We start from the raw sequence: 144,179 nt of genomic DNA, 5'->3' as shown, positions 1-144,179 counted from the left end.
CTTTGAACTAGAATGACGTGATTTATACTGAATAGCCTTCTCAAAAGTATTCTTTGTGAAGCAATTCTGATTTAGGAAGACTTGTGCCTGTCCCTCTTGCTCTTGTCACAGATACATTACTACAATTATCTGTACCTTCTCTTCTTTTTCCAATTGATCAATGAATTGGAGGGGGTTGAATTTGTGAAAAGCTAAAATACACACGTACATCCCCACAAATCACAAAGTTCACACTGCATGTTTATTAAATGATTAATTTCTTACACTAGAAAATATCGCAGCTTCCTTATCATTCCGTTTCACCTCTCCCACTCCCTTTTCATCTCCTCCTGAGACATCTGCATTAAGAGACAAGGTCAAAAAGAACTAATCGAAAGCCAATCCTCTGCTAACAGTAGCAAAGCAATCAGTCTTATCCCCCGTTAATTCCAAAACACGGACAGGTGGTTAGTCCTGAGAGGGCCCTCATCTGCAGCTGTGATAAAGCACTGCTCCTTCTCTTCTGCACAATTATGGTAACTTCACACCCTCTAAGAGTGTGTGTTAGGATTTCTTTGAGCTAATATCAGAGCCAACAGCAAGCAAGCCTTGATTCTTAAACCTGAGGTCAACTTAGGCAAGCAGTAAGTTATTGCTGGCTTTTGTTTGTTTATCATTCAGAATGTTGTTCTTGGTTTATCCTTTATTAAGAAATGAAAGATAACTGTATTAAGGTGTATCTTTGCAATCCTTAAAACATTTTATAGGTCTGTTTAGACAACTGATGCTATCTTCAAAGGCAATAATAAGAAAATGTACTCTGTAAATTGTATTTTTTCCTTATAGCTTAAGTTTTTTAGTATGTTTTTGTAATAGCTTTGGGGACTTGTAATGCAGGTATATGAAAATTAGGAAATTCTCCACCTTCTGCAAACTTTTTATTATGCATGCTATAGGCAAGCTAGGAGAGTTAGGTGTGCCAGTGATTAGGAATGGGTAAAGTATTGCTACATTATAATGCACGAACAGGTTTTATGTTCTTTTGTGTAATATTAGAAGCTCAGATTTATTGAGTTAGAGCACCTTATCATTGCTCAGCTTTTAAATTAAGGCAGCAATCAGTGATTTATACCAGACATAAAGAAGTTCCCTTGTCATGTTGCTTACTGATACGTGGGATATAATTCTGATAAAGTACAGGAGTTGCAATAGGGTCATTAAGAATTATTTACATGTGCATAAAAGGAAACAAAATACATTCATTTTATTGTTAATCCCTTCAAAGCGGCATCCTCTTATTCTCTACTATTATCTGTTAAGAAACCATAAGCATTCAACCAATCTGAACAATTTTTTGTTTTGTAGAGTTTAAAAATAAAATGTAAATGCAATACACAGAGTTAGAAATATGTCTGTGTTAGAAATATATCTGTGATAATGGGATGCAATCATATCTTTCATTGTTAAGTGTTACTGGGTAAATGAAGTCACTAAAGAGACTATTTGATGGCTTAAAAAAAATCATTCAGTTGTCCAGCTACCAATAACTAGAGGCTCTGTTCTACTATACAAAACGAGAGAACAAATACCCAGGTGGTAAGTTAAGCAAGAGGATGAAAGTGTTTTGTGTGGCTTACTCACTTTCATCTTCTTGAACCTGCAGATTGTACATGTGAGGAGTCCTGTGGCCTTAACTTGCTCCCATGAAGAGAGGTTGCAGATCACGCCTTCTGTGTCTGTGTGCATTCTGGTTTATGTCTAAGATTTACTGAGATCCTCATATTCATGCAGAATAATAGTGAACATCTTGAGAGGTCCTATAGAAAATATGCCTGAAGTATCTTGCAGAGTGCTATACAGCTCAAGAAAGTAAATGTGCTGTAGTCTGGCCCCATATTTATAATCCCCCCTCAAAAGAAGGGGGAGGGGGAAGCCTAAGCAAAATAACTGCACAATCAAGGCTGTTCAGCTTCCATGTGCCTTTCTTAATAAATTTTAATGAAGATTCTTGAAAGTGAAATTAATAGCTAGCCACTTCTATTCCAGAATTTTATTGAACCAAATGCTCACTTCTGCAAACCATTATTGGCTAAGGCAGTTAAACCTAAAAAACGGTCATTACTATATTCCCATGGTTCTGTGGGAAAAATTAATGAGAAATCATAAATTTGAAATGATGCTAAATCAGAAAGTACTGACAATATAGGAAACATTCTATATGGTGATATTCTAGGATAGCAGTTATATATTCTAGGATATCAATTATGTAATTTATAGCACACCAGTGCCAAGGTATTTCCACATCACATATAAATGTCTCCTACAAAAACAGAGGTACAGCCCACTAAATGTATGTACTCTAATTTGTAAATAAAACAAAAGAGAGCAATATGTGCATACTATATCATTTTCATACTGCATTTGTAAGCCTTTGATTTGAGGCCTAGTCTGTTCTTGTTCTAAGTAATGCAGCTACAATGTAGTTTTAAATGTCATGCAGAATGGATTCAGCTTCTGAGAGTGACTGAAATAATCCCTCTGGTTGTCAAAATGTACGTATGAGAAGAAGCCTATGCTTTGAGGACTGTTTTCTCTTAATGATTTGGTGGGTGTCTTGTGTTTTTTGCAAGGTGTGAGGTACTTGCTGTTATTTTTGCTTCAGTCTCCTATAATTTTTGGAAATAAATTATCATATCTATTATCCGATGCACTACAATTCTGCAAGTATGAACAGGGATAACTTCATGGATCTTCTGGAATGCCCACTAAAGCCTAGTGAGGGAACTGAACAGAACAGCTGTATAAATTAGATCAATACTATTGACGATATTGTGAAGGAAACTGCTTGGCAATTAAAGTATTAAGCTCTTCTAAGTTATATTTTGGTGTTGTAAAACACAGTTCACGTCACTTTTACTGTTCTAATTAATGACATTATTATTTACAAGGTTATTAAATAATATCCATATGACTATTTTTCAGATTGAAAATGGTTGGAATACCTTGATAATAGATAACACAGATTATTTAGGTATGCCTAAACAATAGAACAACTTGAATGAAGAAGGCAAAGCCATCAGAAGTGTTTAGTCTTGAATAACTTGACTCCCTCATCTGTTTCTTTTGAAAGTCAGTCCAGTCAGTTTAAATACTGTTCTCCATGCAGGGTAAACTAACTCAGCAGTGTTTGCGTGGCGATACAGATGATGTAGACCACTTCTGTGAGCTCTTCAGCTTTCCAGTAGACTGGCAATAACAAAGAGCAGCAATGCTGCTGATATTTTAAAATGGCATGTCTATTTCCGTAATCATTATCTGGTCATGGCTTTATTTCCAGGGAGTCCTCTTTCTTAGGATTTCCTTGGGATGGGGATTGAAGGATAGAGAAGCAGTCCGTTATACCTCAGATTCTGGGTATTTCCAGTAAAAACGTCTATACTTTTATTCTTTCTTAGTGAAAGCTAAATTGCCATGATGTATGGTCTTGAGTATGAGTATACAGGAAGTCTTTCATAGAGCATCTTTTTAAAATTAAGATGTTTCACATCTGTATGCCACAATTGCTGGCCTAGATTTCAGCTCAGCTGCACTAAACTTTGTCTTTTGTGCCCTCTCCAGGTTTTACTATCTTTCCTCCTGTAATCTGAAAAAACTTCAAAGGAGTAGTTGAGGTTAACTCCAAGGCTGAGTCCAAATGAGAGTTACCAGCAAATGACAGGTTGATTTAACCTAATATAAAAATGAACATATACAAAAAGTGCAGAGAATAAAGCCTTTTTTCATTACAAGGCTAACTCCACTGTTTGTTAACAATCCCAGAGCCTGACTACCACAGCTAATGGACACTGTCCAGATAAGGTACTCTCCACACTAGAAATTTTACTATTGGGCCTTATTTTGCTTTTGACCCACTGCATTCATTTGCAGCTGTTAGTGGAAATCATGCCCATATATTTATAGATATGTGCCAACTCTTCTTTAATAATGGTATATGTTAACCTTGAATAAAGCATATACAGGATTAAAGCAACAGATATAATCTTACTTGACACATTTCTGTTATTCAGAGAGAAATTACAGAACAAAACATTATTAAATTACTCCATTTATAAGAAACACTTTATTCTACTGCTTATATACCTGTTTAGAGTCCTATCTTTTCTAACTTTTATTGGAATTTCTTTCAAATCAACTTTTACCTTGCACTGGAGCCTTCAGCTAAAGGATCCCAAAGTGAAGAGAAAAACAGAATGCAGCAAATGCATTGCTGTCTTAAATTCTGACACAGCTCAAACACATGGTTGCATTTCCAGTCTCAAATGTTTTTACTTGCACTGAATTTGCTTTCTGCCAAAGTTTAAAAAATAATAATAATAGGAACCAGACAGTTAAGGAGAATTCATTACTTAAAATCTAATCTATTTTTCTAAATCACACACAATATTGCCCCACTATTTCAAGAAATGTCAGATGCTTATGTGAAGCAGAGGTGAGAAGAGAATTATTTTACTCTGTTTTCAACAGAGGTTATGCAAACCAAATTGGAATAAATATTCTTACTAAACTGAGTTTTTGGTAAGATTTGTCATGGATAGATAGGAAAATGTGTAGGCAGTATGACTCTCAGAAAATAATTGCAAAGATTACTCTTTCTTAATATATTCCTATATAACTTAAATAGCACTGAGTTTGTTATATTCATACATAATAACAGGAATCTAGGTTGCATGAGGGTTTACTCTACAAGTCGCTTGTAGTTACTCTTCGTGCAGTACATTCTTCTGTCTAGGTAAAATGTTCCATCAAGATTTGTATCTGATTAAATATAGATTGGTAGTAGACAACCGTATCATATCTTTCCAAAAAATTGCACAGACTCAGCCTCAATAGCAATGTAATAGTATCTAAAAATAATACTGCTCTGAGGAACTATCACAGTCTGTGTTTTGCATAAAAATTGCAAGCTAATGTAATAGATTCTGATCTTTCTCCAGTGATTTTTACTTCTTACTATGTGTATAGAAGAAGAATCAAGAAAAAAATGTAGCTGCCTTTTGTGGGTTAAAGGAACTATGCAGGTGAGACTTCGACCAGTTTGAGCATTAAATTTTGTATTTCTCCCAATGTATTTTGTATTTCTCCCAATGACATAAGTAGCTGTCTTGAAGAATGGGAAAGATGGCTGGGTAGGGTGGGGTGTGTTGTGTGTGGTGTGGTTTTCTTGTTTGTTTGTTTTGGTTTTTTTTCCATACCTAGTGGGTTAGGGGATGGAGAACAGGAATGAGACTTTTTTCTCTCTCTGCCATATGCAATCACACCTCTGCAGAATGCCATGCTTTCCTTTCAAAGGCAGTCTTTCAGCTGTGTTCATCTCTGTCAATACTCATAATGCCTGAAGCAACAAAAGAAGGAGAGAGAAAGAGAGGAGGGGGAGGGGGCGGGGGAAGAAGGCTGGACAACTGTTATTTTTGGTTAAGGATATTGTAGTTTATAAAGAAAGATCCCAGAGAAGAATGCAATGTTTATGTGCACATTCCTTACAGATGAAAGTCTTTTAGGAGAGGCTTTGTGGTAAACCCCTGTCAATATGAATGTATGGATTCTGGTAGGAAAGAGAATTATACATTATCCAAATTTGTAGAAAAGGTTTATTTTTAAAGTATTGACTATATGGTTTTGAAAAAAGATGTTTGGGAAGAGTAGCAGTAAAGTGAGGATTTGTTGTTTCTGCTCCTGAAGTCAGTAGATGAAATCGGCCCCTCTGATCTAACAGAAAAAAAATCTAGGCCATAAATTTAATGCCAAAGATAGAGACCATTTTCTAATTTTATATAAAACTTATGGCGTAGTTCAAGATAAGGATAATCTCGGGGGGGGGGGAATAAATTTTATTCATTTTAAAAGTTTTACCGCAATCTTTCCAGGCCAAAAAGATATTCCGGTAAGTATCAGAATTTTAGTAAATATAATTCTGCTGAGCCTTTCTTTGTATCAACAGCTTAATAAAAAATTTTGTGATAGAGGCCAAATTAGAAACATAGTCTTTTAAAATCATATAATCACTACTGTCTAAAGTAAATCTTAAATATCTTAAAGAAAACTGTTCTCCTTCTCTATTTGATGGTTGGACTTCTTAAGCGGGGGGGAAGGGTGAAACATCAGCTGAATGGTAGAATCATGAAAAGAATTCCATTTTCAAGGTTTCACCCAGATAATGAGTCAGGTTCAAGCAACCATATAGTCCTTCTGCCACTTTCATTAGGATGAACAAACATGGGACATTTTGTATTGTATTCTACATGTTACTGGTTAGTGACATACCTTCCCCCAGAAGTCTCACCAAGCATCTAATCTTGATTAGATGCTAATAAGCTTTAAAGAGAAAGAAGCTGATATATGAATTTTAATCTCTTCTTATGTCTTAAGAAGAACAACCGGGGCTAAATTTCAAACACACATTTTTGAAAAGCCCTGTATTAAAAGTGCGATTGTGCACAAGCAGTCAATTTTGGAAACAGAATAAATAGGTATACACACAAAAGCAATTGTGCAAACAAATAAGGACTCATACTGTCATGTAAACAGTGCATGTACGAATACAAATATTTTGTAGGAACAAAGGAGCTGTCCAGTTTTAAATGCATTTGATATTGCAAAACAGAAATCATGCACAAACAGCGTATTTCTAACACAATACTCTGATTCTGCTCTTTAAAATTACTAGAATATCTCTTAAACATTCTAAAACTTTAGATTTTTTTGTAATATACATTACATTTCCGAAAGCTCCTAGGAAGTTAATTGTCCCATTTTCATTGAAATCAATAGCAATCAGAGGCTAGCTCCATACAAAAGACTTACTCTTAGTTTAAGCAATTTTTCATTCTTAGGTACTTGCTTGTCTATTGGAATCCAGAGCTCTGAGCTAAGTTTCTTATGAACTGCATGGCAGCTTGCCCAAAACAGGCTCAGGCAACCACACTCTATCCATCTCCAAAAACACAGCCATGATTTCTGCTCAAGTCTGCCTAAGCAAAAAGAATTTAAGCTCCATAGGCATAGAAGTTTGAACACTGATATTTGCCAAACACCTGAAGTTCTGTTTCTGCTTGCACAGAAGAGCTCTGTTCCTGATGCTTCACAGCTCTCTACTTAAGTCATTAAAACCAACAAGGATCCATAATCTAGGCATCTTATATCTTCAGTGTTCAGTCTGTTTGGCATGCTTCAGAATTTCCTATCGCATGTCTACAAAAATCAGACTTCACAAACAACCCCAACTTTTCTTTCAAAATAATATTGCTTTTGCTAACAGTTGAGCCAAAGTGCTCATCTAACACACTGAAGTTCCTTGCTCAAGGCCTATCTCTCTCAAGGTGAAACCCTAGATGTTTTGGAAGAGTACTGAAACCACAAGCTATTTAAAGGGGGGAGGGGGGGGAATATCTCTTTCTCTTTTTAATGCTGCTTTGCTGGGCAAAAAGTATTAAATTCTTCAATATGACAGAGGAGAAGAGAGAGATTACAATTATGATGTTATAAGATATGAATCATTTGGGGATTTGAATTTTCTTCCTTGATCAGTTTGGGGAATGGTCTTGCATCTCAGGATCTGTGCTCATGCCATGACCTCTGGGCAGGAAAGTCCATCTCAGCTTCTGTTTCACTTCATGAGTATTTAATTTGACAAGGAAAAAGTTCAAATGCTTCAATAAAAGAGGGTAAAATCATTCAGGACATTCAGGAAACCAGTGAATTCAAGTGTTCTTCTGTAGACAGTATATTTTTTTTCTTCAGTGGTGAAGTTAGACATTAATACACCCCCACTACAATTCACTGCCCCTTCAGTTATAATAGCACAATGGTTTGTGGATGTGTACTATGAACTGAATGACTAAAATAAGTAGGAATTGAAAATCAAAATATCTCTGTAAGAGCATCCAGCTGGCATGGGAACTTTAACCGCTGTTAACCAGTGAGGGAAGATCTACAACTTAAGAGCATGTCTATGCTAATCCATGACATGTTGCTAAGGGATACCTACCTTGTGCTGACTAAAGTAGCTTCAAAACTAGAAGCAGTGTAGCTCCATCAGAGTGATGTTGCACCCTAGATACTTAGCCCTGTAAACAGGCCAAGAGAAGGACAAAAAAATATCATGTTGCGTTCTGTCCAATTTCCTTTCAGATAACTTGAAGTAAAGCTGTGAAACTGGCTCATCAACACTCCCACCAGACCCACTGATGGGTAGTAGGAGTCAGGCCAGGCAACAGTGGTGTGCTAATTCTGCTACGCACCTTCTGGTCCATCAGGTAGCATCTTATCCTGGCTCCGGGCTGCTCTGTTTGCGTGAACAAGTTGACTGAGGAGTCTTTGACATAGCACTGCATGACCTGGTGCAAAAATATCCTGCCCTAAATCAGTGGAGGGAGCAATGGCAACTGTTGGGAACGTCACTTCTGGTGTTCTGGATCATGTTGTACAATATAGCTCTTCGCTGTCAAGGATCACAGTAAACTAAACCGATTAAATATGCAGTTGACCTCAATTCAAGTAATGTTATGAGATATCTCTATGCATAGGGTTGATGGTCACAGGTCCAGATCCTTCCCTGTTATAAATGAACATCAGCAGAATTGCATTACTTTGAAGCTGCCTTGATTTACACTTGTAGTGTGTGTTCTTTTTTCTAGTCTTCCCTATTCCTTTTCCCATAACCTATGTTCTTAATATCTTTAGTTTGGCTATCTGCCCAACCCTCTATCTCTTTATCTATTCACCTATGTTTCAGCTTTATACACTATTACAGGTTGAGAATTAACTTAAAATTTAAACCGTGGAAGATAATGACCCCATTATGCAAGACACTGTTTAGGCCTCATCTAGAATCAGCAGGAGCAGAATATGTTAGATTGGAAAAAGACTTAATGAGGAGAGGCTTAATAATGTACAACTACATGAAAAGCTAGTGGAGGAAATGAAGATGTGAACCAAGAATGAACTTGCTTTCACTGTTATCTTCAAATATAAATTATATGCATAAGCTAAAATGATGAAAACAGCCATGGAAGGGAAAGGAGAAGGGAAGGGAATAAGATTTGTAGAGATAGAAAGAGATGTCTGAAAACCTTGCATATTACGCTTTTTATGCATATTCCTAACATGTAAAATCACTGTATCATATCAACTCCTCCTCATGCTGAATAGGAAAATGTTGAGGGATGTGAGGGACAAGCCCAGTACAAAACATTTACCAGCTACAAATTCAGCACCACTTTGTGTGGTGATGCTGCTCAAAACAACAGAAATGCTTAAAACCCTTTCTGCTGTTTCTAAAAGGTTTTTAACAGTACTATCACCACCAAACAAATTATGTCTTTTCTCGCTATCTGGAAGATAAAACTCTGTAACTGTATTAAAAGGCTACTGTGAAGCAATGATCCAGAGTAGTGTCTAAAAGAATTTGTTAGGACATTCTTTCATTTTGTGGTATTACATGCTCCGGGCACTGTTCTTGACAGGGACAAATGGAAGACTGCATTTTGATGGCCAAAGATACCTACAAAAACAGCAGAGAAAAATTTGCAATACTTTTTTCTTCAGTATATCTCAGTGGTTTGTAGTGAGAAAGAGCAGCTTTTAAAAGTCGGATGCAGAAGAGGGTAAGTATTCTTATAATCTACTCTCTTAAAAAAAGGGAGCAAGTATTAACAACAGTGGAATATTTAGATAAAGGAAAACAGAAAGGTATGGACTTTCAGATCTTTAGCAGTGGTTTTGAAAACTCAAGAATTAGCTAAGAAAAGGAGGAAGAAAATCACTGTTCTATGTTCTACCCCAGGGAACACATCAGATAAAAAAGGAGGTATCTGTCATTTTACTCCTGACTAACAATTAATAAGCTGTTAATCCCTGCAACCACACTGACAGGTTAATTGAATTTACAGGAAGTCCTGGACCTCTTGCTTTTTGCTAGCTTCTTCTGTAGTCAGTGTTTCCACAAAGCACAGACTCATATTCTTGAATTGCTTCTCTTATGTTACTGTACTTGTGCTCAAGTTTTGAAAAAGTCCCAGTCTATGGAATTGAAAAGAACATGCCTTACACCTTTCCATTGTTACACACTCTGTTGTTGTAAGGAATTTTGCCAGTGTCCACTTTCTAAACATAAAGAGATATACATTTTTTTAATGTCTATGGCTATATCTATATTTATATACATATGCATGGGGGTGTATATATAGATAGTAATATATATATAAAGCACTTCTGAAGACCAAATATCTACCAGAATATGAGGAGATATAACTCAATTCAGCAGACCAGGTCATTCACTGTTCCATGAAGAACAGGATGGCTTGATTTCAGCAGAGGAACAGAGGAACTATGCAGAAAAATACAGAAAAATAAAGAAAGATTGAGGTGGGACTTTCAAAGAGAGACAAAGAACACAGGAGAGCCAGTGAGTATTCATCCAAGTAGGGAAAGGCCTTGTCCCAATCCAATATCGGGAAGGTTTCGTTATGATCCCAAGGACGAGATTAAGACCCTAAAACCGGTCAAATATCATACAACCTTTTATTGTCAACAGGGTGGGGAGAAGGGAATAAGGGTAAGGGGAAAAGACAGAGAAAGGTGGAAAAGGAGGAAAGAAACTAGCTACCGCCGCTCCGAGTCCGACGATGTTCCGCTGACTCCGCTCCAGACCTCCAGTCGTGGCAAACGAGCCCCCCCAGTCACCCCGTCTGCAGTTTTCATAGGCTCTTGCCCCGCCTCTGGGAGGTGCTTCCTCGCTTCCCATGCAGATTAGCTGTCGCGCGCAGTCCGCCCTCTCGGAACCTTCCAGAAACGGGCTGGGGCATCCGGGGGTCTCCTGCTCATGCGCAGATGGCAAATGAGTACGTGCGGTTCGTGCCAGACGTGCTGTTCCCCTAGAGGCGGCCTTCTGCCCTTTTCGCGCCCTTTTTCCCCCGTGCAGGTGCACGAGGTTGTTTACCTCGCGGACGGCTCCCAGGAGCGCCGGCGCGGCATTGCCCGACACACCTTGGCAGTGGCGGCTCTGCAGCAGCAGCAGCAATGTCGAGACAAAACCGCGTTTAGTACCGGTTCTCTACAGGCCTGACCCAAGCAACTTCTCACACATCATAGCGTTGGAGAACATGCCCCTTCAGGATCTCTATGGATTTTGAAGTGACTGAGATGCTGAAGAACATCAGATACAACTAAGATGTACTTCTCCAATTTTCTTACAGTTCTGTCTCCTCTAATCGGCAAATCTTCTCAGCCAGTTATGGACACAGGAGAGCAGGTTCCCATCTAGACATATTGCCGACACTATCTCTGAAATGCAGCTAGTACATGCTGATCCCTTGCTTATTCAGTACAGTCTAATCTAGATCACAGCAACAAATGCATGGGGTCTCGAGCACTGGAAATAATGCAGGTGAAAAGAATGGAACATGGAGCAGCCCCAGAGGATACACAGACTGTACAAAGTCTCCATTAAAAAAAAGACAAGAAATTCCCTAATGTAAAGCCAGATTGTCCCACGCAGTTTAAAGATCTGAGCCTAATAAAAAACTAGAAAAGAACATCTAAAGCAGCAGAAACCTTGCCTTTAAGATATCAGTGGAACTGGTGTGGAGGGGTAGAGAGTATTCAGGTTTTTTTTTTTTTTTCCTCACTGACTTCACCAGAGGACAAGATTTCACCCTTTGTTTTCAATTTGTATAACATCATACTGTGCTTAAGTAATCTACAGGGTGAAACTCAGCCTGACATAGTTTCAGTTCCTTCAGGAAAATACAGCTATATTGTCCTTAGCGAGCTACTCTTTGGAGGTGCAATATAACATCTGAAATGCAGCATTTTAAGGATCAGAGGGAAATGTCACCCACGGGGCACAGTGATGCTGAGAAGTACAGAAGCCACAGCTCCTCACAGAGGAGCAAAGTTTAAATAAAGATACAACAAACCCAACAATGCTGGGTCACTGTAAACTAAGAAAAGTCAAACAAACATGAATAGGTCATGCTTTACTTGCAGCCCTACAAACCACATCCAGTAAACATCCTTCAAATGACAATAACTGTAATCTGTTTTGCTAAATATTCAGTGCATATATTTCCTTTAGAAAAAGAGACATAAAAACAAAGGATGTGCTTTTGTTACTGAGCCATTTTTTTTCTTTTCTGTCTAGCCATTTATTTTCTGTACAGTTTGGACGCTCAGATTCAAAATTAAAATTCAATGAGGATCACTGCCATACTGCATGGGTCCTCAAATAATTATAGATTCCCAAAGGCTTGTAGGGCATTCCTAGAAAATAACGATGGAAATAACATCAAGATAATAAAAATGACCTTTGGTAACTTGGAGGGCTCTTTATCTTAAAACCACTGCGCAAGCAGTAAATAATTGTTAGGTAAGGTTGTATTTTTCATAGCAAATGATGTCTCCAGTGAATGTATCTTGGTTTTGCTTCTGTGTTATTCTATAAGTAATCCTAATTGCTGTGATTGTATCCTTTACTCATAGGTACAGCGCATGGGTCTGTAGGCTGAAAACTGTTGGCATAAGTAGTCATGCTGTTTGCAAGCTATTCCCTTTGGTCAGTCCCCCCGCATTATTTGCAGCAGTCGCTTGGGTCTAAAACCGTCCTGTGTTTGTTGTCTGGCTGAATGACTTAGAACTTCTTAAACAGGAGGATAATGAATAAAAAATGACAGAGAATAATGCAGAGCAAATGCTGTTACTTCTATGCTAGCTATTTGGAATGTGAAAATCAGATAGGCACATATGTTTGAAATAATTTACATTTTGAGGACTTAATAAATTACATGGATTTCAATTACACCTTTTTCCCTGAGGAGAAAGGCTGTAATGTCTATTTTTTGGAAAATATTCACTCCCATTTAGGGCTGACTTGTAGATAAAAGGGCTACACGTAGTACTATTTGTACAAAAAAAGTATCACTAACACTCATTTTTCTCTTCAGAAATCCTACGCTTTGTAGAATCATGTTTTTGTTCTTCTTCAGATACTGTGAAGTCTATATTGTTCAATGCCGCTTCTCACCCTTAAAGATCTTCCTTCTAATTAAACTTTATATTAAAAGCAGAATGCAGACAGGTTTTCCTGCTTTCAATTATACAAAGTTAGTAACTCAATGGCTATATGCACGTTAGTTCACCTAGAACTTAATGGAATTTGCCTGCACAATTTCAATTGATACTCACACTTGCAGAGCTATGCTGAAACTTCATTCACATTCCACATGTTCTTGCCTGGTGAAAAAATAGTTGCACATGCATGTGATTGCCTCTTTGGATCCCTTTCAAAGCCTTCTTTAGGAATCTGAATACGCCCTTCTGTGGGAAAATCTGCAGAAACAAAAAAGGAATGAAAAACTCTTTAAGACTGTCCTTCCTCCCAGAAGTTTCTCAGAACTTGATCGAGGGCTTCAGATACAAGAGATCCTAAAAGAGCAGGAAGGATCAAAGCCCCCAGCATCAAAACATTTTGGTTTCACCTTTCGCTGCACCTCCTACTTATTGGTGTAGCAACAGTAAAGCATGGAGAGGGACGAGATGCTGCGCTGGGAAAGATGTTTAAATAGGAATTCCACTGCGAAGGAAGCCTGACACAAAGGTTATCTCAGTTAGACTATTTTTCTGCTTTGATCCCTGCTGGGAAAATGGGCACCTTTCACTTTCTCAATTACTGCCATCCCAGAGAAACTGCAGAATGTCCCGAGGTACTAAAGACTGTGTGGTCTGTACATACATACGCACAAGCTGTCTCAGAGCAGAAGTCAGCAGATATTTATAGCAGTTCATTCACTGGGAAATCATACGCTCCAAAATCAGTGTGAGTTACTGCTGTGTAACTGAAGGTAGAATTGTACTCATCATGGATGATTCATTTGTATGCCGCTTGGCAGGATTTTGTCAAAGGGTAATTGAAAAAAGTAGTTGTTTATTATGCATGCATAATACTGTAAATATCACAGACTATAATGTGAAAGATATCTTTAAAATTTTAGTTTTAAACCACTGCATTTCAAGCACAGTGAAAGGAGCTGAAGCATATTTGGTGGTTACATGAAAATTTTCATTAGAAAAGTAGTTTATTTTATGTTTCCTTTTATATCTAGATCAAAGAAGCTTGAAATGCACCTCATGATTCTAAATAAGATTATGTTTGTCCCCAAGGTTTTCACATATCCCAAGAGAACTGGCAATATACATCAATTGCTGTACAGGTGTAAAGCATAGCAAATGGATCTTGGTGTACTAGGTATTATAAATCATAGCTCCTCATGTTTAACAGATCTGTATGAGAGTGTCTGTGTTGACTAACAAATGATGCTCAGGGAAGTGCATACATGTTCCACTTGCTTCTGAGCTGAATTACTGAGAAACCCTCGGAAGATTAGTGTTTCTCAGACCATACCTAGCATGAAGAAATAACTAGGGAGAGGTCAGACGAAGCATGCGTTTAACCTTTTCCCTGAAGCTTGAACTGTAGGTGTCCATATTCTTGCATTTTGAAGGAATGATGAAAAAACAAACAACTGTTCGTACTTTGTTATTAATTATTTACAGTGGGCTAACTATCCCACATTTGTGTGAGCTAAATCTATCCAATGTGCAATTAATTAGATGTGAGGATCAAAGTTGCTTGTTCCTTTTGATGTATTATAATATATTTTTAATGTTCTGTCTTTTCTTTTTATGCCAACAAAGAATAATAGAATGTCATGTGACATATGACCGTAGATGTTCACACTGAATTAATACAATACATGCAGAGGTTGAAGCCAAACAACAAATTTTGCACTGATTTATTCTTTATGTAATTTACAGAAAATGATGGTAAAGAAGTTCATCCAGAAGGCCATACATTTCCTTCTATGGACCTAGTTTATGGGTTAGGATCATCAAGGCCATTTAAAGGACACAGGTGCTCGACGTGAATGTAAAATAAACAATAATTGGCTATTCAAGTAATCTCTGTTTTTCGCCAGAAAACTTAAAACATCACAACTTTATTGCTAGCCTATCTTTTTAATATCAAGGAAGGGGCACACTGGTCCAAGTGGTTCTCATTACATGCTTGGAATATGATTACAGAAAATCCCCTCATGACAGCTCTTGCTTTGTGGATATAGGGGTGTGCTTAGGAAGGCAGTTAGTACTGGGGGCATCTGTTTTAAAAACAATCTCTTTCTAAGTTACTAAAACAAGAATGTAAGAATGGTCATAACAGATCCATCTAGCCCAGCATCCTGGGTTCTAGCAATGGACAACAGAGATGCCTGGGGAAGAACATAAATACACGGTAAGCACATAGAGATATTTCTCCAGGACACTTTGTCTTGGGCATTTCTTTCAGCCAGAAGTGGTATTTTGGTATTTAATGAAAGAGTCATCAGCTAAAGTAAACTTCACAGTCATGCACAAAATTGTTCTCTCTCTTCATTATTCTACTGTTTGACCAACAGTTAACACCCTTGAGAAGCTGCAATTTTCAGCTGTCTCCAGACTCAGACAAGCATCACTGAATTATTTCAGGCTTAATATTTTGAATATCATCCCTGCAATCCGCAAATGTATTTCAGGCCTAGTAGTATTTACAGATGTGGATAGATGAGTTTGGTGGCAACTCACCATTTGTATTAACTTTCTGAAAGAGGTAAGTGCCTAACTTCCCGTGGCACTTCTGAAAGCACCAATAAAAATTTAATCACATTTTCTGTCACATAAATTAACTTCAGACCTCCTTTCTTAAAATCTTAGATTGTAGCATGCTGGAAGGTAGTCTCCAGGAAATCGTGCTTGCTTGCTGAGGTAGCCCAGTTTAGCTGCTACCTTTGCATATTTCCTTTTTAAGTTGCATTATAACTGGTACTTGATATTCCCCTAAATTAGTCTCAGTATCACTTAATCTACTAACTCTTAAGTGATCTTTTACTCTAGAGCTAAACTTTATCAACCTGCAACCCTGAAAGCTTTCTTCATGCAAATACTCTTATCTCAAGAAAATGTTCACAGGATATATATAGTTCCATAGGGATTACTATAGGATAAGTTTTGAGTAGCCATATCTTGAGACAGATGTCCTCAATCAGATGGTGAGAGCTGCTCTTTGCTGTCCACTCTTCAGTTCTTTGAATGATGTTGTCCTTTAAGTCTTCAGCCTCTGAACCATAAACTGTCAGTTTTTTATTACACTGCAATAGCACATCAACTTCCTAAATGATGGTTCTATGCTTTTCCAGGGCTTGAGAGTAAAAACCTTGATTTGCAGCCATTTACCAGCTTGAAAAGTAGATACAGTCACCACAGTTTTCACTGTTCAGGCTCAGGTATAGCACTGGCAATAATAGCTAATGAAAATATAGCCAGATGCAGTTGGTTCTGATGTTGTCTCATATAAAATTTTAATTGTTGTCGTTCTGGCCTTATTGACCTATTTTTTGATGCCTCATTATTTCCCAAGTAAAAATTTAAAATATGTCCCTTAGGTGCTTGAATATCAATGGCACTCAGTGAGATTTTGGCGTCTAGGAGTAGAGTCATTTAAAAATGGGACTTGGGACTCGTTAATAAAAGTTCTGCTTTGTGTTTCTTTTCCTCAGGTATGAAATGAATATACCAAAACCTTCTAATGAGAAAGGCATATTTCAAAGAGAAACACATTAAAGACTGTGAAGTACACAATGGCTATGAAGAGGAAGAATTAACAGGAGAGGAAAGAGTAATGTATGTTATGGATTTGGCCAAAAAAAATAGTCCATTTCCAAGAAAGCTGAGGAAAGCAGATTCTGAAGTTTTCTGTAGTTTCTGTAAACACACACACACACACACACACACACACAAAAGCAAGCTTTTTGCAAAAGCTGCATTCCTCACAGGTCTATTGTAAGTGGAAGCATACTTGTATGTGTGTTTCTATTTTTGTGCCTGTTTTAGAATATATATTGACTAATTAAAGGGTCATCGTGGTATCAAGAATCCAAACAGAATGTTTGTTTAATAGCAGAATGAAATGAACACATAACAGACTATGGATGTCCCACTTAGAATAGATTGTGTTGCACAAGCCAGCTTTAAGAAATATTTCAAGCTTTTAACCAAAGGGATGAAAAAGTTACAAAAAAATCAGTCACTGGCTAGCTATGTTCCTTTTTAATAACGCATAGTTCACAAATGGAAAACTGAAAGGTGTCTGCTTAAGAAATAAATCATGAGAAATTTTTTCTTGGGATTGTGTTACACATCTTTTCTGAATTTCATCAAAAATCACTCTATACTTTTCTTCAGTTTAAGATTTTGGTAAACTTTTTTTTGATCTTGAATTATTTGCTTAGGGTCGAATTCAGCAACAGTTGCTTACACTGAATTTTGCTTATGGAAGCAGTTTTGTTCAATAGCAGTTACAGACTTTCTCCTTATGTTTTAAACAGGTGTCTTTTAAAATAAATAATTATTGCTTGTAGTAAACTGTAAATAGCCTGAGAAACTGGAGTCCCTGATCCACAGGGCAAACATGCCAGCACAACAATACAGGCTTCGCTATATTGCTACTGCCCACTTCTTATTTGCATTTTCAGCTAAAATTTTAGTCTTATGACAGGTCTAGAAGTATCCCTTTTCCTCTTCAGATACTTTATGTGGTTTTAATGGCTTTTTCTCCATCCTAAACACAGATTTGCACAGAACTAGGTTAATCCACAAATAGATTTCATACAGCCAGCTATGAGCTATCAGAAGGTAACTACATTCACTCTCTACTGAAATGGGTCAGCTTCAAGCCAGTGACCTGGCAGTGAAAAATACTTCCTCACTCCCCTGAGCATCCATCATCTCAGATAGCATTTTTACTCTGTAATTAATTATTTCCACTGAACTCTAAAGTACCCTAGGATGCTTGGTAAGATACAGGCAATTTAACTTTTATATTTGATATTTCATCAACATACAGAAAACTCTTTCATGGTCAGAGCTTTTATTCTTCAGTGCAGTGATTTTTGCAATTAGAACACAACTGGAGAAAATATAAAAGAAGAAATACACCCCACTTTCTGCAAAGACATTCTGGAAAAAAATATTTCAGTCAGAACTGAAAGGAACATTCAATGTTGCCAAAAAAAGGACAAAATCTCCATGGCGCATTTTACAGATGCTTTGCAGTTAACATAACACAATCAAGTAGTGCTCTGTTATAGCCACTGTAATTTAATTACTTAGAATCTTCTCTAGATGAGCTTACCAGATTGAAAATACTCATTTTCATCAGAAAGAAGGCCAGAAAAACTTCATCAAAATCATTTTGATAGGTACTTTTATTTGCTCTGTTAGATACTTTCAGAGTCCTTGTCATCATAGTGCCTAAGCACTTAGTTTAACAGCATCTTTGACTGTTTAAATTCAAAGAAAGAGTAGGGATGAGAAGACTTGTATACAGCAATATGTAAGGTTTCACATAACACACTTTCTCCCCCGACCAGTAATGAAATAAGGAGATAGCCAGACTCAAAAACTTATCTCCTGCCAGCTCAGGGACAGTTACTTACTGAAGATACATACTTATTCCATCACTGTGGAAGTAGTAAGTCTTTTTTTTATTTTGCATTTTACTTTGATTTTGCAAAGGATTATGAGAGAGTTATGGTAGTGAATTCACGAGATACAATCACTCAATTGCTTGTGATTCCCTGCTATACCTCAAGCCTGACAGGAAAGTATGGGAGATAAATTCTTGCATTTCTGTTATCTGGTTTCCTTTGGGTCATAAATTAAAAATGCTAGTGTAAAAACGCTATCTCAGTACACCCTTTCCTTAAAATTGTTTCATTTGACATCGTGCCTTGAGAATATCAAATTTTTAAAAAGGGAATGAGAAGCTTTGCAACATACAAATGGTTAAAAAAATGAGATTCACTGCATTTGTAGGAAGAAAGTTTCAAAAGCAAGACCATCTGAAACAGAAGGCTTCCTTTTTATAGTGAGGAAACACTAGATAAGATATTCTACTGACCTTGGATGGCTTTTTAGCAAAGGTTTAACTAGAGTGCCCCGTTCCTGAACAGTACTAACAGTAATAGAAGAGGAAAACTGAGCAGAGAAGCCAATAATTTGTCTGAGAGCAGAGAAGGAGTTTTCCTCAAAGCCAGCTTTCAGTCGTGTACTCAGATCATGATTCCTATTACAACCATAGGATGGTAAGTACATAGAAAAGTTGTGAGACAGACAGCATTAGCAGAAATATCATGAAAATCTGTTAAAAAGGAGAGGGGAAGGAGACAATACAAGTAAAATGGCAACCAAAGAAAGGCGGGATTAGGTATAACTTTTCTTCAAAATCATTTCATTTGATACAATGCCTTGAAAATGCCAAACATAAAATTTACGTCGACCTTTTCCCTCACCATTTTCCATTAGTAGACTGCTTTCAAATTAACTGAAATACATTTTCCTTTGGGTATTAATTAGTCAGTTTATGCCAGTTAAAATATGTGCTGAAGTACTCTTTACTGCGGTGTTTGGGCAGCACTGTGATTCAGTCAGAATATGAGAATCAGCCTGGCAGGGCTTTGACCCAGCAGCCTGGAGCAAGGTAGCTGAAATCCTACTCACCGGTCTTAAAAATCCTATCTGTACAAGACATATACAGATAAACCAATCACCACAAACATTTACTACTGTCTATGTTGTGCTTTCGAGGTACTACTAAATCTAACTATGCTGGCTGGCTTATTGAAAAATCTGCATAAAACATGAAAAAAATAGAAAAGCCTGGTACAATGATAAGTTGAATGTCTTAACTGTGTCTGTGTCTTAAGCATACCTGTAGCTCCCGTAGCATCTTTTCTGAAAGGGAAAACATTTCCCATGCAGCATCTGTTGAACACTACACAAACTACCTCACCAAACTACTTTGTTTTCCTTCTTTCTGTGTAAGATCTTCTTGATAGGTAAATGTTTTTATTTAGTTTGGACTAAAGCAAAATAAGTTTCTCTGAAGTTAAAGAAACCAGTTAGGGTTTGAGCCTCGGTGGCATACTAGTCTTATTATACAGCTTCATTTTCTGAGACACTGGCTTTATAAAGAGTGACAATATAAAATAATAATACAGTAAAATTTTATTTTAAGGACAATTCATACCCAAAGGCATGCTCTATAGCTAACTGTAGGTAAACATAAAATGATGTTGCAATTGCAAACAGAAAAGAACACAATGTATTTCTTGTGACTGACACCTTTATATATGCTCATGATGTGAGAATGGGGTATATTGATATTGATTCTTACTTAGATTCTATTTTGATATATGCTTTTATTTTACAGGCATTGACCTTTATGTGATCCCGTTTATATGAAGGAATTCTTCAGCACATTCAGAGTGATACAATATTGGTCTAAATGAACACTTCTACAGTGTTCATTATCTGGCTAATTTACATAGTAATAACCCTATCTGATGTGCCATAACAGTACTAAAGGTAGTATACAGTACTAAAGATAGTACAGAGACTAGAGCTTAAATATAAGACATAGCTTTGTTATGGAAGATGGTGCATTAGATTAACCTTAGATGTTCTGTGAGGCTTTTAATGATTTAATTATTCAGAATACAGAATTTTGCAAAAAAGGAGAGGAGAAGGCAGGACACAATGTTCTCTATGTTTATAATGAAAGAGAAGCAGAAGTTTGTAAGTGCTGAAAAAGTAGGAGAAAAGACCATTTGTCAAATCCTATTCAGTAATACAAAACAGGGGGAAAAAAAGATGAGCTTTACACTGAACATATATATTAATCCTTCCTTTTTAATGTTTATTTTTGGTAACACAATTCCTTTGAATACACCAGAAAAGCTGTAACTAAAGATTAATTATAGCAGAAGGACCAGGTATAGTATTTTATACTATGGAATAAAACACTGGGCCTTACCCCTGATGGAAAACAGCATTCTTTCCTACTCTATCAGTTTTTCAAAATCCTTAAGGTATCTAGGTTTTTAACTATTTGGATTTGCAAATTCTAAACCTAACCATAACTCAAGATTAATTAAAGCCGGAAGAGTGAGCCTAAAGAATGCTTAAAGAAATATGAGGCTTAGGACATTGTAGACACCAACTCAATTAAAAGCTCTTTGAACCCTGCAGTACACTGAAGTCAACTATGTTCTAGATTTATGTACTATAGGTATTTTAATTCTATAGATATATAAGCTGTAACTCTAAATCTAGTCTTTATAAAAGGACCAGTGCCCACAGTAAAAGGCACATAATGACTTAGTCCCAGCAGAGACCAATACCTTTCCTTCTTCTTTATGATCTAAAGAATTTTTAAGCCATTTGAAGTATTAAATTCTAATATTAACTCTAGACTTAATTAAAACTAGACTACCAGCCCATGAACATTAAGAAAATCTGAGGCTTATGACCAACTCTATTTCTGACATTTATGAGTACTACAGTCACTGGGGGTCTCTCCTTTTTTGCACGGTTCTTCAAATCCTAATTCTAGCTTTAGGACCAATTTTAAAACCAGAAGGACCAGTACTTTACCACAAAATGAAACATAGTACTTTAACCCCAGTACTTTGCCCCTGCCTCTTTTACCGTTTTCAGCCCTAGGTAATACTGAAGTCACCCAGGCTCTTAAAAATTTAGTTTTGTGGCTAGGTTTAGTTTTGCCCCTAATTGAAGGACCAGTTTTGTTCTCTGCCATCTGGACAGGCCACTCCGGCTTTTTCTCTTCTTCTCTTCACAAGGCCAGAGTACCAAGGCCACCCCACATCCTGGGCTTGCAGCTTGCAAGCCTGCACAAGAGACACCTGAGGCCTTCTGAGAGGTGAACCCCCTTCCAGCCTCTGTTTGCCCTAACAGCAGCTCAGGTCCAGGGGTTATTTTCCTCTTCCCTGCCACAAGCCCACAACCCACTGCCCCGGGGCAGGCCAGCCGCCCGCTAGCCTGGAGGAACAGCCACCCGCCCATCTCTGGGGAAGACGCCGTCCCTGTCCTAGTCAGACCCAGCCGCCTTCTTACTTCTCTGAGCGCTATGAAAATTCAGCTCAGCTTGGATCTCTTCATTTTCATTTTTTCCCAGAGCAACCTTCTTCCTGTGCTTTTGCCCCCTGAAAAGTACTGAATTGACCCTTTTTTGTACTAGCCTCACACCTAGGTCTAATTAGATTTGAACCACCAGCACCTAAATATAAAAATGTACAGTGCTTTAGCTGAGCTTGAGGCTAGCTAGATCCCTTCCACCTTAGGGAAAACTCAAGATAAGTGAGATGTTTTGCTTTGCTTTTGGATACACTAATACTAAACCATTACCCTAATTTCAATCCAAACCGTTAATCAAAATACCGGTACTCTCCATAACTGTGCAGCCAGTTTCAATCCAGTTTGCCATTATGGCACACAGAAGGATACATGCCATAAAAGGAAACTTTACACATGTGGTGTTTTTTGTTTATTTTTATGTGAGCTTAAATTAATCTATTTGATCAGCTCTTAGTCTGGAATAGATTGGTGAGGAAAAGTCGCAAGTGGAAATGGGGTCTCATTTCTGAAGTGACTTGAAAATGCATTTCAAAAGTTGACATACACAGTTTGTAAACTTAAAATGCTGTTAATACAAGGCTGCCTGGCTCATTCTTGTTTAGTGTATACAGTTCTCATTCCTGCTGTTTGAAAGAGAATCAGTCATTTTTCAGATCAGCTGTCCCTGCCAGTTTAAAAGCTCAGAAAATAGTTTTCCAAATACTTTGGAAAACCCCATTAGTACCTGAAGTCCTGTTGTACTTGGAAACATTATATAATATTTTAAGTATTTTTTAACTTTTTCTCTCCGGAATTGCCCCAAGTTTTCTTTACTATTGCATATGTGTGTATTTAATGAGTATCTGCAAACAGCTGTTGCTCATGGTTCTAATGACTGCGTTGCTTCAGTACTTCTCATTCAGTTCGCAGGACACATGACACATTGCCAAGTGGCTGAGATTGTTTAGCATTTCATTATACCAACACTGATATATGACTATTATTCTCACATTACTGCTTTAAAAATCTTAACAAGCACTGTGAAAGGGTACCTAATCAAAAAGTCAGTGTTATTTCACACTGTAAGAAACCTCTAGGGTAAAAGAAAGTCAATAAAAATAATTAAACTATGAAAAGCGAAATATTCTTACCCAAATCTTGCCAGTTAAAGAGGCGCATTCAAAGGCAATCCTAAAGATTTTAGAGGTCTTGCAAAAGTTTGGTTTAGGTAGAAAAATGACAGCTCTCTCTCATATGTGTACCTTATAGAAATTGCCCCCCTTTTCCCTCTAAAAGAGAGTTGGACAGTGCTGTTCAACTCAAGATTGCAGAGAATAAGAAAGAACAACCAGGAAAAACAGGCTGATTTTTTTTTATTCCCTAGGTCTGCATTTACAAGAAAATAAACAAAGAGAACTAGGATTGTAAAGGAATATACATGCTTTACTCTAAGCCAAGGAGAGGACGGTTACCAAGTATGTTTTTTTTTCCAGTGGTTGCAAATAATTGAGATGCTTCGGAGTTCTTCCCAAAGTGCTGTTATGAGAGACTGGGGCTAGATGAGGAAAGGCAGAATAGCTGGAGCACAGCTTCTACTAATCAGCCTTTTTCTCTCTGTATAAATGAAATCTGAATTTGTGCTAGCCTTTTGTAGAGAATTTTATTCTTACTGTAAAACCAATGTCAGATCAGTTCATATTTAACTGACAGAGAACTTCCTTGAAACTGTGCCTGACCCCATTACTGAAAAGATGTATTTGCCCTCTGCCACAGAAGCTCAGTGTTTATGGGCCCCTGACTGCCCCGGAGTCACAGGCTGCTACTGTGCTCAGAAGTGCCTTTTTTCAGCCGCACTTGGTGCAGCAATTGCAAGTGTTTCTCCTGCCTAGAGACTGGACCATAATTATCTTTGCCTTTGCCGTTTTCTGGGCCAGTGCAATTCAAAGTGCCGATTTTGATCTTTAAAGCTTTATGCAGCTGAGGTCCTTACACTTTGAGAGTAGCTTCTCTTACCAAACATGGGAGCTGAGAGATTAGTCCAAAGTACTTGACCGACCCTCCCCATCTGGGGCTGGTAGCAGGAAAATTCCTGAGGAGGTCACTTGACTTCTGTATTTACTTCGTAACTATTGACTTACCTAGTTCATCTATCAGCTCACTTCTTTGTTAAATATAGAGCAAACAAGAGTTGAGATCCATGAAGCTGGGTTTTGAGGTAGGTTAGTGAGAGGAGTGTAAGTGCCTTAGTGCCATAAAGAGAGATGATGATGATGATGATGATTATGGGGGAATATAATGTCTGATGGTCTTACACTTCTGTGAGAAGAGTCCTCTAATGCAACAGTTTTCTGGCAGGATGATATTGGATTTCTGTTTCAGTTTTTTTTGGAAGTAAGTCCAAATTTGAAGGATCTGTGTTTCTCTAAAGAGAAAACAATCTAATCCAAAGAGCTATTTTTTATTAACAGCTGAGCTAAAACTTGTTTTAGTTTAGGTACTTTTGTAAGAAGTAGAAGAAATAGTATATATTAACAGATCATGGGGAGCACCTAGTCTAGAACATATTTTATTACAATATTTATAAAACTGGAAGCCTTTTACAGTGGTGTATGGTCTTTTATTTTCATTAGGTGCTTAAGTGTGCTTTCAAATGTTCTCTTTAGTATCTTTCTTATAAGTTAGCAAAATGTAACAATATACTAATTTTCTTTAGGATAACACATCAAGAAAACAACTTGTGAGTATTCATCTTTAAATTTGATGGTCAACGATGATTATAATAGCTTTATTGACATTATTTCCAGCAACAAAAATCAAAGAGCAGAGAAAACATGGAATGAAAATGAATTATTAAGTAATGATGTTACAAAAATGACTTTGTCAATATTATTCATGATATTAGAAACCTGTTTTTGAAGGTAAAATGATATATATCAAGAAAACTTATGAACACACTTGCTTAGAGATCTTGGCTCAAATGCTTTATCTGAAGTGCTAAGTACCATTACCCACTGCTGGAGAGTGATGGCACATCCCTTTATTCCTCATCTAAAGTACTTACTGTCAGCGTAGCATGTGTATCGAAGGAAACCCAAATCAGAAGCCCCCTATATTTTAATTATCTTTACCAGATACTTTTGAGAGATGCTCCCTGTCCCACTTTCAGGAAGTTAGTGCACTTAACTTCCTTAAGTGCTACTGCACTCCTCTAGGCATTGAGAATTAAAGCCTGAAACAAAAGCCTAAACAATCTACTGCTCTGGTCTTTCATTACTTAACGCAGAAATCAACCAAAATTTTGTCATAAATCTGAAAGATACCTGATTTTATATTCCAAAACTATGAAATATTTGCAACGGTACTGCATAGATGTATGATTAGCATTTGTTTCTAGCCCCTAACTATAATGTCTTTAAAGTTTCCCCCCTGCTAGCCCTTGTCTGGAATGCTATTTTCAGTGCTGTTTACTTCGTGAAGATCACTTTGAAGCAGCCTTCACAGAAGGAAAGATAATTTGGCCCAGTAACGCTCGGATAAGGACTTAAACAGTGTCATTCCATTTAGGGTCTTCAAAAAGTAACTCTGCGATGCTACATAAATCAATGAGCTGTGTCTGCTGTGGAAACCTACAAGACCAGAGAATTTTGATATTAAACTTTCCAGGGAGGTTCATTCAAAGCGATCATTCCCAGGGCGAATTGGCTTCTATGCACTGTTTGGAAATATACTTGGTATATATGTGTATATATATATATTCACACACACATACACTGCAGTGTGTGTCTGCTCTTCCTAACATAGAATGTACTGCACAGTCACTTGGCTGCTGGATTTCAGTGGTGTATCTCATAGGAAATAATGATCTGGTATCTTCAGAAGTCACTGTGGGTTTTGGAGCAAGGCCACAGCCCTAAGGTCCTTAGGGGTTAATGGAGCCACTAAAAAAATCTGCCTTCTGTGAATCTCAGAGTGCTTTACCAATGGAGTGTTACGCTCTCTCTCCCTGGTATGCAACTTTTAAAGCTGCGGCAGTGGCTGGCAAAAGTTTGGCAGACCTGGTGATTCAGGGCCCCGAGCATTTCTGTTCAGACACCGGCTTACAGCCGATCACTGCCCCTGCGCAATGCCACCTCTTGGCCTTTCCAAGGAAGAGCGGCTGGCTGGGGGCGACTTTGAATGAGGGAGCACCGCAGTTTAAATTAGGTGTTGCTTGGTGGTGGTTTATTATTTTTGAGAAGGAGCTGCCGTTTCGCTTTGAGGTGGGGGGGGGGGCAGAAGAAACCCTTTGTTCTTCCTTGAAAAGTATAGCTCCCCTGGGGAAAAAAATAAAATAAAATAAAATAAGAAAAAGAAAGGACCTAATGCGGCTGAGAGGAAAGCGAGAGATTCCCGTGCTAAGCGCACGCAGAGCCATCCATCCGCTCGTGGGATCGGCTTCGCCCCGCCGAGGAAGAGCCGGGCGGGGAGCGCGCAGCCGCCCGCGCCGTCCCGCCGAGGGGCCGCGCTCGGGCGGCCGGAGCGAGCGGGGCCACGGCCCGGGGCGCCCCGCGGAGCCGCCGCGGAAGGGGCCGGGGCCGGGGCCGGGGCCGGGCCGGGGGCGGTGCCCCGCGCCTCGCCGCGCCTCACCTGCGGGCGGCCCCGGCGCAGGTGCGCGGCGGCGCCGCACGGAGCCGGGGCTGAGGCGGCCCCCGGAGCGGCGGGGCTGGGGCGAGGGGCCGCCGCCGCCGCGGTCGGCCCCGCTCGGCTCGGCTGCAGCGGTGAGGAGGGCGGAGGGAGGGACGGTGCTCCCGGGAGCAGAGTCCGGGAGGGACGGACGGAGTGCGAGAGAAGACGACACAGAGACAGAGAGGGAGAGATGGAGGGAGGGGGCGGGCGAAGGCGGGCGGGCGGGGGGGAGGGAGGGAATCACTGATCCGTCGCAGCTTCCCCACTCTCACTCCGCTGCTGCAAGTACTCAACTCTGCCCGTTCTTTGCCTGGACATGTCTTGAGACTGTTGGATCTTTCCCTCCCTTTCTCCTTCCTTTTTATTTTTTTTCCTCCTCTACACCCCCCCTCTTTTTTGCCTTCCCACCCTCGTTCAAATTTAAAACAGCGGATGGGTCGGAGCCGACGCGCAGCGCTGTGGCGATGGGGACGGGCGCCGCGCTTCCTGCGCGCCGGGGCCGCGCTCAGCGCCGGGGCCGCGGCCAGGTCCGCGCTGTAGAGGTGCGTGGGCACGGGGCATCTCTCCTCTCTTCCTAACAGGAGGGGAAAAAACGGGGGGCAAAAAGTGTGCGGGGGTGCACTGAGCTGGAGCACGCTGGGGAGGAGAGCGTGGAGTCCAGCCGCTCTGGTGAGTTCTTTGTTTAATGAGTGTATTATCAGCAGTGTGCTTTTTTCTTTTTTTTTAAAGGATTCAAATGAGAGTTTTCGTGCTCTAGTTAGTTGCGTTAACGGAAACAGGTTGCTTCGGCTTCAGCGCGAAGGTGTTGCGCGCGGTGTGTGCGCGCACACCGAGCGTCCTCCGCGCCGCACGGGCTCGGCAGCGGCTGAGCGCGCGGCGCGGCGCGGCGCGGCGGGTCCCGGCGCAGCGCGGCTCGGTGGCGGCGGCGCGGAGCCCGGGGCGGCCGTGCGCTGTGCCGCGGCGCCCCCTGGCCGCCCGCCGCGGAGCTGCGCCGCCGCCGGGCCCGCGGCTGCCGGGGCGCTGCGCGGCGCTTGGCCCCGGGGGGCTGTCGCCGGCCGCCCGCCTGCGGCAAAAGTTGGCGTTTTCTGAACTGTCTCGGCGCCTGCTGGGGCGGAGAGGGGCCCCCTGCGGCCCCCCGCGCCGATACCCGCGGCTGGAACAAGGCGCGGTGAAGGCGCGCTGCGGCCGCCCCCGCCCGGCCGCGGAGCCGGGATTCCCCGCGGTGGCGTTTAGCGGTCGTTAACCGCGATCGATGAACGGGGAACCCCCGAGGGCTGTTGCGGGGCGTAAGCGCCTAACGCGGGGCTGAGCGGCGCCGGCGCCGCCGCCGCCGGTGAGCAGCGGTGGTTGTTAAAAGGGTCGCGGCGGCCGGGGAGCCCGGTCTCGGGGGAGCTGGCAGAGACGGGTGCTGTTCCCGGCCGCTCGTGCCTTTCCGCGGGCGCGGAGCGGGAAACCAAACGTGCCCCGGCGGCGCCTCCGACCGGACCGGACCGGCGCGGTGCCGGGGGGGGGGGGGGCAGCGCCGGGAGCCCGGTCGCGCTCCGCGGCGTCGCCTGCCGTCGGTGCGAGCGGCGGCGCCGGATCTGTCCCGGTGCCCGGGGCTAATCCCTGTGAGCGAGGACTGCTCGTTTCTGCCGTTTTTCTCCTTTCTTTGGTGGTGTCTCTCGCGCTCCTCTTCAGCTCCCTGCAGGCGGCCAGGCTGCTGCCCGCCGACATCGCCTTTGCCGAGCTGCCCCGCCGCCCCCGAGGGAGGGCTCGGCTACACGTACCGCCCGCCCTGCCGCAGCGGCACCGCCGTCCCGGGGGCTCCGCGGCCGGCAGGAGGGGTTTGTGCTGCCGCTGGGCCGGGACGGACGGGCCGCGCCCCCCCGCGCCGCGCACCCGCGCAGCGCCGCCGAAACGAGTTCCGGCGCGGCGGCCGTCCAGCGCCGCGGAGGAACACGGCGGCGGAGGGCCCCGCGGCGGCGCGCGGCCGGCCCGGCCCGGCAAGCAAGGGAGGGCGGCGCGGAGCGGCGCGGCGCGGCGCGGCGGGCACCATGCGGGGCTGGCCCCGGCCCGCGGCCCCGCCGGGCGCGCAGTGAGGCGAGGCGCGGCGAGGCGACGGGCCGCCCCGCGGGAGGCAGCAGGCGAGTTGGGAGAAGTTTGGTGCGGCGGGAGGGGGGGGCGGGCCGGGCCGGCGGAGCCCCCTCAGGAGCTGAGGCGAGGCCGAGCGCGGCGGGGGGGGAGGGGGCGCGGCGGCGGCGCCCCCCTCCCCCCCCGGGGGGCCGCGCGGTCCCTGCGCCCCGCTGCCCTCGGCGCTGCGGTATGCGGGGCGGGCGGGATGGCGGTGGTCTTTGCCCCTGGAGGCGAAAGGTGTCGGTCTGCGGGCGCCTTTCGCGGGCCGCCGTGGGCTTACTTCGCGGCGTGGCGCAACAGGAGCGGTCGGCGGTGAGCGAGTGTCTCGGCGCGATCCGCTGCCTTTGTCTGCGCCCGAGCCGCGCAGCGCCCGCCGCGGTGCTCGCCGGTTCCCGCGGAGGGTAAAGGCGGGCGCCCGCGGGGGCGCCGTGTTTGACAGTGGCCCTCGCCGAGATCCCAGCAGGCTTCTGCGCTTTTTCTTTGGGGCCGTTCAAACAAAGCGAAGTTGGGCTGGAAAGATGCGCTGCTTAATCTTTTCGCGTGCGGTAGTAACAATGTATCTTAATACCGATACTCTGGTGTGGCAAAAAACTTTTTTTTTGGGGGGGGGGGGGAAGGATGCGTTAATAAATAGCCTTTTAACACTAGTTTTTGCTGCAGTTTCCTTAAACTACTTGCATGCAGGTTGTTTCACAATTCTGTGTCGGTCTAGTTGCATGGGAAATATACCTGTGCTATCATCTCTGCTGTCTTTCTGTGAAAGCTTTATGAACATTGTATATTTCCTATTTACCTGTCTAAATATGTGGAAATATTCAAATGTTTAGTGAGTAAAATGTCTTATCTTAATACTGAAAAACCCTTCATTGCTAAGGTTTTCTGTTTTCTTTGCTCTGGGTGAAATCCTAAGATCTCGCTTTTAAGAGAGACTGGAAGATGAGCTTTTAGTAGTAGCAGTGTCCTGATTTGAATAACTAATATAGGTATGAGAAATAAAAAGTATGAGAGAGAACCTTATAGGACTAAGTTGTCACTGACTTCAGCAAAAGCAAGCTAACAAAAACTCATTTAAAAAGACAAAGATTTGTAACTTGTAATTTAAATTTTTCACTTGAAACTGAGAGCAAGTTAAATGAAACTATTTTGGTCCCTGTAAACTTTAAGTTATCATCTTGCTAAGTTTGGACTGAACTTTTTCACTCACCAGGATTGGAGGTATGCATTTCCTTATATGACTAGTCGATCCAATACACCAGCAAGTAACTATCCTATACGTAAATAGTCAAAATTCTCTCTATGGAACTTTCTTGTGCTTCAGGATTCAGAGTCTTTCTGTGCTGTTTAGATACAGCTGCTATTAGTCACAAGTTGAAACTGTTATGTTAATCTCCATGACAATGTACACTTTCTGAATAACTTACTAGCATTAATAAAGTAACATTACTATCTGCTTTCAACATGTATTAATTTTCTGAATATCAAAGCAAATAGAACCCCCCTAACAAGAAAAAAATAACTTTTGTGTTGATTACAAAAGGTATCACTAAGTTTTTTTGATTGGAAACTTAAGCATGTTAAAACAGTTAAATCTGAAGGGTTTCCAATCAGGCTATATAAATAATTTCTTTTAAGCAATTGAAAGAGTAGGTGTAACTGTTTGGTTAGTGCAGCCCACAAAGCCATGTGATCTGTCTTAGGCTTCTACAAGGGGAACACTGTCATGGCAGTTTAGTTACTGCAGTAATAACAGTAATAACTTTTTGGTGTGTGTGTGCACGCACATCAGACCCTATCGGTTGCATATACTGGTCAAAACTGACCTTTGAAGTTAATTGGTGATGTTTGGACTTGTAAAGGAAAAACAAAAACCAAAAAAACCCACTTTACCTTTGTTAAAAGTTAGTGGAAGTTTTCAGTAGTCAAGCACATTAGAGCCCCTTTTAGTCCTCAGAATGCTCTCTCGTGTTTCCCTAGAGCAGAGTAACAGGCTGTGCTCACAGTCTAATCTGCTAACACAAATGGTGTAGCTTAGTGTTACAGGATGCCCATTTGGACTTATTTGGCAGGTCTCATAGGTAGAAAAAGGGTAACGATGGGACTAAGACTCATTGTAACATAGGGTATCTAGCCTAATTTAGGTTCTTTCTCTACCTGTGATTTTTATTTGATTGGTAGGGGGAGTAAATATTCCGATGCATACTCTCCATTGATACATAATGTAGAAAATAAGGCTTATTTTGACCATTTGTTGTCTTTCTTGGCATTAGGGTTGCAGTATATGTATTTGAGTATTAAAACTTTGAAGTTTTAAACTGTAAACATCAAGGTCTACACACTGTAAGTGTACTGCTAAGCCACACGGTCTTGTATTGGTGCCTTATGTAAATAATCTTCATCGATGAGTCATGAATTTGAGGTCTCCTAGCCCCAATTTGTGGCTACTTTTGCTACTTTTACTATGATGATAGTTCGTATTTCTAAGTTGAGAGTGTTAGTATTTTTTCCATATACAAATGGTGTTACCTGTGTCATGAGTTAAATTTTTTTAAGAAAGTATGTAGTTAGTAAAACCACCATACATATCCCTGCATTGAATGTGCACATAAATAAAGCAAACAGTTGCATTATGTCTTGAAAATGGATGCAGAAAATCCTAAATTGGTGATATTCCAGAGATGATAAAAAAACTTAGGAGTTCAAAGTGTAGCCTTTGGCTAAAATATTTCTGAAATCTAGTCATTTTCGCTCACTGTAATGAGCCATCTGATTCTATATCTAACGCATTACCACTTTGTCTTAACACTTTCATACAGCAGTTAGCTGGTGTTGTTTAGCACTTTAAATATTTATCAAGATTATGTTATATGTTGATTTCTAGATAATCCTACATTAACAATTTTTAGTCTCCAGTAGTTTTCTAAGTAATGACACAGGATGAAACATGTTTAAAATCATAATCTTTAAGCACAGAAATATCTAGCTTTGTTTTTAGTCTCATGTGGCTAACTATCTGTTCAATTGGGAGATACTCTCGAGCTCTAGATTGTGAATCAGCAGATGTATGAAGTTGCTGCTGAGAGTTGGATTCTGTTACTGATAGTTGCATAATCATGTTTAATAGCCTGCATGTTGCCTGTTCTAAGCAGACTCTATACTTGAAGTTATTATAGAAAATAAGCAAAAAGTACTTAAGGTATTATGGCACAGAAAAATATTTACATTAATAGTAAAACCTACACATTTGTTCAATTTAGAGTTTTAGTGAGGAGTTTGGATATCTTAACTTAGTCTAATGCATTGTAGTCTAATGCACATTGTATCTAATGTGCCTGAGATATGAGGACATGATAATACATACAGACAGGTACAATGTTTACATAACAAATACACCACTTTAGATATCTTATTAGCAAATGTTAGTAAGCCTAGGCAGTGAGTTATAGGATGCCACAGCATCAGAGGTCAGGCTAAGAAATGGGCTTCAAAATAAATTACAAAAAAATTCTCAGTGCAACTGAGGAAGAAAATTTCATAGCATAAGTTCTAATCAATACATAAGTAGCTTATATTAACAAAGAGGTCTCAAAAATCCAACAAGCTTGAGTAAAAGAACTAATAACAGCGTCTTAAATACAGAATCAGAATGCATGCTCCTTTCTACTAAATTTTAACAGATTATAGCCCTAAAATGTGTCTTTAATTTGGAGCGAGTGCAAAATGATAGTTGGAAATTCAATGAATTGCATGGTAGCAATCTGTGGAGAATTACCTTGGCTGTAAGAAGAAAACAAGAGGCTCACAGAGAAAGGTCCTGATAGATAGGAAAGACTCTCCTTTCCCTGACTGTACTCCTTCCATTTTTATCTCCTAAATGTTTGTTTTGCCACAGTTTTGGAAGGTTTTCACTGATGAAATAAGATGGTGAGCATTTTTTCTTTGCCACCTGCATTTATCCAGTAGAGCAGAGCTTGTTTCACCTGTCATAGTAGAAGAGCTGTATTGACAGTTATTAACTACACTTTTTTTTTCTTTTTTTTTAGGAAATGTTAATTTATTTAGCAGTATATTCATTCAAGTAAGAGGATGAAGCTCTGCAGACCCAAGTGTCTGTTTATTCCCAGGACAAATCATAGCTTAGGAAAAGAGTAGGTAAGGGAGAAGGGGAGGAATAATATTGTTAACCTGCTGACAGGGTGGTTGTTTCAAGCTGACAGTCTTATTAACAAACACCTTTCCTTCCTCTAGGTGACTTACTTTTAGAAGGTCACGCGCTTTTTATTGCTTGTTATGACCACAGCCTTAATCATGTAATTTAATTGCTAGGTTTGAAAGATGGGCACATGTTTTTTTCTTTTTCCTTCCTAAAAGGTACTGGCGAGGTTATTGTTACTCCTGTCTACTGTTTCCAGTGGCTCTGTGGATCTGAGTCTTAAGTCCTTCTCCAAAATCACTGCCTCACTAAGAGTTGTGACTGAATTTTTAGAATGAACTGTTGACACAAGCAGATTAATTAGCTTTAATACTTTTTAGGAGGCAGAAACAGTCCATAGAATTTCAGCCAGTGTGATTTTTTTCAAGTATCTGAGTAGGTGTGAATTAGGGGAGGGATAAATACTGCGAGAGAAAATGGAAGTGGGGGAGGGAAACAACATAATGTGGTATCTTTTGAGGTGGGGAGAACAGAACCAGTATGAGGGTAGGCATTGAGGAGACGCTGGCAGCAAAGGTGGTGGTGGTGGGGAAACGAGGTAAAATGTGGGAGAGAAAGTCAGGAAGAAAGAAAGAGTACAGTTAGGAATTAGTATGGCTGTGAACTAGTTACATAACAGAGACTGAGCAGGGAAGAAGATGCTAAAGGAGAAATAAGAAAAAATATTTAGAATAAATAAGGAAAGGTGAAAGAAAAGAATGTGTACAACTTGATTAAAATTGTTAAGTCAAGTTAAAGCTAAATTGCTTTCTACTTGCTGGAAATAAGTTTTCCCCCCAATTTTTTTTTTTTTTTTTTTTTTTTTTTTTTTTGAACACTTGGGCTTGTTGGCAAGTGTTCTGAAACTTTGATTTGCTATCCTCTGAGACTTTGGAAGTAAAAACTGGTGCTATAAAATCTGGATGAAGAGAGGGATCCAGAACAGTCTCATTCTTGAGATTTCTGACTTTCTTCCTGTTACAGTCTTGCCTGGATTCAGATATTAGAAACTGTGAACTGACTTCTCTTTCAGAAGGGAAAGCTAATGATGACATGTCTTCATGTCTGTCTTACTGTTCCAGGCTGTTTCCCTGTCTATCGTTTTCTGGAGAGTGTTTAAAAGAAACAAGTCTTAACAGTCCTTCCGGTTATTTTGATAGATTCCTGTTCCCATAGATTATGATGCTAATTTGTTTCAGAGCTGTTCTGAGAGGAGAAGAAAAGAATATGTCTCATCCTCTTTATTGATGGTTTCACAACTTAGTGATGCTTGAGAAGAATGTTTGTTATGATACGCTCTGCCATCCACTACCCTTATAAGGGCAGTCATAGCTGGAAGGAGTACAATGTATGCAAAATACTTCTGTAGTTGCAATTTATATAGTTCTTGTAGCAGGTGCTGAAAGGATATGTTGAAGAATCAAGAGAAAATTAATGATAATTTTAAACCAACTCTTGCAGTTTATTTCAGCATCATTTGACATCAACCATTTAAAAACCTAATGAAATGAGGGAGGAGAATTTTCTGTCGGAAGACAGAATGCTATGCATGCAGTAGAGGACTGGGGTAAAAGCCAGATATGAACTCCAGATTAATTCAGATCTCTCTAATTTGCTCAGTTATAGTAGATGATGCTGACATGTTTCTTTTAACAGTGTTGCTTCATGAAGTGTTTCAAATGAAGTTTATAGCTTTGATATGCTACAGCAAAATGTATATCTTTTTATTATTTAGGCCTACATATTACTTGCAGAAAAGTTTTAAAATATAAGTAAAGACAGAAAAGCAAGCTGAAGCTAGTAGATTGAAGACGTAAATGCTATATCATTAATTTTATGATAAGAAGGTATGTTAATGTATTAGCTGTGAGTTTCTGTAGAAATCTAAAGTATTTTTTGATTATCATTTGTATTTCACTTTGAATAAGTGAGAGGTGATCCTTGGGAAAAGCATACTTCCTCCCTCCCCCCCCACCAGGTTACCCTTCCACAAAACTACTGGATTAGCTTTTTAGAACTGAAATAATTTGTAGGAAACCATCAAGCTAGAACTCCCATGTATTAAGCTGGAATTAGACATTGTGATAATTTAGTTGTCTGTACATGAAAATTAACTTTAACATTAACTGTGTGTGTTCCCATTGCATCGTGATAGTACACCCTAGGCTTTTGGTTTCTGTATTGACATTGTCCAGTGCTAATATTCTTGGGGGGGGGGGGGAGGGAGGGAGGGAGGGTGGGTTTCAAATGTAACTTTTTGCTTTTTAATTGTTCTAAATCACATTGAAACTTTCTGCAAAAAAGGGTGTAACCTAGATATGCTACTTCTAGCTTTCTTGCAAATGTGAGTTCTAAAGTAAGTGTCAAGGTTATTTGAATAATGTTTGCATGGTCATAAGTGTTAACATTTCTTTCTCTTGTTTCAGGTTTTTTTTGTAATTGCTGCCATGGGAAGACACTTGACTGTGCTTTTGCTGCTGATGCTGCTGGTGCAGCATTTTGGAAACTGTGAAGGAAATCAAAGGCCACATCATGCTCCACCAATGCAATTTACACAAGTACAGTACAATGCCACTGTGTATGAGAATTCTGCAGCCAAAACTTATGTTGGGCATCCAGTGAAAATGGGTATTTACATCACAAATCCACTGTGGGATCTAAGATACAAAATTATTTCTGGTGACAATGAGAACTTGTTCAAAGCTGAAGAATATGTTCTTGGAAACTTTTGCTTTTTGAGAATACGGACCAAGGGAGGAAACACTGCTATACTTAACAGAGAGGTAAAAGACCATTACATGCTGACTGTTAAAGCAGTTGAAAAAAATACAAACGCTGAAACGCGCACAAAGGTCAGGGTGCAGGTACTGGATACAAATGACTTAAGGCCTTTGTTTTCTCCAACATCTTATAGTGTTTCTTTGCCTGAAAATACAGCAATAAGGACAAGCATCACAAGAGTCAGCGCAACTGATGCGGATATAGGCACAAATGGAGAGTTCTATTATAGCTTTAAAGAAAGAACGGATATGTTTGCTATACATCCAACTAGTGGAGTGGTAGTTTTGACTGGTAGGCTTGACTACTCAGACACTAAGCGTTATGAGATGGAAATTCTTGCAGTGGACCGTGGAATGAAGCTGTATGGTAGCAGTGGCATCAGCAGTATGGCAAAGCTAACTGTCCACGTAGAGCAAGCAAATGAATATGCCCCTGTAATTACTGCTGTTACACTGGCTCCGTCAGAACTGGACAAGGATCCAACTTACGCAGTTGTAACTGTAGAGGACAATGATCAGGGTTCGAATGGAGAAATAGCATCATTAAATATTGTTGCAGGTGATCCACTTCAACAGTTCAAAACAGTGAGGTCTGTTCCAGGAGGTAAAGAATACAGAATCAAAGCCATTGGTCACATTGACTGGGAGAGCCACCCTTTTGGATACAACCTTACCCTTCAAGCTAAAGATAAAGGAAACCCTCCCCAGTTTTCGTCTGTAAAAGTTATTCATGTAACATCACCACAATTTAAGTCTGGTCCTGTCAGATTTGAAAAAGAAGTGTATAGAGCTGAAATAAGTGAATTTGCCCCTCCAAGCACACCTGTGATAATGGTAAAAGCTCTGCCTAGTTACCCACATTTGAAATATGTCTTTAAAAATACGCCAGGCAAAGTAAGATTCAACATAAACCCTCATACTGGCCTTATTACCACCTTAGAACCAATAAAAGCACAATATTCATCCCATTTTGAACTTGAAGTTGTGACAAGTGACAGAAGAGCCTCTGCAAAGGTATTCATTAAGATACTAGGCATGAATAGCAATCCTCCTGAATTTACTCAGACATCCTATAAAGCCTCCTTTGATGAGAATGTGCCAATAGGTACTAGTGTCATGAGAGTAAGTGCACAGGATCTTGATGAAGGGGAGAATGGCTATGTGACCTATAGCATTGCAAACCTAAATCCTTTGCCATTTGTGATTAACCATTTCAGTGGGATTATTAGTACCTCAGAAGACTTGGATTATGAATTGATGCCGAGGGTTTACAATTTAAGAATCCGCGCCTCTGATTGGGGTATACCGTATCGTCGAGAAGTTGAAGTTCCTGTAACTATTATTTTAAATAATTTGAATGACAATATACCGCTGTTTGAGAAAATCAATTGTGAGGGAACAATCCCCAGGGATCTTGGTGTTGGAGAACAAATAACTACTGTATCTGCTATTGATGCTGATGAGCTCCAGTTGGTGAGATATCAAATTGAATCTGGCAATGAACTGGATTTATTTAGCTTAAATCCAAATTCTGGGGTGCTTTCACTCAAGCAGTCGCTAATAGATGGCCTAGGTGCTAAAATGTCTTTTCATAGCTTGAAAATTACAGCCACAGATGGAGAGAACTTTGCAAAACCATTGTATATCAACATAACTGTAGCTGCCAGTCGCAAACCAGTCAACTTGGAATGTGAAGAAACTGGTGTTGCCAAAATGCTGGCAGAGAAGCTCTTACAAGCAAATAAGTTGCACAGTCGTGGCGAAGTTGAGGATGTTTTCTTTGACACTCACTCCGTGAATCTGCATGCACCTCAGTTTAGAAGTGCTCTGCCCAGTAGCATTGAGGTAAGAGAAGACCAGCCTGTGGGCTCCAGCATAATACTCATGAATGCCACCGATCTCGACACTGGCTTCAATGGAAAGCTAGTGTATGTTATCTCTGGAGGTAACGAAGATAGTAGTTTTATTGTTGATATGGAGAAGGGAATGCTGAAAATTTTATCTCCCCTCGACCGAGAAATAAGAGATAAATATACTCTGAATATTACTGTCTATGATCTTGGAATACCACAGAAGTCTGCCTGGCATCTTTTAGATATAAGAATTTTGGATGCTAATGACAACCCACCGAAGTTCCTACAAGACAGCTATTTTGTTGAAGTGCGTGAAAACAAAGAGCTAAACAGTGAAATTATTCAAATTGAAGCCACTGATAAAGATTTGGGGTCTAACGGAGAAGTGAAATACTCTCTTCTTACAGATACAGACAAGTTTACTATTAATGCTGTGACAGGAGTTGTGAAAGTTGTAGGGGCTTTGGATCGTGAAGAACAGCATGTCTATTTCCTGAAAATAGAGGCTAGGGACCAACCTACTGAAGAACCTCAATTATTTTCAACAGTTATTTTAAAAGTATCTGTAGAAGATGTTAATGACAATCCCCCTAAGTTTATTCCCTCAAATTATCATGTGAAAATTCGAGAAGATCTTCCAGAGGGAACTATTATTACATGGCTAGAAGCCTATGATCCCGATTTAGGCCAGTCAAGTCAAGTACGATACAGTCTTCTGGACGGTGGAGATGGCACCTTTGATGTTGATAAACTAAGTGGAGCAATACGTATTGTGCAAAGACTGGATTATGAAAAGAAACAGCTTTATAACCTGACTGTGCGGGCCAAGGACAAAGGGAAACCCATTTCATTGTCCTCTACGTGTTACATTGAGGTTGAGGTAGTTGATGTAAATGAAAATTTGCACCCTCCACGGTTCTCTATCTTTGCAGATAAAGGCTTTATAAAAGAAGATGCTCCTGTTGGTTCATCGGTAATGACAGTATCTGCTTATGATGAGGACACAGGACGAGATGGGGAGATTAGATATTCCATCAGAGATGGATCTGGTACAGGAGTTTTCCGAATAGATGAAGAAAAAGGTAAGGTAACTTTTATGTTCTACATCAGATAACATAGCAAAAAAGAGATAAGAGGAGTTGTGTTGTCCCTGCTGAGATAATTCAGTTAGGACCAAAAAAGTCATCAGTGATGTGTATAGTCTTTCTTATCACTTTAGTGAAAGTGCGCGCATGCAAATGAGCACTCACACACTCACTTGAGAGGCACTTTTCTTCCATTGTCCTCATTTGTATCCAGCATACCTGAATTAATTCTTGGATCTTAGAATTTCTACCACCCAAGAGGAATTCTGTAACTTGAAGTTTTGCATCATACAGGCAATGTTGTTTTGTGGATATTGGGGGTGTGGAGTTAAGGGAGTAAACTACTTTCCCCAAGGATTGAATTCTGGGATTTTCATGCTTTTTAATCTTAAACTACATCAGTGTTGCTTCATTTACTAGGAGTATGCAGGTGTCTGATACTGCCATACTTGCTGGTTTTGACAGTTATATTTTAAAGCTCTAATAAAGTGACCAGTTTTATGATAATAAGTAGTGTCGTCTTCACGGAAAGGTTCCTGTCAAACCAAGCATGGATGCAGCCTTTACATGGCTTGTGTAAATGAAGCAGACTGAAATGTTGACTTGATGCATAAACTGAGAGGCAACTGTGAGAATTATTCCAACATCATATACTCAGGAGAAACATCATTATTTTTTCAATAAGATTCTAATGACGTCTAATATTTTGGTTGCACATCTGTGTAGTTACATATTCATTTTATTGTTTCTAGAAAACAAAATATGCAAAATACTGTTTTCATAAAAGCAGCATCTTCAGAACAGTGACTGAAGACTATTTTCTTTTGTGCCATAATATACAAATATTGTAAGTTTCTGATAAAAATAGAGCGCTGGTATCATGCTACTATCTATCTAAGCTCCATACAATAAATTCAGGAAGAATCTTGTGCAGAATTCTGCTGTGGGTTATATATATTTAAATAATCTCATAACTGATTGCTGTTTTGCAGGAAATAACTTGTAATTGGAAGTAAAAAATAGTAGTCGTGTCTGATTCATCCAGTAGACATTCTGTGGGTTTTACATGCGTAATAAGTGTGAACGCGGGTAATATGGACTTACAAAGTCCATTCACTCTTCAAAGTTTAAGAGAATAAACTGTTACTTGCAGTATTTTTTCTTCTAGAATAAACTGTTACTTGCAATATTTTTTTCTTCTATACAAAGTCAATTATTAAATACATAGCTTATGTTTAAAGAGCCAACTCTAGAGCTTCAAATGAAGCATCGCTTCTCTTAGCTTTGCTTTTAACAAAGCACATAGTTAAGATTATGGAACAGGTTTTCTGAAAATGGAGACTCACGTTCTTTCAAAGATTTAGTGTTTTCTCCTCTAGTTTTTCGTATTGTACAGGCTGTTCATTTGCGTATCACTTTGCCTGTCTTTTAATGTAGTTGTGTTCAAGTTTATTGTGCATTTTAGTGCGGGATAGACCATTGTCTTAGAAAAGTGTTTTGTTCTACAGAATGAGTCTAATGTTGTTGTTTTATTGTTCAATTAATAGATAATGATAATGAAAGGATGAAATGTCTTTATGTGGACACCAGTATGTCCATGCATGCCTACTTATGCATAGCTGTCCGCATATACGTATTTTTGTGACACTACTACTGTGGCAGAATTGGTTGTCTACGTATGTTGTGTCTTTACTCTTTTGGCATGAGGCTAGTTTTCTTTCCTGAAGAATGTGAATTTCATTAAATCCCTTTTAATCTGCCAAGTTTAAAATAGTAAATTGGCAGAATTTGAGGCAGAAAGGGCTTTTATTTTATAATTTTGTCTAGGACGGTAGTTCAGTAATTTCAATAGGTAAAGGCATTGTCTACATTTACATTCATATTTGGTATCTAGTGTTTGCTGTTCTTCAGTAATGAAAATACAGGAATTTAGGGGGTGAAGAAGGGTTGCTTGTTTTTAATCTTAGTGGGCAGATTTCATTTAAGGCACTGGGGTAGAAGGATATGTGTATTTGTGGATTTGGATATGCGTATGTTTTTCCTTCAAATTTTGGCCTGAGAAGGAGACTGAAGAAAGAACATGGAATATCTACAAGCTTGACAGTGTATCTTAAACATAACAGAAGTTTAATTAATAAACAAAACTGTCTTGAATTTTTGATAAGAAGCCATCAGAATTAGTACAGGAAGCACTCTTTATACTTTAGTGTCTGAGTACTTGTCATTTTTTCAAAACAGACTGGCCTCGATACAGGGAGCAGACTGATAATTAGCAAAGAAAGCACGCTAGAGAAATTGCTAAAGGGCTCTTCTGTCCTAAACCCTTGAGCTAGATATCTCTTCCTGCTGCCTTTGAGAGCATCATTTTGCCCTTCCTGTCCCGAGATGGATAAACTGGATTTAGGAGGCTGTTTGGAGTCAACACTTAGCTATTCAGTGGCTAAGGGGAACCCTTTTGTCTCTTGCTTCTTAGGAATCAAGGATAACAATCACATTTGCAGAAGGACTAGGTGATTGGTAGTGACTGAAGCATCAAATAGTTCCATGCATGGAATTTTTTCTAGCTTTCTGTTTTTGGGAGGTTTTTTTTGTTTGTTTGTTTGTTTTTAATCTTTCAAAAGGTAGGAAGCTGTACAAGTGTTTGGTGTTTGTACCTTTAATTCTGGAATTTTCAAAAGAGAATTTAATGTATCTTTCCACTAGTTTTTGAGTACTTCATTTTCAAAGACTTATCTTTATCTTAGGCCAGCTGGTTTCCTTAGGTTCTGTTTGCTGCAGTCCTGCCCAAACTGTTAAAAGCAAGGCCATAATGCACCCTTAACTCCAAACTCAAGAGTTATTTTCATTACTTTGTTGCCTAATTGCTTCAATCTATGATGGCCTTCAAGAAGATCAAGAAAAAGGTACAGTTAGGATGGATTTAGTAATCAGTCATATCTTACCTTCAAATAAGTATTCTTTAGCTTAGAGAGGAGGTAATAGTCAGGAAAGGAGGAGAGGAAGAAGGTAGAAGTGTAGTAGTTTCCAAACCACCTTCTTTGTATCACTTACTTACTGTTTGTAACAATACAAGTAACAGGGAACAGGCAGTTAACAGGTAGCTGATCTAAAAGGAAGTCTTCTTTCATATGTAGCATAATAAAATAATAAAACTCACTTCCCCAGGAAGTTATAGAGGCCAAAAGCATGACCAAAGTAAATAAATGGTAGTAGATGAGATTATTTTGAGGCTAAGCACATCTTTGGCCACAATACAGATGCTATCTCCATTTTATAAACTAATAATAACTGGAAGACAAGTGAGTAAGGAAGGTGATCATTACTCAGTACTTGACCCATTTCTTCTATCCCTCTCCTAATTATCTGTTAATGCTTCTAGAGAGCTGGCACTGAGCTAAATTACATGTTACAGATGTTCTTATGTGGCCAAAGGGCATCCATAGTGTAGAGGAGTGTTTCCTAGTTTCACTGCCACTTTAGAGGTGAAGAAGAAGGAAAACTCTTTCTGTTTTCCTGTACGCATCATGTTAGGCTGGTTTATGGGTCAGTTTTACAGCATGACTCTGGGATATTTAAAGTGGGACAGACGGTCATTATTACAGTCAATGAGGAGGTTAGCAAACCTTAACTCCATCTGCACAGACAACTTAAAGTGAGAAGTTATATTGGGCAAGTTTCAAAAGTTGCTGGAGTTCATTCTTCACATCCTGGGAAGCCAGAACTTGAGTAAATGTAAAAGTTGATGGATTAAATCAGATGATTCAGTTTCACAAAAAAAAAATCCCCTAAGTCTAAATACAGGCTTTTCAGGTCTCTAGGGAATGATGCCTACTAGTTCTGTCTTGCAAAACAGTTCTGACGTAACAGCATAAATCTGTCGTTATGCAGTTTATATATATATATGTGTGTGTGCGTGTGTGAGAGTGTATGTGTTTGTACATATATGTGTATACACATAAGGTGGACTTCTAGGAGTTCACTTAAAATTATCGATCCAGACATATGAAATCTATAGAAACTTTTATTTTCATATACAGCATATGCATCCATCTGGGTAGCTGGGACTAGAATACTCACTTTGATGCTTTTCAAAGCATTCTCTGTTCCTCAGAGTTTCTTTTGGAGCATGGTCAGGTGATCATTGTAGAGCAGCTGAGCTGGTTTAAATTTGGGGGCAGGTAAGGAGGAGCAGTTCCTTCTGAGAAAGTTAAACTAAGAGGGTAATAACGTCCAAGTAAAACTGGTATAACATGGTTACTGTATGTGCAGATCTGTTGTTGAAACTTCAAGTTCTGTTATTTGTTTTGAGTTTACCACAGCATTATTTTAATAATAGTTTTCACTTTAACAGTGATTTTAGCAAAAGTACAGGTATGGATTTTTATGAAATCCAAGAACAAAATAATTAAGTATGAACTTAAAGGCAGCTCTGTGTTGATATTACCAACAGTTCATTTGCTTGTATTATTAACCATTCCATGCAAGACATGGGCAGTTATGAATGCTCTCACATATTGCATGTTCATATGGTGTTGCTGTGTTTGTGTCTAGTTATCCAATGCATGCTTGATTAATACTGTTCTAATATGAATATGTTTTTATGTCAGGAAGTATAAAGTGCAATTTAAGCTTACTTGCATCAGTATTCCCTGATTTTTTTTTTTTTTTTTTTTTTTTTTGTGGTGTTTGTGCTTAGGAATGTTAGTTAATTTTTGATCCTTTTGTCATGATAAGAGTAAGTATAGGTGCTAAGTGCCTAATAGTTCTATTTTTGAGCCTGGTTCTTCCAGGCTTTTCTTAGTAATAATGTGCAACAGTTTTGTGGCATTGGCTGCTGTTTCTGATCAGCCCCTCACTTCTCCAGCTGCTTAGGAACAATCAAGATGTGACTTCTCTCACACTCATGCTTTTGTGCTTTATTGAAGTTAAGACTACCTCAAAGACCTGCATAACCTTAGGGCCCCTAGGCAGCTGCTCTGCTTCTCTTCAATAGTTGCACTTAGACGTGTTGACTGCTTCCTTCCATCCCCCCACAGTCCTTGTAGGGAAGAGCCTAGCTATGGAAAAAGATTAATAATGACCTCTCAAGCAAAAGTCAGTAAAAATCAACATGAATTACACTTTTAATATCGCTGTTACATGAAGCTTTTGTTATCCTAACCCTGGGTGAGGAATAATAGACAGATTCCTCTAATGTTCCTAGCAGCCCTTGTGGAAGGGAGTTACCATCTATGGGCATCCCAAAGAAATGGGGGGAAAGACAGTAATGAACATCAACTGGAGAACAAAGATTTGAAGATGATGATTCAGAAGCGTGCATTGTAACTGTTAACATGCAGAGACAAAATTACGTAACAGATGAAGACTCTGGGTATAGTATGGCTGAGAATAAAATGTTAAAACAGGAAGAGATTTACATATAATGAATCTATACAACAAAGCTGTTTAGTTGTTTATCTTTTACATATGTGTGTTCAGAAGAACTTGTAAGTTTAGAAAGAGTTTCATGTATGATTTAGTTTGGAATGGAATCTGCAATTTGAGATGATCAGCTGGCTATATAAATTGTCTACTAAAGCAGCTGTGAAGTATTTTCCCAAAGAATTTGATGAGGAGTTCAACAGATTGGGATGTATTAATAATAGAATGCATTGCACTGATACAGATCCCAGTGTGCTGCAAAGAACACATGCACCATCTAAATCCCATTAGCACTGAGCAATAAAAGTGTGATAAATCATGTCAATTCCATGCTGCTACTGCTGTTTAGAAAAGCTCTAAGGAGTGATCGAGGCAATTGCTGGACGAGAACCTAAAGCAGAAGCTATATGGGGCTAGAGCAACACTGAAACCTCTTCCTTCCTTGTCCCAATTCCCATCCCAGCAGGCAAGAAGGAAGAAGGAAAATATCCTCCTATTCAAGAAACAGGCTGTCAAATATAAGGATAGAGTGTTTCCAGTAGGTAATTATACTCCTTGAAAAGTGAATTAAAAGTTGGAGGCTCCAGTATGTAAAAACAGTGTTAGGAAGAAATCCCAGTGCCTTTTCCAGTTGGATAGGTGAACAAGGCCATTCTGTATCACCCACTAGGCTGTATGTAATACTTTATAATGTGGGAGCACCAGCACACGGAACTTTTTGGAGGTGGGGGGGGGGCTCAAAACTTAGCTAGGTGAGGGAGCAAGCCAACAGACTTGGAGACTATAGAAGCTCTGGGACATTTAGCTTAAGAAAGGTCTCATTGCAATGTTTGTGGAAGCCAGAGGCCTGTTCTGGAAGCTGCTGGTTCTGGGTTCCAGTTCTGAAACCAAGGAAGTTTCAAGAGTCACGAATTCCCTGGCTTCTGTTGGCTCTAGTACACGACTGAGAAGACACGATAGGATTGGGAGCCCTTGTGTTCCCAGGTCCAGGGTTTCCCGTATAAACCCTAAACGTTAATGATCTCCTGAGGAAAACTAATTTGAACTGTTTTAATAAACCACAATAAGTCTTACAAAAACACTTTTCTCAGAAACTTCAGAGCTAGTTCAACTTCTAAGGCTACCAACAGGTGTCTTCTAAATTTCTGCAGCCATGGATGTTTCCCAGAGCATAACCTGGTTCCAGAACAGTGTTGAAGGAGATATGACAGTTTTAAGTTGGTGCATGGTAATCTTGTTACTGGTGCTTAATCCAGTAATTTAATTATTTGTTACTAGAAATCTTACTGTTCTTTCAGTTACTTTAGTTTAAATTATTATGCATTAGTATTATAGAATAACAGTAATTTTGTTCTAATAACAACAGCCAATTTTAAGTTGATGAATTTAATTTGCTGACTGAAGAGGAGATAAGTATGACTGTGCTTGATTGGAACAAGGGTCTGTCTACCTGGATATTCTATCTCCGGTATTCTAGGGAAGAATAAGAGCAGGACAAACACATGATACTTTCTTCTAATACTTTCCCAATCTCTGATTATTTTCTGCATGGAGAGTTCTTGAGTTGGATGTGGTTTGTAAGTATTCAGTAACCATCGGTGGATTCATTTTTCTTGTATAGTCTTTCCTTGGAACAGTGTAATTTTCAAGTATGACCTTGCTAACACGATAAGGAAAGATGATTTGTTTCGGTAAAGAATGTTAAAGAAGCAAGTAAAAAGATATTAATGGGGGTGTGTGGAGGAAAATTCGTTTTATTGCACTATCTCTATGTGTATAAAATATCATCAATAAAGCTTAATGTCTGTGAGACACTACTTTTAATATTTTCAGAACTGTTTCCAGCAGGGAAGACCATAATTCATTAGGGAGAATGAATAAGATTTGTAACTACTGTGCTCTACGTACTGAATTATATTCCTAAAATGTAGAGAACGTTGTTAACTCCTAATAAGCATGTTAACATTTTTTTTTGCAGAGTTCTTGTAATTGCATTAATAAAAGATGTAGGATATGATTTACATTTGTACAAAGAGGGTAAAAGTTCTGCATCTTCAGTGTTCTTTGGCTTTTGATTGAGCTGTTCTTATTGTTCCACCACTCACTGTTGCTGAGTTTTACTAATGAAGACAGACATTTAGCAAAGATTAAATGTTATGATCATCAATGGAGCACAGTATTTAAGTACCTGTTGGATACCTATTAAACCCACACTATTACCTGGCACAGAAGCAAATGGCCTGCATCTGTCCTATCAAACTCACTTACCTTTAAAACAGGGTGGCTGCGTCCGGGTTGCCTGTTGGAAATGGTATCTGCTGCAGTTCGTCTCTGAAGTGTGCCCCAGTGCTGTTTGGGAGAGTGAGAGTTTGCCCAGGCCAAAAGCAGTTTGGCAATGTGGAGAATGAAGTTCCAATGCCTGGCAATGCTCCCTGTCCCTGTTTGTCATACTCGGATAGCCATAGCCACTTGGAAGTAGGCGAGGCATTTTTAATCAAAACTGAGACCAGTATGATTTGTGTTTTTAAGGTCCTTGAAATTAAGTCCTAAATTTGTAAGAATGCTTTCTTCAAATTATTTTAGTGAATGACTCATGTTGAAGTTGCACCTTTTATATACTTTTTAGTCTGTTATCCCTTTTGTATTACTTGTAAACACTAGGATATATAAGAACATATTTTCATTTGAGTTCAATTTTTTTTTTTAAACCAGCAAACCACAAAATTTCCTAATTTCCAGTTTTTTGTTTATGTTAAGAAAACTGTTGGTCAATTACAATTTTTAATCTCATGTTTAGGTGATGCTGACAGACAGGAAAAAATACTCTTGGTGAGTCTGGTATAATAGGCAATGATAAGGTGCTCTAAGATTTAGTCAGAATTCAGTTACAGAATTTGTGAAAATTCCGGCTTAGCTTCTGTCTACTAATAGTCTGGCACAAAGGTTACGACATTAAAATTGCATGAGTGAATTGGGAGCAAACGGGATAAAGAGCTTCTCCTATGAGGGGTTTCTTCTAACATTCTGTCATTGCAAAGTGTAGTAGCGCTTTCCACTCTTTTAGAAAGGATAGCTGAATTGGAAGGTGCTGCGTTTCTGTTCGATACTAAGCGATTGCTGCTTTTTGCACAAGGAATTTTTATACTACCTAGTTGGGGTACTGATGTCAGTGAGGCTCAGAGCACAGACTGATTTCTTGAAATTCTAATTAGCTTCTCAGACAAGTTTTTCACCTCACACTGAATTCTGTACTGCCCCATTACATTGTTAGGAGTACCTGAGTTAATTGATTTGCCCATAAAGCTGTAGGAGCTGAGCTTTCTTCAGTGGCTGAGGTATAAGTGTGCCAGAGTCAGAATTTCTAAGGTTATTGCTGATGTGGTTTGTTAAATAATTTGTAGAATGATTACAGGGTTCTATAAACTCTAACTTAAAGTTCTTAGGCCTATGAATGTTAATGTATTTGGAAGGTTAATCTTTTAAATGAGGGGCTGCTTCAACACTTCAATTAGCAGTTAAGAGAGCCAAAACCTTACTCTGTAAATGGACAATGGAGAGTTGAGTGAAATTCTAGTAAGCAGAGAGGAGTTTTTCTTAATCAAAAGATTTCTGCAGATTATTCCTTGGAATCTGGAATTGATCAGTCAGTTGTCCTACTGACATCTGGAAAAGAAAATTGGCAGAATTGCCTTACAGATTTCAGGTTTCGTTTTCAAGCACAGGTTATTAAACTCATTCTTTCTTTGGAAAATAATAAAAGGGCAAACATCTTCTATTTGTTTAAATAGTGTATGATTAAAGCTCTTAAATTGATTCAAGTAATATTTTCCAAGTTTGTGATAGGCATTTTATACGTGTTCCAGGATAAAAGTGTACAGATTTTCTTTTTGAGAACTATTGGAAACATATCTGTTCATAAAATATTGGTTTATGTATGATCTGTCTGTTGCTAAATTAAAAAAAAAATACAGCTGTTCTTGTTCTGGAAAAAGGAAGTAGTTTTGGCCAGATATACAGAAATAGTTACTCTTTTAGCTTTTCATGTGAAGAGAGTTTACCAAAAATAATACAGTATTTTCAAAGAAAAAAAACAAGCAAAGATGAATTTGGTGGTTGCCTGTTCTGGAAAGATATTTTAATGCTGGTTATATGTTTAATGTCCTTTTTCTAGTGGCATCCTTATTTTGTCCTGTGACTTGAAGAGTGTAGGCATTCTCTCCCTTTGATACTGCATTGAGAAAGAGCAGCATGAGAACAACTTGAATTGATGCAACTTGGAGACAAGGTCTACCCATTTCAACTCCCACTGGCAGTCTTGTGAATCCTTTGTAGGACTGTCCTTTTCAAACTCAAAGTTTTCTAGTGACAGTAAATATTGATATGCCATATCCACTCAGAAATTACAACCTATCTTATGAGGCATTTAGCCCATGTTTTGATGATTTATTTTCCATACCAATATTTTCAGTGATAGCTAAGCATGCAATGAATGAAGCAGAGCTGAAATTCTGGTTTAGCCTGCAAGATGAAAGAGAGAAATGTCTCTGTTTTGTTTGGGATGCTTAAACCAAGGAGGCATATTTATGTTTGTTGCTCACAGATATTTTAAAACCCCTGTTGTGTAGACTGTTTTAAAAATAGGGTATTATCTCATTTTCTGCTCTTGAAGTAATGATCCCCAGTGTGTTTGAGTGTGGTCAGTGTGATGTTGAAAACAGGAGTGAAGGTTATACAGAGGAAGATCTGTATGGTTTCATTTTCTGTTTTTACAGCATTTTTCTTCGGTAGCATTGGACCAAACTTGGGCTATTGTGCAAAAAAAAAAAAAAAAAAAAAAAAAAGTTAAACATTTGTATGCTTTCATTGTGCCTAAATAGAGTAATCATTTGAATTTTAAAAACACTTGTTTAAAATTTCATGCAACTAAAATACATTTTCCACCAATTTTTTATGGTTTTAAAAATGAGGCATTTGGTACATAGATGTCCTTTTACTAAGCAGTACAAATAACTCTAACAGCAGTTTGCTAGAGAATAACTTTGTCATATTTTTAAATTCATCTTAGTCTTAGGAGAAATTCTGAAACTTTCTTTGTAGGTAAATAGAACTGGGTCAGCACAATGTGTGTCTGCTCATAGAACTAAGAGTGAGAGAGTCAGAGCACCTGTACGGGCTAAAATGGGGTTAAATTCTAAATTCACTGCTATGCAAAAAACAATCCTTAGTCCTAGGAGATAACTCACTTTGGAGGTGCGTTGAGTTGCTTTAGCACTGGTACCAATGATAGCCTGGCTGCCTGCACCCAAATTTGGTCATGTGCATAGAAGCATTCCAGTTCGGAAGCATTAACGTTGACACCCAGGCTTGACTATAGTTTGCAGTTGCTTTGCTCTAATGTGCTTAGAGAGGGTCTAACTGTTATGTTCAGGGTAAGGTTTGGGCTTTAAAGTGCCACTGGGTTAACTTCTGGAATGCTTCTATCTTCGGCAGTCTGGTTACATCTAGTTTTGTATTCAGTGGGGTCAAAATTGCTAGAGCTAAGATGGGCATTTGGAGCTAACGTTGAGGTTCAGTTTGGCAGAGGTTAAGAAGGCCTGGAGTAGGCCTGGGTCTGGACCAGGGTCACCAAGATCCTGTCCTGCCTGAAGCTGGTTGATTACCTTTTTGTCTTAAGCTAGAAGCAACTTTATATAGTTTGTGATGATGGTAATTCACAAAATGCTACTGGTTTGTTAACGTGGCTTTTGAAACATATCTTTGGAAGAAGCTGAATTAATTTTGGAGAAACATGATCATTTTGTGTTTTGCTGTTGGCAGGGGGATCTTCCAAAGCAGCTTGAGAATTTTCGTAGGTATCCTGCTGAGTAAAACATCACCTTAGCTGGCACATAGAGATTCCATACAAAGGCTTGGGTTCCCCGGTGCTAAAAGTAAGGGATTGTTTTGTTGTGAAAGGTGTTGATTGGGTTTACAACTTGGTCTGATGAAAACAGAGCTGCCTAGGGGCTGTCTCTCTGTAGGAGATGACCGAGGCTGAGCCACATGTGGTCTCAAAGATTACCTTATAAACAGCAATCAATTCAGGCAGCAGAGCACATATTAAGGGCCTATTAACTTGTTTAGGCCTTTCTTTGACTTGAAAAGCTCTTGTGAGCAGAAGAATAATAAAAGGGAAGGATTGCCAAAAGCTATAGAAGGTGCATCTTGCTATATTGCTGTTGGTACATCTGTTGAGTTGGAGATTTATTTCCTACTAAGCATCTGCTTAGCTTTTGAAGTACATATAAAGGTCAAAGGAGGGGAGTTTGAAAATGATTACATAATGTTTATTCTTTTCTTTGAAGATTTTAAACTTTAATCATACAGCATTTGGACATGTTTAACAAAGGACAAACCTACAGGAGTATTTGGCAAATTTCCGCAGTTTATAACATGCAATAGTTGCAGCTTTAGAACTTGGAATTAAAATTACTTTTGGCTTTGCTGAAACTATAGTTTGCATGTCAATTTTGTAATCTATTTATAATTCTTATGGCATCTGTGACTTGATTGCACTGGTCATCTGACCATGACTACCAATGAATTTTCAACTCAACAGGCTCAACATGGCTGAACAGAAAAATCACGAACATTACAGTATGTCATCAGAGATGGATTTTTGGGAAATCAGAAGTGGTCAAAGAATCTAGCAATAGGACTGTAACCGATAATTTCCTTATTTGGAAAGGAACTTTTCCTAAACGCTTTGTGTGCTATCTTCTGATAGCTGTTCCTGTTTCATTTTTAAATTGATTCATCTTTGTTCAGATATATAATAAATCATCTTTCTTGTAAAGAGTTGTATAATTTTGGTAGGCATTGAGGTTAAAGAGCAAATTACTGAGCTAGTGGATATAAATTGTCTTCACCTACCAGTAGTGAAGACCATTTGAATTTTTTCTGCTTAGAGTTCTGTGACTGTGCAGACTTGTAATTATGGTGTCACTGATTCTAGAACAGAAATGTATCTATATGATGTGAAAGATTACACACAGAAAATCCAGTAGGTCCATTGTTTTAAGGCCTAGTCTTACAAGCTACTAGTTAGAATAAACCTCACTGACAAGGGTTGGTTCCAAAATATTTGTTTTCTAAATCAAGTTTTTGACTACCTATACAAAAGGCCATTTTTATTTTGCTGATGTAGAAAAGAAGAAGCCTCTCTACACTAAAAATGAAAATTTGTGGGGTTTGGTTTTGAAATCATGACATGCTTGTTCATATTTTATACTGTTTTTCAGGATTAGGAAATTATTGTTTACATTTTTCAAAATATACAAAGTATTGGTAACACTGAAATCAGAAGACTTCTGTTACTGATTAATGTGAGTTACTGGTTAATATGGGCATTATAGAACCATTATAATCATGTGGTTAAAGAAATGAAGAATTTGCTAAGCTAACATGCTAAGAATTAGTACAAACTTCTCTGTATATATTTCACCTGTGGTTCCAGTTCTGTTTATGCCCAGAGGGAGTCCTTGGCAGTTCAGCTCAAAAGGCTTGCAATATCAGGAAGCTTATGATGGAATGTATGAGTGGTATTATGCATGTGATCTTTATGCTAATACCTTGTCCCTTCCATTTCTTGAAAGTTGTGAGGATGATGTGCATAGCTTCTTCAATGGAAATATGTCTCCATTCCACAGAATTTTTTGCCCCGGACTCTTTTCCTGTAGATTTACCATGAGAGGGTATATCCTGTCTCTATGAAACTTAGAGATTGCTGTCTAATGATAAGGGTTTAATCTGCAATGAATCAGACATGTGGAAACTTCTGTCTGTGGAATTTTCTGTTTGAACTGAGAGGAATGCCCTTGCTGTGCCCTTCCTGTAATGAAAGCAAGGCAGAGTGAATCAAAGTGATTCTAGATAAGATTGGAATGTGTGCATTGGTTATGCCTCTATTATATTTGGCGTTGCAATTCTGGTTATATGTATTACTTTACTTACCCAGGAGATTAACAGCAGTCACAGTTCATCTTTTGTAAAGACCTTTTTTTGTTTTAGTTAAAGTGTTGTTTTTTATTGATAAATTCTTGAATTAATTACTAAGGTCTGAACCTGGAAAGTGTTAGAGTCACAAAGACAGGTATTGTCAGCAAAATATTGAACATGCTTTGATGATACAATTTTTTTTTTTGTTACTGTAAATAATTTTATGCTATTCACTAAACCGTTTTCATTAACTGTTTTAAAGATCTTTTAGTGTTCCATTGTGAAGAATGGCTGACAAAGTTTCCCTCCCTGATTTTTATTACACAAACGGTTAATGATTAACAAATGTCCAGGTGCTTGTGCAGGGAATGTTAATTACTTTGGAGGGGGGTGGAGGATGACTATATGCCTGTGCATAAGGAGGTCTGGTACCATAGTTCACTCTGCTGAAAGTAGTTTGGATATTACAGTACCAATTTCAGCAAGTTATTCAGAAGTGGAAAAATGACCTATGCCTCTATCTCTTAAATACACTTGTCACACATATGTGTGTTTATATCTGTACTACTAGCTATATTTGGGGTTTTCTGGGTTTGTCTACATTTTAAAGTGAAAATATGCAAGAAGAAATGAAAACCTACTAAAAAAATGCTCATTGTTGTTTTGTGTGTGCTTACAGAGGAAACGCAGCTCCTTGGAAAGCAATGACATTCTAAACTGTTCATAGTCCTCCTGTTTCACACCAGTCCTAATCAGTTTCTTAAAGGAGGACTTGGATCAAGAGCTGTCCTTGCAAATATTAAAAAATATCTTGGAAGCTGGACTTTTTGATTAGGTTTTTGCTTGCTTTAAAATATGCAGACTGAATGGTTTAGTAGTGAAATTCTGGACTGACTCTAAACCTGCGCAGAGGAAGGTAATAAAAAGAAGTAATTAAAAGATCTAGTGAGTTGAAATAGAACCATTCCTTACTTCAGAAATGTAGTTGCTACAGATGAGAGGTGGGGGACAGGGCTGAGAAACATCAAAAATTGTGTTAACAAAAAATGAGTTGTCATTCGCTCAAGTGATGAGTCAATTCTGATTTTCCTAAGGAAAACCTTCAACCTTCAAGGGTTCAGGAGCAAAATAAGTTTTGTGCCTAAATGGTCTGCTAATTACCTACAGCATCACTGATTATGTTAGCGTAGACAGAGTTGGTCTAGATCTGTCCTGACTTTGTGATGATTAAACTTGTTCTTTGGTGGAGAGTTATTCATATTGCTCATTCTCTTTGCTGTTATTGCTAAAGGTGAGAAAAAAACGGTTCTGCAGGGAGTAATAAAAAGTTTCTAGCAGAAATGCTTAGTAGCAAAACTATGTGGTCAGTTTGTTGAAATGCTTGCAGGTTCCATTAATAAGCAATAAATATAGAGCAAATTTACAGACTTTTAATAATTTTTAAAGCTATTAACTTCTGCAGGCTTTAGTTATTTTTGTCATCCAGCAAATTTTGATCAAAACCGAGCAGGCTGTTATCCAGTATTCATATGAAAAGGGTTGAACCCATCTCCTAACAAACATCCAGGGCACTTACAAATATGCTTGATGTCCAGTAAATCATTTTTAGTTTTCTAGATGCAAATCTCTTTTTTTAGATGTACCGATTCTTCAGTGTACATGAAAGAATGTGCCTGGATATGAAGGTTGTTTCTCATTTGCTTGTTGCGATAATGCTAACCACAAAAAAAAAAAAAAAAACCTTTTAATCTCAAAGTTCTTTGCCTTCATGACTCATGTCCTTCCCTTGAAGCTTGTACTAGTTCAGAAACATTTCTATGTATGGCCTTTTGTTTATTTTGATTCATATGCAAAGGTAAACAATATAAAATTAGTTTAACAAATATTAATCAGTGTAGAATCCCCTCTGGATAGAGGAGCAGAAGTAAAGTCTGAATAAATAAATGGATTCTTTGAAGGTTAATAAAACTGACTCTTGTCAGAACAGGGATTGAAATGTCTTCTGATGTCACAGGATCCCAGATGCTTTAGTCTCATGATTTACATGATTTGCTTTGTTCTAACACTCCCATACCCACAGGTACTCCATCTCTTCTTTGCACACACAATTCTGTTTGGAAACAGCGTTTCTGTTGACAGTAATTAGGTGCCATTTGTGTATATAGCTAACTGGTGCAGTACCATAAACAGCAGTAATAGCCTGGCTTGAAGTATTCCACAATATACTACTTGCCTTTTGTTATGTGTCGGTATCCCTAGTTGCTCAGAGCTGGTCTGGAAATTGTCAGTGTTCACCAGCGGTTTCTGCAACTGAAAATACTCTGAAGATCTGAAAGCTTGAAGCATAATTGCAGGGGTTCAAAACACAAATCAGTTTGGCTAATATACACATGCCAAACTGATTTTGCACGTGGCCACAAGTCATAAGCCAGTGTTGCTGTGAAGCACAGCTGTAATGTATGTCTTACTAAATAGTAGGGCTGCTCTTTGCTGAACTTGGTGGGCCTTCAAAGTTACTTTCATTGATGTAGTATGAGGTAGGTTGCAACTGTTTAGACTGCAACTGTTGAGGGAATCCAAGAGAAATGCAGTGTGGGCAGGAAGAAGGTCCTTGGGATGCATGGAACAATTTTACTTACTCAAGACAGCTGCTAAATTTTGAGATTTACAGAGGAAAAAGTGAATATACTTCTTCTGGAACTGTCCAGTTATTTTAATGGTTTGCAGAGGGCTAAACAACTAGATCTTTCTGGATCAACAAACCAATCTTTATACAATTAAATGTGTTGCTTTTGTGCATAGTTGGCTTCCTATGTGTCTAATTATTTTTCTTGTAGCCCCTTCTTTTGCCTAAGGGAGACCTAAGGTAGTCTGTCAACTCCAGTTAGATTTAAAATTCCTAAGGCCATTTGCAAAGGAATTTCCCCTTTAGAGGCTCCTCATTTCTCAGTTAAATTAATAGTGGTAGTATAACCACTCACGTTGTCAACAGTTCCTTAGATTTAGGAAGACTGACAGTCAAGTTAGAAAGACTTTATTGGGTGAAACAGAGTTCTTAAGAATTTACATGTGAACTAGGTGTATACATATGCATATATAAAAGTTAGTAATAACCTAACAAAGAACGTAGAAATTCATCCTTTGCATTTCTTATGCACGTGCAAGTACACAGACATTCTAATTTTTTAAAAATATTTTGCTTTCTTTGTCTTTGATATTCATGAGTAAGCAAATGTTAGGGCTATAGAACCCCTCACTTCTTTCTGAATTATGTAAATTGCAGTCAAAATTCTCTGTCAGTCATGAAACTGTAGTGGGACAGCAGGATTTAAAGGTGACAAAATAGTGAAGCCAATATTAACCCAAACTATTTTTGCTTAAACTTAACTGCTTATTTGAATTTTATAGTACTCTGTAATTTTATTTCTTGGGATAGAGAAACTAGTTGTATGTAACCCTGAAGACAAGAATCTGTCCTGAATAAGGACGGATAACTGGAGCAATGATTTGCATCAGACTGTGCAAATCTTGCTCATATAGTACAGTAAGAGGAGTACAATGAGCAATATTTGGCCCAGAATCCACTGGCAGTTTGTGTTGGTTTTCACTAATACTAGCTTTATAAACCCTCTGTAATGCTGACATAGCTTCAGTAGTGCAGTTATGTCTTTCAGCATGCTTTCCCTCAAATCATAGATGATTGATTATGTCCATTATAAAGCTTGTTTTGCTTGTTCTCTCTTCCAAAAAATCTAGATTGCATATGTTTGTATTGCCATATTTTTTCCTATTGGCGTAGGAGTTAACATTTCATTCCCCAATGTGTAATCATTGGGGTGGGGTGGTGGGGAGCTATGTCTCTATATCAAGCTTTAGCAATATAGAACTGTTCCTGAGTATAACAATAATATTGCCTGTCCAGAAATCTGGCATACAAGCAGCCTAGCTGAAAGAAATAAGCTGGAGCTATTAAAATAACCATAAAGGAGGCTGACAATAGGAGCTGTCTGCTTTTGTCCCAAAAGATTTTCTGAACTGGAAGTAATAAGTTGAGTTCTAAGGCAACCCCATCAGGGATCTTCTAATTGCAACAATTCCCCCCCCCCCCCCCACGCACTTCCTGAAAGCAAGTTCACAGCCTGTGTAGACGTTAGCAGTCTTACAAGTTTTAGCCAAATTAGTTGGTGTTGAATCATAATTACTGTGTATAACCTTTTGTATGGACATTTTTAAGAACATCTTTTTGAAGGTTTTTTTCTTTTATGAAGAGGCTACACATTGTGTTTTCAGTTCATTTGACTTGTTTTTGTTTAAATGTGCAGAAAACAATGTGGCAGGAACTGAAAGTCAAAACTTTGCAGCATCTAATTATTTATAATTCTTTCTGTTGGCCCCTAATTTATTTTACTTTACCCAGCTTTAACTGAAATTTGCAAAACCTGTTTTCTCAGTGTTTTAAAATACAGTCTGTATTTGGAGCAGGGCTTTAACTGTGCAAATCTGTGCTTCTAGGTCTTTGTACTATCTCTGGATGCTGGGTTCAAGCAGTAGCTGCTTTTAGCTGTTGACCATTCTGTATTTCTTCTTTTAAATTTCTGTATCTACATTGCTCATAAGCTGCACATACCAGAGATCAATAGTGACCCTTACTTTCTCTTCCCGCAGTTGAACATGATTCAAATTACTGCCATCTGTTCATAGTGCAGAAGTGAGGTGGACATAAATTGTTCTGCATCTTAAGTTTTATGTCAAGGTCTGGATTTTACCACACACCTAGTGCTCTCTGGATGCGAAGTTTTTGTCCCAAAACAGTGTTTTACTATGGATGCGCTTATATTTTCTATGTGTTTATGAAACTGGGTCTGCCAGGTTTGACTGGATTCTGGTAATTTATGACTGTTTCACCAACTGGTCTTTCTACTGTTACATTAACATCATATGCAGAAATAGTTTCATTTTTAAAACAGTGATGTCTCATGAAATTAAGTACCTTTAGAAAACCTGTACCCATATCACACTCAAGGTGTTGCTACAAGGCAGAATTTGACTTTATTTTTTATCACATTTAGCCAGTTCAGTGGAGTTAAATTTGAGATATAAAAAGGTCAGAATGTGAATAATAAAATTTTACTCTGATTGAGGTTTTACTTTTTTCAACTAACTTTAAAATCTTGAATGTTTCTGATCATGATGATATTGCTTTATACACTACACTGTGTTTTAAAAGGTCTGTGTTCTCTAGAGACCATATGTGCTCTGCGGTGATATTCTTCCATTTCCCCCTCTTTGAATGTGCAGTAAGTAGTGTCTAGAAAGAAAGCAAGAGTTGGTGTACTAGGCATGTTGGGAAGTCCTTGCGGGTCCACAATGAAATGTCATTTCCCAGTTAAAGAATTTGTTAGTGTAAATTCAGTACAATGCCATCAGCTTGCTGATATTGCTAGTGATAAGGTACTTCAAATTCTCAAGTTAGATTTACATTGGAAAATGAGCCATTTGTCCTTGAAACAGTAACAAGAATTGCCTTCCATTTAACAATCCTGTCTAAATGTGGTGTTTCCGCTGGCAGTGTGCAAGACACAATATGAAATGTATACAGCTTTCTATTTCAGAGAGCTGCAGATAAAGAAATTTCATTTAATTTTCTGTGTATCTTCCTTTATAAAAGCTGAAAATGGACTGGTAATTCCAATATATTCATTTGAGGTTTTTTTCAATATTCTTTTTCCCCAGTTACTTCTGCAAGATACTTTACTGAGAGTTCTCTGAAGCAGAAATTGGAAGGTTTAATTTTTTCAATACTTTCTTGAGTAGTTATAAAGAAGAAATGTTATATATAAATATTTATAGATTTTTGAATTATGCATGCACATATACACACACACAAATATTGAGGAAAAATCCATTGTATAAAGACTTACTAAATACATAAAAATAAACTTTTAAAATCTAAGCATAAAATATGGCAAGCCATAAATAACAGAAGGAATGATTATATTGATGACAGATGGCATATGATATTATCTGAAGACTTCTGAGGTGCATGTGAAAATCTTAACTTGGAACATAATTGGGTTACAAACTTTTTTAGAGGAGTTTTTGTTTTTGAAAACATTAAAGTACAGCTAATCAGGAAGCATGTAAAAGGTTGAGCAACCCAATTATTTAAAAAAGAAATTAGAATGTGTTAATTTACGGTTCAGTTTTGATCAGGCAAAATAGAAGAGTCATTGCATTGTCAAACAGAAACAATGGAAATATTTAAAACTAAATTGAATTCTTAATTCTGCACATTCATATTTCTCAGACATGTTTGCAAACAACTAATTTGAATTTTTCATGAGTTACGCAAAAGGTGCAATATCGATTGATTGTTGCTAGGTTACAGCCTTCCTATCTGTGCCTGATTAGAAGCTGCTAACCAAGAGGAGAGGGAAGAGCTGCGAACGTCTCCTTCGTGCATGATTCAAAGGCCAGTGTTACTTACTGAAACTTTTTCTACTCTCCTTCAGGGCTGCAGCCAAGGATTATTTTTATTCTGAAGCAGTGCAGCTTAGCCTGTTTTTTGAATCAGATGTGAGAAGCCTGATAAGGGAGTAGCTTGTGTTGTCAATGATAAACTTGAAATTGCTAAGGAGTTCAAGAGCAAACCATATTTCTCTGGGTAGCTGATGCACTTTGTTCCATAGAGGTATGAACAAGTAATGCTTCCTGTTCAAAGTGCGTATGTGGTACAAGCAAGGAAAGGCAAGCACTTTTCCAGCTCAGTTATGTTATCAAAACATTATTTCTTTAAAAAAAAAAAAAAAAAAAGGTTGTAAATCACTTTTAAATGCTCACATTGCCTGCCACAGGTCTTTAGTGTTTCAAGAGTTAGAGTGCAGCGCCTCTTTTGGCATGCTGCCCTGTTTATACAGCGGACAAGCTGACATTTCACTTCTGCAAAAGGAATGTCATTCCATTCCTTCTTTAGTAGGAGGCTGTTTCAAGGAGTTCACAGGATGGAGATTTTGGTCTTTTCAACTGACATTTTAAGTGCTGAATAGTTTCTTGCCTCTGTGACAGAACATACTTGAAATCTTCAGTGCTTAAGAATAGCTGGTTTGGCTAGTATAAAAATCCACTAAGACCAGTGTGTTATTGTGCTGCCTTCTTTTGTTTGTCTTGATTTTAAGTGGCTTGATCTTATTATTTGACCGATCAAATAATATTAGATTTTGTTGACATTACAATTGGATGCTATTTTAGAAGAACTGCAGGCTTCGGGCTCAATTATCCCTTACACATTGGTGCTCTGTAGAGGTATGAGCTGCAGTAGCACAGCAGGCTGTGGGAAAGAAAGAATTTTGTCCTGGGAATTCAGTGTGTTATATGTTTCAAAACCTTTGCTCCCTAGGACTCTGTGGCACGTAGGGTTGTCACTATATTTGGCTGCTCTTTCAAGGTGTTTCCCTATTTCTGGTCACCACTGCTGTAGTCGGATGTAATCAGGCATATCAGAAACACAGACAAATTGGCTAGAGGATCTTTTATTATTACTACTGTTTTAAAAGTGGAAGGAATGCCATATGACACTGGTCATAATTCGTACTAGAATCATGCTTTATACCAAGTATTATGGTCACGTTTTGTAAACAATACACTCCAGTCTGCTGTAGTCTGTTCTATCTTGGGTGGGTGGGCGGGTGACATCTCTATTAATAAATTTGCCTTTTTTCCAAGTCACCTTGCTTTCTCTTACTGTGTCTGACAGGGAGCATAAAGTGTGTGTGTGGCGGGGGGGCATGCATAACACAAGATCACGCTTGCCAACTGTCCTGATTTGATTGTTTCTCTGGAAGTTACTCAAGGGGAAAAGGAGGACGAAAGAGTATGGATGTTCCTCTCCGAGGCCTCTGGGGACTGCTGAGTAGCAGGCAAGCACTGCGTCTCCTCCTATTCCAGATGCTCTTTCCTTTTCTTATCCTCTCAGCTCTGCTATATCCTCTGTACTGTATTTATACGGCTCAGTAAAATGCTTATTGTGAGGTGGCAGGTAATAATCTAAGAAAGAGACAGGTATTGCAGGAAAGGCAAAGGTAGAACAAAGTCTGGCAAAGCAAAGTTTGCATTTATCTGTATTCAATGTGGGTAGTGTTAAAGAACTGCACTGTCCCTAACTTGCACCCAGAGATGAAGTATGGGTTGGGATGCATGCTATTTTAAATAGCATGACCTGGGCAGACTTCAAAAATTACTTGAGGAAGTGGAAAATACCTGCTTTGGAAAATGTTTTTGGGCTTGGTTTTGTTTTGTTTGTTTGTTTGTTTGTTTGTTTGTTTGTTTTTGGCCTAGTCTCATAGTGCAAATGTGGAGATTTTAATGACAACTTGAAAATGGTGTCTGTTCTGAGTTTCTTAAAATTAGAAGCTAAATTATGATGGTCTTATTATGTATAGTAACATCTTACTCAAAACCCACACCCGACTAATCAAGGAATATGATAATATTCTTTAATATTTTAACAACAACTAAGTAAAGTTCCACAAAACATAAAGCAGAAATTTGACCGGAATAACTGCAAACTTCTGGGGAATGAGGTTTTGTGGACCCTTGCCCACATGAAAAGCTAACTTCATAGGTACTAGGAACTTTCTGGAAGTGTGTGGCCTGTGTAGAGGTAGCGGAGATTAAGGTAGTAAACTGAAATATATACTAAGATGAACACCTCCCCTAATTTTATTTTTAATTGAAAAGATTATATAGACTTGAAGCCATACTTCATACTTTTTGTGACTTAACATTTGGATAGACTTCAAGACAAAGTAACAATCTATGCTGATGTGTTTGCAGGCAGGTGTTATCAAGGTACAGCATGCCTCTGTTTGTAATAAACTTAATCTACTCACTTTCAAGCCTTCGATTTGGATTGGCTGTTCACTGAAGGCCGTATTTGATCAAAATCTGTGTTTATGAAATTCTTAAAATATTGCTGAATTGTTTTGCAGTGACAGCTTTTAAAGCAGCTGAAGAAGCTTTTTGATTTGCCCAGCTTATTAGAATTTAGATTAATTAAGGTTATAATCAGATTTTAAGCATGATGTTCCAGGCCAGTGATTTCTCTTAGTTTGTTTCACATGTCACTCCCAGGGCAAATTCTGCTAAACTGCATTTTCATGCTTTACTAAGAAATGATTGCAGGTTTTGATTTCTATTAGAGTCATTAATATTGTTAATGAGATTTCTCATGGATAAGCACACTTAAGGAGGATCATCCCTGGGAATTGGGAGTATTATAGTTTGAGCATTTGTTAATTGGATAAAATTGGCATATGTGAGGCTGTCAGATTTCAGATGGATTTATATTTTTGTTTTAAGAATGACTCTGGTTCTAGCAATCTGGATTGTGGGATTTAAATCAGAAGTAACATTGGTTTAAAGTTCATGCATCTTGTCAAGAGTAGGGTTAATGTTCTAATTTTTCCTTAGCTGCTTAAGCCATCCCATTCCTCTATACTGCATTCTGTCCCATTTTTATCCTATAGTATTAACTTAGGATTTCTGCCTTACCTTAATGAAACCGGCAGGAAAGTCCTATTGGCTCTAGTCTAAAATTTTGGACGCACAAATATTGTAAAATCAACTCTGATGTCCTCTCCCAGATGACTGGAAAACATTTCATCAGAAAACTTTTGTATTTCCCTCTGGTGTTTCATGACTGATGAATATGAATGTTTTTATCCTGACCATCTGAAAACCTTAAAAAATTCCATATCTTTTTCTGTCTAAAGACAGAGACTGTCTTTACAGCGCTGAAGCACTTAATTGTACTCCTTATATGGGCTTTGCACCATTTAAAGAAGAAAGAAGGTGGGGATACTTGTTCAGAGCCAAAATATGCTGCCAAAAATGATGATACTGATCAGCATTTCACTGATACTTAACTGAGCTGGCTGATTGCAAGATTAAAACAAACTTGCTTCTTGTATAGATGATTTTATTATTTCTCTTTGAAATTTGAATCGCAACATAATTTTTCTGTTTGCTGTCTTCAGAACCACCAGATCTGCAATCTAGTGACTTACTCTGTCAAATCTGTGGATGTTAGCCTTCAGCCATCATAAGAGTATTAAGCCCTGATATACAAAATGGACTGCTAGAGTCAAATCTTAAAATTTGCAAAAGCAATAGGTTAGCAGAGCAGCCAATAATACTTTAAAGACAGACTCTAGACCTCTGATTTGGTAGGAGAACTTATTGTTATCTTTGCAACAAAATCTTTAGTTATATTATTCTTCTTTGGACTTGCATCTTCTAAAAGGGGTAGCAAACTACTGACTTTTCTGGACACTTGTATTCATTATTGTTGCATAGAAACTTATGATGAAGCTACTAGTGTTCTTGTGGCAAAACCAGGAAAGATTTAGTGTTAAACTTGAAACAAGAGTGACTTTAACTGAAGTAATGACAAAAGCATGGTGTTTTGTAATTAGTGATGTAAGGTCAGATTGTGTGGTAGTTTTAGAGGGGGAAAAAGTATTTTGTGCATGTTGCATCTATTTAAATCGTTGATTGTGTTTTCTGAAATATATGTCTGCTGATGCAGAACCAGAAGAAACTCACGTTCTGATAGTGAGAATTTTTTCTTCCGAGGCATGTTTACTGAATCAATAGCTGTTCCATTTTATTGTTGGGTGGAAATGATATGAAGAAAGCTGAGTCATATTAGTAGACAGGTTGTCCCTTCCCTCTCTGTTGAAGCTCCTACTAACAGGAGTGAACCAGGTATGGTGACCTCCCTCCTTTTTAAGTGCAAGAGGTGAAGGGAAATTTCTTTCCTCCACATCTTCTTGTCCCCTTTTGCATGGCTTGTACACTGGAGGAATGTTATTTCAAGTCTTTGTTTTTAATATTGTCAAAATAATCCACTTCTAATGCATGATGTCCATATTTAATACATTTTCCAAATTGTCTATATATTTATTGCTGTTCTGTCTGTTTTAAGGTGTAAGTGGGGTAGATGCAGGGTGTGTGGTTAGCCCTCCCCCCTCCCTTTTTTTAAACCTTTATGCTTCTAGGAAATGTTTATTCAGTAACTCATTTCTTATTTAGCATTAAATCTAAACACTAATATAGGCATTTTGAGTAAGTGAATGCTCATAAAATGATCTTCCTGGATGCTTTTTATTTCAATTTGGGCTTATAAATAGTAGTGCTTATTGGAAAAATATTCACCCAACAATTCAGGATCTGTTTCAACATGAGAAAAATGGAATAGTTTTAGTAAATGAGACTTCATGTAATTTTTTTTGTAATGTGCACTGAGAGTACAGGTGACCCTGTAGAAAATTAAAGTTGGAGGAATTCTGAATGCCAAAGCTACCCTGTTGGGTAGACATCTGTGTTGCGTGAATTGTTCAGCGGTCAGATGATGAAACATATCACTGACTTGTCATTGTACTTGTGTGAAAGTCAGTGTAGAACGTACATAAATCATGTCAGAGATGCAGATCTAATTTGAAATGAATCTAAAATAAAGTTGTCCATGTTTGCTGTATTGTACTGTTAATCACTATCCCTGTAATCCTTTTACATATTTCCTTTTGAAAAACCATTTCTTTAGTTTTGGTGGAAGGAGGGGTTTCTTTTCCTGTAAAGTATGTGATTTCAGAGAGTGAGTACTTAAGAACTAACAGTCTACCAAAGCAAAACAGGTTCAATCCTCTTTTTCCCTCTAGCTAAGCTTTGATAGCTAAGGTAGTAGAATTTGTATGTGACAGGTGAACAGACTGCAGGAGGAAAGCTCCATTACAAGAAGAGTCTCTTTTTCTGTTTCTTTAAAATCAGGCAAGGCTATCTTAAAATTAATCCACCACTTTTGATGTAGCTATGCTTAAGAATGCAGGACAGGCATAAAAAAAGTGTGTGGGGGGGGTTGCTGCTTAGTCTGACACACAAGCCTGCCACTGTGTTCTGCAGAGGCTGCAAGCAACAGGACAGCATTGCTGGAAGCCTTGCTAAAAGGGAATTAATACAGGGTAGTCTTGTGTTTGGTAGGACATGAAGGTTTTGCAAAGATTTCCAATGCATATGTGGAATATGCGCAGACTGAAGATGGAGCACTTGCGTGCCATATCCAGCATATGGGTTTTGTGGATAGACAGCCTTTAGAAGTAAGCAATTTATTTGCTCCTGGCTGAAGTCCTCTGGCTGAAGCATACATTAACAATCAGAATCTATGCCGATAATAGAGTTAACTGCAAACCACAGCACAAATGCAGTGACTGCATAGCTTTTTTATTTGTTTTTATAAAACTGCAGTTAAACAAAATACAAATAGTAAGCTGAAGAGAGTGGAAATGTGAAATGCCAGCATCCTTAACATTAACACCTGGGCTTAGTTTTTTGCTGGTATTCCTCTGAAAAGAAGGAAATTAAAAGCCACTATTTTGCTTTCAAGAACATACTTACAGAGCATATGTGTACATATGTTCTGAAACTGTAGTATTTTGTCTGCTCTCCTTTTCATTTGAATCCAGAAATCTTTTACACCTTAAACAGCTAGTTTCCACAGTGACATCTGGTGGTAGCTCTGAAATGCTGAGTTGCTTGAAATTTTATATATGGGTGTTTTGCAGGTTCAGGTATTAGATACTATCCCTTTAAACCCTTCTGAAGTGATCTTACTGGCATCTTAAAATTCAGGATGGTTACCTTCAAACCTTTTTGCAGTTTCCCACAATGCAAAGAAAGTAATGAATAAATGAGTAATTCCTCAGTATTTATCTCATTTTGCTGCTTAAATAATAACAAGTGCATGTGTCTGGGTTGTGTGAAGAAAGCTATATTTACAGTTAAATCCTTTCCTATAGAATTTAAAAACATAATGGCATGGTTTATCTAGGTCCCATTTTACTGGCAGTGTATATGTTGAGTATAGTAAATGGGCTCAGGGGTCACACATGCACGCTTTCATCATGTAAATGTATGCAAAGTCCCAAACCAGATGTCATAGTGATATTTTGGCTTATTTGGGGTGTAGTCCTGATTAGGCCTACATGTATCAGTATAACATAAAAATAAGAGTTGTGACAGAACCCTTGTAAGGTTACCATAGAAATGGTTGTAAGGGGTTGCTTGATCCCTCACCTGTGACATACTGGGTTCACCTTAAATTCTAGTTAGAAAATGTCTGGAAGAAGACAACCTGTAAGAGAGACTGGCTGAAGAAAAGGAAAATGCAGTGTTTCTATCATGGCTTGGTTCTATGAGGCTGTTTGATATTCTCCCCCCTGTCAAATAAGTTAACGCCACATCACGTGTTGTTTTGCTATATAGCGTATTATGGCTGTACCTTGTAGAATAAGGTGCTTGTAAACTAGGACTGTATTTATTCTTTTCACAGTGGAGATCAAAACTTGAGTTCCTCATTTGTTATTTAGTTCTCATTCATCTCCTATAGACTCAGTAGATGGATTTTTATTAAGTTTGTGAATTCTGTAGCTGTTCCTTAGATGGCAATTCATTTTATGGGTGTGCAGCTATGGAGCTAAGCACTGCTTTCACTTCCCAGAATAATGGCAGCCATTGGTCCTAAAGCTAAAAAGATTAACTTCAGGGCTAATTTTGTTCTTTTCTGTAAGATTTCTGTGTCAACCCAAATACTTATGCACATTAAGAAAATTCAGTTAAATAATTCATTTAGGCACATGCATAAGAATACATTGCATTTAAGTAGCTACTCGTTAATATGGATAATGGTAAACGTTCAAAAGTTTGGCATCTAAATCAGATAATTTAATATAGTATAAAATTCACTGTAATTGGTGAAGAATAAAGAGGGTCATTCAAGTCTGAAAAAGCTACAAATTACTCATTACAGTTAGTCTTTTAGGCAAAATAGCTTTTGTGAATAGTTAATTGATCAGATAAATCTCAAAAAATAATGGAAAGAAAATTAAGTAATATATTGTTTCAGTGTCTATAATACATAACTGCTGAAAAATGCTTTAGTAGTCTTATTTTTTGTGGCTTCAGGTTAGCCTTAATACATTTATGTGTACACATAAACAGAACTCATAGAATTGGTCTCTGTTATGTGGAACTTGTGTGTTGATTTTTTTTTTTAAGCTTATTACTTACTCTTTTTCTACATGCTTCTGTATATTTACTGAGCTTTTTATTTATTTTTCTTCCTGTTTAACAGGTATTATAGAGACTGCTGATCGGCTGGACCGTGAGACTACTTCACATTACTGGTTAACTGTTTATGCAACAGACCAAGGTGTTGTGCCTTTATCATCTTTCATTGAAATCTACATAGAAGTTGGGGATGTTAATGATAATGCTCCTCAGACAACAGAACCAGTTTACTACCCAGAAGTCATGGAAAACTCACCTAAAGATGTATCCGTTGTTCAGATTGAGGCATTTGATCCAGATTCTAGCTCAAGCGAGAAGTTAACCTACAAGATTACTAGTGGAAATCCACAGGGATTCTTTTCAATAAACCCCAAAACTGGTAAGTACAGCGTAGTGTTTTATGTTAAGTATGAATGAATCTGTGTATTATTTTGTGTAAATACATTAAATGAGCAAAATCAAGATCTTCAGTTTAACATTATAAACATGCTTTCACAAGTATATCTTTTAGCTTAGCTTCGTGCAAAAGGAATCTGGTTCATGTTCTCTGAGACTTGTCCATACTGTGAACCACAGCATAGCCGGTAGGGACAACTGGGAGATTTCCTTCAAAAGTGCAGTCCTGATGTGAGGCAACACATCATGATTTAAACTTGATGATTTAAAACTTGTTAGGCACAGTGTTTTTAACAGTCTCCTTCTTCAAACTTTCATGCATGGATTTTTGTCACAATGCAGACCTCTTTTTAACTGCAAATTTGCTTGTCCCACAGTCAGAAAGGACTACCTGCATAAGTAACTGTTGCCATTGTAAGGGATACAAAATCTGGAAGATGATGATGATTTGTAGCTGTGGTTGGTATATAATGAAAAGGAAGAGTTCAATAGTTGCTTGTAAAGCTTCAGAAAAACAGGCTGAGGTTTCAATAGCAAAGTAGAAATACAAGGAACAAGTGATATTTTATTAATTGGGAATTACAAGTACTGAAATGGGTGCAGGGCAGAGAGACAGGAAACAGAATACTGCATTTTAACTGAAGCTGCTCAGTGGGCTTAAAACCAATGTAAAGCTTGCCAACCACCCTTTGCTTGTGAATGAGTGTAGAGAAAGCAGTACCTATCCTAGATTTTCTTTTTTTCTACAAATGTTTCCTAAAGGTAAAGAGGTTGTTATTAAATCATATTTTGCTGGGCAGGGCACAATTTAGCTTTTCATATGACATGTTTAGATACTATTTCACAGTACAGATCTGAGGAGATGCTTCTGATTCACTCAACCTGAAATTCCTACTTAGAATCCAGAGAGATTTAGACTGGAGGTATGCTAGATAGGTATTTTAATTTTAATTTGTAACACACATAGTAGATAGAAGGAAGGAATACAAGCCTTTTTGTGTTTAGCTCTTGTTTATTCCTGGAGGGAATTGCAGGGAACTTAAAGGAGTAAAAGTATGGGTTAAAGGTATGTTTTGAAGGTTGTGTTGTTTAGATTATCGCCTTAATTCTGTTTCATAGGGTATGAAAAACTTGCATGCTGTAACAGCTGAGACTGCTGTGTCAGCAAAGCTCTGAGTACCAACACAGATATGTCATTTGGGTTATTTCTGACAACAATTTCTTTGCCAGCGTGTGCTGCATCTACATGAGAAGACACCGCCAAGAGGGATATATGAAATAGCTATAGCAACAGATACTTAGCATAGTTAATGCCTAAATCTAAATAGTAGGTTCAGGGAAGTGTTGGTTTTAGAACAAAGGCTGCCTGACAGGAAGTAAAGAGTACAAATTCATAAAGCATTTTAAAGTGAATGCAGTAACTGTTAATGATCCCTATTTCCATTTTTCTCTTTTTCTCTGCTTACTTCTGACCCAAAAGGAAAAAATGTTCACCTCTATCTATCCTTTCTCTTTCTGTCCTCTTCCTGTTCTCAGAAAGTAGTTTCCCTTCTTCTACTTTGATATTTCTTATCTCAGTGTTATAGATTAAATGGGAGTAAACTCCACCTGTGAGTTTAGTTGAAAAAACTGTCTACTTTGCTTGAATTGTAAGTGAACATAAACTCTGCCTACATTTATTCCTGACTGCATCATTGGCCACCTATTTTCCACTGCTGTTTCCTCACATTTTTATACCATGTTTTCTCTTCCTCTTTGTTCCCCTTATTCTTGTCCTTTCTGATTCTTCTCTGCCTTCTATATCATTATGTAGCACTTTACAAACTTTGTAACAAAAACACTTGCATACCTGCCTCACCTCAGTTTTGAGCTGAAGAAACATCTTGATTCCTATGTTATAGATAGAAAAATTAAGGCAGAAAGAGATTAAGTGACTTGTCTTCAGACAGAGTCTGCGTTAGAAAACTATCTCAGTTAAGTTAGAAAGTTAGCTTGCGGGAGCATACACAGTAGATGGTGAAGTGATAAGGAGCATTTAATAGAAAAATAATAAAGATTTGTGTCAGGAGAGTTTCCAGCATGCTTTTATTGTTGCATGCATACTGTAGAAGTAAGGAGTGCACCATAAAGTACTTCTTAGCCCTATGTTAAAGGGAAAAAGCAAATGAAAATTAATAGATTTCAGAACATGAGCACTGAAAAGAAAACATCTCCATGTGGTTCAGCAGAGTTTGTGAGAAGGGAAAAATGTTGATTTTAAAGGGGTTTAAATCACAGGAATAAGTAAATTAATTGATGTCTTTGCTGCTGTTAAAATTGCAATGCTAGCTAGACAAACATAATAAACACGCAGAAGAGGGAAAGAGGAAAAAGTGTGTGGAGGAGAATGGAAGAGAAGAGACACCTCTTTAGCTGATTTCTGCTGTGTTTGCAGAGTGCATTCAAATAAGTTCAGTGAAAATCAAATGGCTGGCTCATAGATATATATAGTCTTCATATTGTATAGGAAGCTGGATTTTGTGTGATATAAAGGGCTGTATTCTCTTTTCCTGCACATTTGGTTTGAAACTGTCAATCTACACTAGATAATAATGCAGTGATCAAGATGAGTTTGAACTGAGGTTATCAGATTTATTACTTCCCAAGTCTCTCTTCTGTCTCTCACAAATCAAATACGCTTAACCTGAGTAGATCTTATTTAAGGTGAAAGCTCTTTCATTTGGATTGGAATGTTAAGGAGTTTAAAATTCACTTTAAAAAAACTTGGGTAGTCTGATAGTTACATCACAGAATGTAGTTTGCCCCACTCACTTAATTAAAACAGGGCTTAGCCGAAAAGAACATTAGACTAGAATTAGTGAGATCATATCCTGCCCAGTTTTCTTATACAGACACGTTACCCCTTTTTGCCCTAATGACAGCTATCACACTGTAAGCTATTTGTTAAAGGAAGAGAAACCTTCATAGGGCCCCAAGTTTCCAGCCAAAGGGGAGATAGGGCCAGAATATGAATTAAGTCTTTAACTGTATCTGAAAATAACTTTGAAGGTGACAAAGTAAAAGAATCAAACGCATTGTATGTTTGTTACTTTGGGTCATTGTAAAGCCCCAAAGGCAAATCCAGTACTGAAGTCATAAATGATTAAATTATTAGTAATGGCATTCAGCCCAAGTCAAGGAAGGACTTGGGTTGGGATTCTTAAAATGGATGGTGAGTGCTAAAAATGTTTCAACTGATACTATGTTATTGTCTCCCCTCCATGTCAAGGATCATCTTTTTATTTGGTCTTTTTATTGAATTAACACTATGGTATCATGGGTCCTGACTAAACTCTTGCACATCATAGTAATACAAAAAATAAATAGCAATAACGTACATATAACCTAAGTCAAGTATAATATTGTTTTCTGTTCTCTGTAAGTAGGTAGCCCCTTTGTAGATCCTTATAGCCTCTAAACTAAGATGTCTGTTTCCTTGTGCAATAATCCTGAATTTTTAGATAGATGGCTGGCATGGACCTGTCTAGGGGAGAGTTTGTGTTTCACAGAAAGGAGAAGAGATTTATTTTCACTACAAGAACTGTTGATTAACTGAGCTATTACCAAAAAGTGCTACTAGTAGAAGTGGTATCTGCATGCTTCTTAAGTAGATCAGTTTCTCTTCAATAAATATTCATATTCACTTGAAAAAAATCTTTCTTTTTAAGTAACTGTTAAATTTTTGAAAATAAATGTTAGTAACTTTGTGTATAGAAATGCTGTTTCACTGTTTGGAACAGAAAATATAACACATTATACCATATGACATATTTGGTGATCTTTTCAGATGTAACTGGCCTTTGATCAAAACAAACAAAATATAATTTTCTTTAGTTCTGGAGTTCACATATAATGGAAAAAAAGCTGCTGTACATGTGAGCTGGACAACTGAAATAAAAGTAGTTATCATAGCACTATTTGCAGGAAAGAATCAGTGCAGAGATTAGTTGCACTACTGTCATGGTCAACCTGAATACAATTGTAGGAAAATATATAAACTACGGTAATTCCTGTACATCTAGTATTTAGTGTAAGATACTATATACTACTTAGCATCTTGCAGAATAGCTTAAAATTAAATATGGTCAATTATTTAATTGACCAAAACTAAAGGGCTCTGAACCCTTTTAATGTATTTAGACGGAAGGAGTTGGCACTGGCAGTATTTGATAGCTATCCTGATAGTGGCACCGCTATAGTTAATTTCACCGCTCTAAAGCTGGAGCTACTGCACTGAGGATCTAGGAAGACTTGTTTAGCAATGCTTACACAGTACTCTAAAGCAATGGATTATATAAAAGTAGGCAAATTCTGAATCTTGTGATTTGGAGCTCCCAGTGTACGCAGTCTGTTTTTTCTGGTGTGTCTAGTAGAAAGTAGTGATTTTTCACCGTTTATCGTGGGTAGGGTTTGTTTGCTTGTGAGTTGGTGGGGTTTGTGTGTGGTGTGCGTGTGTGTTTTTGTTTAACATTTTTCAGTTGTAACAAGTAACAAGGTCAAAGAGTTTGGAACTCGGTTATCAGAATGCCCTTTAGTTGCTAGTCTTTATATTTAAAGATGGTGGAGAGCTCTGTTGTAATTTTGTGCTGCTGATACCTTTTGTTAAGATGTTTACTTTGATAAGAAGCTGCCTGTGTCCTCATTAGAAAACATAACTCATAAATAAGGCTGTGTCTTTTTCCCATGTGTTTTATTCATAATTTGCCACTGCTGATAGATTTCAGGTATAGCATTTAAGAAGGGAATGTTTATAAAGCTTTTTAAAATCTCTACGTACGAATAAAATTTGACAAACAGACTAGACACAAGTATGGGTGGTATCCATTGGATGCATTTGGATAGGTTCTGCCTGAGAAAGCAGCAAAGAGATGGGCAAACAGTGGATGCTTTAGGGAGCAAGCAACAAGGTATTTCACTTATAAGCCATTCGTTCAACTCCAATCTAGTTGCAGAACTGGAAAAATTTACATCTTGCTGGAATCATCCTTTCCTGCAAGTAGGTAATCTTAATTTATCATCTGCTTTTTTTTAAAGGACTGTATTCATGTACCTGAAGTAAGCGGAGGAAAATATGAAACAGTTCCTTAATCTGAGTCTCTCATCTCTGCAGATGTTTTACATCCACTTGTTCATTAATATACTAGGATTCTGGTAAGGGCAGTACATTTATTTCAGACTCAGACCATAATGGAGTCTTTAATGCTTAGGTCGTATTTGTTTTAAATCTGGATGTTAAATAGTCTTTATTGGAAAATGCCTTTTTTTTTTTCTTTTTTTTAAACCTTTAGACAACTACATAAAAGTACACACTAGTCTCTCAGGGAGCCTTTGGATTCTAGACAAGTCCATTAATGCTTTGGAAAACAGATTGTACTTTGTTCAGCTGTACACATAGTGAGTCACATCCATGGTTGCGTTTGTGCAAGCATTGAATATTTTAATTTTGACATGAACAGTAATTTTCAGTGGGCAGATTTATATTTTTATTCAATTTATTATGGTTTCATATTATAATATCTTAATTTTCTTTATTACTTTCAAGAGGAATATTTGAAGCATGGCAGTTGGCAGCATAATTGTAGTTGTTATTAGATGGTGGAGCAAATATTTAGTAGGGCATCTACCAGGAAGGGCTGATCATACCATTGTCTATAAGTATACATTTATATGAGCTGTTTATGAATGATGATTCATAATTTAATGAATATATAGATGATGATAGCTAATTGCTAATGTGTATTGGATTAATGATTTAGAAATGGATCAGGTAGTATCAGTTCAGGACAGAGTTGTTATATTCATTTAAATTAGAGGTTTGAATTGAAACAAATCATTCCTTTTTTTGCTTGAGAAATGAAACAGCAGAGCATGCGTTAAATAGAAGCTTTTTCGTTGGACCTGGTAAGAATTATAAAGGTAGTATACAAAGTAGTTCCCAATTTAAAATGTATACTTTCAGTTCTACAGAACTTCAGACTTTCTAAGGGACTGGAATGGATTTTTTTTTTCTGTTATCACTTCCTGTGCTTTGTAGTTTTCCTCTATTTTTATTCTTTGTTGAGGGATTGCAGACTCCCTGTGAAATTAGAAGAAAGGTATTCAGCTTTAACTGGCCAACCATAATGGCTCAGCAAGTCATATGCAAAACATGGAAATTTAAGAGCTAAAGAGAGCATTGTTAATTACTGCAGAACTAGAGCCATTAAACTGAACTCTCTAAACAAAAGGAGCTAACTGAATTCCCCCAGGCCTAACTCTGCATCTATTTTCATAGGGATATAATAGTTCTGTCTTGCTGTGATTTTTAAAAGATGGCTACTCCTCGATGATACAGGCTTTATATAACTAATATCTGAAAGATTGCTGTGTTAAGGCATCTGGAAACAAGCCTGTACTACTTCCTTGTAAGTGGCAGTAAGTGCCTTGGAATGGCAAAAAACACATTTGTAAAGTGAAAGGACTTCCAGTGCTTGTGAGTATGACTGAGTGAGAGATTGGGATCCTAATAATAGAAATAATTTCTGATCCTGTGAAATGAAATTTCTTTTGGCCAAACTGGTATGATTACCCACCCTCTTCCCCTCAGGACTGCTGCATTCCTTGTACTGGCTAGATTTGGCTTGGGAAAGAGTCAGGGCTGAGCAGCAAATAACACCATCTTCAGGAGCCAGGCCTCACCTACTACAGCAATTGAAAACAGTGACAGTGAATGAGGGTCACTTGGCATTGCCCCATATAAGAACTTTGAGTCAGATTTGCAGAAATGCTGAGTGTAAAAGCATAGCTTTCTATGTTTTTAACACAACTTGATATCAAAATGCTGCGTCCTTTCAAAAACTAGATTTGGGTTCATGACCTGGATAGGATAATTACTAAGTGAATTTTGAGTCTTAATTTCCCAATGCTTCAGTTTTGCAGGTATAAAATAGGAATAATTACACTACCCAGTCATTTGGGAGTGTTGTGAAGATAAATTCATATTTATGAAGGACTTGGATATTATCATGAGAATACCATGGACATTCCTGCGAGGAAATTAGTAATCCTTTGGTATAGTCTTAGGCCTTTCAGATAAGGTCTGTAGACATCTATTACATATGGAAGTCTAAAAGAAACAAGGAGCAACTACCCATTTTAGAACATACTGCATCCTGTGTGCAGAATGAGGCCTGAATCTGAGTATCTTAATGCACACATACAAGATAAGTAAATTAACATGATTTGGCAGTCTTAACTCTAGAATTTCCTAGTTTAAAAGTGACTAACTCTGCATCTAAAAATGTTTTGTACAGGATGTAATATTATTTGAGGTACCTTTTGCTCTTATATTCTTTCTTTCCCTCTCCCTCCTTTCTGTTCTCTAAAGTTTTTGAAAGTACTTATACTAAATTGATCCTGTCACAATTTGGGATTGCAGCAGTTTTTGTTTCATAGATCATACCACACCTGAAAATGTGCATTACAAAGCTAGTGTCAACCTTGAAGTTAATTACTGAATTAAAGGCATTTTTATATGTGCAATCCCACCATATAATGCTATTCTGGTATAAAAAGTTTGTTCTGTTGAAGAGTAGGATTAAAATTTTGGTAACACTTTGAGTGTGGATCTTGCTCTTGGTTTATTAGCTTCTAGCAATCCTTAGAGCTTTGTGAAGTTATAAAATGCTAACAGTCAGTGGGCAAATCATCTACCTTACACAATTTTATCAATTTACGCTGTTCCTAACCTTCAAAGCAACATCTTTTTTTGTGTGTGTGTCTGTGTGTGTGTGGCTGATTTGGAGACTGAGTGAAGTGAAATAGGAAGTGGGTACAGCTGCAAACAACTTCCAAGGGTTTCCGATAACATTGGAGAATTACTTAGTGAGGAAATGAAGGGCCAGTGACCGCACAATAGTGTGTGCTTCATTTTAACAAAGGAAATCTCTGTTTAACTACTTGTGCTCTTTCATTCCAGTTGACCTAACATTTTGGAACTTGAATAAAACAAGTATTACTGCATTACACATTAATGTGATTTAGAGATAAATAAAAACCCAAATGTTGAAATTAGTTTTTTTGTTACTACTTTAACTGTCAAACAATACCAGGCTCAATTATTACTCATTCATATCACACAACTCGGAGCATATGAGAACAATTTGAACGTTGCTGAGACAATAAATATATTCAATTACACTGTTTCTAGGACAAATCCTTTCCTTATCTTTATGGAAAATGGGATCAGAATTAACCTAAATGTTTGTGAAACGTCTGCTGACCAGGGAAGATTACACGTGTAGCCAAAGGTTTGTATAGACATACATTTGCGAAGAGAGTTTATTTTGGCATAAAGCTAATTTTATTTTCCTTTTTAAATATTGTTTCAAGCACTTGAAGGAATGTGACTAGACTAGTGCTTTTCAACCAGGTCTCTTTTGGGCCTGGGAAAACAAGTTTATATCTGTAAAATTTCTAGTAGGGTCTTCACATCCACTTTACAACATCTAGGGATTTAGCACTTGAAAAGACTGAAAACTTGCTATACTATAGACAGAGTTATTTTAAAAACTATTTGTGAGCCCTTACGTGAAGATTGCTTCTTTTAAATTTTAGATGGTGGAATTGGTTCTTTTTATTTTTATTATTATTATTATTATTATTATTCTGTTATATCTCCTTAGAAAAAGAGAAGAGGTAGGAGCTGGCAAAAATAAAGGAGAAGCAAAATAACAGCACAGCAGTCCTTCCTCTTTCCTGTTTCTATGCCTGGAACTACACAAAAACTTCAGGCCGTACTCTGCATGATCTTTGCAGTAAAGCAGGAATTTTTTTAAAAATAAAAGTTTTCTTCCAAGATATTATTCTACCTTCACATAACCTAATGCAGAACGGTGAAGGAGGCATAATCTCTCTAAGTCATACATTCTTTTGCACTGGAATATGTAATGTGGGAAGTTGTAACTGTAACCAGGAAGGAGATAGTAATCAGATTCTGTTATGAGCTACTTGCGTAGTAACACCTTCAAACAGTATAATGGCTTTTACAGGTATCAGTTTCTCCTTGATTTCCTCTCTGAGTAGTGTAACTTTAATGAAGTTCGTGTATGTAATAAATGTATAAGCATCAGTATTTGTTAATTTTCTGTTAAGAGAAGATTATTCAGTCGGAATTAGTGCCCCATGTTTGCATTTAGCTTGGCGGGATTTTTTGAATGATGACAATAAAAGATCAATCCCAGCAAGAAGATAGTTCTACCTGAAAGAATAAAATTTTTCTAGCTGAAAAATTCATAGTGGAAGCATAGTCAGGGGATAATCAACAGTCAGCCAGAAAATTCCTCTTCTCTCAGAGCGGTGAAACAAGACCTTTGGCACCAGTCTGTGATTGTCTTTGTCATGAGTTTTGCTTGGAGTGCTTTGCATGTGGTCAAGTTACAAAATCAGTTCCCTTTTATCAGCAGGTAGAAGATAGCAATGCATTCCAGATTTGTTCTAGTAGTACTCTGCCTCATAAATATAGGAAGTAACATGCAATTAAAACATAAAAATAATGAACTATATAAATCTCCAAATACTCATCTGGAAACTGGATATTTTAGGATTTAGATGTATAGGTAGGTAGTAGCCTCAAAAGAAAACCTGTAATGCTTTTGGAAATATGAGTATTCTTAGTGTCATTTGAACTTCGACTTCCTCTGTGTTTTTGTAAATATGTATGTCATCCATAAACCATTGTTAACATCGAAGGAGAAAAGATAATAAGGAGAATTACGTGTCACAGGATTGCTATTCTGTTGCCCTAGCTTTCCTTCCATTTGAAAGATCAAAATACGTAGCCAAAAAATATTGCAAGAAGATTATTGGTAAGCTCATGGCTGCCTAAAACCCAGAAATATCTCAAAATAATAATTTGCACCCCATTTATCTACCTATTAAGAACAATTCTAAGATTGGAATAAAGCAGCTTTTTCAGAACAGAAGGAGCTGTTTTTATTGACAGTGTTAGGTCACCCCATGTATTTTCTGCATGCTATTATGTCATGCATTACTTTCTGTCTCAACTTCCTTGAGGAAAAATCTTTTAGTTCCAGTGTCAGTGCTGTGATAAACTTACAGAAAGCTTCTTCCAAATCATATTCTTTAAGACACGTAGCTCAAGTCTTTCAAAATTTTTCCTATATTCCAGCAGTAGAAATACAGCTCTTCTTTGTTGGCTTATTAAGGAAATGTGTTCTCAATTTTGCATGTTTTCAAATGTAGAATACTATTTTTAAATTTCAGCTTCTGAAGTTGACAAAGAAAGGGCAATCATCTTTTGCAGCTGAGCAGCTTTCTTAAAATCAATCCAAGCCATGAAGATTTCTTAAAAAAAAAAAAAAAAAAAAAAAAAAAAAAAAAAAAGTGAAATAAGTAAGCCATACAGATAAAAACAATAAATAGCTGATGACAGGGGTTTTGAAGATGAGTTTTCCCCTTCCATAATGTAATCCATGTTTTTCAAAATCTCATGGTACTGGATTTTGTCTCTGTCAGTTAGCTATTTTGTTACCCTTTCTCTGCAGACCATATAAGTAAATTTTATTTATTTTTCATGCTTTGTGTTTTAAAATAGAAAATGTAATGTTAGGTGAATAAAAACATCAATTTATGAAATGCAAACTGATCTAAGAAGGTCACATGTTTTATCTAGGTTAAAATTAACATTTTAAATACATAATGCTATTTTGTGCGTTTCCCTTCCCTTCCCTGCCCTCCTTTTTTTAAATGTGGTAACACCAAGCACTAGTATGGTGTTGTAATGGAATTGTGAACTACACATAATTATAAAGGGGTTCTATTTTGTGATGGCTGTGCATGCTTCAGTCCCGAGGGTGCTTGTATTTACCCTTGTGTAAATGCAGTGCGATTCTGTAGATGCACTAAGATAACCGAGATCAAAACCCATCCTTGAATGTTCCATTTCTAAGGACATTGTAATAAGGGAGACGATATATAAAACTAGTAGTTCTATTGACTTTACTGTCATCCTGTAAGGTTATTTGGAAACTCTTCCCAAAGGACACTTCTTCGTTATAGAATGTTAAATACTAAGCAGCTTGCATGTTGAACCAGACACTTTAATTTCTTATTTCACTTAGATCATACCACTATAATTTACAAACAAGTTTTAACAGAGCTGACTCTTACCTTTGGAGGGCCAAATACTCTTCTTAGCTATCTGGGTACAATATAGCAGAATTTGGCCCTCCAAAGGTAAGAGTCAGCTCTATTGAACTTTTTCTCTCGTATATAGTGGGTGACTTCTTGTGCTGTTCTCAAAGTTCGCAAAAAACAGTTTTTCTAGTAGTATTAAACTTTCTACTCTTCTCCTCATAATACATTTTGCTGTTTGTAGACTTTTTATTGAATGTCAAAAAGCTTTCAGTAGTTTGTCAGGCTGCTTGTTTGTTCTCAATCAATGCTGTTATTATCTGTATGCTGTAATTACAAAGTGCAATAATGTTCTGTGAGACAGTTGAATTGCATAAGAGCAATATTGACACCAAGGCAACAACCAACATGGAAACTTGCTCTGATATTTCTCTTTGAAATTAGATATTCTTAAGTAGCTGTCATAATTTTAAAAATCTCGGTGTTAAAGCTTATAAGCTGTTTGCTTAACAGGATGTAGCTGCCATTCATACAGACTCTGAATTTACGGTTGTTGGTAGTTAACTACAAATCTGCTTGTTGATGAATACTTTAAATTATCTCAAAGCAAAAAGTTTGAAATCAAACTTTTGTTTAGCTAGCCTGCATTTCAGAGCAAGTATTTACCAATAGCTTTACCAGCAGAGTAAAGTGTAAAGAGTTGCATATGGTCTTTTTCTTTTCTGACTTTGAGAATTTGGCACAATCTTCTTTAATCCATACATGTGTTGCAACAATTTAATGGGAGATTAATCATGAAGTTAAAAAGCATCTGAGGCAGAGGAAGTGACCCTCAAAGCTAACCTCAATCCTTTAATCATTGCTTTTAAATATTTCTCTCAACTGATAGTTTTTTTGTTTTTTTTTTTAAACATGTTAACAGCTCAGTGGTGGCCGCAGTAAGCTGAAAAATGTATTTCCTTTAGTCAAGGGGAAAAATGGCAATTTTTGTAAAGGAGAGCGAGGGTCCTTTTTTCATTTAAGCAGTATCAACACAGTAAGATTATGTCAGTTTGAAATAATCCTTCAAGGTGTTGTGAGATTTTATGGAAATAACTCCGCACTTACTTACTGAAGGATAGTATGGCTTGAAACAAGAGAATAAAAGAGAATGATGAAGAGCAGGTTGCTGGAAGAATTAATTACCAAAGGAATTTGGCCTTTGAATGGGTGTGGCTTTAGTATACCAGATGGTGCTGAAGGCAGAGTATTTTTGCAAGGTGAGCAAAGAGATAACAAAAATTTATAGTGTTCTGTTGATAATAAGATCAAAGTTCATTCCACAGGAAATTCATCATCGGTGTTATTAGTTTCCTTTGTATAATTGTATTTGAGTTTTGTTATTTTATTTCTTCATTTGAAATTATTTTAGTTATTTTGGTTATGTATTAAGTATCATTTTTTTTCCTTATTTCATCTGACACTGCTCATGGCTTAGTTCTTTTTTCTTTTTTTTCCCCTCATGTATGAGAGAACCAAAGCTATCAGAAGAATATGATTGACAATGAAATTGGCTATATGCTGGATTCTCTTAAGTATTCGGAATGCAGGAGTTCTAGGCTTAGGTTTATTTTTCCAGTATGACTATTTTGGGGGGATGTGATTATTTATATTATTCCCCAAGTAGATTTACTAGTAAAAGAGTAACTACAGAGGCAGTTATACCACTTCTCTAACAAATACAGACTGAAAATACTCTTGATTAGTTAGTGTACTCAAAACTATGTGGTTAACTAACAAAAGTACATGATTAATGGAGGATACATTTGAGCAGCTTCCTATAATGATACGGTCACTAAACAGAGGTTTTAGATTTTAGTATAAAAGTTGAAGCTCCACAATGTTTATTGCATTGACTGACTTACAGTTGTTTGTATAAAGTGTTTTTTCCTCCCTATACCATACGTGAATAATCTTTGGTGGACTGCTTGTCTTTACTCCCTGCTTGCAATCATTAAAATGATTAACGAGTACTCTGATCATCAAATTCAAGGTCTTTGTATCTGGATGTTGTTAAAATAGTTTAGGAAAGTGAGGCTTAAGTGTGAGGTGCTCATATGAAATTATATTGAGTAATTAAATTGCTTTGCTACTGATGAACCTTGTGACTGGTGCTGTGAAAGATCAGGCATTGGATTAAGTAACTTTTGACTCAGTATACAAAGTTTGTAGTCTGTCCTGGCAACATGTACCAAACTCATAAACACTGATAGTACTCTACCTCATTAAACACCGAATATGCTGACGCAAGCAAGCCCTTATGGACTGGGCTAGTTATCCCCATTTGACGCAGTCCTGGCCTGATAGGACTGAGATATCTCAGTCATTGATTACATTACTTTGCATGGAGTATCACTCAAAGGGCAAGGCATCATTCAGCCAGGATTAGTGTTTCAAAAGCAGTCCTTGAGAATTTCTCTTGAAATCCAGAGCGTATACTTCAGCATCTGAAACAGGAGGTGCCTAAATAAAAGAAGGTGATCTGGAAAACAAATGATGAAGTCTGGACAAAGCATTTGATAAAGTATTTTGCCTCTTCAGCCTGAAGTTTAACTAGCTGCCTGTAAACTAGTGGGAACGTCCTGGTGGCCTGAGCTACTGCAGGTGGAAAATGAAGGGGGAGAGGCACCTAAGCTCTGAAAGAGTGATTAGTTGACTGCAATCACGCTATATAGAACAGAAAGGGAAAGCTCAACATTCAACATTAGGTCGGTCTTTTATTTATCTTTTTAAAGCTAACTATTCATAGAGTGGTGTTTTTTGCAAAATACCCTGATCAGAAAATTCAAATGTGAAGTGGAAAACCACGTGTTATTTCCTTTTTAATCCTCCAAAGAGATTTAAACTCCCTAGAAAAGTCTCCTAAGCATCAGGCTGTGCCAGGCAGAAGTGATCGTTGTTCTAGGTGAACAGCTGTGCAGCAAAAACATAACATTCAAGAGGCCAGAGAGAGCAAGCAAGGAAGAACATGACCCTATAGCTAGTGGTTAGAGTATGCAGCTATGAGAGTGGAAAGAAGAATCAGAGCTCTGAACTTCTTTCTGAAAAGCAATATCACTTTTGCATTTGTCGGTCCTTGGACAAAATAATAGATATAATTAGTTCTAAATGCTTTACTTGAGTGGAAGAGGCATTTGCAACCCCTTAATGTGTTTTTAACTCATCACTAGTTTCTTTGAGACTATATATTTATAATCAGTTTTCCAGCACTTCTCTCAAAAATTATTAGAGACGATTCTGTTGCTAGTTTTTAATGAGAACTATTAATGCATTTAGGATGTGAAAGTGTTGAGTTAAATAGCTAAGAAGCTGTTTTTAAGACCATGTAAACCAAAGCTGTTCAGTTTCTTTTCGGTATGCTCTCTCTAGTACGATGACTGGTTGGGATTTTTTGCTATTTTTTTTAACTCAGCAGCCCGCATTCATAGTGATGTACTAGACAGCATACTGCCAAGCTTAAAATCATCTGTACATGACTGGTAAGACAGGAAAGTTACATTTTCTCAACTGAAAAGCAAAAGTCTGATCTTAATTCCATCTGCTATTATTTTCATAACCCTATTTTGATTAACTTGTTTATTTCCTTTGGATTTAAAGCCATGCCTTGGCTGACATAGAAGACAAGGTTTGATTATAGTTTACCAAAAACATATTTGAATGACAACAATTAAGAATTTCTTTAGAAAGGAAATATGGGCAGTTTTTGATGGTCACTGATTGTAACGTAAATTAGGCATTTGTCATGATTAACTTAAAATCACTAGAAAAAAAAACTGGAAAAGCGAGTTGTCTTTCTATGGTAGTGATGAAACAATTAGAGATTATTGTGCTTATCAATCATTTTGTCCATTCTTTCAGAAAATGTTGAAATACTGGGAAGTTGTTCAAAACAATATCATAAGAGATCTTCCTGACAGCAGGGCTTGAGAAATTCTAAGAAATGACTGTATTGCACTGTTTAACAACTTTTATGGGGGGAAACTGCTGATTATAGTGAACCTCTAAGTCTATCAGACAAAAGCAAGATAAACTGCCTTGAACTGGATGTAATACACTATTTCTTAAATAAGGATAGCTAATAGGAAATTCTACCTACGGGTATGACAGCATCTTTATCCCCTGAAGAGCCATAATTGATCTTTGGTTTATAGAAAGTATGCTGTAATTCATCCAGTGTTTTAGACCTGTATTATGCTGTCGTCAAGCGAGATTATCATTACAGCCATGTGTGAATTTAAAATCCATACTTATATAAATCAGCATGAGAGTTTGAGTATTAAGACATAGTAAAGAAAACCCCAGATAATTATTTTTAATGTTTCTTAGCAATTTGCCATTTTGGAGGTGGAACTGGGGGCGTGGGAGTTTAAATAATAAATAAAAATAATTATAAGTAATCTGATCCAAGGCTTTAAACTGATGAAGTTGCACTAAAGCATCTTAGAGAAACCATTTCTGGTGCTGACTGGTTATGGTTTGCATTCAACAAAGACAAAAATCTCATCAACAAAACATGACTGTAAAACTGGGACCTCCCTCATCATATTTAATTGTAATGTCTGTATCTACTGAAATTAGTGATAAAGATGTTGTAACTCCTTTCTGTATTCATAAACCTTCAGTGCTAACAAACTCAAAGATCAAAGAAACTATGTTTATTTTCATACACTATAATTCAAGTAATGTTATGCTATATTCAAATCATGCCTATCAGTCCAGACTCATTGGAGGCAGCTAGTGGACTTGGCACATATTTTGGCCCTTTGGATCTTTACTGATTACAAGTTTGTTTTCTTTTCTATTAGAAGAAAAAAAGCTCCAGACGCTTCATTATCCAAAGCTGAGTGCGCAGTTGGAAAGTCTGTGCAAGTCTGTGAGCAGACAAATGCATGTAGCTGTAGGCGTGCCTACATGTATAGCAGAGAAAATCTGATCATTAAGCAGTGAGGCAATAAATCTGGAGCCTTCCTCCTCCCCCTGCAGAGATGGCATTTTTTGTTATGCCACGTTTTTCATCACTGAGATCGTCCATGCCATAAAGATGTCCAATAACATGGCACTAATATTAATAAAATACGTTAGTACTTATATAGTGTTTTACAATTTCTTTTTAAAAAGATTACCATTTCAGCACTGAATGGAGAGTGTTGGTGATGTGCTATTTTTCAGATACAAAGAGTGAGATACAGAGGGTAATGTGATAGGCACTGAGATGAAAGCTTATATAGGACTAAAATAAATCCCTGCTAATGTCAGCTCTCGTGCTATTTTTTGTTTCAGATGCAAGAGTTGTATTTATATTTACATAATTGAATGCTATAGTTGCATATTTTATTGTGTTTATGATTTAATACTGTTTAAAATACAAATCTGAAGTGAATTCTCTTTGGATGTAGATGTAACTATTTTGATTTCTCAGTCAACATCAAATAGACAGTAGATATCCCATAGTGTAAACTCAAAGGGGGCAGGAAGGGAGAACAATAAGATGTTCATCGTATTTGTTATATGATATTATTATTATTAAGATAGGGATGTTTACAGTTAGGTTCAGTTTGTTATAGTACCTCTCCAGTTAGTGAAGCAGAGCAACTGTGGTTCATCCAAAGACCAAGTATTTAAGCTGCTATTACGAAAATGTTGCTGATAAGGTGAGTTTTGAAACATTAGTGAATGGAAAGATTTCACCAATTTGCTAGAGATATCATTTGTTCACCATTAGCTTAGAAAGGTTTGTTGTAAAGCCCAGGGATGACTGACCTATCTTGCCACTTTGTTACAGTGTGCGCTGATTCCCAGGTGGAATAATAGTCAGTGATGTAAATTACTGAAGCTCCCTGTTCTTCCTGGGGGCGGAGGGTGTTGTGGTAAGCAGAGGTGGAAGGAAAGCAGGAAAATATGATTGCAAAGCCGTGTTCCCCAAGTCAGTTTTGTTCAGAAAATGAATGCTTTGTTACAGTGATGTGTTTCCCCCCTGCACTCATTTCTCTTGTTCAGCAGTGAACAGATTGTCCGCACCATGTAAAAATGATTTCAAAACAGATCCTGTTACAAACTTCTTTGGAGATTAATTAAAATTCCTCTTTTATTTGTCACTTCTGTGCTCAGCTGTGTTAGTACACAGTCAGGTTGTCAAATTCTGAGACAAGTGGCAGAAGAGTAAATCATCTACTGTACTGCCATATACCACTGTGAGTTAAAGGACAACGGTTTAGCTTTCATCTTATATTGCCTTCTGTGATGTATTTAAAAATATTTTATTAGAAGTGAGAATTCTCAGTCTAGACGGGGGGCATGGAAGTTGAGGTAGCTAGAGGTTTGCAATAGTTTTGGCAGCGCAGGCAGCTGCTTAGTGAAAAGAACAGGGAGTCTAGTTCAGAGTGCTAGCTGGACAGGGACGTGGGCAGCTTTGCTGGATGCTTGTCGGACAGGAGAAGAGGAACAGTTGCACTCAGGGAAGGGGACTGTTTATCTGCAGGGCAGGCATTTGGTGTATGTGAAGGTGTGGTTGTTCATTTATATGTGTAGAGGGAGGGGCAGGGTTAGGATATCCTTAAATGATTACAGAAAACAGGAAAGGGAACTAGATCTAAAAAGTTTGAGAAATTTTGTTCTCAGTAGGCAGAGCAGGATGTTAACTCCTGTCTCAGGGAGTTGACTTATATTTAGTCCAAAGATTGTCCCCAACCATCTTAGGGGGCAGTCACAAAAGCTGTAGTGCTGGGGTCCATAGCAACGCTGGACCTTATCGTGGCCTTAATTCAGAAAAGCACTTTACCATCTAATGAAATCTGTCAGTGCAGCATTTAAAATTCAGAATACTCAAAAACTTGAAAAAAATTGAAAATCTTAGAGTGATTGCCATAATCGTACCTTTTATAGTCTTAAACTGTAGTGGAATAATCTTCAGGCAAGCTAAAAGTTCACTTAAGAAAGTGGCTAGCAGTAAAGGGTTAAGTATGAAGAATGTCATGCGTGTGTATGTGATTCTAAATCCAGAAGTGTTACATTTCCTTTGTTGGCACTAGTTTCTGCTGAATTTACAGGATATATATGGTGAAGGCTAAACGCTTCTGTTAATAGTCTGAAGTGTTTTAACAGAACTGTGTGGCATGCTTGGTTAAAAAAGTTGGAAATGTTAACAAACCAAGGCATATTTATTTTATCCATACCGATATTTACCTGTTTACCTGGGTTTTTTTTATATCAACCAATTTAATTAACAGAAAAGATACAGGAAATTGGATTTTTGTTAACAAACTGCAGCATGCAGTACATGAGGGAGTTCTGTTTGGAATGCTTGTAGAAAAGGTGTATTTTTTTCCCTAAATATTAGTTGGCATTTATTAGCAGTGGTCCCAGTCTCTGTGGCAATCTCTGGGGAAAAAGTGGATAGGACACTGCTGAAAGGTGCTGTCCTTCTGCTCCCATATGTTAGCAGCTCTGCTGCTGGCTGCTGCTGTGAGAGGTGAATTCTCATGTTGTGCTGAAGGTGCATACAGAATATTGCAAGTATATTCAGAGGAGTGCAAGCATAATGAGGCATGCTGGAATTATTTGCTCTGATCTTTGAGAATCCTCTCCATCCTCAACCCAGCTCTTGAACTGCTAACTGCTTTAGTGGCTATGCTGAAATTTACTGCTCTCCCTCGCCTCTGTGGTGAGTCTGTGGGGATTAATACTTCATGGTGGTGCTTGTGCAGGCTTTCCTCAGAGGTACTCGATAGAAAGGAGCGTGTAGGAGAGCTGGTGCTTCCTGAAGTCACCTGCAAGTGTCTCTGCTCCATGGAAGCATCTGCTCTGCCCTTTGTTCCTTTCCAATTAGCAGCTCCATGCTGGTTCCCGTGGAGCCTGTGAAAAGAGAAGGTGTAGCTTGGTCAGCCCCAGGCAGGAAGTGAGGGGAAAGCTTTGTTTAGAATATGTGACAATAAATATTTCCAGTTGTCACTGTTCACAGCTCTGTAGTCTCTGTGGGAAGATGTAACTGCCAAGAAGTAAATGCAGAGTTGACATGGCCTCCCCCCACCCCTTCCTGAATTCATAGTACTAATGCAAAGTTTTTTCCTTGGTTTTATGTTTTTGTTCCTGCTTTCTTTGGGAATGTAGGGCAGTTAGTTTATAATATTAAAAATATATATTGTAACAGTAACATAGAAACAAAATCTTCTCTGTATTATGAAAGCGTAAAAAAAAAAAGAGAGAGAGAGAGAGAGAAGATGATTGAGCTTTATGTCTAGAGCACTACATATATAATGGACTTGATACAATGGCAAACCAAATTGCTAGAATACCAAGGGCAGATTTTACCATAGCCGAAACAGCCATGATTTATAGTACCTATTTTTTGAAGAATAGTTGTTTGAACACTTGACAGCTGTAATATTGCTGTATATAGGTTTTGTTCATATTATTTAGCAGAGGCTGTCCATTTTGTTGGTGTATGTGGGCTACAACTCTATTGTGACAAAAGTGTTAGGTAGTTATGCACTAATGGTGTACAATTCTGTTTCTGTTGGCATTTCTCTTTAAAGTGAAAATGAAATCTTTACTGATGTTGCTTTTCTTACTTAGATGCTCTACTTATATCAACGATGAAACAAAATTGAAGGTTTCTTTTTGTTGCTGTAGCAGATCAAAAATTGATAAATGGATTTGTATTCTGGATATGAGGTCTTACATTAATAAAGAAACAGCTTACACTATAGTTAGAAAAAGGAACATGGAGTATGTGGCCTGGATTTTAATCTCTGTATTGCCCTTAATCATATAATTACTTCCCTTTGTTTCAGTTTGGCAATTAAGGATGAGGATGGCAGTGCTTACCTGTCACTGTAAAAAGCATGGGGCTAGTTGGATAAAAAGCCTCGTGACAGTGCAGGGCATTAGTCACATTTCTATCCTCTATACCTAGCATATGCTAGATTCCCACAATAGAGAATATGGGATGCTTTGGGCAGTAGTGGCTTGAGTCAGGCAGAGCTAGCGCTGCACCAGAGCTAATCAGTGTTTCTGTTCTGGGGAATGGATCCAAATGGTGTTAGCTTGCATCCATAGCACAGTTAATCCACACTGTGGACAAGCCATTCGACAATAACTGAAAGTTGGCTGAGTTTACTTTTCATGAAAACTCAATAGCTAAAATTGTGAACCTACTAGTAGGGGGAATTACTTTGGCTAAGATCCTTTTACTGTAGTTAGATTTCATTGTCTTTTTTCATCTTGTGCTCTTTTACCTTCTTCTTCGAGAGCAGAACTCATCATGCCTTTCTCATCTTCCATCAAACTTGTATCAAATTCTTACAACAAAATTAATACCTTCAAAAACCCCTCCTCATTCTCTGCCATTGGCAAAAGCAACCCTGTTTGGCCCCTCTTCATTGCCAAATCAAGCCAGCACACACACAAATTGATCTATTTCCCATCATTAATATATCTCTTCAGTTCATCCTTTTTTCTGTTAATATCACAAAAAATACAATGCTTCTCCTAAAGTGATTGGTAATTATTCAGATAGGATGTGTGAGCAACCTTCGAATAAGATGTATAAACACCCTTTGTAAATGAGTAAGGATATTATACAAACAAGACTTAATGTGATACAATTACATACATTACACCTGTCAGAAACATGAGACATGCACAGACATATTGGAAAATAGAACTGTATCTGTTGTCTTAAAGGCTGTAACAGCTTAGCTTTCAGATTGCAAAGAATATTTTCACAGCCCTCAAGGACTGGAAACACCACAACTACCACAACCCCCTGCTCTGATGAAAGCTTAAGTTCTGCAGAGGTGGTTGAGACCACCTAAGAAGAAATTGAGATGGGATGTATCAGTGATTACGGGCTTAACCTAACTTTCATTCAAATTATTTTCTTGAAGGAACTGAATTATTCTTTTATGTTTACAGGTCTAATTACAACCACATCTAGAAAACTAGATCGAGAACAGCAGGGAGAACACATTTTGGAGGTAAATAATTCCTTTAGTTCTCTGAAATACAGTCACTGTAAGCTCATTATTCCTTTACTTTTACAGAGAGTGAGTTTAATGTACTTGATTACCATGTGAAGAATTTGGAGAACTGAATTTCAGAAGTAATTTGCTTCTGGGTTCATTATATTGCAATTCACAGAACTATCTGTCTTATAAAAACAGTGTTTTGGGACTTTTTCTTGAGAAAAGAATTAAGATACAGATAGAAGGCAATTATTTATTTTTTATTTCCCTAAACCAAGATCTTCTTCCAAGCAGTATAAAGGCATGATTACTAAAAGAGTGAAGGAGGGTGATTCAGTTTTTTTGCTAATTACTGCGATAGCTACTTCAGCTTGTGAAAAAGAAATGCTTTTTTTCTTTTTTTTTTTGCATTCTATTAGTAATAATAAAAGGAAAATGAATTAATTAGCAAGCCTGGTTTAGTGTTAGACACATTGTTCATGAAAATTGCAATGCTACCATCTTATTCTATTTTAAATCTAAAACCTGTTTGTATTGCAGTTTCCCAAAGCACTTCATGTCAATTATGTAATTTATTTCTGTGGACGTTGCTATGTATGTTGATTGTAAAATTGATACTTAATGCCTTTCACTCCTTTGCATATTTGCTGGCTCTTGTCTGAGATTTACGCAGTAAGTAAAATGAGCCATGGATCACTTTCTGACCCTGAAGGCACCTAGCACAGTATGGCTCAAGTGCACACAGGTAAACTCTTTTATCCCTAGAACAGGGTAGCCATATCCACGTTGCCTGTTGAGAATAGTGCCCGACTTGTGCACGTTCTCAAACTGTTCCTGGGGGTCATTTGGGAGAGCGCTATTTGTTCTCGGCCAAAACTTCTGCCGGAGATCATGCTAACAGCGTAGTGGTGTGGACAATTGGGTGCTAACACTCATGTCTACAGCCTTGATCCCTTTTGGTGTAATACTATGAACAAAACCCATAAGAGCAAAGCCCTGCCTTTTGATATTGCAATCCAAATTAAAAAATAAAAAGTAAACTAAGCAAATTTAACCTAAGTCATTATAAGATGATATGTACAGAAAGCACAAACACTTTCTTAAGGTTACAGTATCACACAAGGTTAAATAAATTCATCTGCTTTCAACATTCTCTATAAAAGACAGCAGGTTAAGCTGATTGCTCTTTAGTTTGGAATTTGGTTATTGCCTGGTATTATTCATAATTTAATTCTCTTCCTCTGTTTTGAATTCCCCATGTTTATTAAAGTTTTAAATAAAAGCCTGCAAAGTAGGAAAAAATTCTTAGCTATACAGCAATTATGAAAGACAGCCCAGCCCAAAGTAGCAGTTTCCCCATTTGTTAGTTTTATGTTGACACCTTTGAAAATAACTTGGGAAGAAACCCAGAAATGCACAGAGTGGTGGCAATATTATAAGCAGCTTGAGCCAAGTGCTGTGCATCTGGCTAATTAAGTGAGCATTGAAACGATGACCAGATGGGTTGGTGGGTATAATCCTTGTTGGTGATTAAAATTGACTGTTGTTTGCACTCTTGCTTTCATAGTAATAATATGCACCATTTTTTCATAACCAACTTTTAACTTTTTTCTGAGCACAAATTGAATAGCTTTTTTTTATACAGTCAGTTTTTAGTTTGTCATCTTGTTATTCTCTCGTATTCTAGTATTCTGATTGTTATAGTATCAAAAATGTCCTCAAAACTGACATTGCTTTCAAATCAAATTAGATTTTCCTCAGTTTTGCCAGTTATTCTTTTGGGTCAAGGCAATGCAAATTTTATGTAAGCAGACTAGTTACCCTGTCCCCCCTGGCATTGCCTGCTCTGGGACGTGTGTGTATGTTTGGTGGGGGGAAGGGGGTTGTTTGCTTTGTGTTTGGTTTGTTTTTGGAGCATTTTGGTTTTTGTTTGTGTTTTGTTTTTTAACCAAAATGTTTTAATTTCAGATAAACATAATTCTTATTTTTATTTTTTTGTTCACTACCCATATCAATAACATCAGATCAGCCCTAGAATTAGTACTGAAGGAGATTCTTTACTCCATTACTGGCTTTTTAGTAAAACTCCTGACAATTGGGGGGAGAGCAGAGTTGATTTTATTTCCCATTTCATTTAGGGTATGGAAATGGATTGTTGTGTGTGTTCTTTAAAAAGGCTATCCTTTTTAACCTTTTTTCGAACAAGATAGTGACTTTATGTCTTAAAATATATAGCTTTCTTTTAATGGATAGGCCTGTCAGATTCGGAAAGTTATATTCTTGCTTACCTCTTATAAATTGCATCTTTTGAGGTGTAAAATCAAACAATTAGATTTAAAAGTTGCAAGGAAACACTAGGTTGAAAGGATGTTAAGATATTACTACAGTGAAGCTATTACCTGAGATACTATACTTGTGTGCTGTTCCTGTACTCAAGAAGTTGATGTTTCAGTTACCATGCTGCAAAATAGTGAGAGAGATTTAATGTGTATGTTAACTCCTGCATTCTGTACCTCAAACATTGAAATGCTAAGACAATAGCTGTATAAATCTTTGTAGTGGCTTATCTAAAAATTCACCAAATAGGTTGTTTTTTTGGTTGGTTTTTTTTTTTTAACCTAACACTGTAAGTAAATAAGGTTAGGGAAATACTGTACAGTTGTAATAGTTTGAAGAAATTATTATGAAAAAACACACATACACACAGATTGGAAAGACCATATCGGAACTGAGCATTAACCTTTTTTATTATTATTACTAATTTTTTATTTTTTTTATAAAAACAGGTAACGGTAACAGACAATGGTATTCCTGCAAAATCAACTATTGCACGGGTGATTGTGAAGGTTTTAGATGAGAATGACAATAAGCCTCAATTCTTGCAAAAGTTCTACAAAATCAGGCTTCCAGAGCGTGGTAAGCCAGAACGAGAGAGAACTGCTAGGAGAGAGCCCATCTATCGGGTTATTGCTGCAGATAAAGATGAAGGTCCCAATGCAGAGATATCTTACAGCATTGAAGATGGTGATGAACATGGCAAATTCTTTATTGAACCGAAAACTGGAGTGGTTTCATCAAAGAAATTTTCTGCAGCAAGGGAATATGATATCCTTTCAGTGAGTCAAAGTCTCATATATCATGAATATGTGGAGTGCACTTTTATCTGTATTCTCATCACTTCTTATTCAGTAGCTGGCAGATGAGTGGCTGCGGTATTGGAAGATAGCAGGCATCCGCAAATGCAGAAGTCTTGTTTTGCTTGTGTTATTTAAAGGATGATTTCAGAGGGCTGCATTGAGAAAGTGAATCAAGAAGCTGCTGTTCTTTTTCCAAAACTTAACAGATAATGAATGTGATGAGGGAACATAGACAATCACAGATTTTGACTCTCTTTCAGAAAGGTAGCAAAATTAAAGTGAATTTATAGTAACAGAATGTATGCTACTATCAGGTGCTGCATGTTTTTACTCTGCCACTTTATGAGACGCTTAACCTTTTTGGATATATCTCACACAAGCAAACGTGTTTGGGACTTCTTACTACTTTTCCATTTATATGACATAATGATTTATGTGATTCTGTAGCCTGAAGGATGTATCTATTTCACAGATTAAAGCTGTAGATAATGGTCGCCCACAGAAATCATCAACTACACGGCTTCACATAGAATGGATTCCAAAGCCTATCCCACCTGCAGAGCCCATTTATTTTGAGGAAACATTTTTTTCTTTTACGGTGATGGAAAGTGACCCAGTTGCTCACATGATTGGCGTAATAGCTGTTGAACCTCTTGGAACACCACTTTGGTTCGACATAACGGGTAAGGATGCCTTGGGGGCTTTTATTATTGGAAACAAATGCATGAAGGGTGAGATGCAGAAGAGCTGGTTTCTTAACCTCTCTTCTAAATAATACAAGGTTTTGACATTCTTTAGCTATAGATGGTTCCCCCCCCCCCCTTAGAATTTTTTATTTCATTATAAATCAAAATGATTTTAAAACTTTTATGAATGCCACAGTTGAAGAAGAAAAATACATTGCAAAATATAGGGCTGTGTTTCAATTTTGGAATTGACTTAAGAATATTGTGTCAGTGAAATTAAGGTAAATTGAATCAATCTCATAGGTTATTGGACAGGGAAAGAAGTAAAATGCCAGTTTTCTGCAAATGGAGATAGTACACCCAAAGAGAGATTATACTGCTCACATTGACTTCTTGTCCTTTTGGCTGCTCCTTTCCCCACTGTGCCTTGGTTCAGTACTAGGAGGAAAGAGTATAATGTTCATAACCCTGGCAAACTACTTACATATATGTATTTTTACTGTTAAAGAGTGCCTTTAGCCTCTTCTGCTGAAAGGAGAATTCTGGTCAGTAATGTGACTATACACAGGTGCTGTAGTGGCAAAATGAATAAAACTTTTTAATTTTAGACTTAATCACTAGACTTCCAAGTACCGGGAATACAGTCTCTTCACTGTATACCTGATATTAAAAACAAATTCTGTCCTTTCTTACATCTTTCAGAATCAAGGATAATAGAGCCTTGTTTCAGGAGATGTTCCTATAGTGAACTGTTTCTAGACTTAAGATAGCCCTATCAGATTGGGATTTTCCATCACACATGAGAGAGAGAAGAATCTTCTTCACCTTGGTTACTAGTGAAAATTTTAGCAATGATTATAGTGTTTAGAGTTGTAGAGGAGGAGAAAATTTTTTGAAATAATTTCTTACAAGTTTAATGATTTTTGAAGTTAGTTTCATTTGTATATGGTTTTTAAGGGACACCAAGAACAGCAGTAGTTAAAAACAAAATTTGTAAAACTGATGCACAGAGCAGAAAGTACTTGACTGTTCTCTGAAAGCTTTCAAGCAAATCCATGTGCACAGTATTACATGAGAACAGACACAGGTCTTAGGTAAAAGCTTGCTTTCCGCCTGAGCAGCCTGTGATAGTTTTGATATCATTGCTACTGTGTTAAATATTTATATAGAGTTATTTTATGATTCTTTTTAATGTAACCTGCAAAAAGTAAGCTCCTGTCCAAATAGATTAGAGTCAAATAAAAGGATTTTGAATTTAGACAAAGGGAGGGGTTAAAGAGGTCTTAGATCTGTGCATCTGTGTAAAGGGAGTAATGGGTTCAGATGCCTCCTCGAATTCTCACAGGGCCAAAGCTATCAGCACAGGAGGTATTTGGGAACTGGGACTGCCCTTTTACTGTTTTTTCCAAACATGCATGTGCACATACATGGAAGTAAAGAAGACAGAAAATATAAAAATTGCTTAAGGAAGCAGAAATGGAATATGAAGAAGTTCCTATCTGCTCTGGTTCAACCAGGATTATCCAGTCAACAATCAGAACTATCTGTAGAGCAAAAAGAGGCCACTAAAGGCAAGGTTAAGAAAAGTATAGTGTCAATAAAACATGAGTGGTTCGCAGGGGTGAAGAAGATGAAATAGAAGAGGCCTCAGATATCATTAATGACTTCAGTCCTGACAGTTTCCACAGGGTAAAGCAATGGCATTTGTTGGGGTCTCTAGTTTGGCAGAATTCATTAACAAGATTGGGGATGTACTTCTCGACTGTTCTTTTTAGTTTTTTTTTTAACTAGTGTACTCTGAATAGTGTGTTATTAGTTCGATAATGGTTTTATTTTGATTTTTCTTCTCCTAAGCATGCAATTTGGACAGGTTGGACACTTATTTTTATTGTATGCTTAACACAGAAAATAGATGATCTATTCCTGCTATTTTTAAAAGACATATGTAGAAAACTCCCAAGGGGATTTTTTAATTACTTTTTATATTTATTTTTTAATGTGGAGGGAAAGCAGGACTTATCCACGGACTGTAAAGGCAAACATTTGATTTTAACTGTTTTCTTAAACAAAAATGTTTTGGAAAGTTTGGTATGTGATCATGTTATTAAGTTATCAGCTGCTTTTAAAGGTGATCTCTTTACTGCCCTCTTTTACTGTTTCTAATAGCATGACATAATTTGATTGACAGCTTTCCTTTGTGTTCTGTGCTTGCTTTCCATGCTTTCTTTCTTTTTGGCTGAGCCAGGAGACAAGCTTGCTAGTGAAGTATTTTACATCTTTCAGATGGCTTGTGACCTGAACTGTACAGCAGAAGGTATCTGCTGAGATCACATAATTTATTACCAGATTATGAGATCTGAAATGAAAGCGTACATTTATAAAATATTTATTTTATTAACTCTTCGGAAATCAAAGTGTTCACAGTTGCATTTGTGACAGGTTTGTTTTTGTTTTGTTTTGTCATCATTACATTTACACAGCATCAACTTAGAGCTTCCAGTTTTGGCTTTTGACCAAAACTGTTGCTATTATACTTTCAGTGCACTTGATGCAGACATTTGGGTTGGGTGCTGCTTCAGCGGACTGCCAGATATCACCGCTACTAGAAAAATTAAACAAGGCCTTTGCAATTTCTTTACTTTAAAATAAATGAATAAATAAGTCAGTCAGTGAGTTTGTCCTTACGCCAGGGAAACTGATTGAACAGGTTCATGCCCGTTGATCCTGCAGTTCCCTTACAATGGAGATGACTTCATTGAGACATTAAATTCTAGACATTAAATTCATTCCTACCTATCTGAGAAAACAATCTCACATATCAACTATAAAAAAATCTAGAAACTCACTTTCTGAAGCAGACATCTTGCATGAAACCAAATAAAAAATTTCACATGCACCTGCTCCAAACAAAGCTGCTGCATTTCACCCTGTTCATTTTATATCCATGTGTATGATTCTTCTAGGCCAATAAGAGAAATTGGCTTTCAGTGAAACTAGAAAAATTTCAGTGTTCTTATTATTAACTGTTTCTAAATATCTTAAATCCAGTGAAGCAGAATCCAGCCCATCTTTCCTAGATTGGTGTGTGTCTGTTATGCAGTAGAACCTTCTAAAGGTGCAATCCTTTTATGTTGAAATGGGGGCCCATTTCAGTATTTACTGCTCTTTCTTGGATTAAATATAAATTTGCAACCATTGGAATTTCACCTTCTCACTTATGGCTTTTCATAAAAAGTATTCAATGATTTACAAAACATAGCATATAATAACTCCTTAAAAGTAAGTAAATAAAGCACTTGTTACACCTGAATGGTATCCCTTTAAAATATAATTAGAAAAACATATGCATGTAATTAGAAAAAATTGCTTTGCTACATCTAGCACTGGCTTGACCAAAACAAAAATTAACTCCTCCATTTTAGGTAGTTTATTGGAAACTCTAAAGCAATTGTAGTTAATGGCCATCTTTATCATTGTTTGAGCTTAATGGACATTGTGTTCTCATGACAATCTGGTCAAAGTGGCATGCATGATGAGAATGATGATCAACTAAATGTTTAAACGACTTAAGTGTAGCTATTGATCTACATGGTTATTTAATTATATTTCAAAGGGTAATTTGAAAGTTTTGCAAGGGAAGTAAGTTAACTTGCTTCAGAAAAGGAGCTTGAGCATATTTAAAGCATTTAAGCTTTTAACGCTCATCTAAGTTCTACTTATCTCAGTAGGAGTTAGACAATGAGTTCTTCTAGGTACTTGGCCTTGACACAAGCATCCTTTGGCATCACTGTAGCTTTTTCAACCTTATCTCTGTTAATATATGAGTATATTAATTTTTACTCTGACCCAAGAGGTATAAATTTGACAGCCCTTCTGATTTAAGCTTTTTATTTATTTTGAGACAAAAGACCTTTTCCACTATTTAGCCCAACTTTCTGCACAAAATAAGCTATCATATTTCACCTAGTAATTCTCTATTTCCTGCTATTTGGAATCCTTAAATTCTGATTTAAAAATATGAGACTCTTGCCTCGGAATCTACCTGTGAACTTTCCATGAGCCAGACAACTCAGCTCTGTCCAAAACTACTCTGATTTAAATATCTGTAATAGCAGCATACCATGTCACCAGAAAAACAAAGAGTTTAAACTGTCTGTATAGTTCCACCTTCATTAAGCATCTGAAGAACAACATGAACATACATGAAACAGTACAGCAGTGTTGTGTTTTATGAACTTTTCCTCCTCCCAATTTCTTGAACAAGGTGGCAACTATGACAGTCGATTTGATGTGGACAAGGGCACTGGAACCATCATTGTCGCTAGACCTCTTGATGCAGAGGAGAAATCAAATTACAACTTGACGGTAGAGGCCACAGATGGAACCAGATCTATCAGCACTCAGGTAATGGAATTTCTAATGAAGTGTTTATAGAAGGAGGAATTTGTAGCTGCATGGATTTTTTTTTGTTTCCTTTTATAACTTTTTTTCATCCTGGACAGTGAATCTGGTTTATATAAATTAGGGACTATGTCTAAAATAGAAGTGGATTCTGATATTCCTAGAGCCATAGAGCTTGGCAGTCCAGGTGGAGGCTGTGTGTTAGTACAAAAACAGTCTGAATCAACGGCTTTCAGTTTCTATCATGTTCCTACGTTAGCTGAGTAAATGAAAGCAGAAACTGAGCCCTTGCTTGAATGATTTACTCACAAGAAAAGATTAATACTCTTTATCTTAATTACCCCTCTTTATCCTTCTCCCCTAAAATCACTAAATAATGTGATTACTTAGCTGGGTCTTTAGAAGACCATTATAAATCTTTTCTGTGGATGGCAAAATGTACAATGTCCAAATACAGTTTCATAAAACTGAGGTGATCCTCCTGCATGCTGTGCATGTGGAAACAAGCTCTAGATGATAAAATCTCAGCATTCATTCTCCTGAGTAGTTTCTTTTACCTTTGAGGAAGGTCCAAATTGCCACTTGCTGGAGAGTCTTTGGTAATTTGTGACGAGCCAAATTTCTCTAAATTACCTCCCTGCTAAGGTTCCATAGTAGTGGCAACTTCTTTGCAGTTGGGCCGATACGAAGTTCACTTTAAGTCAGGAGCCTTTTGTGACATTACTAGAAGTAACACATAGTAAGTCAGGATGTGACGTAGCTCTCTCCTGTTTTTCCCATGTAGTTTCTCTCCCCAGACTAGAATCTGAATGTATTTGGAAGTAAGGTTTAGTTGAGGCTGGTGTGAATGAAGCCATGAGCACACTGGAGCTCCCCAGTTCCATGTGGAAAGGAGAGGAATTATTTACTGAACGAAGACAGTTTGATTGGGATAGTGATGCATGCGTGTTACCTATCACTGAGCTAGCCCTTAGTTATGAAACTTGCAGAGCAAATAGTGTCTTTCTGCTGTTTGCTACCTACATAGAAATCTCTAATATGAACCTAGCTTCTTGTTGATCAACCTTTGTGCAATATGTATGTTTTTCTGTTGTTTCCCTATATCTTTTAAAATCTTCTTCCCCCTCTCAGCTAGAGGGAAAAACGTTTCTTGTAAATGTTCAGGATTTAAAACAGAATCTTTATTCAGCTGACTGCATGTCTGGAGGCTAGATAGGTGAAATAAACTAAATTCTAGTAGAAGGTTGCAAGGGTAGTAGCTTCCTTTGACAGCCACCTTTAATGGTGGCAATAATGAGTAATACTGTGTACCATGAACCTTCAAAAACTACAGTGTGTCCTCCAATAGAGTGTAAGTCAGAACTTGCTGCTGTTGTGGCTGTTACCATTGCAACTGGTGCTGATAATCACCATAAAATGTTTGGAAAGCCATGCCATAAGTTTATTGCCCAGTTGTAGTAAAAATACTGAGTGGATTCATGTCTTCCAATCCCAGAATGCTGGATAGAAGGCATGAAATAGTGTGAAAAGATTATAAGAATCCCAGATCCAAGCAAAAGAGAGTTTCCTTTGCCAGGAAAAGTCAGAAAGACAGCAAGAGGTTTGTCTTCAAGAATCAAAAACCTCACAATGTTAGGTGTTTTGGGCAATTTGGGGATTGGTAAAAGATGAATTTGTGGTCTCGATTATGGCAGATGTTCTATCCAGTGCTGCTGCTTATATGTAGCTGAATTTATCCAGGCCTTCTGAACTGTCAGAGTCGAACCATCATCTGTTTTGTCTTCTGGAACAACCAAGAATTGGAAAGTCACAAAAATACTTTAACCCTCACCGCTTCTCTTCTCCTGGTTGGTGTGACTCATTAACTTCTCAGAAGTGTGCACAGTGTAGCTTTTGTCCAATTCGTTTAAAATGAACTTGTTATTTTAGCATTTTGTAAAGTCAAGTGAACGCTTACTGCAACAATCTCCTGCAGCAAAATTGGGACAGTAGTCTCAGATTTATCTTCATTTATTTCTATGATTGCATTTTATATGATTTTCTTTTCTCTCTCTCCTTTTTCCCTCATCAAGAGTTGGCAGGAATAGAGGTTGTGGTTTCTATTACAGGAGAGCACAAAGACTTCATTTTCTTTATCTTCCTTTTTCCCCTGCTTGGGGAATAAGCACAAGTTACGCTGTTGCTCTTTGAGTCTCAACACTTTTAATTCCCTTGAAGTTGAAGGTGTTACTTAAGCCTACTAGTGTGTAAATTCCATTACTCACAGCTGAAATGATGATGAAAATTTGAATGCTGATGATGCGTTGGATCCTTTAAAGTGCTGATAGTCAGTTAAAAAGGGGTGACAGACACAAGAAGTCTGAATCCTGAGTATGTAGGATATTAAGAACAACGATATGCAAAACAGAACTTATAGGTTACAAATAATTGATGTAAACATTTTGAAATGCAGTAAACAATTTAATGGACCTTGAGTAACAGCAGATTAAGTGATTTTAAATTTACTTTGAAAAAGCAGATGATGTTTTCAAGACATTGTTGGGAAGTGAATAAGAAACCAAATATATCCATCTCATTGTGTAGAAGTAGTGTATTGAGTCTGACTTCTAAATTAGAAGGCTTTTGCTGGCCTTAGGCCATGAACATCTGTAGGGCATTTGACTCTTTCAGGACTTCAGTTAAATAGCTTATTTGAAAAATAGAGCAGCAGCAGTAGGCGTGGAGGCTATTAGAATTTTCTGTGCATCTAAATGCCAAATGCATGATGCAAAAGAAGAATAAACAAATTCCAGGCCTACAGTAATGGTGTTTGACAAAGATTATTTGGAGACAAGTAGGAAGGAATACAACTGTTAAGAAAAAAAAAAAAAAAAAAAAAAAAACCAAAAAACCACAATGTATTAATATTTTTGGATTATAAGGTTTTGGCCTTAAATGGAAAAGGTTATTCACAGGAAATAAGCCATACAGGAAATATTCAGTTGCTTTTTAAAAAAAATACATAAAAATCCTGTTTACAGGATTCTAGTCATTGCTATGGCTATCAGGCTTTTTTTTTCATTAGAAGTAATACATAAGAAAGTTTAAAGCTAATTGCAGTAGTTTCCCTATTGCTTTCCTATTGCTGAATATTGAATCTTGTTTTATGCAAAATTTATATGGATATTATACTTCAGGGTTGATTTGGGAATGAAGGATAGAATGCTCTTCATTGATTAAATTTGCATTTTTGTTTGCGATCACCACACTGCTCCACAGAGACATTTTGGAAACAGAATGCAATTATATTCTCTTGATGATAGAGCTTTTAATATAACTTTGTTTATGAACATGAATATAAACATGTCAATATAACCATAATATAATTATGAATAAAGACAGGAGTTCTTAAACTCCACATGGAATCAGGAAATGCTAAATAAGATTAAAACAATCCAAAGGAATATAATTTTCAAGTATTACAGGCTGAATGTTTTATCAATGGCACACATCTTGTCTATAACTCACTAATGATCAGTGCATTCCTATGCAAATTTGGGTTTCACCTGTGATACACTTAATAGATTTGAATTCCTTCCCCTAAATAATCCTGGGCTCTGTTGTTCTCTGTATACCCAGCTCATATTGCTGTCAGTGAGTAGACAGCAACTGTACAATAGGGCCATTTACATCACCTTGCAAAATAGGTTGAGTCTCTTCAGTTTCAGACTATTTTATTTCAGAGATCACATTGCATCCTACTAATGTTGAGCTTTTCTGTAGTGTGCCTTTTAAATATGCAACTTCTCTCTTAAGCACAATTAGTGTATTTAATTTGAATTGAATCTTCTAATCTCACTGAGAATTTATGTAGCTGTTTTGATTGCACTATGAATTTTATTTTGGAATAACCCAAATCGTTTATGTAGTTAGTTACTTCATTCTCAAGCACACAAACCCACGTTTTCTGTGTGGGTCTTCAAAGCTGCACTCACAATTGTATCTTTTTTCATCTGTTATCCTTTATTTAAATTGAAGGCCTTAACAGTTTATATGAAAATTTGGTCCTTTGACATTTAAAACAAAATTATACATGCTTGTTACTCAGCACCAGTAAGCGTCCCAGTCTCCAAAGCAGGGTTTTGTTAGTAGGCTTCCATGATAGTTCTAGGCTGGAAGAGACCCCTGGAGTTCATCTAGTTCAAACTCCTGCTCAAAGCACGGCAAACTTCAAAGTTTGATCAAGTTTTTCAGGGACTTGTCCAGCTCTGAATATCTGTGAGGACACAGATTCCACATCATCTTCAGATGTTCTTTTACATTACCGTGGTTAACCACCCTACTTGGCAAGAATTTTTTCTTGTGTCTGATTGTATTCTCCCTTACTGCAACCTGTGAGTGTTGCCTCTTGGCCTTTCACCAGGCACCTCGGAGAAGAGTCTGGCTCTGTCTTTGCTAAATGCGCTCCCCCCTGCCACAGACCTTTACATAGTTTGAAGAAGTGCAGTCAGATCTCCTGCATCCTTTTCTTTTTCCGGCTAAACAAGTCCGATTTCCTTAGCCTCGTACATCACGTTCTCCAGCCCTCTGATTTTAGTGGCCCTTTGCTGGATTCATTTCAGTTTGTCAAGATCTCTCTTGCACTGCAGAGCCCAAAACTGGATCCATAGAGTCTCACAAGCAAGTGCCAAATAGAGGGGAATAATGCCTTCCCACCCCGCCATCCCCACCTGCTGTCTGCAGTCTTACTAAAGCAGCCCAGCCGGTGGTCGGCCTTCAGGACCACAAGGGTGCACGTCTGATCCGTGTTATACTTGTCCACCAGAATCCAGGAGTGGACACAAAATAGCTTTAGTCAGTGAGAATTGAATCCTGAAATATGTAGATAAAACACCTTTCCTGTTGAGTCATCGCTATATTTGGGTTTTTGGAGTTCAACTTAAATGTACCAGAACAAAAAATGATTGAGCTGTATTCATTTTGAAGTCATGCTATCGCTGTGTGTGCTAACAGTGAAATAACTGTGTATTGCCCTTTAACCTTTTATTTATACAAACTGTATTTGTATAGTTTGATTTGATCTGGTTTGAAGGTTGGGTTTTTCTGCTTTTTTTTTTTTTGTTGGTTATTGTTGTTTTGTTTCATTTTCCTGAGTACCAATGTGAAGTGAGCAGATGTTTTCACGAAGGTGCTATGTAAGTGACTATAGTTAATATTGAATCATTTAGTATTTGATTTCAGTTATAGTATGCATTATAGTATGTAGTGTATATGATATATATAGTGACAGTCTAGTATACAATAGAATGTATTCTTATACATTTAAAAGAATTTTTAAAATTACGTATTTAAGCTCTAGGTTTTTTGTTCTTGTTTTTCATTTTCCAGTTGAATTTGGTAATGAATATATTTAAAACCTTGACCTAAAATACAACCTGAGTCACCTACTTTATTCAAATTTCATTCTGACATTATACTTAGTTCTGATTTATCCCTCTTCCTGATGAAAATCAATATTCTAACTCTGTTTTCTGTCTTTAATCAGTTTCTAATCCATGGCAGAAACCAAACTCTCTAGTTTCCTTAGCAACCTCTAGAGAGGAACTTTATCAAGGTGCTTTTAAAAGGTCAAATGATTAGTTTCTTTACTATCTCTTTGCCACCATCTTCGGAGAATTCTAATAGGTTGTGGGAGGCGGCATTTTTCTGTAACCAGCAGTGAATGTTTGTATTATAATAAACTTTCTGAGATACTCAAAAGCTATCTATGCTTATAGATATTTCCCCAAATTTACTGTGTATTGGACTGCAGTTCACTGATCTGGAATGCCTAGGACTGCTCTCTGCTAAGTTGGGGAGTTCTTGTTGTGGCTGTGTCCACATGTCCACGCACACGTGCCTGCTTGTGCATGCACGCTCTCACTCTCTTTTTCTCTCTCTCTTTTCTTCCTCTTCCCTCTACCACCCCAGCTCCCTGGCAGTGGAGCTGATTATTAATAACTCTGTATTGCATGTTACATCACAGTGCTGAGATGTGCATTGTGCTGCATTGCTCGAGAAGAACAAAAAATTGAATCTGAAATAACATTTTGTGGGAATTCCACCACTTATTTTTCCATTTTGCTTTCTGTGGTTTACAGCTATTCTAGGCTTGGAACTGTAAAGAGCTGAAAGAGGATTGTTTCCACGTGAGGGCATGCTGCATCCATTGCCTTGGAAAACATTGCTTAAAATTCCAAATTTGAAAAACTAAAGAGCGTTTTCACCTACCCTGGGATCCATACTGACAAATATGTTTTTTTAATTTCTAAGTTACTGTGGAATTCTTTTTCATCTTACATTATGCAAAAATATTTACCCTTTAAGATACCTTATTTAAAGCACTTCTGACTGTATAGACTTCTGTTTTGACTTTGGGGCAGGGGAAACAGACTTGGGTTTAGTGAGATTTTCTCTCCCCACCCACCCACCCACCCACACTTCTCTCCCCTTTCTTGGAAAAAAAGAAATCTAGCTTGCAGCAGAAGTATTTCTGGTCTCATTTCTAATGATATCCTATTTTCCTCTGTGTTTCCCAAATATCATTAACACTTTCCCCTTTCCATTATATCATTTCAGGTGTACATCAAAGTTATAGACACAAATAATCACAGGCCTCAATTTTCCACTTCAAAATATGAAGTCGTTATACCTGAAGACACTGTACCAGAGACAGAAATTTTGCAAGTCAGTGCCACAGACAGAGATGAGAAGAATAAACTGATTTATACTATGCAGGGTAGCACTGATCCCATCAGTCTCAAAAAATTTCGTCTGGACCCTGGAACTGGCGCTCTTTATACTTCAGAAAAACTGGATCATGAGACCATGAATCAGCATATTCTTACAGTAATGGTAAATAAAGGCATTAGTTCTTCATTTGTTCTGAAGTCAGCAACAAACATCTCTTTTTATGTCTTTTTATTTTGCCCCTCCCCCAATATAAACTTTTATGTGTATGTTGAATTTGTATGCAGTTTTTGTCTCTGACTGATACAGATCGAACCCTGAATTTTTACTAATATTGGATGAACTAGTGTAATAACAGTACTAATGTAGTATGGTGCTAATGACTAGTAATGTGCTAATTGTTTTAGGTTCGAGATCAAGATGTTCCTGTAAAGCGCAACTATGCTAGGATCATCATTAATGTTAGTGACACGAATGATCATGCTCCATGGTTCACCAGCTCTTCCTATGAAGGACGGGTGTACGAGTCAGCAGCTGTTGGATCAGCAGTGCTTCAGGTTTCAGCCTTAGATAAGGACAAGGGAAAAAATGCAGAAATTGTGTATTCTATTGAATCAGGTATATTGACATTCTTAAATCTTTATTTTACTTTAAAATAATGATGGTTGGTCATGTTTTGTTTTATCTGTAGACATATGAAAAATAAGCTATGAAAAAGAGGGCAGTACAGATGTCTGTGTTGTATTTTGTCATGTGTTTAAGCTATAGTCTGAGAACCTTAAAATTGCTGTGGACTAGATAATTAATATTCATCTCCTTCATCTATATTTATTACCCTTCTGAAGTAAAAACTAAGGGTTACCCTTAAAAGGATTTGTTTATTAGAAGTTATGGAAGCATTAAATTTAGATCTTAAAGTTGCATTCTGTTCTGGTGATATAAGTTATGTTTTGTGGCATAGGCAAAGCAAGGATTTGATGAAAAGAGTAAGAGCCTGCGACGTGCAGTACAATGTGAAAGAAGGAAGCTCAAAAATAACTTAAATATCTACATGCTGTTGCAGAAAGAGCTACCAAATAGTCACAGTTTAAGTTAAGCTTTCTGATACCTGCAGCAAAGAAGAGTTCACTTTGTGTGGTTCCCTCTGGCTAGTTTTACATAGTGGGACTGCTAGTCTAGCTCAATAAAATATATAAGAAATCCTCTAATAGTCCATTTGACATTTAACTTCTTTCACATTGCAGGCCAAAGAAGAACAGTAGGTGCTGCTGGTTATCTTTCACCTCAAAGGATCTCTAAATCATTTTGTCTATTCTTTTAATTCCTTAAACAAACTCATTATTCTAATTAAAAGATTAAATCTTGTAAATTTTTATAAAATAAGTCATGGTTTGAGTAGCAGTAGTATTGCCCTTTGCTTTGTCAAAATTTTCTACCCCTTGTGTAGACTGGCCACTGATGATGAGCTCTTTTTTCCACCTTGCCCCTCCTCCCTTTTTTTCCCCCCCTTCCCTCCTCTTTTTTTTTCCCCTCCCTCCCCCCTTTTTTTTTCTTCCCGAACTTGCCTGTAACAGTGCAATTCAAATGATGGTGACTTTGAATAGTGAATAACATGGGATGGCACTGACTGACTTATCAAACTGATGCTGGTAGTGATGCATACCAGACATTGACTAGTTGGAAGTGAGTTTTGTTTCGGTCCAGTAAATCTAGATACAAGTCTGCCATCAGCAAGGTCCTGAATTATTTAGCCACTATAACTGGGAAAAAAACCCAGAATGTGTTCTTTAAGTTATGTTAGCTATGTGCTTTACTCTTTTGAAGTTAGAAAGTATTTTACAATAAAAGTTCTAGTATAAGAAACTGTATATGTTAAAGACAGCAGTAGGTAAAAAGTATGCAGTTACTGTTGCATGCAAGATGATGTGGGCAAACGTTGCTTCTTTATCCTTGCTGTAAGTTAGTTTATAAAGACAAAGGAATTATTTATTGTAAATATTTTCTTTTTTCCCCCCAAAGTGTTACTTTGATATGAAAGCATACTTTAACACAGTATTAAAACAAAGCTGTGATTGTGATACTCTGAAGAGAGAATATATTTAAATGTCTGATAAGTTGCTTAAAATATATCTTTGTTTTCTGTTATTTGGAGAAAAGCAAACCTTTTTACTAAGCAGGAGACTAATATTCATGAAACTTTTCTCTTGCCTTTCCTAATTCAGTAGTGCATGTTTTGTGAATACCAAAGCATTGCAAGAAAAAATGTGTATGCATGCTGTCTGGCATGAATTTACACCCTGTTCTTTTCCTTTCTTCTAGATTTTTGTAGGAGTAAATGTAAGACTTTCTTAGGTTTGTTTTATAGGATTGTCATCTACTGGGAGGTTAAAGCATTATAGCTGATGTTCTAAGCATATGGAATGAACATTCCTTAAATACTTGTGATATCTGATGAGATTTGTAATGGCATATTCTAAGAATGCCACAGTGTTTAGAGCCTGCACTAAAAAAAAAAAAAGATAACATCTTCTGCCTACTTGTATGCATAACTCAGAAGTCTTTAGTAAATGTTTCCATGATGAGAATATGGCTTTAGTAATGTAATGTAATTTTCAAGGGAGTAAAATGTTAAATCTTGCACTGTTTTAGTGCATGAGCTGAATATCATGTACAGTGTAGTTCTTTACATTTTCAAATACATAGCTGAAAACAAATGGTTTTCAAGTGGCAGCTGGTAATATTCAGTAGGTAATACATTTTTTCTAACGTTTTATCACAGGGCATAACTTATCTGTGTACTAATATGAAGTTAGGGTGGAAATAACTTCTGATCTAATTCAGAAAGATCTTTAATTTTGAAGCAGTGATTTAAAGAATAGTTGCATAAACAAGTGAGAATCAAAAGTGTCATAACACTTCTTTTTTCCCAAAAATCTAGTTACTTTAGATCATGTAATATAACCCTTATTCCACTAATGTCAGCTTCTGAATATAATTTTCTTTCAGCTTCAGTAGATATTTAATTTGTCTTAAACATTAACTCAATAACTAAGGTAATTGTTTGCTAATTTGAAGAAAATATATATAATTTTTTGGTATTGAAAGTTACAAAATACTTTGTCATCTTTATTATATTTTTTTAATTGAAAATGAATCAAATTTTTGTATTTATTCTGAAGTCTTGGATAGCTTTACTAACTTTGCTTAGTGCTGTATTTCTGCGAGTGAACTTAGAATTAGTGCTAATTCATTACATAAAACTTTCCAAAGAGGCTAACGAACATTTTTGAAAAAATTAAGAATCCATAATGTTCCCTATGTTCTCTCTACATGATCCCTTTTATTTTAGGACTAAATGAACAATCATTCTTTAATTTTTGTATACCTTTTTTTAATTACATTTCTTTTTCTTCACAGGGAATATTGGAAATGCCTTCCTTATAGATCCCATTTTGGGTATAATTAAAATTGCAAAAGAGTTAGACCGGAGTAACCAGGAAGAGTACAACTTGATAGTAAAAGCTACAGACAAAGGAGATCCTCCAATGAGTGAAGTGACTTCTGTGCATGTATTTGTTACAGTTTCTGATAATGCCTCACCAAAATTCACAGCCAAGGAGTACTCTACAGAAATCAGTGAAAGTGCCAGCATTGGTTGTTTTGTTGGAATGGTTACAGCATACAGTCAGTCTTCCGTGGTTTATGAAATAAGAGATGGTAATATAGGTGATGCCTTTGCTATCAACCCAAACTCGGGTGTTATTGTTTCTCAGAAGTTACTTGACTTTGAAACTTTGCCTGTTTACACACTAACTGTGCAGGGAACAAACATGGCTGGCTTGTCCACTAATGCAACAGTTCTGGTGCATCTGCGGGATGAGAATGATAATATACCAATTTTTACACAAGCTGAATATACAGGACTCATCAGTGAATCAGCTTCAATTAACAGTGTGGTTCTAACTGACAAGAATATTCCATTAGTAATTCGAGCTACAGATGCTGATAAAGAATCAAATGCTTTGCTCGTTTATCACATTGTTGAACCATCTGTCCAGAAGTACTTTGCCATTGATTCTAGCACTGGTGCCATTCGGACTGTAATGAGTTTGGACTATGAGGAGACAAACATTTTCCACTTCTCAGTGCAAGTACATGATATGGGGATACCACGTTTGTATGCAGAATATGCAGCTAATGTTACTATTTATGTAATTGACATCAATGATTGCCCTCCTGTGTTTTCGAAAGAGTTGTATGAGACATCCATTTTGGTTCCAACCTACAAAGGTGTGAAAGTCATCAGCGTAAATGCCACTGATGCCGATTCAGGCGTTTTTTCACAATTAATTTATTCCATTATTGAAGGCAACATTGGAGAAAAATTTTCAATAAACCCGAAGAGTGGAGTTATAACAGTACAAAATACAACTCAGTTAAGGAGCAGATATGAATTAACAGTTAGAGCATCTGACGGCAGATTTGCAAGCACTGCATCTGTAAAAATTAACGTGAAAGAAAGCAAAGCAAGTCAGCTGAAGTTCACACAGAGTTCTTACTCTGCAACAGTGCAAGAGAATTCCACTGAGGCAAAAACAATAGCTGTTGTTACTGCTATAGGGAATCAAATAAATGAGCCTTTGTTTTACCATATTCTAAATCCAGACAGCAGATTTAAAATAAGCTATACTTCAGGAGTCCTTTCAACAACCGGAATACCATTTGATCGTGAACAGCAAGAATCTTTCGATGTGGTTATAGAAGTGACAGAGGAGCATAAACCATCAGTTGTTGCTCACGTTGTGGTTAAAGTCACTGTGGAAGATGTAAACGATAATGCTCCAGTTTTTGTCAGTCTTCCGTATTACGCTGTTGTTAAAGTAGACTCTGAAGTAGGCCATGTTATTCGGCGTGTCACTGCTGTAGATAAAGATATAGGCAGAAATGGAGAGGTGCATTACTATCTCAAAGAACATCATGAACACTTCCAAATTGATCCCACTGGAGAAATTTCACTGAAGAAAAAATTTGAACCAGACACACTAAATAAGGAGTATATGGTCACAGTAGTGGCAAAAGATGGAGGAGAACCTGCTTTCACTGCTGAAGTTGTAGTCCCAATTACAGTTATGAATAAAGCTATGCCAGTTTTTGAAAAGCCTTTTTACAGTGCAGAGATACCAGAAAACGTTCAGCTCCATAGCCCTGTTGTGCATGTACAAGCAAACAGCCCAGAAGGACTTAAGGTGTTTTACAGCATCACGGATGGAGATCCTTTCAGTCAGTTCAGTATCAACTTCAACACTGGAGTTGTAAATGTTGTTGCCCCTCTTGATTTTGAATCTCATCCAGCCTACAAACTGAGTGTTCGAGCAACAGACTCTCTAACTGGGGCTCATGCTGATGTGTTTGTAGACATAATAGTGGAAGACATCAATGATAATCCTCCTGTGTTTACAGAGCAGTCTTATGCTGTGACCCTTTCTGAGGCATCTGTCATTGGAACATCTGTTGTACATGTGAGCGCTACAGATGCTGATTCTGGGACAAACAGGGGAATTTCCTATCACTTGATTGAGGATAATAGTGAAAGTCATGACTACTTCCAGATCGATAGCATCACTGGACTCATTCTGACAGCAAGAACTTTGGACTATGAACAAATTCAACAGCACAAATTACAAGTCAGGGCCATAGATGGTGGCATGCTGCCGTTAAGCAGCGATATTGTTGTAACGGTTGATGTAACCGATCTCAATGATAACCCCCCTCTGTTTACCCAGTTGCTTTATGAAGCTAAAATTAGTGAACTGGCTCCTCGTGGGCATTTTGTGACATGTGTACAAGCCTCAGATGCAGATAGGTCTGATGTTGACAAGCTGGAATACTCCATTTTGACAGGCAATGACCATATGAATTTTGTAATTAATAGTAAAACTGGCATTATCACCATCTCAAACCTACGCAGACAAACACTGAAGTCACATTATAATCTTAATGCGTCTGTGTCTGATGGAGTCTTCAGAAGCTCAGCCCAAGTCCACATAATTGTAACCAGTGCCAATATGCATAGCCCGGTTTTCAGCCAGAATGAGTATGAGGTTGAACTAGCTGAAAATGCTCCATTAAATACTTTGGTGACTGAGGTTAAAGCAACAGATGAAGATTCTGGTACTTATGGCCACATCACTTACCACATTGTAAATGACTTTGCCAAAGACAGATTTTACACAAATGAGAGAGGGCAGATATTTACCTCTGAAAAGCTTGACCGTGAAACACAAGCAGAAAAAGTAATTGCCATAAGCTTAATGGCCAAAGATTCAGGAGGAAGAGTTGCTTTCTGTACAGTTAATGTAATACTCACAGATGACAATGATAATGCTCCTCAGTTCCGAGCAGTAGAGTATGAAGTAAATATCGGATCAGATGTTCCAAGGGGAACTTCTGTCATTAAAGTCTGGGCATCTGATGCTGATGAGGGTACAAATGCAGACATCACATATGCTATTGAAGCAGAGTCGGAAAGTGTTAAAGAGAATTTGGAAATTGATCCATTGTCTGGTGTAATTACTACAAAAGAAAGCTTAATTGGTTTAGAAAATGAGTTTCTAACCTTCTTGGTTAGAGCAGTGGATGGTGGTTCCCCCCAAAAGGAGTCAATTGTTCCTGTCTATACTAGAATACTCCCACCAGAAGTGCCTCTCCCAAAATTTTCAGAACCGTTCTATTCTTATACGGTTTCTGAAGACATTCCAATTGGAGCTGAGATAGATGTTATCAAAGCAGAGCATAACCAGACTTTGGTGTATCGTCTGATTAAAGGGAACACTCCTGAAAGCAATAGGGATGATTTTTTTGTAATCGATCGACAAACTGGAAGATTGAAACTTGAGAAGAATCTTGATCATGAAACAACTAAATGGTATCAGTTCTCAGTGCAAGCACAGTATGCAAATGAAGACTATAATGTTGTTTCCTCAGTAGAGGTAAGCATTCAGGTGAAAGATGCAAATGATAATAAACCAGTTTTGGAGTCCAACCCATATGAAGCATTCATTGTAGAAAACATGCCAGCTGGAACAAGAGTCATCCAAGTTAAAGGAACTGATTTAGATTCAGGACTCAATGGGCAGGTTACTTACAGCTTAGATCCTTCTCAAGAACTAGACATTTTAGAGTCTTTTGCCATAAACTCGGAAACTGGTTGGATAACCACTCTTAAAGAGCTCGACCATGAGAAATGGCAAAAATACAAAATTACAGTGGTTGCATCTGATAGGGGTGAAAAAATTCAGCTGTCTTCTATGGCTGTGGTTGAAGTTACTGTTACAGACGTGAATGACAATCCTCCACGTTTTACTGCAGAGATATATAAAGGGACAGTCAGTGAGGATGACCCTCCTGGTGGGGTAATTGCCATCTTAAGTACCACTGATGCTGATACAGAAGAAGCCAATAGACAAGTCTCCTATTACATTACAGGTAAATGTTTTTGAGTAATCCTAGAATGCTGTGAGTTACAACTCAGTCTTTCAAATTATTAGAAAACATATATATTTTGAAGCTGTATAGTGGCAAGGAAAAAAATGTCTTTGTCTTAAAATGAAGATTAAAAATTATACCAAAAAATGAGTTTTCAAAAGCACATCTTTGGCTTTGTTTGACACATGCTTAAATGTCTTTCTAAAGATGTTGTTTACTCCTTATATATCAGATTTCATAGGAAGATCTATTTACACAAAAATAAATGATGCCATTAAAGATTGAACCAAAGAAATTTTATAAAATAATAAAGTATTAATTTCCAGTAGAATATTTTAATATTTTTCTTATTTAGTATAAGTGTCTTAGTATGATACTAGCGATAATGCTGCATTAATTTCTACACTAAGTATTCACTGACTATTTTTACCTGAAAAATGAAGATATTTCTATATAGAGCCACAGGGAGTGGCTGCTTGGTTGCATTTAGATTTTTTATTTTTAGCTGTAAGTGAATGTTGATAAGAGTAATTGTAACGTTCTCTCTCTTGTCTTTAGTGAAATGTGTCTATTGATATTTCAGGAGGTGATCCCTTGGGACAGTTTGCTGTTGAAAATATACAGAATGAATGGAAGGTCTATGTCAAAAAGCCTCTGGACAGGGAAGAAAAGGACAATTACCTTCTAAATATTACAGCTACTGATGGGACCTTTGCAACTAAAGCTGTGGTGGAAGTTAAAGTCCTTGATGCTAATGATAACAGTCCTGTTTGTGAAAAGGTAGGCCCAATCTTATACTTTCCATATCCAGCTGCTTTCATAGGTAAAATGTAAGCTCATTTTCTCTAAAATCCTATCTCAGAGGACTGACAAATAGGTATTCCCTGGTAACAGAAATATACTTTGTAGTACAAAGACAACACGCTGCAAAAGAAAAGTGATTTCTTAGGCAGATTTCTTAGCAATTTAAAACATCCAGAGACAATTCAGTGATGTAATTTCATCATTTGATGGGGATTTGAAGAGCATGGATACAAATTTAATTCATTTTTCCTGTGTTAATGCATGCTTTTGTAAAAGAAAATGTTTTAGGCTGCTGCCATGATAGTTTTATGTGCTTCTATCTTCTGAAGTAGGTAAAGAGCTGTAAAAACTGCCAAACTGCACTGCGGTTACAGTAAACAAGACCAAAAATTTGTAATCTGTTTAAAAAAAAAAAAAAGGAAAAAAACAGGAAAGCAGAACCTGCAAGGAGTATAATTGCTCCACAGAAAAGCCCTGAATTTTCAATCAGCTTTTTTTTTTTTTTTTTTTTTTTTCCCCCTCCCCCTTCCTCCTTAGCACCTTTGGACTTTTCATAGCCATCATGTTTTGTCATGTTGAATAGATTTGATATTACTGGGGTAGAAAGGCAAAATCTTTTCTTGTTCTGGGAAGTTTCAAGTATACAGGGAGCACTTGATTCATCTGTCAGTCTGTGTTTCTTACTCGTGTAAGAGCAGATGTAGCTAAATACAAATCAGTAAATCAATGTTTTTAGCTTTATTCCTTGGTTAATATTGGTTCTAGTTATAAGGGCCAGTCCTTCTATGGTAATTCACATGCCTAACATGATTGGAGAAGAGTGCTTCATGTCTTCACATTCTGATTTTTTTTTTTAGTTGTTATTTAAATTGGAAGCCTGTAACCCTTTTGTATAAAAGGCAGGCATCGATTTCTTTTAAATTTGGTTGGACCTAGAGAAGATGATTTGCCAGAAGATGAAAAAGCAAAGCTGCAAAAAATTTCACAACTCCAAGAGTGAGGATGTCTTTATTAGTTAATCAGTTAGAGGTATTTAAAGTTTGTAGCTATGCATTGACACTCAAGAGTCCATAAGGTTGCAAATGTCAGTAATAATTACCTTTCCAAGTATTTTATTAACTGTGAGCTAATTAATTAGAAAAAACACAACTCCTTATCATTTTCAGGTGTTTCATCCTCTGGTTCACTTCACACGTTCCCAAACATTCAAACAGAATCTCTCATCTGTCATTCTCTTCTCCCTCCCCCTGTGCAACTCCTACTTACTCCATATGTTTTAATCTTACAGTGTTATTTTAAAATCTTTTAGGCTTTGTACACTGATACGGTTCCTGAGGATGCCCTTCCTGGCAAACTAATAATACAGGTATCTGCCACAGATGCAGATATTCGTTCCAATGCTGAAATTACTTATACACTGCATGGCACAGGAGCAGAAAAATTCAGACTGACTCCAGACACAGGTAATACTTCTAACACGTTATAGGCTATACAAAATTGCAGTCAGAGCCTCACTTTATAAAATGTTTTACAATTACATAAGACATACGTGAATGTCAGTACTTTAAGCTTTGTGTTAATGGTTAGTTTATTATATAACTGTTGTTTTAAATGTGAATTTCTGTTATGTAAATATTAATAATACATTGATGAGAGGTCAGGAAAAAGGTCAGTATTTAATATATGAAGAACTAAAGAATAAATTGAGTAACTGCCCTGAAGCCAGAAACTTCCATGTCAAAGTGACTGGCAATAAAAGTATGCTATATATGTTGTACTTTTTATATTCAGTATATTAGTCAATAGCAATCACAGTGAGTTTATGAACTAAAAATGACTTTATTCACATTCTCTTTGCCATCATTTGCTTTGGCATATTAAACGGGTTGAGGTTAGACTGAGGAACAAATTTCCTTTCCATAGTGAAATACACCAAAGCTGCCTCAAATTTTATTGGAACTATTATATAATCAAGATGAACTCTTAACTTCTTTGATTTTTTTTGTTTTCCTGCTATTCATGTTTTCTGGATGACCAAGGCCAAAATTTGGTGTGCTGCAGGATATAATAAACAAGTAGTAATAAGGGAGTAGCAAATAATATAGGAAAAAAAAACTGATAAATAAAAAGATATTGTGGGAATACAGAGAAGAAGATAAGAATACTTTAGTGGCAAAGTAAATGAAAAGGATGTTATTTCACATTTTTTTTTAACTTTGATTTCACTGACTTGCTGTCGTAGCATGTTGTTACATAAATTCATAAATTCTATGTTAATAGAAATAATGTTCATAACATTAATAAATCTTAGATTTTTCAGCAGCAACAAGTTATATGTGATGGTGTGAGTACCTCTGTTATTCATTGCTACATGTTAAAGGAGGAGAGTCATCTCAGTAACTGTGGAAGGAACAAAACCAAATAGCCCAGGAAAAAAATACATAGCATTTTACCTTGCATTTTGTTAGTTTGAATATTTTAATTTTCTTTACACCATGACACATAATTATTTAAACTAAGTGTACATGGATGGATTCTTGCATGCATATATGCACATGCATACACACAGACCCACTGCACCATTGAGTACTGTTACTTCAGCTAGTTTCAGTCTTGGAGTGATTTAAAATCAAAGCTGAAGGGTTTTAACATTTAAACTTTTAAAGCAGAAGAGGCAGGCCACTGACACGTTTTGCTCAAAGTAGAGCTCATTGGTGCAGTGCAGCTGTTGACTCAGCCACTGATGAAATTATCCTCAAAAAGAAAATTGTTGTTCATCTTTTTTGAGTACAAAGGGATTTTAGAGGAGGAAAGCATGCTAGGCTACACATCATTATGGGACACTTAATTCTTGCAACTTGCATCCATTTATATTTGTTACTCTGTTTATAGGTGAACTGAAAACATTAATGCCACTTGATCGTGAGCAGCAAGCAGTTTATTATCTTCTAGTGAAAGCCACAGATGGAGGAGGAAGATTCTGCCAGGCTAATATTATTCTGACTCTGGAAGATGTGAATGATAATGCCCCAGAGTTTACAGCTGATCCTTACTCCATTACTGTATTTGAAAACACAGAGCCTAAAACCCTTTTGACAAGAGTGCAGGCAACAGATGCAGATGCAGGTATGCATTCTTTAACTAATTCTTCTGTCATGGTCTCAAAGTTACAGTAATGTTTATTTTTGTCTTATCCTGAGAGATGTTAGGTCTTTCAGTGGAACTGACAGATGTTCAGTACCTCTCAGGATTAGACTTCTGAATGATATATTTAGGTCTACTAAATGATGTAACACCTAAGTTTCATGTGTTAGTAGCTTGGGAAACATACCTTTTGTGCCTGAGAGTGCAAAAAAGAATGGGGAAGAGAGAGGGACAAAATGTAGGATCATTTTTGTGCAGTTAATTGTTAATGTTCTGATGGAGTTAGTCCATCCTTTTACTCCTGCTGTGAGTAAAAGGAAGTTGAAGTGCTGTCCCTGTAGATGATAGAAGTCATGTTTTGAATGTGTGCTCCTCAGCCTTGCTGTTGATGATAGTATCCTAAAGAGAACCCTGGTTAATTATAGCTTTATGTATATGAACCTTATTAAGAATTTTGCTGCCTCTTTATTATCACTGTTTAGTTCTAAGTATTTGGGTGAACATGAACTGAAAATGACATTAGAAAGAATTTGTTCTTAGACTTGTTCATGTATTTGGAAGGAAGAACACAAGAGCATATGGTCTTTGTTTAAAGGTATATGATTTTTATATAGAATCTTTTTTTAATCAAGTAATATGAATAATTGCCTCACCCTCATGAAATAAAGGACCTCATTTGTGCTATGATAAACTAGGTTATTGAGTTGGAAGATAACAGTCAGATGTTTTCACACTTCACTAGTCTTTGAGGCTTAGGAGCAAAATGCTTGGCCCAAAACATTATGGGGATTTTGTTTGTTTTATACAGAAATCTTGCCAGAAATGATGTTCCTGTTAATTTTGGGACATGATTCTTAAACTTACTGGAATAGAGCCTGGTTATTTGATGCAGCCCAACTCCCTCATATTCTCCAGTGTTATTTTTAAGCCTGCTAAGCAGATGTGGTTGTTTTGAAGTTATAATTTATATTACTAATATTTTCATGTTAGCCAGTACTGTGATTGAAACAGAACCATGCTTCCTGAGTTTTTTGTGACAGAAAATCTGTATGATGAAGAATTTCTTTGTTTGTTTTTTAATCAGATTGCATCTTTTGGGGGATCATTCTGCCTTTGACAGGAGCTCTTAACTGTTGCTGAAATTTACTTTAAGATGAATGATAGTATTTCACATGCACGTTTTATTTCTGTAGCTATCAGACCCACTATTATGTTAGTGTATTTTAACTGTTTTTTCGTACTCTGCAATTCTTTTTAAAATGCAGGGATAAACCGTCAAATCCATTATTCACTGGTGAACTCTGCAGAAGGCCAGTTCTCTATTGATGAATTCTCTGGAATAATTCGGTTGGAGAAACCTTTGGATCGAGAGTTGCAAGCTGTGTACACTCTGACCCTGAAGGCTACAGATGAAGGTTTACCTAGAAGACTGTCTTCCACAAGTAGTCTTATAGTTTCTGTTTTGGATATAAATGATAATCCACCTGTATTTGAGCACAGGGAGTATAGTGCCAGCATATCAGAGGACACTTTGGTTGGAACTGAAGTTCTCCAGATCTATGCTGCAAGCAGGGACATTGAAGCCAATGCTGAAATCACATACTCAATAGTCAGTGGGAATGAACATGGAAAATTCAGTATTGATTCCACAACAGGTAACAGAATAGAACTGTGAATATATGTTAGCCTAACCGAGTACTGTTCTGTAATATGCTCTGCAATAATTCAACCAAATAGATTATATATAATCCATATATGTTACCCATACAGCCATCCTGGCTGTGAAGCTGATGATGCTCTTTATGCACCCATTTTGCCAGTATGCAAAGGAGAGCAATAGAATGTGAAACAAGAGCTTTCTTTAATGCTGCTGTTTGTTATTTTTGTTAGATTTATTTAGTTTTATAAGAGTAAAGGTTTCCTAGCCAAAATGTTCCCCACCCTGGGAATGGAAGAATTCTATAATTATAGAAGCATAACAGTCTTTTCACAAAAGCCATTATGTATAATCGGAATGAGTAGCCAGACTTTGTAAAAGAAAGATCAGAAACTAAATTGGCAAGGAAAACTAGTCATTGGTCCACAAAGATGGTAATTCTAGAGGAGTTTGATATGGCATTAAAGAAAGATTGGAGTATTCTATTCAATCATATGTCCAGCATGACAGCAGAAATTTTAGGCTTGAATGTTAATCAGATTTAGTTTCAGAAAGCACTTAGATTCTTTGGAAAATATTACCCCATTAATGGCAATATTTTGTTAATATACACCTTTATTCTAGCCTTTTTTTCTTACATAGGTCTTTTTTAGGTAAAATTTGAGGTAAAGATTTTTTTTTTTTAAAATAAGATTTCTACTCAAAAGTTCATAATAGTTAATTATGCCAGTGTAATTGAAATAAGTCTTCCTACTATTCTTTCCAGTGTGCATGCTGGTACTATAGACGTACCTTGACCGTTTGGCTGCTTCACATATTTGAAAGGAGGAGAAGGATATTCAGAGAAAGAGTCTTCCGGCAGTAGATTAGCATGTTTGTTAGGGACTGCACTATCTTAACTATTCAGTTAAAAAAAGTCACATTTTTAACTGAAATTTTTCAGTCAATCAAAATCCATGGTCAGACAGTTTTGCTATTACCTCTGTGTACTCCTCTGCTAAACATTAATGCTGGCTGCAAGGAAAGTGAAGTTAAAGGTCATTTCATATATTTGATTAATTGAAAATTGATTTTCAATTTTCAACTTTTCCAAACTTTTTTTAATTTTTCTTTTTTTTTAATGAAAAAAAATGTGATCTAAGTAATTTTAAAGTGCGAGTCTTGTATGGTAATGGCAGGAACTTCCAAACTTTTTACTTTTATGTGTAAAGCCTCATTATATCACTGGGTAGCTCTGTCTTTACAGTGATGAATCAAGTCCTGAAGAAGCTGCTTATTTATCAGACAAACTCAAAACCTGTAATATTTAATACTACAGTAATAGCAGAATTTCTGTTTGAGATTGATTTTTTTTTTTTCTTTCCCTTGTAGGAGCCATTTTTGTCATTGAGAACCTGGATTATGAAATTTCCCATGAGTATTACTTGACAGTAGAAGCCACAGATGGAGGCACACCTTCATTAAGTGATGTTGTAACAGTGAATATTAATGTCACAGATATTAATGACAATACTCCAGTGTTTAGCCAAGACACTTATACTGCAGTAATCAGTGAAGATGCTGTCCTTGAACAGTCAGTCATTACAGTATGTATTATCATCTTTTTTTCCCTTGAAATGTTCTGTTTTGACTATCATGCTTTCAGTCTTGGAAGAATAAATATTAATTTGAAGATAGGCATAAATGAATAGAGAAATCTGCCACTGAGTGAATTGAAATTTTTTTTGAAAAAGTTTCAGAACCAGGGACGTGATGTGCTATGGGAAAGTGCATGATATTGTGTGGTATATTTGTATTCGCCTCATGAGAATGTGACTTCATTTTCAGAAGGAATTCAGGAAATGAGTTTAGGTGATGTTGGTATGTGCTGAATATTATGATGTTTCTCCCAAGAGCTCTGTAACTTTATTACACCTGAAACAGCTGGGCTTGTCTTCAGAATGAGTTTACTTGAAACATGATAGTGTCTGTCTAGATCTGTTTTAAATGAGACTATAATATCCCATAGGTTATGGCGGATGATGCTGATGGACCTTCAAACAACCACATTCACTACTCGATTATAAACGGCAATCAGGGAAATCCTTTTACAATTGACCCTACGAGGGGTGAAATAAAAGTGACTAAACCTTTAGACAGAGAAAAAGTAAGTTTTTGATATTTTCTGAACAGTTGGGATTAATTTAGTTATAATTGAAAACCACCACTTTTTTGGATGATACTTGTAAAATACCATTTCAGATATTCCAAAATTAATATAACCACAACAAAGTGAAAGCAACTATTTATGGCAGTGCTGAGGACAGGGGTCATATTTGGAGTGATATATGTATATAAACTTAAGCCTTATTGGGGGTTTGCACAAAAATATTTCTTTCTTAAAAGAAAAGCTGAATTTGTTACTGTTTCTTTGTTCCATAGTGAAGCTGTGGATTTTTTTCTTTTTAATTTATTTTTAGATTTCAGGATACACCTTGACAGTTCAAGCTTCAGATAATGGAAACCCACCCAGACTTAACACGACTACAGTTAATATTGATGTTTCTGATGTAAATGACAATCCTCCAGTGTTCTCAAAAGGAAACTATAGTGTCATCATCCAGGTAAACCTTAAATATAGACAATGAAGTTTTAGTAATCAAATTAGTAACATTACTTGAGTCTTAATTTTGACTTGAAGAAGTAGGCAAGCTATGATAAGCCTAATGCTTCAATTTTATTTTTCTGTATTTTTTTTATTACTCAAGGTTGTCAGTGGGACTGCTTGTCTGAATTAAGTGTAAGGGTTACAAAATCCATATTGTGCGGTCTATTTAGAAACTTATGTTGCAAGGAGTGTGTGTTCCTTTTATGGATGTAGTTTTTGTGTGTGTGCACATATGTATTGCATTTGTGTTTATAATGTGCTTAACATCGTGCAGCTAGGTTAAAATACCTAATAGTCTTGCTATTTTGTTAACCTTAGAGTTACTGCTTAGAAAAAGATGCTTTATCTGCCTGCTACTGTAAGCAAGTATTCTGCACTGTGGCACATAGTTCAGGATTTGATTCATATTGGCCTCCTCTGGTATCAGAAGCAGTTGAAGCAGGAATAGTACTTCATATTGCTACATACCAATCCTTTGACAAATTTTGCACCTTAGGCACCAGATTCTCGAATAGCTGGCAAGCGATGGCCTGATTCAGACACCTGTCTGCCAAAGCAAAGATAGCAGAGGAGAAGTTCTGTTCATCCTGTCATCCTGAATCCAGTACAGAATAAATGGAAGGAAACAAAGGAATTGTATTAAAACCTTTATGCTAATAATGTAAATTATTTCAGTCCCTCGGGTCCTGTCACTGGTGCCTGGCCTTGGCCAACAGAGAAATACTTAGGATCAGGCAATGTTATTGCTGCACTGTGCCATCCTAACATATCTTTTCTTTGAGACCATGCAAGTGCTTTGTAAAGGTAGCTTTCCAAAAGAGGGTGAGGATGGTGATTCATCTCTACCCCACCAACAGAGTATGCAAGCAACGTACGGTGGATCTTGCTTTAAAAAAAAAAACACACACATTTTTGTATGTGTTGTCAATGGTACTTTGCTTTCCCCAATCATAATCTCTCTTGAAGTGAATGTTTAATTAAAGTATCCCCTGAAACTGTAGACTATATAACCTAAGTCTGTAATGTTTGTCTCGCAAAATTAAGAAGGAAAATCTTGTGTTTTATTGTTCATTCATATCAGCCTGTCCCACTATGAGGGTAGCCGAGAATGTCAGTGCACGCCTCGTGATACATTGGGGATGCACATTTGGACATAGTTGGAAATGTATTTGACTATTATGAAAATCAAAATACTTTAGATATCCAAATGTAAATATTTCCATTTTTAAATGATAGCCCTTGTCTGTTTTTCTGGGGAAGCACTTCAGCTGCAAGACCTGGTAATTAATTTTGCAGAAGTTTACCTACATGCTCTCCCAAGAACAGGGAGTATGCTTGTTATTAGCAGTGTGTGCGACTGTGAAAGGATAGCATTTTATTATCACTGTACTTCACAATAACACTGTTTTTTCTTTTTTCTTTTTTAACATTTTAAAATGTTAAATATGTATGTAAATAAATATGTAAATAAAAAATGTTTTAACATTTTAAAATGTTAAAAAAATGTGGTCAATACAGTGCAACATGAATGTTTTGGGAAAAATATTATGAGTGTTGGGGGGGTATATCAGATACAGGATAACCTACATTTATGAAGTGTCTGTGAAACCTCTGGCATCCACAGAATGAAAACTTGAAGAGGTTTTGTGAAATAAATTTTAAAATCTGCTTTTCATGTCTTAACTAGACTGTGGCTGTAGTCAGAACACTAATTAAGGACATGGGAGTCAGATGGAGGAGTATGTTTTTTTCTAGTCTTCCCAACAAAGGCATTGGATTATTCTTAACAAGTATTTTAGCTAAATTTGAAATCTATGATGACTCAGTAATTAATCTATTGTAACCCTATTTCAGACCAATGGTGGAAAATAAAAAGTTTCAAGGCTGAGCTACTTTAACAAAATGTAAGACAAAGTTTAAAAAATATACTGCCTTTTACTATTTTCATCATTATTCCCATAGAGTAGTATTTTCCTTAAATAATATTGTCATTTGTATTTCACTCATACTGGTTAACTGGTTTGACAGTAATTTGATTTTAATATTTTTTTTCCAGTTGTAAGAAAGAAATCAGCGTCAAGCTATATCTCTAATTATAACAAAACCATTGTGATTGTATTATTTATAGGAAAATAAGCCTATTGGATTCAGTGTGCTGCAGTTAGTAGTCACGGACAAGGATTCTTCTCACAATGGCCCTCCTTTTCTCTTCACCATCCTGAGTGGAAATGAAGAGAGCACTTTTCAGATTAACCAGCAGGGAGTGCTGACAACAACTGCTGCACTGAATCGCAAAGTGAGAGATCACTACTTGCTTCACGTTAAGGTAGGGTACGCTACCTCTGGATGTTTTGTGCTATTAGTGTAAGTATTAGTTAACTTTCCCAAGCACTCCCAACCCACTGCCTTTTCCTGTTACTTGGAGGACAACCCCTTGTCTTTGCATTGCGAGATCCTGGCGTTCCAAGCAGTGATTTGAGGCATGTTCCTTGTGGTGACAGCTTCAGAGGCAAAGTCCACTGATTTAAATGGAAATGTACACAGATGTAAAAGTGAGCTTACTTAAACTTATTGTAAGAATAAGTGAAAAGGGTGAGTGTTCTTGATAAGCCACTTTGCCTGTCATGTGCAGTGTATTTTTCAGACTACTATACATTTTGTTACACTCTGGCATCTACCTGGAAAAGCCAGTATGGCTATAGGCCCTTTGAGCCACCTTCTGTTGGCTGCAAGCTTCCCTTTTTTTTTTTTTTTTTTTTTTTTTTTTTTTTTTTTTTTACCACTATCGCTTTGACTCCTGAAGCTATAAGCTGGTCTACACTGATACAGCAGAAACACAGATATTAAAAGTTGAACAGCATGGCAGTACTGAAATATTTTTCTGTAGCACAGCCTCCTTTTTCACGGGAACTGCAAACTTACTTTTTTACGTTTGGAAAACCAATGTCAGTGGAACTTTGTTATAGCATTTAGTTTTCATGTCTGAGTCTCACAGACAGTGCAGTACCTGTATGGCTGAGATTCAGACACAGCACAGAACTGCAAAATAACCCTGAAAGGCTATTACATGCCTATATGTGTCATTCTTGTGCAGAATAGACCATGTCTCAAAATCAGTCATACTACAGAGTACCTAGCTAAGTTCTCTTAAAAAAAAAAACAAAACAAAAAAGAAACAAACAGAAAAACCAGTCCTTTTTTACCCTATCCTAAGAAAAGTTCAAACTACTGTATTTTTTAATCTTATTCTTTCTAATTCATTTATAAACTAAGTGGCTGTGAACAGTGGACTCAAGGTGGGAAGGCTAAAAATAGTTGGCCTTAATTCTTAAACTTCACTTCCAGATTTGTGTTTTATTAAAAAAAAAAAAAAAGAAAGAAGAAAAAAAATCACCTTCATTTTTACATGAGTTTACATGGCCTACAAGAATTTATCTTTCAATCTCCAAACCATTCTCTTGCATAATATTGCAAATAAGTTCTGAGTAAACATGCACATGCAGAATTTTAGATCAGTAATGTTGTGCCAGTGTATACTGAATTCTGTCCATGCAGGGTTAATAATCATGGCATATTAACATGAAATCTCTCTCTTTCCTTTATGGAAAGATTCCCCCCCTCTCCCCCCCCCCCTCCCCCCCCTCTCTCCCCCCCCTCTCTCCCCCCCCTCTCCCCCCCCCTCTCCCCCCCCCTCTCCCCCCCCCTCTCCCCCCCCTCTCCCCCCCCTCTCCCCCCCCTCTCCCCCCCCTCTCCCCCTCTCCCCCCCCCCCTCCCCCCCCCCTCTCCCCCCCTCTCTCCCCCCCCTCTCTCCCCCCCCTCTCTCCCCCCCCTCTCCCCCCCCTCTCTCCCCCCCTCTCTCCCCCCCCCTCTCCCCCCCCCTCTCCCCCCCCCTCTCCCCCCCCTCTCCCCCCCCTCTCCCCCCCCTCTCCCCCCCCTCTCTCCCCCCCTCTCCCCCCCTCTCTCCCCCCTCCTCCCCCCTCTCTCCCCCCCTCTCCCCCCCCCTCCCCCCCCTCCCTCCCCCCCTCCCCCCCCCTCCCCCCTCTCCCCCCCCTCTCCCCCCCTCTCCCCCCCCTCTCTCCCCCCTCTCTCCCCCCTCTCTCCCCCCCTCTCTCCCCCCTCTCTCCCCCCCTCTCTCCCCCCCTCTCTCCCCCCCTCTCTCCCCCCCCTCTCTCCCCCCCCTCTCTCCCCCCCCTCTCTCCCCCCCCTCTCTCCCCCCCCTCTCCCCCCCTCTCCCCCCCTCTCCCCCCCTCTCCCCCCCTCTCCCCCCCTCTCCCCCCCCCTCCCCCCCCCTCTCCCCCCCCTCCCCCCCCTCTCCCCCCCCTCTCCCCCCCCTCTCTCCCCCCCTCTCTCCCCCCCCTCTCCCCCCCCCTCTCTCCCCCCCTCTCTCCCCCCCTCTCTCCCCCCCTCTCCCCCCCTCTCTCCCCCCCTCTCTCCCCCCCTCTCTCCCCCCCTCTCTCCCCCCCTCTCTCGTCCCCTCTCTCCGTCCCCTCTCTCCGTCCCCTCTCTCCGTCCCCTCTCTCCGTCCCCTCTCTCCGTCCCCTCTCTCCCCCGTCCCCTCTCTCCCCCCCCCTCCCCCCCTCCCCCCCTCCCCCCCCTCCCCCCCTCTCCCCCCCCCTCCCCCTTTGAATGCACACACCTCAAATTATTTCTGTTCTGTGTAAACTGTGATAATGTCTTTGTCATATGTCATGAGTTAGCTGCTCCTTTGACCCTTCCTTGCCCTGTAATCAGCTGTGATTACTTCAGCTGTCTCATCTTTAGCACAGCACTTGAAAACTGTTTTTTCCTAGGGAATGAAAAAGGGGTATTCTAATGGCACCCGGTAGCTGAACTTGCATCTTAAAAGAAATTTACTCATTTAGAACAAAAGCTTTTCAGAGATCATATATCATGAAAGCAGAATGTATGTCATACCTTTTGTGCGTGTGTGCGTGCACGCGCTGTATCAACCACTCCTAATATTTTTTACCTGTCTAATCCTTTGATTTACAAGTTCCCTGCCTAGATTCTGGAAATATGTCACTGTCTTTTAATTGCCATTTATCATTATTTATTATGATAGCTTTTTCAAATAGTCACGGTGCTATAATTCACTACTATCCTGACTCACAGAAGCACCTTACATGAAGGCATCTGAGACTAAAACTAACATTTCCATATCACAAGACTTCAGTTTCAATGATACACATTAAAAATAGGTACATGATTTCCTTAGAACAATATTCTTTTCCTCTTCACTTAAAAGAAAGATTTTCAAAGGTTGTAGGAAGGCATCTTTTTATGTTTTCAATAATTTTCATTTCTTCACTTTTTTCTTACACCTCACAAGTTAGTGGTCATGTCTGATCTCGTGATATATATAGTATAGGTTTTGTTGGTTTTTTGTTGTTGTTGCTTTCACCTCTAGTTGATTTCCGAAGGGGTTGTGAGGCAGAGCTCTTAAGCTACCCCCACTGCCTCTACCCCGCCCCCCCCCCCCCAAAAAAGGCAACTTGTATGAGAGGCAACTTGTATGTTGTTACCAAAAAAACCCCCACAATTTAACTGGCAGTCCCTGGACATGAACCTTTCCTTAACTTTACTTTTGTCTTTTTAGTGGAAATAAGGATTTTTTTTTTTCCTCAATAGCCACCTACATGTGCATGCCACTCACATTTTCTTTCTTTCTCTACAAAGGAAATAGATTATCCATTAACAAACGTCTCACAGCATTAGTGTGCAAAATCTTCAGCTATGAGTCATACAGCCTTTTGTGCCACTCTAAGTCTTTAGTTTAAAATCACAGCAGATTTTTAAATATCTCCACTTTTCTCTTGGAGCTCTTCTTTCCTACTTGCTGTCCAATTGTTAGACTTTCTTTGCCTGTTTGTTTTAATCATTTTCTTGTTTTCCTTGGGCATTTCTTCTGTAGCTAAATTCCCTGCCTTGTCTTGTTTCCAGACAGTAATCTAGGCAAAACAAAACTTTGCAAACTAGAGCGCGCTCTCTGTCTCCTATTTGAGTTTGGGTTACTAGAGGTCAAGTTTCCAACCATGCTTGTCTTTTGGAGTTAGTGGTAAATTCACGTAATACTGTGAGACATGCTACAATTATATGCACATCCAGAGATAATCATGTGCCAGGAGTTTTTCTCTTTTGTTTAAATTTCTAGGAAAACTCAAAGGAGCTTCTTTGTATAGATCTGCAACTGTACAGACTACCAGTAGTCATAGTAAAGTTAGAAAATCTTTCAAACAGTGCTGGATATCCTCTACCTTTTCAGTCCTGCATCCCCTCTGTCCTCTGCTCCTATACTTCTTTCCCCTTTCTTTTAGTCTCGCTTTCAACAGCTGGGAAAGAGCTCTCTTCTAGAGAGGTAGAAGGGAAACAAGAACTGAGAAGGAGAAAAATAAAGTGGACAGAAGGAGGAGGGAAGGCTGTCCTCTTCTACTTTTGTCCTCTCTTCATATGATGACAATGTGCCCTTTTGTCAAAAAAGGGTGGAGGACAGGGGACAACATGTTTAAAAAGGCTTTGAAATTGAAGTAGACAGGCTGATTCTGTCAAAGATAGTTACTTTAATTGTCTGAAGCAAATACCATTACAGGTTGGTGGGTTTTGTTTTTTCTTTTTCCCCCTCTCCATGATCACAAATCATGAAAGACAGCATAATTAATTGTAACTTTCTATATGGACTGTTTTCCTTTTGAAGTAGTTTGGCATACTGCATTTTAAATCATCTTTAACAGGCCATCTCCTAATGACTGTGGTGAAGCATGTTGTAAATTTCTAGTGCGTGAGTCATTTTGACTTTGTAATGTGTTCCCATGCTTGAAATTTAAAAAAGCTTGAAGCACCATCTGCTGTCTGAAATCAGCTACTGTGCATTTTCTCTGTATTTGCTAGAAGTGTTAGGCTTCCTTGCATTTCCAGGTATTAAGAACACTGTAGCCATTGAATCTTGAAAGATGTGAAAACTTGTTTGTCTGCACCTATATAAGCTTTCTAAATTTTCAATATTAACTCTGTGTCAGGACCTATATTTATGACATTTTCTAAAGTACTTTTTTTAGAAGAAGTATACAATACTACTGCATACAATACAAATATTTACAGTAGAATTTGATGAGATAAAACAAAAATCTAACTCTATCCTCATCTTCCATTAGGTGGCAGACAATGGAAAACCACAGTTGTCATCTTTGACTTACATTGATATTAGAGTTATTGAGGAAAGCATTTATTCTCCAGCCATTCTACCACTAGAAATCTTTATTACAGCCTTTGGGGAAGAATATTCCGGTGGTGTCATTGGAAAAGTTCATGCAACTGATCAAGATGTTTATGATACTTTGACGTACAGTCTGGACCCCAAAATGGAATCCCTGTTCTCTGTTTCCAGTACTGGTGGCAAACTAATAGCGCATAAAAAATTAGATGTAGGACAATACCTCCTAAATGTCACTGTTACAGATGGAAAATTTACAACTGCAGCTGATATTACTGTGCATATCAGACAAATCACACAAGATTTGCTAAATCACAGCATTGCAATACGCTTTGCAAACCTTGCTCCTGAAGAATTCATTGGTGATTACTGGCGCAATTTCCAACGAGCTTTAAGAAACATCTTGGGTGTGAGGAGAAATGACATCCAGATTGTTAGTTTGCAGCCTTCTGATCCTCCTTCAAACCTTGACGTCCTGCTGAATATTGAAAAATCTGGCAGCTCTCAGCACCCAATGAGAATTTTGCTCCACAAGATAAACTCTTCTGTGGCTGACCTAGAGGAGATCTTGGGTGTCCGGATAATTGATGTTTTCCATAAGCTTTGTGCAGGCCTAGACTGTCCTTTGAAATTTTGTGAAGAAAAAGTAACAGTGGATGAGAACATCATGTCAACTCACAGCACAGCCAGGCTGAGTTTTGTCACTCCACGTCATCACAGAACAGCAGTTTGCCTTTGTAAAGGTAAGGAAAGCAGTATCCTTCAAAAGAATGTCCTGGTTTTACATAGCCATAATATATAGTGGAAAAGTAATGTTATAGGAAAAAATTGAAGAATGTCCTGTAACATTTGCCTCACTGTATTTGGAGTAAAGAATAGTTCTTGTCTCACGACCTCATTTTAAGAGTTTACCTAATATAAACCTATGTAAGGGGATTGTTTTATAGTTGTTATGCTTTCATTTTCCATGTCATGAAAGAATTTCCTTTTTTGTTGCCTGTTCTAAGTTGTCAGCCATTTGCAGTCTTCTATGCACAAAGTTCTTGCAAAGCACCCGGATATTTCCTGGTTTCTGCTTAGAGGAATATCCCATATGGCTTTCAGACTTGGCAGGGAATGACACCTCGAACTGGGAAATGAACATATATTAAATATATATAGAAGTATACAGATGATTAATTGGTCTTTGGTTCTTAGGAAAATATTTTTTTTATCATTAAGTAATATTATTGGTGAATTATCACATCTTAAGTAAAGTTTTAAAGCCAGTTCCTTTTCTATGTCAAACAAACACACACTCATCTCCTCTTCTCCCTGATGCTCTTTCCTTATGTTTAATATCTACTTGGATTTTTTTATGGTAAATGATAGTAATGGCAAAGCTTAAACCACAGCAGCAGTTTCTAAATTGTACCAGTTGAATTGTTCAAGTATATTTACGTTCAAGATAAATATTACCAGCAGTCACTATATGTACCATTTTTCTAGTCTGTATTTTTGCCAGTCATGTTCACTAACTGTCAATTCACTTTCTTGTTGTCTGATATTTAGGAATATCATTTGGTTTGATGTAACCGATGATTATTTTGCTTTAGCTACTGTGCTTAAGTGTCCCCCTCCACAAAATACCATTACTGCCAGCAGAAGAGAAATAATGTATTTCATTTTACAGAAGGGAGGTGCCCTGTAGTGAATAGTGTGTGTGAAGGAAACCCATGCCCTGAAGGCACTGAATGTCTAGGAGATCCAAAGGAAGGATACACCTGTGTTTGCCATGACAGCAAAGCTGGACAATGTCCTGGTGAGAAACGTAACTCCGAAATGCTCTGCATAAAACCATACTATTTTCCAAAGATAAGTTTGGTTCCAGTCCTGTGTTGATCTGTTTCATGCTTCTCTGTCTTCTTAAGCATCGGCAGGATCTGCTGTGACATTTACTGGGAGCAGCTATGTGAAATATCGCCTCATGGAAAATGAGAACAAAGAGGAAATGAAGCTGACAATGAGGCTTAGAACTTACTCTGCTCACGCGGTTGTTATGTATGCTCGAGGAACAGACTACAGTATCCTAGAGGTATATTAAGATCTCCCACTTCATAGATCTCCTCCTGTGTTATTGTTACCATCGACCTCGTTATTTTTAATGCCAATTTAAAGCATTTAATCATACCATTTTGGCAGAACTCTAATTGAGTATTGCCTTCAAAGTAGAGTTTGTTACGCATCCAGTTGGCAAACTTCTACTGAATTTTTTTAGTGCATAAAAGGAATTAGTTTTCTTTAATTAAAAAAGCAATTTTAAATACAGACTTTAGAGGTGCTTGCATAAATTATTTACTGTAAAGTATGAGCAGTCTGTAAGTCCATACAGAAAACACTTAAAATATTTGAGACGTTAGTCACTTAAAGAGATCACAGAAGGGGAAGGCTACATCTCTAAGTACTATAATCTTTTGTTGATGATCTGTGACTTCCTCTACTAGAGAAGAAACATACCAGGTATACATTTTAATTAAAAGAACTGTGTACAATGAATCACAATCACTGTAAATGTTTGCAATACAATATTACTAAACTGCTCTTTATGAACACCACCAGCAAACAAACTTTTATAGACATCAGTATTTTACAGTTTTGTTTTTTCACAGGGACTCTCCTAAGTGTGTGGTCCATTTGCTGATGATGATGTTTTCCTCTGTAGATTCACCATGGAAGGCTGCAATATAAATTTGATTGTGGCAGTGGGCCAGGGATTGTCTCCGTTCAGAGCATTCAGATTAATGATGGCCAGTGGCATTCAGTTTCTCTTGAAGTGGACGGAAATTATGCACGACTTGTTTTGGATAGAGTGCATACTGCATCTGGTACCGCTCCCGGTACGCTTCGGACACTAAACCTGGATAATCATGTGTTTTTCGGTGGTCATATTCGGCAGCAAGGCACAAGACATGGCAGGAGTCCTCAGGTTAGCAATGGTTTCAGAGGGTGCATGGATTCTATTGTACTTAATGGACAAGAACTACCTCTAAACAGCAAACCACAAAATTATGCACACATGGAAGAATCTGTAGATGTGGCTCCTGGGTGTTTACTGACTACCACAGAAGGTTGTGCAAGCAGTCCATGTCAGAATGGAGGCATCTGCAATGCATTGTCAAATGGAGGTAAGCTCTGCCGTATTCTTCTGCTGTTAGTTTTCTAAGCTGCATTCCAACTTACCTGCCCTGGAGGGACAAAACAGCCTTCTGAATTACTCTTCCTTTTCCAGAAAGTTGTAGAAGGCTGGTTATTAAGCAGGTAGGAGGGCTGTGTCTGCCTGCCTTCCAGGCTCAGTTCTTTGGGATATGAAGCAGACAGTGCACCTCAGGAAAAACAAAAATTTAATCTTTGGTATTAACACCTGAAGTCCATCCAGAAGACTCTAATTTAGAGTCTCTCTTCAAAAATTATGAAAACATTCTGACAAGCTTGAGTTTTGTGAGAGAAATGGAAGAATCGATCTCACAAAAAACTTAAGTTTTCTTCCTTTGTCTTCTAATGAGATGTTATCTATTTCTTCCCATCCTCCCCCTATTTAAACAGGTAGGTGGACAGGGAGTGCTTTTCCTCTTTTCTTTAACTAGTAAAGCCATGCATGCCTTTCAAAAAAAGTATATTTGATTTCAGGTTACTACTGCAAGTGTCCTCCTTTGTTTATGGGAACTCACTGCGATGTAAGTGTCAACCCATGTGCTTCCAACCCCTGCCTTTATGGTGGTACTTGCATCCCAGTCGGTGATGATTTTATCTGCCAGTGTCGAGGACAATACACAGGCCAAAGGTATGTTTGGATTGTTTATTGTACAAATGAACCCCTTATAGCCTGTTCTCTAAGTGTAACACTTTCTCTGTATTCCTTTTTGTCTGTTTCCTATTTAAACCTTTGAGACTTTGAAAGCTAATTTATTTATTGGAGTTGTTTGAGGTTAATGCTAGCCAGTACATTATAGCCTTGAATCCTATACTACATACTTACAGTAAGGTAATGGTTTGTTGATTTTTTTTTTTCTTTAAACCTTTGCAGATGCCAGTTGGGTCCATACTGCAAAGACAATCCTTGTAAAAATAGCGGCAAGTGTATTGACAGTTTGGATGGACCTGTCTGTGAGTGTGAAGCAGGCTTTCGTGGAGAAAGGTGGGTAGTGGTACACAGAGATACAGTGAATTCTTAATTAAATTACTTTGTTTAACAATTCAAATTGGTTGAAATCTGCAGTGTTGATAAACAACAAATTGCCTGGAAGTGTACAGCACAGCGTATTAAAAAACAAATATCTAGAATCGTTGAGAACAAGGAGACTACACTAGTGACTACTGATGTATACTAACTGTTATTTCTCTGCTCTGTTTCTGGTAGGTGTTTGGCTGATGTTGATGAATGCATAGAAAACCCATGTCTTAATGGTGCTCTTTGTGAGAATACTTATGGTTCATATCATTGCAATTGTAGCCATGGATTTGGAGGAAAACACTGCACAGACATTGTTCTCAACAAATACGTTTCAACATCTTGGAACATTAGCTTAGCCGAAGTAATTGGAATTATTGTTTTCATCGCAGGAATATTCCTATTAGTTGGGATTTTTGTTATTTGCCGCAAAGTGATTAGCAGAAAGAAGAAACACCAGACAGAGCCTGAAGACAAGCAACTGGGAGCTACAACAGCTTTCTTGCAAAGACCTTATTTTGATTCAAAATTGAATAAGAACATTTATTCTGACATCCCACCACAGGTTCCTGTTCGTCCCATTTCATACACTCCAAGCATCCCAAGTGACTCTAGGAACAACCTCGACAGGAATTCTTTTGAGGGGTCTGCCATCCCCGAGCACCCCGAGTTCAGTACTTTTAACCCAGATTCTGTGCATGGTCACCGAAAAGCTGTAGCTGTTTGCAGTGTAGCACCAAACCTGCCACCTCCACCTCCCTCCAACTCTCCTTCAGACAGCGATTCAATACAGAAACCCAGCTGGGATTTCGACTATGACAGTAAGAAATGTTTTTACGTTGTTCTCTTCCTGTTAATGGTGTATGCGTGTGGTATAATTCCACTGTGAGTTCAAAGTCTGTCTATGCCTATTATGATAGAAAAGACATTAGGAGTTTACAGGTTTTTGAGTCTGATCAGGCCTCATGCTCAATAAATTTTGTAAGAATGCGTAGATTTTAGGGCTTATTGGCTCTTTAACCTAGACTGTATTAATTGTCCCACTTGAAACTTCTTCTTTCAGCTAAAGTAGTAGATCTTGATCCCTGCCTTTCAAAAAAGCCTCTGGACGAAAAGAACTCTCATCCTTACAGTGCTAGAGAAAGTATGTCTGAGGTCCAGTCTCTTAGCTCCTTCCAGTCTGAATCATGTGATGACAATGGTATGTAAAATACAGTCGTTCTGTACTATCGCTTACATTCAAACGTTCTGTCTTTGCATCTATATATGCATCATTAATATCAATAGGCATTACATATATCAAATATATATTAAATAATATATTATTAATATATTATTATATTAATATAAATATATTAAATAATAGCTTATTTGATATATATCTGTATTTACTTACATAATACCAAAATCTATTAAATTCTAAAGTGTTTTGCCTGTCTTCTACCTTACCTTACTTTACTTTATAATTATATATATTCATTTTTCTGTTAGAATATTAACAATGAAAATGCAGCACAAGGTGTGTGTAGTTGTTTAAAAGTATGTTCAAATTTGGGATACTCTTATAGGTTATCATTAGTTACCAACTTATGGAAGAATACGATCAACTTAAAAAATAGCCTCTGCACAAATATAACTTTAGTTTTGACCTTTGGCTTTCAGTAGAGCTTTCTGGTGTTACGGTTTCATTTGTTTCTTTTTTTTTTTTTTTTCTTTTTTTCTTTTCTCCTTGCTGCGACCTCAGCTCCCATATGGATCAGATCAGTTCTGAGTGAGAGCAGAGTTTAAGGGACTGCTTGTAAGTTTGATTACTTGAGTAATGAAGGAAGTTGCACAAAAAGGAATTTTATTTTAGTAGAGCAGTATATTTGGCTTTCACCATGATTAAAATGATTAAAATATAGCATTTCATACATTGAAAAAAGTCAGTACAAAAATAGGAATATAAATATTTTAATGATAACCCTGGTCCATCAAAATTTACTCAGCATACTTATTTATCTGATTCGTCTTATAAATTGGGAGGTTTTCACTTTTCCATTGTGATGAAAGATGCTTTTACAGTTGATACACATCTATTTGTATTCAGAAACTTTTCAGATATTAAGACTGATTGGACAAAGTTACAGTTGCCACACAATTAAATTCACTAAGTTAAGGTGTTTTGACTATATTCCAATTCCTGCTTTTGTCTCTGTATGGTAAAAAGAATATGAAATTCCTTTAGATTAGGAATAAAGAACGTTCTACTTCTCGCCAAAGTACAGTGGTTCGTTCTTTAATAACATGAAAAGAAATGTCTGTGTTAATGATTGGTGAAAGTAAAATGCTATGCTTATAGTTCTCATCATTTTATCAATAGACTTGATGTCAACTCTCAACTTTTATTTTCCTGTGGCACTAAGTGTTGTGCAGCACATGCTGTTCTCCTCTCCATCCCATATATTTCATGTATCCTTATTGTTATTTTTTGTCATTTATTGATCATAAAGGGGGGAGGGGTGATACAGAAAAACACATATGAAAGTTAATATACAACAGCACTTCTTCAAACTAATGAAAGAAGTCAGTGACATGATTGTGAGGCTGACAGTCCTAAAATTGAATTCTGTCCTTATGGCATGCACAGCTCTCCAGTGGCTTTAGTGGAAGTTTCTTACTGAGGGGTTTCTTTCCCTTCCTGCCTTTCTGATCACTACTCCTGTAACAGAGTAGATAATATTTATCTTCTGTTATTGTAGATGATTCATTAATATATCATCCTAGAAAACAACTGTAGCTTCCTGTTTTTTGGTAGATTCTTAAGTTCTTAGTTTGAAATTTGATCCCTGAACCATGCAAACAAATTGCATGTGCTTACCTCATCCTATCCTATAACAGTAAATCCTTCTCCCTTCTTCAAGTATGCTGGAAAGAGGAGAGCATACAAAAAGTACATTAATTTTGGTTGTTTTTAAATAAGAATATTGCGACCTCAATTTAGTGTTCCAACTATATACAATTGTTCACACATAACTTGTTAAGTAGGTCAGTAACAGAAATTTTCAGTATATATTTTTCATATTCTAGTATTTTAGTTGTGCTTCAGTGAAAGATTCTTCCCCTGGTTTTCCCTTCATTAAAAAAAAAATAGTAGTTTGCAGCTGAAAATGGGAAGCCTAACGCAATGCTCCATAGTTCACCCAACACAGGCGTTTAGAAAAACTGAGTTTATTGCTATCCAGATGAAGTAGTATGCAAACAGTATGTTTAGGCAACATTTAAGAAATTCCCATATAACTAAAGCAATTCTGTGCTTGTGCGTAATTTGTTTGTTTCAGGAGTAGTTATCATAACTACTTTGCCATCTTTATCGTGATTTCAGGTTTAGATGCATTTTACATATTTTATGCAACTGCTTTCTAGATAGAGTACATGTATGTGTACACAGATAATGTTGCTTTGTAAAACAGTAATGAACTGCAATTTATAATAATTTTTGTATATGTATATGCTGTTTAAAGTGATGCTAACTATAGGTTTGTTTTAATTTGCTCCTTTTATACCTTTTACAAGCTTCCGTAGTGACTGTAATACACCTTGTCAATGCTGTTGTTGACTCGGTGGAAAAAGAAGGTATATACATGTTTTCATTTTTATTTACTGCTTTGGCAGAATAATGAATGTTTTTCTTCTAGTAATGTAGTTCTAGTAGGTGGGAGTTATAAAGTATTATTTATGTAGACTTTCTGATAAGTTTTAGTAAAGAACATATTTAACCTGTATGTATATTCATATTTTCTTGTGTGCACTGTGGCTACCCTGTAGGCAGGTTTCAAAGTGTGATTTAAAAAAAAAAAAAAAAGGGCATAAAAAGGTCTCAGTTCTTACTCTCTTCTGCAAAGATTCACACAAGATCCTCCAGCAGAACTGAGACACCAAAAGCAATTACAAACACTGCAGTAGATGAAAGGCCAGCAGCTGCCCCCTGCCACACACACACACACACACACACACACACACACACACACACACACACACACACTTCCTTCTCTTCCCCCATGCACGCCTGGTGGCACCTTGTGCAGCTGAGCGCAGGAGGAGTCTGAAATCAGTAACTCACTTCCATGGCCTTTAGATCAGGCTGTCTCTTCAGCTGCAAATGCTGATTTCTCACAAAGCAGTTGATAAATATAGACATACACTTGCCTATCAGTTTAAGTAAGTAGTTGCTCACTGCCAAACCTTACTGGAGAATCTGAAAGGCGTGTGTTTGTGCCGGTATGCATGTCTGTGTGTGTGTACACACCCACACACCCACACCCACACACCCACCCCTATGTGTATGTATTTGGAAGTTAGAGGCAAAGTAGCTATTTTCAATGAAATTCTATTTTTCTGCTACCATTTAAGAACGGACAACTCTGCAAAACACTGTACGCAAACTCTTTAGAAATAATAGCAGTACTAAGGGTGCCAGGAAGTTTACACAAATGCTAATTATTTCAAGAGACTAAAAAAAAAGCCTTGAAAGTTCCAGTGATACCAAGTAGTTCAGTTCTTTGTATCCTCCTGCTCATGAGTTCTCAGAGGTTACTGCTGAGTAACATCCACAGATCAGGGAGGCCGTATTTTTTTGTATTTCTTAATTTTAAAAAGTAGTCTTTCCTCCTCTTTATTAAGTCCTATTTAAACAAAGTGACCTTAAGAACATAAAATTGCTTATAGTAGCTCTGGCTTCTATTTGGTTTGTAATTTGAAATACATCCTGTATAATGTTTGCAGACTTAAAAATAGGAGTACACAAATGCAAGGACTTCTAATTACATGAAAATATTTTATTAATATATACCTACAGTCCATAGACCTCGCTGCTAGAAAATCATAATGTGCAGTACTTAAAAAGGCAAAATTAAAAGACTTGGAGAAATATTCAACAACTTACATGATTTTTTTTTTATTTTAATTGATGGAGGCTACAAATGACTGATGTAGTTCTCAAGACAAAATTAAAAGCATTGTTCAGTGTTTTAGTATCACTGTAAGATAAATACATACAACTGTTTTATGTGTTTCAAAATATTCATAAAGGACAGAGAAATTAAGGATGTACTACTCAGCTGCTTTGTAACACCTAGAAGTTTCTATGTTTAATAAGCCTTTCTTACTTTAAAATATCTTAGATAAAGAGTTCTGGTTTTGTGCACCCCCAAAATGGTACCAGTTTGAGCAGCAGAGATCGTTGCTCAAGCCTTAAGCAAGGTCAAGCTCTGGGACAGATGGTCTTTTCCTTTAGCCTCCCCAAGGAGTTCTGCCCAATAGGCATGCTGGGAACAGAAACTTTAACTAGACAGAGTTTCACCCTACAGCAGTTTTAGGCATGCACTTCTCCTGCCCTGCTCCCCAAATAAAGCTGTGCCACTGTGCAAATCAGTGGTGCTGAGTGCGATAGGAAATAAGGCTCCAGTCTGCTGATGGTCACCTAGAAAGACAGGTAGTAGTTTCCACTTCTGTAATTTATGTTAAGTAGTCTTTGCCTCAAAGCAGAGGACATACCCAGGTCTCCCCATTTCTTAGTAAAAGTGCTCTAAATCATCAGGCCACAATCTGCCCATTACTTTTGTTTTTGGTTTTTGCTGTCCAGTTTCCCCAGAAAAGTGAATCATGCTGTCTTCTAAGTAGGCTCGTGGTTAGATTACTGCCCTGGAGATGAGACCAGAGATGTTTTAAAAATCTCAGGTCATGGATAATAGATTGATACTTCCCTTAGCATGAACATGATTTTTTTATTGCTTGGTTAGGTAAGCGGAGGGAAAAAAAAAAGGTAGAGTCAGCCTCTGTCCCTCTACTCTTCTGAAAATAGATGAAAGCATCAATTCTTAGGAGAAGATGCTGGGATTAGGAAGAGCATGTCTCCTTACACCCCTGAGTAGGGAGTATACATTTCTGAAATGAGAAAGGTTTAAGATTTATCAGGTAACAGGACAGTTCTCCGCAGAGCCTGTGTTGTTGAGACTGCTGTACAGAGGCAGCTGGGGCTCCCAGGGCACAATGTTACGGATGCTAGATGCTAAACTGAGTTCCCATCTACTGAGAAATCCTAATAGATTTAGCCCTGTGTAGAAAACCAAGGGGATGCAAGGAAAGAGAACAATCAGACCAAGTCCTGTTAAACCTTTTTAACTGAAGTCCTGAAATTTACTGAAATGGGGATTTGAGCAAACTATGGACTGCACCTTTTGCCACTGCACAATTGTACCAGGTGGGCTGTACATTAACTCAGTAGCTATTCCTTCTACAGTTCGAGTCTAATAAAGGAGCCCAGGAGAAAATAATGTTAACCTTAGTATTGCTAAACAAACTGGCGTTATTTAGCCTGCAGTATACCAAAACCAGACAAAAGCAGCATGTCTGTCAGCGATAGTCATTATGTTTGTCTTCACATCGGTTCTCCTATTTGATTCCTAACTACAAATGTTTTCTCCTTTTTTCTTCTCATTCTGCCACCTAAAGAATCTTTTGCTGTTCCTGACCTCAGCAATTCAAGAGGTGACTTCTGCATGCAGTTCATTGATATTCACCAAAATATTTCTGTTAATACTTGGTTTTAACACAGACTCACTCTAAGTTGTTTGCTGTGCATTTGTCTGCAGTCATTACGCTTTACTAGGTTTGCACTTTATTCCAAGTCTGTGTTATTTTCCTTTTAGCAAATAAAACCAACTTGTTTTTGATAAGATTAGGCTTACATCTAGTGTCTAATAGAGCAATAAAGACTTATTCAAGGGAAGTTTGTAAAAGAGGAACAAGTTCTGTCACTTATGCATGATTAAGCTCAATTTTGCTGTTTTGTTGTATTTGAACGTGGAATGTCTTTACTAATAAATCAGAGGATTTTTTACTGGATGTGGAAGTGTTGTGAGATGCCAGCTACTGGAGAGCTAAGAGCATTTTGTGAAATAGATGTCACAATTTAGTTAAGTGGTAAAGTCTCTTTAAATATTCTAGATATTTTACCAATTAGAAATTCCTTCTTTTGAGTAGGAAAAGTAAGGTTTATATATGCTAAATATATTTGTAAGAAGAACAGGCAGCTGGTATCATCCTAACTGTAATTATTCAACAACTGACCATAAGAATTTAGCTGCACCAGGGAGGCTGTTATTTGTTACACAGTGAACAATTCTATACCATTATGTATTGTGACAGCACATGCCATAGGTGACCTACAGCTCCTCCCATGTTAGGTGAGATGTCTGAAAAAATTTAAAAATTCAAGTGTGAATGATGCAATATCTAATGCATGGCATATTGTACAGTTGTGTTGTGTTGAATGTCTTCTGCGGAGCCAGAGGCAAATTGCTCCCTAATTAACAAGTAGTGTCCTAATCACGGGTGATTGCATTGTCTTAAAACATGTGTTGACTTCTTAGTTCAGACTACTGCGAGGACAAGATATTAATACTACTTTTCTTTAAAAAAAAATTCACCTTTCAGGTTATCACTGGGATACATCAGACTGGATGCCAAGCGTTCAATTGCCAGGTATCCAAGAGTATCCAAATTACGAAGTGGCTGAGGAGGCAGCTCCCCTCTACACAGATCCAAATGCCATCGATACAGACTATTACCCTGGAGGTTATGACATAGAAAGTGATTTCCCACCTCCACCTGATGACTTCCCTGCATCTGATGAGCTCCCACCGTTACCACCAGAATACAGCGACCAGTTTGAGTCAATACAGCCACCCAGAGACATGCCAGCCGTAGGTAGCTTGGGTTCTTCTACAAGAAGCAGGCAGAGATTTAACCTTAACCAGTACCTTCCCCATCACTATCCTGCAGATATGTCAGAACCTCAGACCACAACCAGTGGCGTCAACAGTAATTATAGAGAACCTTATGCTCCTTTCACGTTAGGGTACAATAGAGACTTTGAAGCACCCACTGTAGACAACATGTCCATGTCTGTATATGCTTCCACGGCTTCATGCTCTGATGTGTCAGCATGCTGTGAAATGGAGTCTGAAGTCATGATGAGTGACTATGAGAGTGGAGATGATGGCCATTTTGAAGATGTGAAAATTCCTCCACTTGATTCCCAGCAACATACAGAAGTCTGACACTCACACTCAACAAAAGTGCCTGGACTTTAACAAACTCTGTCAACGCTAGAACAACCTTCAAGAGCGTTTTAATTTTTTTTTCTTTTTCCCAGCCACAGTGAATGCTTTTGTTTCAGTGAGCTGAACTGGCATGGCTGCATTGGATCATGCAGCTCATTTCACTAAATCAGCCTATTTCTATTTCCTGACCTACTGTAATTGGAAAGTTCCAAGATTTCCATTGGCTGTGCCATTTCTGAACCTTTTTTTTGTACTTACATTGTCTATGTTAAAAAAACATACAACCGCTCCATGTTAGCATGATGCATATATTTATATAGTTCTAATGCAAATATAATTTTCTCCAACTTCTTGTAAATTTTATGTACAGTTTGATTTTAATAGTTTTAACTAGATTTTGTAGATATTTTGTGAATTTGTTTTCCACTGAAACTAGTGCTGTTAGTGTGCCATTAAAAACTAGCACCCTGACTTACTATAATCAGGGCATCACTGTATGTATTCCTCCCCCTCCAAAACTAAGGTTTGACATTTCATTATAAAAAAAATTCAAAATATTTACACAATTCCAATTGTACAGAGGTTAGGTCTGATATTTTTCTGAGTCAGCTACACGGGAATGTCTTAAATGGGTTGCTGTATTTTAGAACTGTAAACATTTTTTCCCTTCTTGGAAAGCGTGTTGGGGACCCTCTACATACCAGTTTAGAACCAAAACCACCATGACACAGTTTTTATAGTGTCTGTATATTTGTGATCCAATGGTCTTGTAAAGGTTTTTACTGAAAACTACCATTAGCCAGTCTTTCTTACTGACAATAAATTATTAATAAAATACTTTAGCTTTGCTCTGTGTATCTCTATTATATATTATACAATTAACAACGCATTCAGTGCAGCATTTTTAAGTCTGTATTTGTTTTGTACTGTATTAGTTACTTGCTCCAAGCAACACATTTTTCTCTCCTCAGAAATCAAGCTGCAGCTATGTTGGAGATGCTCACTAGATGGCAGTGTGTGTCTACTTACTGGTGTTTTAAAAAGTAATCGGGCCACTATGAATAAAGATTGATGGGTATCAAACTTAAGTAGCCTTCTCAGTAGTTTGCATTTTTCTTTAAACACATAATACAGCTATGTAAATTGCTGAGTATTTGTTCTGAAGTCCCCAAAAATGTACATAGACAACTTTGAAAGCTGTTTATTTGAAACAGCAGTTTCTTCCTTTCTTAATCACCTGAGTAGTGATTTTCATTAATATTTGCCCCTGATTGTGCACTTCTATGCTGAAATTCCTGTGATAATTTTTGTTGAGTTTGTGATAAATACAGTGGAGTTTTTAGGCAATTATATTTCAATTGCAGTTTTTTGCATTGACTTAAACTTCTAGTGTGAACTTAAAGTCAGGACAGGACACAGTTTGCTTGTGCTGCTCAGCTATTTTTCCAATTAGACAGGAACAAAGCCATGTTGTTTTATAATGTAAGATTGCCCTGGTGGTGTGCTGAGATAAGTTTCCTCTACCTCCTGTGTGAGTGAGGGACACTTTTGAAGTTCAGAACAGATTCCCCAGCACATCAGTGTCTTTTTCATATAGCCTAGAACCATTTCAAATCCACTTCCATTTTTTCCTTAACTGTCCCAGGAAATTCAATAGCCTGGAAAGGGACAACATCAGAGTCTCAGGCAGGAGTGCGCTAAACCTGGGCCTCCTGTCATCTGACAGAACAAGGTACTAGATTTGTATTTGGGTGGTTACTTCTGACAAGCAGAGCAAATCACAACCTGCAGCTGCATGAGGGAAATAAATGAATGGATTACAGGCTGGAGCCAAGAGCCAGGTAGTACACAGCCATTCCTCAGACTTGCCCACATGCAAGTAAGAATCTCATAACACATGTAAAAAGGCTAAGCTAATCAACGGGGTTTAAAGAAATGTGCTTTAAGCTGTGGTATTCATCCAGACAATTAAGAGCTTTTTGTACTTCTGGCCCATTGTCATTAAAAGCATTTTCATATTAAATAACTTAAAGAATATTGCAAAATTGAGTAAAGGGTATCATGCACCTTTATAGGCATTTTGGATCACTGCTTGATGTCCATCTCTTCCTGAGCGATAAGGGATAAGCTTAGTGGCACCTCTGCTCAAGATTTCTTAATACCTGGTTCTCAGTAGGAATTGGTCTTGGAAGTCAGCCAGTAGAAGAGAATGAATTTAACACCGGCTAGCATCATTTTTCAGTTGGAATGACTCACAGTAAAGATAAAAGCCTGCCCTGCAAATACCTTTTCTTAAGTTATGGTTTACAATGGAAGGTTGGAAAACATTTTAAAAACTGACAGAGATGATGGACAAGAATATCAACCCTTTAGTATACTTTAGTATACTTTAACCATAGTATTAGTACAGTGAACTGAAGGCCAATGTGGACCTGAGTTAAAAAAATGAGACTTGAATCTCATTCTCTTGCTTTACTAGGGCAAGATGATATTTTCTGTTTACTCTGACTTCTTCAGTGACTTTTTTTGACCATAGCATTAGTAGAGAACATAAAGCAATAGAAACAAAATAGAATCACACTGGAAACTATGCATCTAGGAGACAGTTTATCTAAACTGTAAAATAGGATAGAGTTATCCTTTGCTGAAAACAATGTCTGCTCATTATTCTGCAAAGACAAAGTTAGCTTACAAATAACCCTATCTAGAAAGGATCAGAATACCCTTTTCTATCATCACAAGAACTACACTGTTAGGCAATACGCAACACCCAGGTTATACTTCACGGCAGATGACAAGACAGCATCATACCAGTCATTTTGAAAATGGCAGGCAGTTTCATCCCTCAACAGCTTTGCAGGAGGTGAGTAGCACACAACTATGCCCTCCTTAATTGCCCATTGCTCTCTTTTTAGAAGTGCCAGGAGCTATTATGGCCCAATTCAAGTGCAAAAAGTGCAATTAAATCTGGTTTTCCACCTTGAGCTCCAGCAATGCACAAGACAGACCAGCTGACATGTTTAAGGCGATTAGAACACTGGTGCAGCAATGCATTGCTGACTTGACTTGATAATAGTTCAAGATTAATTCAACAGCATTGGCCAGATGACTTATTTTAGGAGGCAAACAATTGAACTAGGTAATGACTTCCACTGAAGTCATATATTCAAGTCCTCATAGTTGCTGAGAAACTAGTAACAGTTAAGATATTTTTCCTAACCCCTTCTATATAGGCATTAGGGTTACAGGTAAAGCAATTTCTACAAGTTAGCATCAGTAGAATTAGTGGATGATGCAGGTAAACATGTTGTGGATTCATCATTTGTTCTTCATGTCCTTCCCCATGCTGTATTTACTGCCACTTGTCTGTTCCTGTGGTGGCTAATTCACGACCATTAACCATCAGAGAGAATACTAGACCTAGAAAAGAAGTACCTAAATTTCTGTGTTCCTTAACTGACTTGCCAAGATGGCAGATGAGTTGCTGCTCTAAAAATATGGAAGGCAAAGAAGGAGGTAGGATCTCTCTTTTAGTAGCTGCTAAATTGGTTTAACTATATCAAAGTGCATCCTAGCTCAGTCCCCTTGCCAGGCAGGGAACTTGTTGCCAGATGCAGATTATTTCCTTCCCATGAATTCAGCTGTGATTACAGAGAAGAGGGGTAAGAGAGGAAATAGTAAGATTTCTTCCCACCTGCTTTCTGATACTCTCAATTGACTTGGTTGCCTCAAGACAGTTCCAGTGTCCATGCTGTCCTTCAGTACTCCTTCCAGCTTCTGGAGGAGGCAATCTAAGAGCAGGATTTGGGAATGTAGACATTTTGGGGCACTGCGAGGTTTACAGCATGTGTCATTTCCACTACATGCTTCCTGCCATAAGGGGGAAGGGGGAAAAAAAAAAAAAAAAAAAAAAAAAAAAGCCTTCGAAGGATTTTAGCACAGTTGCATGCTATACATTTCTATTAAGAATTAATGTTTAAACCCTAGGATTATTGAGAGACAGCAACTATTCTTACCACACTTTCAGGGCATGCTGCAAAGAAGCTTTGCTCTGCAAGACATGAAGTACACTTGGAGCAAAGGACTAAAACGCAGATTGTAGCATTATTACAATGGTGTGTGCAAAATCCACAATATTGCAAAATTAACTCTTGTGCAATACATTAATGGTGTGGAAGTGTCAGAACACAGACAGATGCTTCCATTTAACAACTAATTAAACTACAGAATTATTTTTCCTGCACAATCTTTGTATTCCCCACATACTAGCTGACACAAGGAAGGCCTATGACACTTTGGTACAATATATTCGAGTAAGCACATTTTAAGAAAGACACACCTAATGTGTTGTTATGAGTACTGAGGCAGTGAAGTTAAATATACTCTAAACAGGAACACAAGCTGCCTCTTCCTACCTGTTTATCATCACACTGAGGTCCTACTTTGCTCTTTAGAGATCATTAGATGATGTTTCAGGAAGTTCACAGTCTGGTTTGTTCACAGACAAACTGATGAAGTACAGACTAGATAAATATACAGTGAGGTGGATGGAAAATTGGCTGAATTGCCAGGCTCAGAGGGTTGTGATCAGGCGCACAAAGTCCAGCTGGAGGCTGGTCACTAGCAGTTTCCCCCCGCAGGGAACGATACTGGGGCCAATACTGTTTAACATCTTTACTAATGACCAGGACAGCGTGCACCCTCAGCAAGTTAGCAGATGATACGAAATTGAGAGGAGTGGGTGATAGACCAGGTGATTGTGCTGCCACTCAGAGGGACCTTGACAGGCTGGAGAAAGGGGCCAACAGGAACCTTTTGAAGTTCAAAAAAGAGAAGTGCAGAGTCCTGCACCTGAGGAGGAATAACCCCAGACACCGGCACAGGCTGGGGGCACACAGGCTGGAAAGCAGCTGTGCAGAGAAGGACCTGGTGGACAAGATGACCATGAGCCAGCAATGCACCCTTGGGGCAAAGGCGGCCAACCCTGGGCTGCATTAGGAAGAGCCTTGCCAGCATGTCAAGGTAGGCGAGCCTTCCCCTCTGCTCAGCCCCAGTGAGACACACCCGGAGTGCTGGGTCCAGTGCTGGGCTTCCCAGTACAAGAGAAACATGGACCTGCTGGAGTGAGTCCAGCCACAAAGATGACTAAGGAATTGAAGCATCTGACCTATATGGAGAGGCTGAGACAGTTGGGATTGTTCAGGCTGGAGAGAAAACTCAGGGACATCTAATCAATTTGTATAAATATCTGTTGCCAGGGAGAGAGTAAAGAAGATGGGGCCAGGCACCTCAGCGGTGCCTGCTGATAGGACAAGAGGAATGGGCACAAATTGAAATACAGAAAGCTCCATTTGAATGAAAGAAAGGGCTGTTTTACCATAAGGGTGATCAGGAACAGGTTGCTTAGAGGTTGCCATTGAGTTTCAATCCTTCAAAACCCAACTGGACTCAGCCCTAAGCACTGCTCTGGCTGACCCTGCTCTGAGCAGGGGTGGTTGGACTAGACAATCTCCAGAAGTCCTTTCCAACCCCAACTGTTCTGCAGTTCCGTGGTTACTCAACATGTCTCTGTATTGTTCATATCTTATAACAGCATCAAAAAAGCTTGTTATTTTTTTTAAGTGCCTCAGGCAAAATACAAACTTATTTTCACAGCTTCCTAGTATTTGGCATGGCCCTATTAAAAGGTTTTAAAGCAATATCCTGAATGTGGATGTGATTTGTTTTTCCTATTTATTTTAGAAAAATATTTATGAGATTGCAGAATTTAAAGACAGTTTAATTGAGCAGATCTAGGCAGAACAACGAGTTTGGTCCAATCTATGTTTTATTTGAACTGCATGAAATGTCATCATTTTGAATTATTTTGGCTTGAAGCAAAGGATGAACTGAGATCCTCCTGCATGATTAACAGTATTTGAGGTAGATGCTATAACAGATAATCCTATCAAACTTCTTTCAGTCAATACTTAAAATTCAAAGCTAGTCCAAGAAATCTAGGATTATGAGGCATAGGCTTACAAGAAGGAATATGACTACAGAGTACCAGCTCTTGTCCCTCATCGCAACAATGTTTACTGAGCTTGTACCCCAGTATAAAATACAACTTGTTTCTCTTTCATTCACCGTTCTGTCCCTTGTCCTCATGCAACAAGTGCTGTACCAAGCAACCAAGTCT

General features: G+C 37.8%; 1 protein-coding gene across 8 annotated transcripts; it reads left to right on the top strand.

Annotated features, from left to right (window-relative positions):
- The first annotated feature begins 26,387 nt into the window (after window positions 1–26,387).
- On the top strand, window positions 26,388–138,849 carry FAT1 (FAT atypical cadherin 1). Of its 8 annotated transcripts, none has more exons than XR_010389053.1 (29): window positions 26,388–26,795; window positions 35,434–38,722; window positions 66,309–66,623; window positions 87,764–87,825; window positions 90,600–90,929; window positions 91,423–91,633; window positions 95,901–96,040; window positions 102,635–102,910; window positions 103,153–103,363; window positions 106,163–110,230; window positions 110,814–111,010; window positions 112,344–112,497; window positions 113,927–114,160; window positions 115,444–115,833; window positions 117,207–117,421; window positions 117,844–117,981; window positions 118,295–118,438; window positions 120,611–120,808; window positions 125,631–126,432; window positions 127,362–127,490; window positions 127,600–127,763; window positions 128,391–128,853; window positions 129,356–129,509; window positions 129,753–129,863; window positions 130,086–130,717; window positions 130,960–131,097; window positions 131,641–131,694; window positions 133,452–133,511; window positions 136,389–136,430. XR_010389053.1 is itself a non-coding variant. In XM_064511066.1 (29 exons), the coding sequence occupies exons 1-29, from the start codon at window positions 26,400–26,402 to the stop codon at window positions 137,996–137,998; spliced, it is 14,283 nt and encodes a 4,760-aa protein (XP_064367136.1). In that variant the 5' UTR covers window positions 26,388–26,399; the 3' UTR covers window positions 137,999–138,849. The 8 variants fall into 8 exon arrangements, 7 of the variants coding, with proteins under 7 accessions (XP_064367136.1, XP_064367138.1, XP_064367137.1 ...); XM_064511066.1 differs by lacking the exon at window positions 131,641–131,694 and adding an exon at window positions 137,373–138,849 and having other exon boundaries at window positions 136,389–136,424; XM_064511070.1 differs by lacking the exons at window positions 26,388–26,795; window positions 131,641–131,694 and adding exons at window positions 26,922–27,245; window positions 137,373–138,849 and having other exon boundaries at window positions 136,389–136,424.
- The last annotated feature ends 5,330 nt before the right edge of the window (window positions 138,850–144,179 follow it).

The sequence above is a fragment of the Dromaius novaehollandiae genome, chromosome 4 (genome assembly GCF_036370855.1).
Source record: "Dromaius novaehollandiae isolate bDroNov1 chromosome 4, bDroNov1.hap1, whole genome shotgun sequence".
In the NCBI taxonomy this organism is placed as follows: domain Eukaryota; kingdom Metazoa; phylum Chordata; class Aves; order Casuariiformes; family Dromaiidae; genus Dromaius; species Dromaius novaehollandiae.
Note: the sequence above shows the minus strand (reverse complement) of the source record. Positions and strands in the feature narration are given on the sequence as shown.

Excerpts from the sequence above, each read along its gene's own strand:
- FAT1 (XM_064511066.1), top strand. The coding sequence starts at position 26,400 with ATGCGGCTGAGAGGAAAGCGAGAGATTCCCGTGCTAAGCGCACGCAGA. Across the intron at positions 96,041-102,634 it reads CCAGATCTATCAGCACTCAG|GTGTACATCAAAGTTATAGA; the intron begins GTAATGGAATTT and ends ATATCATTTCAG. Across the intron at positions 103,364-106,162 it reads TGTGTATTCTATTGAATCAG|GGAATATTGGAAATGCCTTC; the intron begins GTATATTGACAT and ends TTTTCTTCACAG.